The 141,965-nt window shown below is 46.3% G+C and overlaps 4 protein-coding genes and 1 long non-coding RNA gene across 31 annotated transcripts; 1 reads left to right on the top strand and 4 right to left on the bottom strand.

The window, feature by feature from the left end:
• Positions 1 to 5,836: 5,836 nt before the first annotated feature.
• On the bottom strand, positions 5,837 to 39,834 carry IFT52 (intraflagellar transport 52). 2 transcript variants are annotated; one of them, XM_047852493.1, is made up of 14 exons: positions 39,706 to 39,834; positions 37,821 to 37,945; positions 36,647 to 36,734; positions 32,658 to 32,787; positions 32,299 to 32,374; positions 31,139 to 31,210; positions 25,522 to 25,648; positions 22,461 to 22,547; positions 20,045 to 20,113; positions 15,677 to 15,831; positions 11,261 to 11,348; positions 10,293 to 10,401; positions 7,685 to 7,830; positions 5,837 to 6,116 (listed from the first exon to the last, which is right to left on the bottom strand). In XM_047852493.1, exons 1-14 carry the CDS (start codon positions 39,724 to 39,726, stop codon positions 6,069 to 6,071), a joined length of 1,341 nt encoding a protein of 446 aa, XP_047708449.1. In that variant the 5' UTR covers positions 39,727 to 39,834; the 3' UTR covers positions 5,837 to 6,068. The 2 variants fall into 2 exon arrangements, with proteins under 2 accessions (XP_047708449.1, XP_047708451.1); XM_047852495.1 differs by lacking the exon at positions 7,685 to 7,830.
• A 1,685-nt stretch (positions 39,835 to 41,519) lies between these two features.
• SGK2 (serum/glucocorticoid regulated kinase 2) lies at positions 41,520 to 65,162 on the bottom strand. 7 transcript variants are annotated; one of them, XM_047852497.1, is made up of 16 exons: positions 64,780 to 65,162; positions 64,054 to 64,140; positions 59,101 to 59,345; positions 57,810 to 57,869; positions 57,249 to 57,298; positions 56,663 to 56,720; positions 56,377 to 56,460; positions 55,345 to 55,476; positions 54,173 to 54,285; positions 53,837 to 53,873; positions 52,753 to 52,839; positions 50,007 to 50,102; positions 48,954 to 49,109; positions 46,866 to 46,955; positions 43,007 to 43,206; positions 41,520 to 41,906 (listed from the first exon to the last, which is right to left on the bottom strand). In XM_047852497.1, exons 4-15 carry the CDS (start codon positions 57,843 to 57,845, stop codon positions 43,042 to 43,044), a joined length of 1,104 nt encoding a protein of 367 aa, XP_047708453.1. In that variant the 5' UTR covers positions 57,846 to 57,869; positions 59,101 to 59,345; positions 64,054 to 64,140; positions 64,780 to 65,162; the 3' UTR covers positions 41,520 to 41,906; positions 43,007 to 43,041. The 7 variants fall into 7 exon arrangements, 5 of the variants coding, with proteins under 5 accessions (XP_047708453.1, XP_047708454.1, XP_047708456.1 ...); XM_047852498.1 differs by having other exon boundaries at positions 59,101 to 59,267; positions 64,054 to 65,162; XM_047852500.1 differs by having other exon boundaries at positions 55,345 to 55,473; positions 64,054 to 65,162.
• Positions 65,163 to 65,747: 585 nt separating this feature from the next.
• L3MBTL1 (L3MBTL histone methyl-lysine binding protein 1) lies at positions 65,748 to 105,935 on the bottom strand. 19 transcript variants are annotated; one of them, XR_007151081.1, is made up of 23 exons: positions 105,576 to 105,933; positions 99,780 to 99,932; positions 99,401 to 99,627; positions 98,973 to 99,114; positions 98,590 to 98,740; positions 98,315 to 98,444; positions 97,593 to 97,677; positions 89,715 to 89,800; positions 89,090 to 89,194; positions 88,058 to 88,193; positions 87,618 to 87,727; positions 86,297 to 86,448; positions 85,786 to 85,862; positions 85,131 to 85,216; positions 84,821 to 84,931; positions 84,241 to 84,355; positions 83,300 to 83,399; positions 82,779 to 83,116; positions 78,478 to 78,635; positions 77,985 to 78,047; positions 74,638 to 74,732; positions 66,481 to 66,616; positions 65,748 to 65,795 (listed from the first exon to the last, which is right to left on the bottom strand). XR_007151081.1 is itself a non-coding variant. In XM_047853715.1 (23 exons), exons 2-23 carry the CDS (start codon positions 99,913 to 99,915, stop codon positions 72,902 to 72,904), a joined length of 2,760 nt encoding a protein of 919 aa, XP_047709671.1. In that variant the 5' UTR covers positions 99,916 to 99,932; positions 105,576 to 105,934; the 3' UTR covers positions 72,002 to 72,901. The 19 variants fall into 19 exon arrangements, 18 of the variants coding, with proteins under 18 accessions (XP_047709673.1, XP_047709671.1, XP_047709672.1 ...); XM_047853715.1 differs by lacking the exons at positions 65,748 to 65,795; positions 66,481 to 66,616 and adding an exon at positions 72,002 to 73,112 and having other exon boundaries at positions 74,638 to 74,768; positions 82,779 to 82,828; positions 82,919 to 83,116; positions 105,576 to 105,934; XM_047853716.1 differs by lacking the exons at positions 65,748 to 65,795; positions 66,481 to 66,616 and adding an exon at positions 72,002 to 73,112 and having other exon boundaries at positions 74,638 to 74,768; positions 82,779 to 82,828; positions 82,919 to 83,116; positions 87,636 to 87,727.
• On the top strand, positions 68,865 to 76,415 carry LOC125162556 (uncharacterized). Of its 2 annotated transcripts, none has more exons than XR_007151083.1 (3): positions 68,865 to 68,875; positions 74,088 to 74,095; positions 76,280 to 76,415. It is a non-coding gene; the product is annotated as an uncharacterized LOC125162556 (long non-coding RNA). The 2 variants fall into 2 exon arrangements; XR_007151082.1 differs by lacking the exons at positions 74,088 to 74,095; positions 76,280 to 76,415 and adding exons at positions 73,588 to 73,593; positions 76,049 to 76,181.
• A 10,411-nt stretch (positions 105,936 to 116,346) lies between the features above and the next one.
• On the bottom strand, positions 116,347 to 120,440 carry SRSF6 (serine and arginine rich splicing factor 6). Its single transcript, XM_047853727.1, has 6 exons — positions 120,182 to 120,440; positions 119,811 to 119,959; positions 118,320 to 118,444; positions 117,755 to 117,963; positions 117,405 to 117,488; positions 116,347 to 117,308 (listed from the first exon to the last, which is right to left on the bottom strand). Exons 1-6 carry the CDS (start codon positions 120,286 to 120,288, stop codon positions 116,948 to 116,950), a joined length of 1,035 nt encoding a protein of 344 aa, XP_047709683.1. The 5' UTR covers positions 120,289 to 120,440; the 3' UTR covers positions 116,347 to 116,947.
• Positions 120,441 to 141,965: the final 21,525 nt, after the last annotated feature.

A 141,965-nucleotide genomic window follows, 5' to 3' on the forward strand; every position in this document is an offset into this window, starting at 1 on the left:
AGCCAGGTCACGATCTCACGGTCCGTGAGTTCGAGCCCCGCGTCAGGCTCTGGGCTGATGGCTCAGAGCCTGGAGCCTGTTTCTGATTCTGTGTCTCCCTCTCTCTCCGCCCCTCCCCCGTTCATGCTCTGTCTCTGTCCCAAAAATAAAATAAAAAACGTTGAAAAAAAAATTAAAAAAAAAACAAAACCACCCAGCCATATGGAGACAAGAAAAATGAGTGCGTATGTCCACACAGAGATTTTTACATAGCTTTCTTTGCAACAGCCCCAAACTGGAAACAACCCAAATGTCCATCAACAGACGACTGGGTAAACAAATAATAGATATAAAATAAATATATCCAGGGGTGCCTGGGTGGCTCAGTCGGGTAAGTGTCCAACTTCAGCTCAGGTCATGATCTCATGGTTCATGGGTTCGAGCCCCGCATCAGGCTCTGTGCTGACAGCTCAGAGCCTGGAGCCTGCTTCGGATTCTGTGTCTCCCTCTCTCTCTGCCCTGACCCCACTTATGTTCTATCAAAAAAAATAAATAAACGTTAAAATAAATATATCCATACAGTAAAATGCTATCCAATAATAAAAAGGAATTATTGATACAATATGAATCTCAAAAATAATTATGCTGAAAAAGCCAGAAAGTGGATATTGTATATCATTTACATACAACTGTAGAAATTGCATAACAGGGGGCGCCTGGGTGGCGCAGTCGGTTAAGCGTCCGACTTCAGTCAGGTCACGATCTCCCGGTCCGTGAGTTCGAGCCCCGCGTCAGGCTCTGGGCTGATGGCTCAGAGCCTGGAGCTTGTTTCCAATTCTGTGTCTCCCTCTCTCTCTGCCCCTCCCCCGTTCATGCTCTGTCTCTCTCTCTCCCCCCCCCAAAAAATAAATAAATGTTGAAAAAAAGAAATTGCATAGCAGAACCAATCAAAGTGACCATGGTTGCAGAGAAGGGATTACAAAGGGACAGAAGGCACTCTAGGGGTGCCTATTCAATCACTGGGAGAAGTGTGGGGTCACTGACCACAGAACAAGGGAAACAACTCTGCTGGGTTTGTCCAGATCATGCCGGCCCCTGCTGTGTCATTTTCACAACTGCACAGAATGAGAATTTGGTCTTTTAGAAACCATTTAACCCAAACTTCTGGCGTTCTTGTAAGGAAGAGACTCCGATACAGCTGCCAGGGCCCTGGGCTGCTTTATACGCAATGTTCAGTCTACAGCCCCGACCTCTACCCTGGGCTTTCTGGGCATCAGCTTTCGCAAACTGAGTTCTTTCTTTTGCAATGTGTCCACTTGTCCAGCAACCAAGCAGGGAAGGATTCACAGGTTAGGGAGTTCCGGCACAAAGTCAGGGATGGAACCGTCGAGGGACACCAAAGCCTCCTCTGGCGGCGGGGAAACCACTTCCACAGCCTGGCCATGCCCCTCGGCCACCCATGGCCCAGGGCCGCATCATCACCCACACCTGGGAAGATGAAAGGAAAATCGGGTTTTGAAGTCCACGTGGCAGTCTGTCGCCGCCCGCTGTGCTCCGGAGGGAGTGACGTGACCTGTTTCGAATCGCCCCTCTGGTAAACGGGGCCACACGAAGGCCCGAGCGGTCGGACTGCCGGGCGCGCGTTCTGTCTCAGGCGCGGCGCGAAGCATCGCGGGAGTCGCGCCTCCTGACGTCACTCCGGGGCGCCTGCGCTCGGGGTCCCCTGGGAGCCGGGCTGCGAGGTGTGGATCCCTGACAGCTTTGCCTCTTACGGCTGCTGCCTGGCGCGTGATCCCTCGAATCTGTAGTAGCTGGGAGGCTTCTCCCGACGCCTGCCATTTCGGGTCGTGCGGAGGACGGGTGAAAAAAAGGACCAGGGGTTATGGAGGTGGTCGGCTCCGACCTCGTGGCGGTCACGGGAATTGGCGTCCAGTGGTCGCTCGGGCCCAGAGCCCTGTTGACCGCTCTGCCTCCACCCGGCCCTGACTCCCCGTGTATTTCAGCAGCCCGGCACAGGCTCCTGACACTGCAGTTTCCTTCATGCTACCATTGCGCGTAACCATTTGAGACTCTACGAAAGTTAATTTCTCTCCCCAGTTAGATTGTGAGCTGCAGAAGCAGAACGCTAGTGTAAACGGTGGTAGGCTTCGTGGTAAAATTTGGTATACGCAAAATTTCTTATTCTTTTTAAAGTAAATATTTCTTGGGGCACCTGGGTGGCTCAGTCGGTTGAGTGTCAGACTTTAGCACAGGTCATGGTCTCGCACTTCGTGAGTTCGAGCCCCATATCGGGCTCTGTGCTAATGAATAGCTCAGAGCCTGGAGACTGGTTCGGATTCTGTGCCTCCTCCTCTCTCCCCCTCCCCTCCCCTGCTCATGCTCTGTCTCTTTTTGTCTCTCAAAAATAAATAAATGTTAAATTTTTAAAAAATATTTCTGTCTCTTGAAGGCAGGAGAAGAAATTGATGACATTAGTTGCAGAATAGGGAACTGAATGGCTGAGGAGGTTGAAATTCTTTCTCTTCAAAGTCCTCCAGTTCCATGCATAGGTATTACCTAATTTTTTAAATTAAGTTTCATTAGGGCACACGTAACACTCTAGAACCTTTTAGGGAACAGTTTGAATAAAACCTCTCATATTTGGTTTTATAAATAAGTTAGCAAAAGCCAGACTGTAGGTAGATCTGTGAATAAGATACTCCAAATTTTCCTTCCTGCTCTTGGGGAGAGGAGAGACCTTTGTCCCCAACATGTTATCTCCCCTTTCTCATTATATCTCCTCTTCTTTTGACACTCAAGTTTCTCTGAGCGGAGATGTATTTGAGGTCAACAAATAAGATCTCCAACAGTTATTTTTATGCTGTTACCCACTAAGACTGATACTATCACTTTTTGTTGTTTTTGTGTTTGTATTTTTTTAAGGAGTTTTTAAACGTTTATTTTTGTGCATGCATGAGACAGAGAGAGAGAGAAAGAGGGAGGGAGACGGACAGAGGATCTGAAGCAGGCTCTCTGTCAGCACAGACATGGGGCTCAAACTGACAAACCGCGAGATCATGACCTGAGCGAATGAGCCACCCAAGTGCCCCAGTTTGTGTGTATGTTTTAAGAGTGAAGTTGACATACTTGTTCAGTTCCATTAACTTTTTCATTTCGAGAGGCTTGCATACCAGAAGTTCGAGAATATAGGTGAACAGCAACTGGGATAAAAACATTCTTGTAGCTCATGTTTGAATTTAAAAGCACCCCCGCTCACTACCTTAACTAGTGGATTGAACTTAATTTCTCTAATAGAGGACTGTGATATACACAGCATCAGCTATGAGCTATTCTTGCCAAAAATGTTTAATTCAAAGATAGTCAAGCCTTTAAACTTAACTTCCACTTTGCAGTAAAGGAGATAATGGGACAATAGACACCATCAGAAAAATCCAGAATGTGGGACATATAATTTAGTCTCCTCAAAAAAAATCAATGTCATTAAAAAAAAAGAAAGAAGAAGAAGGAGGAGGAGGGGGTGAGGGAGGTAGGAGGGGGGTGGGGGGAGGAGGAGGAGGAGGAAGGGAAGGAGGAGGAGGGAAAGAAACAGAGGGAACTGTGTTTTGGACTTAAAACAGATCAGAGACAATCAAATCCAATGTGTGAAACTTGACTGGATTCTGGCTTGAAAAAACATCTATAAAACATTTTGGGGACAACTGGGGAACATCTGACTAAGCATGAAATATCAAATGATAATGGTATACTGTAGTTATATAATGAAGTATATAATGTCTGAAGTTTAATATTAAGCATTCAGAAAAATATACACACATATATAAAGTATATATGGTAATATGTTAATTTTTAAAAGGTGGTAGGTATTGGTGTTTATTATACTATTCTTTCCACTTTTCTAGATGTTTCAAATTTTTCAAAAAGTTGGGAAAAAACATACATCCTTGCCACAAGGGAAAAAGCCACATGACCCATGATAGGACAGGCTTTGCCCCCTCCAAGGCACCTTTTCAAGTCCATGTAATGGGAACAGCTCTAGGTTAGTAGGCAGGCTGTCAGTGCTCCTCTGCCCCTAGGTCTCTCTAGGCCTCTGTGTCCCCTTTGGGAAGTAAAGTTGGATTAAATTCAGATAGATCCAAAAAGTTCTTGCTACAATTGTAGGTATATGTTCTAATCATCTATTTCTACATAACAAACTATTCAAAATAAGTAGCTTAAACTGTGATTTTATAATGTTTGTGGATTCTGTGGATCAGGAATTGAGAAAGGTACAGGGACAGCTTGTCTGCTCCATGATGTCTGCCGCCTCAGCTCAGACAACTCAAAGGCCAGGGATGACTTGATGCTGGAGACAGGAATCACTTTGGAGGCATCTTCACTCACATGTTTAGCAGGTGATACTGGTATAGGTTGGGACCTCTAGCTGTTGGCCAGGACACCTATATGTGGCCCATCCACATAGTCTATCCAAGTGGCCTCAGACTTCTTCCATTGTTGGCTTGTAGCTCTAAAGGTGAGTGTCCCAAGAGAACTAGGCAGAAGCTGTATAGCCTTTTATGACCTAGCTTCACAAGTCAGTGTCACTTCCACCATAGTGCCTAATTCAGAGGGAGGGAACATGGACCTCATCTCTCAATTGCAGGAGCATTAAACCCACAGTGTAAGAGAAGAGGATATGGGCTGGGAGACAATAGTTGAGTACATTTATGAAATGTATTCCAAATACATTGCCACAACACTCCAGTTGTTCTATGGCTAGTTTTCTCTCAGCTGGCCTCCAGATTCCACCCTCTGAACAAAGTGGTCTCCTCCTTCCCCAAGACTCTGCTCTGACTTGGCTACTCTGAATAAGCCCCGCACTAGGGCTCCAGTGTGTGAGAGAATGGAAGCCTGTGAACAGACCTTTAACATGAATAAATAATTTGAAATTCAGGATGTGAGCCTTTATTTCCAAGGCTCTGAATTTCTAAAAATGTTAATTCCTTGGTAGACTGTTCTCATGACTTCAATTATCAACTCCATATGAACAATAGCGATATCTTTTCTAAACCTCGGATTTCTAGCTATTTACTGGTTATTTCCACTGCTATGAATTGCCATCATCTCAACTGGATTCATATGCTCCAAAGCAGCTCACTTCTCAGAATCTCCATCTTCCAATAGCTCCACCACTTCCCAGGATATCAGGCTCAAAATCTTGCCAATCTGACCTTCCAACCATCAGACCAAATCTATTTCAAAATGCCACCTTTCTTACAACAGTACTTGAGTTCATCCGCATTACTTCCTCTTGGGGTTATATCACACTCTCCATAAATGGCCTTCCTTCCACAGTTCCCATCTTTATAGAGCCCACCAGCTAAACTGTTCCCATTGCAACACATTCCTTACACACTGGTAGTGGCTCTGCAATCTTCTATCTGGCTTTGAGGGTCCACCAATGCAGGTCCCCAGTGTATCCAGTACCCAGCTGTCCCATTCAAGCACGTACAGTCTTTCCCATTGTCCTTGGGACAGATGATCACATCATCATAACTGAAAATGACAATTCCGTGCTTCAGGAGCTCAGAGGAGGGTGGTAAAGTGTGAATGGAGACAACAGCCTCCAAATGGTTGTGTCCTGGGGGCAGCTGAGAAAGCAAGGGGTGAGTGATCTATGTAAGGAAGGTATCTATCTACTATTTCATCTTTTTCATTAAGCACATTTGGCGAACAGGTCATGTGGGTTAAGTTTGTTTTATATCCTTGAGGTAGTCCAAAAGCTGAATAATATTCATAATATTGACATCTATGCCTTTGATAAAGGAGACTCAAATTCAGAACTACAGTTGGAAGAAAAGACTTCAATGAAAGACTTTCATAAATTATAAAAGTACAGATTCAGTAGGTTTAATCTTAAAAATGGAATGTATCTTACATAAGGATCTTATTAGAAACGCTATACCTATCTGGGCACTACAGAAGACGCACAGACCTTCCACAACTCATGGAAGAAAGAGTGTATAGACAACGTTGATAAGGAATTGAGAAACAATTCAAAAATAGTTTACAAAGGAATCAGAAGGCAGAAGATGCTTCAAGAAGCATGGTCCTCAGAAATTGTTCTGGAAAGCTGGTTCACTTGTATCAATGTCATGTTCCTGAATGAAGAAATAAGACACAGAATTTTAGTATTTCAGTACAAAGCATGAAATGGGAAGTCTGGTGTTTTATACTTTGATTAAGATTCTGAACCATCATTAATTGGGACATATAGTAATCTCTGGCTTTAAGGCTGAATCCAGCTGGAGGATCAAGTTTTCACTATCAGGACAGGGCTTTTGACTACTGCCCGCCACCCACCGCAATGAGCGGGGAGCAAATACAGTTGAAGGCACCAAGGCAAATACCACACCAGACTTCTTATCTTGGCCTTAGGGGCCTGTCTCTGCCTTGTCAGCAGGGTGAGTCCTGCTGAGAACCTACCTGAGCAAAATTCCACATTTCAGTGCTCCGCAGTTATATCAACTCACTTCTGTGCTCCTCACGGCATTACATCAGAGCGCTGTTAATTGCCCCTATATATTCCAGTCTCCCCCACTGCATGTGGCTCAGGAAGAGATAGCAAAGGCCACTTTCATCTTGTTTACTACCACAGCCCCAACGTCTAGCATCATGAGTACCCAGGAGTCAGTCCCTGCCAGTAGATTCCAACCATTCCACTCAGCACATACAATCCTAAGTATGTATATATTTATAGCCCTTCCCCCCAACCCCATTTACCATATCCTGAATGTCTTCCCAAGTCCTTAAACATTCTTCTAAACATTTTTAATCTTAGGGATGCACCCTTGGTACTTAACTAGCTCCATACTGATGAAGATTTTTCTTCTGTTAAAACAGTGCTACACGGAGCATACTGGTTGGCAAATCTACACACATTCAGGATGTATTACTAAGACAAATTCTGAGGATTAGAATTGCTGTGTCAAAGGTACATACATTTTGAGGACTTTTGAGCAATATAAAAAAGCTCTCCAGAAAAGTGGGACAAATTTATTCTCCCATTGGTAGAATAGGTAGTATATAAATGCCCATTTCCAACGGTGGTTGAACATTTAATTTTAGAAATCTCATCAAGGGATAGACAAAATGAAGGCCAGGCATAATTTTAAAGCCCTTGATCCTCAGTCCAGAGAAAGATGATTTCCGTCATGAGGTGCTGACCTCATGGCCTGCTTCTGTATCCTGTGCTCAGGTCTCTCTAGCAACATTGACATCACTGCTATGCCTCAAAAAAGCCAGGCCAAGCCCAGCCTTCAGGACTTTGTACAGGTCTCCCTCTGCCAGGGACGTTCGTCTCCCAGCTGTCTGCATGGCAAAATCCTCAACACTTTCAGGCCTTTGCTCCAATATCACCTTTGTAGTGAGACCTACCCTAACCACCCTATTTAATACTGCCACATTCAGCACGCTTGATCCCTGCTCTACTTTTTCTATGCCATCACCTTTTAGCATACCATGTGATTTACTTATCTATTATGTTTATTGTCTTCTGTCAAGCTTCAGCTAGAACATAAGTGCAGGGATCATTGTCTGTTTTGTTTACCTAGTAGATACTTAATAAATACTTGCAGAATGAATGAATGGCATAAAATACGAGAAGTCCAGTTTATGGAAGATACCACCACTCAAAGAGCTTCCACTTCAGTGGGCTTTCTGGCTCTACCTGATTCAACTTCTTGAACTCCACTACTTGGAAGAAAATGTGCTCAAGGATATGTTTGGCATCTTGTTGGTCCTTTGGTAGTTTACTGGTTACTCCAAGAATATCACCACACTTCCTGACGTAGAATTCCAGGTCTTCTTCAGTACCTAAGCACAGTTGGAGCAGTCAGATTAACCCTTATTTCCTGTCCTTTCCAAAGTATAGACTTACTGTGGTATAGGTGTCCCCTTGTCAGGTTCCTATACCTCTCAAGATCACTCACTTTTCCTAGGGTAATGTGACCACAGGACCTACACAGTAACAAACTAAAGAGATCTCTGATGTGCTGCTTTTATAAATCAGGACAAAAGTGTGACACTCCTAATTAGAATAAAGCTGGGGGCGCCTGGGTGGCTCAGTCAGTTAAGCATCATCCGACTCTTGATTTCAGCTCAGGTCATGGTCTTGCAGTTAGTGAGTTCGAGCATCGGGCTCCATGCTGACAAAGGGAGGAGCCTCCTCTCTCCCTCTCCCTCTCTCTTTCTCTCAAAATTAAATAAATACACTTTAGAATAAAGCTGGAATGGCTCTGGCTCTCCTATTCCCAGATCCAGCATTCCTACATTACAAAGAATAGGAGGAACTAGAAGGAAATCAAATTACCATTCTCTGAATGTAGCAAGGACCATTATGAGAAGGGCATATGGGTATTTTAAATAGCATTTATTATAGCAATATGATAGAAAAGGAAATGAAAAAAGAAAAAAATCACTCATAATTCCACCGATATGTTATTGCAGCCGATATGTTATTCCACCGATATGCTGTGCAGCCATCCCCAGCAGCCCTATATCAAGGATGGACAGCCATTACAGCCCTTCTTACACTATACTGTAATTCCTTTCTGTTTTCCCCTTCTGATGTGCATTTTTTAAAGCTATGATAGAAATGTAAGTTTTTTATTAAAATATTCAAACCATAGGGGCGTCTTGGTGGCTCAGTCAGTTAAGCATCTGACTCTTGATTTCAGCCCAGGTCATGATCTCATGGTCGGTCGTGAGATCAAGCCCCACATCAGGCTCCACACTGGGCATGGAGTCTGCTTGAGATTCTCTCTCTCCCTTTCCCTCTGCCCCTCCCTTACTCATGCATGCACACACACTCTCTCTCAAAAAAAAAAAAAAACAAAACAAAACCATACAGCTGCAAAAATCTCTTGCCCCAACTCTATCTCCACTGATACCACATAAGGTAATTATTGCCATGTATGCCTACATATTTACATATGTGTAAAAAATAGGATCAAACTATAATAGTTCTGTAAGTTGCTTTCATTATTTAACGATGTCTCATGGACATCTTATGTCAAAATTTATGCTCTGTATCTTTCCTTTAACAGATGTATAATATTTCATTATTTTTTAAACCAAACCCTCTACTGATGGGCCATTAGACTGTTGTCAATTTTTTAATGCTTCAATTAATATCTCTATAGCTATAACTTTTTGTTTCATATTTCTACAAGGATTTCTTTGGATAAGCTGGATAAATTAGAAACAGAAATGCTGGGTCAAACCATCTGACCCTTCACAGGTGTGTTATTCCTACTGCACCAATCACTACATCTTGCTAATTTTTGATTGTTCAGCACTTACCACAAGGCTTGACAAAGAAGAGAGATGCAGTTAAGGTGTTCTACACTGAACTGTTTTTATTTTTGCAGTCTCCTTCCTGGTCCTTGGGTACATATAGATGTTGTTCATAGTTAGGATCCTAGTGAACATGGAATTTTATATCCTGCCCTTCCTCATTTAGGATTCTCACTTAAGTTCTATCAGTGTCACTCCCTGGCCCCTGGAAACCTCTTTTATAATGACATGTCATCCCATCAAATAAATGTGACACAATTTACTACCATTCCCCTGCTAGTGTACCCTAAGCCTATTCCCAATGGGTAAATAATTTTTATTCCTAATTTAAAAAATAAATAACATAGTAATCATCTATATGCCTTCACATATCTCCTTAGATTAGATTCTCAGGAGTGGGGTCACTGCCTCAAAATGGATGGTTAATTTTATGCCTCTGAGCACCTGTGTGCAGGCCCATTTGCTATGCATGTCAGGGGAGCACTGGGCCAAGAGTCAGGAGAACCACTCACCTCATAGGCATGAGGCTTGGGGCCTCACCTCCTCATCCACATGTCAAGGTGGGTACACATAACTCTCCCAGGATCCCTTCCGATCTGAAGTCTCTATAATTCTTCTGGCCTTGACTGAATTTTCTTAGTTAACAGCTCGTATGACCAATGACCTAGACTTGCTAAGTGGCAGCCAGGGTCAGAATGCATCCTATGGTTACTCAATAAGTCAGAACTAAAGACCTATAGGGGTTAAAGCTGAGACCTTGGCTTCTGCTTTGCATCATGTTCTAACTCACTGAGCAAACTGGCCTGAGAGAAACAACCAACATCATTTACATGAAATAAACAGAAACTCTCATTTTACACTGCCATTCATATTTTGTTCTCCCTGAACAAACTCTAGCTTTCTCTCATGGCAAATCTCAGAAGTTCACAACTACATAAAACCTACAAAAGAAAACAAAAAAAAAACCTGGCCAAACTTACACTTATTGGTAATCTGAGCGAGGCGGGCCTTCTCCGAAGAGAATGTCTCATCCAAGTCAAACAGCTCCAGTGGGGGAGGTGGTAACTCCCTGAAGCTGGGAGGGAAAACCTGAAAGGAAATCAGGTCTTTCATGAAAGAAGGCATGCAAAGCCACAACTGACAGTGATAAGATGGAAGGAAATGAGAAGCCAATTCAGCCCTTCCCTGGGATGAACCACCCAAATGCCTGTCACCTCCTCCTGCCCTAACCCGTTAGACCATATCAAGCAAGAGGACTAGTGCACTGTAAGCAATCAAACAGAACCAGCTCTAAAACAGCACTAAACTGATCAAACTGACACACCAGTGCCCACTAACTTGTGCAAGGACAAAAGCTTGGGGATAATTATGCTTATTTGTGTTGAACATCTGACTGGACAACTTGTTTCTCATTTAACTATGAGTTCATTAGGGGCAGAAATTGGGGAAGCAGATGTAGATCCATGTAGAAAGTGTATTCCAGAATGTGGTGGGATAAGAGAGTTTTGAAGGTAAGTTGACTTAATGCTGGACTGGAATGTTGAAAGTGACCTGTGCACACGTGACTACCCCCTGGGCTACAGACTGTGCTATGAATCTGAGGGCCTGTTGCCTAGAAAGCTGCAGTACAAAGCATTTCCTCCTTTCCACCCAGGATTTCTCCTATATGCCCTCCAAGTACACAGATGGGAAATGCTTAACAACCAGAAAAGTCCACGCCCTTGATTTCTCAGTTGGGAGCTACACCCAGTGGAAGTTCCTAAGGAGTACTAATAGGTTTGGTCTCTGCATGTTTAGAGCCAGAGAAACACAACTTCCTGAGAAGTACCACATGCATTGGGTGTACAAATACACATGGTTGGGAGAAGGACCCATGTGATGGCCCAGCTGGAAAGTAAGGACAAACAGTGGGGTTCTGTAGCAGGATCCCCCACGCACACCTACTCACCGCTGGCTGAAGGGCTGGCAGTGGGGTCTCAAACTGAGGTTGGATGAGCTGGAGAGGTTCATGTTTCACATTTAGCTGTTCATGGGCCCTGTGTTAGCAAGAAGACAAAAAAAGCAGGAATCAGGATGAGACACTGTGGCAAAGCACATCTAACTGACCACACTGTGCTGTTCTCCATCAAATCACGTGGTTCAACACTTTCACAGAAAAGCACACAAAATGTGTTGGTATATGTAATGTAACAATCCTTTCACGAATATTCCCTACTGTATCACACGGCACAACTATACTGTGAACTGAAGGGGAAAGTTTGTTCAAGTTTCATATCAGGCTTCTCCTAGACAGGCTTTTTATTTTTACCCAGTGGACACTATAAATGTGGTAACTCACTCTGTTTCCTTATTTTTTTTCACCACCAAGAGACAGGAGTCAAATCTGAAGTCTGCTTCTTGCAACTGAACAGATCTGTACAATATATACTTCTGTGTGCTCACTCAGCAAGTATTTACTGAATATGTACTGTGCACCAGGCGGTTTTATACACCAGGAGAACAGCAACGGTGAAGACAAGAGACCAAGGCAGCCCTCGTGAACTTACATTCTACTAGAGGAGAGACACACAATAAACAAGACCCTAGATGACAGGTACCAATACGTAGTAAGAAGAAAAGCAAACCAGGACAGAGGGATAAAGACAGGGAAGAGGCAGGGGGTATAGCCCTGAGTGAAGAAGTGAGAGAAGTGAGACAAGCCCTGAGTGAAGTGAGGGAGGAAGTCATGCACTTACTTTCAAAAGTATCCCAGGCAGAGGCAAGAGCAAGGAGAACAGGAATAAGGGTGCTAGATATTTTCACAGAACCTCAGGGCAGCCAGAGTGGCTAGAGCCGAGGCAGAACGCCAGTGATGAGTTTACAGAGTCAAGTGCTGACCTTACCCCTGCGTTTCTTTTTGATTATGGCTTCCCCTCTGCCTCCATTCTCTCAAACATTCCTTTTATCCTTTTGCACCGTAATAATTTTGTAAGCTGGCTGAATCCTCTGGAAATGAGGCAAATTAAAATATACTCACCTAATTTAAACTATGAACACATTTGTGACCTTTTAAAATTAAGCTAAACAAGCAAATGTCAATGGGTGTGAACAAAGTTCATGCCTGCTTCTATGGACAAGTGATTTTAGAAAGGAAAGAGGTCTGTGACTTCAGAAAGGCACTTAGCTGAGCTGACTGCTATCACTGCCTCCACTATTCCCAGGTGCCTGGGGAGAAGAAGCTTTCCTGGCAATGCAGAAGATCCCTCGGGAGGGAACAGGAATAACTTTCACTGAGTACTGACTGCAAAACAACCCTGGTCAGTGGGTATAATCTCTTATAGAAAAAAAAGCAGAAGTATAGAGATAAAGAAGCTTCCCAAGGTCACAAGGGTAAGGAGTGACAAAGGGAAGATCAGAACTCAGAGCTGGCCAATCCCTGCCAACCCAAAGCCCTATGACTCGGTCTATACTGAAGGCAGAATGTCATTAGGGGCAATGTTTAAGCTAAAGGTCCCACCACTGGCACACGAAGAACCCTGCTGCCATGATTTTCTGGCCTTGGCCATCCCAGCCATGATTTTTTGCTCTCTGTCTGCAGATGGAGCTGGCTACACTGAAGCCCTGTGTGAATAATAAAACAAACGCCAGTGCATCTTCTCTTTCTTGCTCAGCTCGCAACTCGCCCAAATCTTCCTCCACCTACGAGTCACCGTGCGCTTGATGGGAGTGGGGGATGCGTGGAGAAACTAATCTTAAAACCAAGAAAACCTAATTCAGAAAGCTGACTGCGGGGTGGGGGTGCTGGGCGGGGGGGATAAGGGGAGGAACAAATGCCAATGTTAAATAGAAACCTATGAAATGGGGCTGAGTTATCTATTTCCAGAACACCCTGGCCTGACCTCTGGCACTGTGTTTTCACCACTCTATGTCTCAGTCCCCAACCCATCAGTCCATGAACTCAGAAGGCAGGGACTCCACGCTCTTTGTCTCTACCTCACCCCCACAGGCATCAGTAAATACCAGATGGACAAATGAAGTTACTTCAGAGCAACATCATTCAGATGTTTAAATATTTAAAGGCTAATCGAATTTTTACTTAGAAAAGAGGAATTGTATTCAAAAGATGTTACTAACAAATATAAATTCCTAAGAGCACCATATAGAAACTGGCCCGTAACTACTGTCCTTTGCTTTGGTATAAAAGACAAATTCAATTAAAAGAGCTATCTAAGCTCCAAAATATCTACTACTTGACTCTGATGGCACTAAAATAATGGTTCCAATCAATCCCACATTCAGCACAGTCACAACACCCTGACGTAAACCACATCAGAAGATGACAGAAAGCAAAGACAGAAACTGGGTGGACTGTAACTCACAAGTGGGGCAGCCTGCTGTGCCTTTAGTTATTCTGAGAAAAGTTCCAACCACAGAGGAGGAGCCCTGGGCCCATCTCCAGGCCATCTGGTTTCCCAGTTTCCCAGTTCTTTCCTACTCCCTGCCCCACACCCTTCCAGGGACTCTCCTGCTGCCCGCACTCCCCTGCCCCTCCAGCTCCTCCCCAGCTTGCCAAAGCCTCCTCTTCTCCTCCTCAAAAGCAAGGGTAGCTGTGAGGCCCTGTCTCCAGCCCAATTCCCACTCCAGTGCTGTCCTTGAGAGTACCTAGCCCTTCCCCCACTTTTCTAATCACCTTCTCTAGGCCTCTTCAACATCTACACTGGTGGTTCCACCTGCATTCTTCACAGGGCAACCTCTCAGCCACATCAGATGGAGGCACCTGGAGCAGAACTCCTCTCTCTCTCCTCTCCCCGCATCCTGAGAGCCAGTCCACAGCACTGCCAGGTGCCCAGATCCCTGAGGGAGAAACCACTATCTCTGACCTTGCCATCACAGCCTTCCATGGCCTGTGGCTTAGGATTCTTTCTTCCCAAACATCTCTTGAAACCACAGCTACTGCTCCCACCAGTGTCGTCCCTCAACCCTCCAATCTACTGTCAACAGTCGCCTAGCTGGTTTCTTCTACTTTTTTTCCCCCGATTAATTGTATAAACTGCTGCAAGGCATTGTTTTATCTGGTTTTAGAAAACAGATTCAATCCTGTCCCTCCTCTAGAGGTCTTTACTAGCATCCCATTCATAAATTAGGCCCTTGCCCTGAGCCTCAGGCTGTCTGCCTTGGCTTATTTCTGTGATGCTCAGGCAGGTCTCCTCAAGTGCCTGTGCTGGAGAACACAGAACAGATTGTTGCAGGGGACTTCAGAGGACCAAGCTTTCAACTATTACTAAGTTGGCCTCATTTGAAGTCAAGGCTAAATGCCGTTCAAAGAGCAGTTAGAAATAAACTTCCTTGCCTGGACACACCTACACACGTGAACATGTGGGCTTTGCACAGAAGCTACATCATTGCCCACCTCTCTCTCTGAACATCCCTGCCATCTCCTGAAGCCTCTTCACCCCTTACGGGGGAGCACCCAGTACAGTGCCAAGCAGACACAAGGCCCCCTAAATTGTTTGTTGAAAGAATCAATGCCTGGCTAAGAGGGCCCCTCTTTCATAAAGGCTTCCCGGCTCACCCACTTAAGAGTCAAATTCTCACTCTTCATTATGCCCATGTTTAGCATTAATACAATGACCTTGCACCACAGCCTCTGTCTGTCTCCTCCATTAAACCATGAACTGTGGACACAGTGCCTGGCACAGGAGGTGGTCAGTAAGTATCTGGGGAACCTGAACATAAATACAGCAGGAGGAAGTTAGACACTCATCGGTAGTTTACACCCTCAGCCTTTGGTTTATCCAGATGTAAACCCCATGCCTGGCCAAAGAGGCTGAAAAATGTTGCCCTCAGTCCCTGTCCCTGTCATTAGGAATGGACAATAACAACAAGCAGGCAACAGAGCAGGCAATGAAACAAGGGAAAGCCCCAGTCTGAAAGCCATTCAGGCTCCCACCTTGGGAGAAGACCTTACCCTCCCTAAACCTGTTTCCTCAGCTGGAAATGCAGCAGGTAATTCAGAGGCAATTCAAAGTATGAAGTGAAGTAATAACATGCAGTGCCTGCAGGGCACCTTGCCTAACCAACTCACTTTACTTGGGGCTCCTGGGGGCATGAGACCCTCTTTGCGGAAACCAGGAAAGTCCCAAGCAAACCAGGACAAGCTGGTTGCCCCAAATGCCTGATACAGAGCCTGGGACACAACAGGGGACTAATAACTGCAACCCCCACCCCAATTTTCTCAGCTATCTTTTTCGATCTCATCAGAGATCTGAGAACATGTTTTGCATACCACATATGCCATGACCCTATCTCCCATCCCCAGGCTCATGTTTTCAAACCAAACACTCAAGAATGAAGTGCAGTGCAGCTGAGAGCTACAGGTACTGACTTGATGACCTTGGGGAGGGAGGTGGTATCCAGCTGGTAAATGGACAGATCGAAGAGGGTGGTAAAGTCTCTTGGGTTCTCATCGCCCTCCTGGAGACACACTCGAAGCCGCTCTGACAGGGTGGCTGTGTCGGGCAGCATCATGTAGTCGGAAATCTGAAAGCCACAAGAGGGTTCATCACACAGCACGGCAGGAGTAAGAATTTCATCTGTCTAACTGCAATAGTTCTGCTCTTGCCAAGAGATTTCACTGTCTCTGGTCACTAACAACTAAACCTTAAATAAGCCATTTCATGTGGAAAGAGGAATAAAAGTCACTTGGCTAAACCCCAACGCTGGTTAAATCCAACTCTGTAATTCCTCATGCAGTACTGAACACAGCTGGATAAACAACCATGCCGACTGGCCTCCTTTTGATTTCATGACCACTGACCTCAAGTGCTCAGCAATCAGCTGTATTTTCCTAGTTCATTCACTTCCCGTTGTCCTAGGCAATACCTTCCTTTTGTCACTTCATCCATCTCAAACAATTTTACCTTTCTTAATTTTAGCTGAAGACCTTATTTTCTATTTCAGTTGAGAAAACAGAAGCAATCATAAAAGACAGTCCACAAGCTCCCACTACAGCTATCCACCCACCAGCATCTAGGCCTTATACTCGGCTTCCTCTCCTGTTATATGTATGAACCGCCTGTGACCCCGGCACAGATGACCCTCCCACTTGGACACTAGATCCCAGCCCTTCTCACCTAACCAAGGACATGCCTCCAGCACTGCTGAGAGCCCTAAATGATGACACATGCTGTGTGCTGGTAACTGTAAAAGACCAGGAAAACCTAAATGTCCACCAATAGGAGACTGGTTAAACATACTACAGTACAAACATTAGAAAATAGTCTTAAAGAAACAAAATGAACAAAAATAGAAAGAAAGCTCTTTATATGTAAATAAGGAAACATCTCTAAGACATATTGCCAATTTTAAAAACTAAGGTGGTGAATACACACAGTGTATACAGTACCATTTGTGTAAAACAAAAAGGAAGGAGATACACACACATACTTGTTTGCTTATAGATATATAAAACATCTCTGGAAGAATATACAAGAAACAATTGAGATTGTTGTCACTGGGGAGGGGGACAAAGTGGTTCAGCAAAAACAGGAGGGAAACTGTTCATTGCGTATGCTTTTGAATTCCCAACTGTGAATGCATTACCTACCTAAAAAGTACATTTAACTTTAAATAAAGGCGTGCTGACAACAAGAAGTTGACTCCTAATTGCCCTCTGAAGTCCGCTGCAACAATGTGTTCCACATTTTCCAGTGCCAGAACTTGAGGAAACACACTTAGGCATTACAGAAATAAGCCTATACAAACAGGCTCGTTTTTCTCTATATCCCAAGAGATGTATGTCCCAAGAGATATGTCTGTGTTAGAGGTTTCAACCCGGTAACAGAATGCGGGTTGAAGGTGAGAGCAATAACAAAGGCCCTGACTGTGTCAGGACACGCACAGCAGGAACATCAGTAAGGGCCAAGCATCCCAAAGGTCCTGAGGATGGTTCGAATCTTTGCACAGAGACTTGCTACCAAATCCTAGCTCAGAAAACCATCAAGACCTTAGATGTCCAGACAGAAACATAAGAGTGTTCCCAAGACCACTGGTTTTCATGACTTCCTAGCAGATTTAGAGATTTTTTTTTTTTAATTTTTTTTTCAACGTTTATTTATTTTTTTTGGGACAGAGAGAGACAGAGCATGAACGGGGGAGGGGCAGAGAGAGAGGGAGACACAGAATCGGAAACAGGCTCCAGGCTGTGAGCCATCAGCCCAGAGCCCGATGCGGGGCTCGAACTCACGGACCGCGAGATCGTGACCTGGCTAAAGTCGGACGCTTAACCGACTGCGCCACCCAGGCGCCCCAGGCAGATTTAGAGATTAAAACTTGTCATGTAAATCCTCTTAGCTCTTTACTCAGCTACCATTTCATTAAGTAACATTTGAAACTGAGCTGGGTTTGAAACCTATTCCAACATAAGATTTTATCTGAAATCATATGAAGTTTGGATTTTCAGAATTTCTTACTTTGCAGCATTACTGGGCCCAGCATTTTACTTGCCAAAGCCTTACAATGCAAAGGACATTTGCACCAGGTCTCATATGCAGAACATACAGGAGACTGCATGATTTTAGAGAAAGGCCTCAACGACCCCATCTTCCTCTGGCTCCCTATTGACACTTCCCTTCTGAACCAGTCCAGTGTCGCGTGCGGTAGACAGTCAACAACAGAGCAGCAGAAAAGCACAGGCTCCAGAATCAGCCTGACATGCGCATTAGTTATGGCTGGTCAGGTATCAATCTCAGCAGGGACCTTGAAGAATGTACTTACTTCCATTTCCTCAGCTAGAAAACAGGAATGGCAGAAACTTAGTAAGAGCAGGTGGCCACAAAGACCAGGAGCAGACACAGCATCTCATAGTGCTGCTTCCCTCGGCCCCCAATGCCCTAACTAGGACTGGCAGCTGCCAAAGATGCCATCCACTCAAGAGTTGGGTCCTGTGAGATCTGAAAAGTGAATTCCTGACTGTACCCCAATTGTTTTATTTGGGAGGCTTATATCACTTTTCGGGAGGAATTCAAGCAAAACATCCATATACTTCATGTTTCCGTATGAGGGAATGTTTTAGACACGGGGCTCTTCTGTTTCCTAACCCAAGTCGGTTTTGGGGAGGCCACACCCTCAGCTGAGGGAGGAAGCAGGCAGCAGTCCACCATTTCTGACCATGTTCTTACCCACTCCCTGCTATCCACAGCCAGGAAATCACTTTCCTGACACTTCAGAGTTTAAGAAACAGAGACACAATTGTAGAGCAAGTAGACTTTGGGTTTTTGTTTTTTGTTTTAATTTTTTTATTTTTTAAAATAAACATTTTTGGGGTTTTTATTTATTTTGAGAGAGAAAGAAAACACACACTCAGGCACGCGTGGGAGCGAGGGGCAGAGAGAGGGAGAAAGAGAATCCCAAGCAGGCTCCACACTGTCAGCACAGAGCCCAACACAGGGCTCGATCTCACAAACTATGAGATCATGACCTAAACCAAAATCTAGAGTCGTATGCTTAACTGACTAAGTCATCCAGGCGCTCCAGAACAAGCAGACTTTGAATCGAGACCTGGGTTTCGGTTCTGGCTCTGCAAGTGTTTGCTCTTGGGGCATACTGCAATCTTGCAGAATTTCCATTTCCTCATCTCTAAGATGAGAATAAGACCATCTCCTTCCCAGGGCTGTTGTAAGGATTATATAAGATGATTTATGTGGAAGTATATGATACACAGTGCTTGTATATAATAAATACAAGGGTTTAAGAAAGTCTGACAGCTGTATAGCACTTCCTACACCTTTTAATTTAATAAGTAAGTACACATCTATTAATTGAGGTCTCACAATTATCCTGTGAGACAGAGAGTACAGATATTGGTGTGTCTGTGAGAGATGAGAAAACCAGGACAAGAAAGGGTTAGAAATAGCCTGCTTAATGGGGCGCCTGGGTGGCTCAGTCAGTTGAGCGTCCAACTTTGGCTCAGGTCATGGTCTCGCAGTTTGTGAGTTTGAGCCCTGCGTCGGGCTCTGTGCTGACAGCTTGGAGCCTGGAGCCTGCTTCGGATTCTGTGTCTCTCCATCTCTCGGCCCCTCCCCTACTCATGCTCTGTGTCTCTCTGTCTCTTAATAATAAATAAATGTTAAAAAAATAAATAAAATAAATAAAAAAAGAAAGAAATAGCCTGCTTAAGGTCTGATGGCCAGAATGGAGCAGGACAGAAAAGCAGGTTTCTGGCCCCTATTTCCATGCTGGTCTCACTCTCCATCATCTGATAAATAGTATCCTAAGGGCTTTAGGACTGTTTTTCCTAAAGGCACCAAAATTACAGTTTAAAATTTAAATTCAGATAATGTTTATTCATAAAAAGTTATTTTTATATCCTTCGTATTTCTGAAAGAAGTATTTCTCTACAAATAATGATCTTGAAAGCTTGGCATATACATATAAAGAGGTTCCCATCTCAATTAATTCTATAATTCACTGATCATTTTTTTATAATGTGGTTTTCATCACCCCAGAAAGCATCACTTCTTTCCATCTGTCTTACAGATAAAGTAAGAGATACATAATCCTTTGGAGCTGGTGCTGGCAGGCTGGACCCATTTGTTCACTTAGAAGGGTTTTTTTTGTTTTTTCTTTAAGTAAGTTCCACGCCAAATGTGAGGCTCAGACTCATGACCTGGAGATCAATAGTCAGATGCTCTTCTGACCAAGCCAGCCAGGTGCCACTCACTTTGAAGTTTTTTAATGATTCACAGACCCCTACCTCTGGGTCCTCAGCATCAATCTGGTTTAAGTGGATGTCTCCTGTCGTGAGCCACTGGAAAACAACATCCTGGATTTAAAAAACAAACACAGAGTTACACTTGGTTATTTGAGAAAACCAAAGTGGGACTAGATAACTACATCAATTAAGAAAAAATGATAAAGGGAAAAAGACTATACAGCAGTGATTCAAAAAAAAAAGAGTAACCACCATTCCCTTGGTGAAATCATACGAATTCAAAGTTTTCCTCAACCTAATGTCACTTTTACTACTGGGAAGTGATTATTTGTCTTAGGGCACTTTCACCTCTAACCACAGGCCAAAATTTATTAAAACTTGCTCATGATCAATCCCAAAACAACTCCTGTTTAAATGTGCCCATGACAGGGGCACCTGGCCGGCTCAGTCAGAAGAGCATGCAACTCTAGATCTTGGGGTCATGAGTTCGAGTCCCACGTTGGGTATAAAGATTACTTAAAAAAATAAATTAAAAAACTGGGACGCCTCAGTGGCCCAATCAATTGAGCATCCAACTTCAGCTCAGGTCATGATCTCACAGTTTGTGGGTTCCAGCCCCATGTTGGGCTCTCTGCTATCAGTGCAGAACCTGTTTTGGATCCTCTGTTCCTCTCTCTCTCTGCCCTTCCCACAATCATACACTCTCTCTCAAAAATAAATAAACATTTTAAAACAAATAAATAAGGGGCACCTTGGTGGTTCAGTCGGTTGAGCGTCTGACTTTGGCTCAGGTCATGATCTCACGGTTTGTGAGTTTGAGCCCCATATCGGGCTCACTGCTGTCAGCCTGTCAGCACAGAGCCCTCTTTGGATCCTCTGTCCCCTTCTCTCTGCCCCTCCCCCGCTTGTGCTCTCCCCCCCACCAAATTACTTAAATAAATAAATAAATCACTTTAGAAAATAATTTTAAAATTATTTAAAAAAATAAATGTGCTATAAAGTAGACTGTATCGGGGCGCCTGGGTGGCTCAGTGCACTGGGCATCTGACTCTTGATTTCAGCTCAAGTCATGGTCTCACAGGGGATCTCATGGGGTCTCAGCTGGGATTGAGCTCCACGTTGGGCTCCATGCTGATGGTGCAGAGCCTGCTTGGCATTCTCTCTCTCCGCCCCTTTCCCACTCATTTTCTCTCTCTCTCACTCTCTCAAAATAAACAAACTTAAAAAAAAAAAAGTGGACTATATCTAGATACCCCTGAAATGTGTGTAGAGACACTAGAATTTCATGTAGATTCCACAGAAACAAGATCTTAATCAAACTCTCAATCCAGTAACAGTCCTTAAGGCTGAAGGAATTTGTTCCATTAATGAAAAAGTTCAGGGGACCTCCTTCCTCTAGCAAGTGAGTCACCAGAATCACACCAATGTCCAGCTCTGGCACCCACCGTCTGTCATTCTTCACAGGACATGTTTCCACCACACAAAGCTGACAAACAACTGCAATGCCTTTACCTCATTCCCCACATCAACCAGTGACCAGTCCTGTCATAACCCCTCCTGACACCGCTCCTGCCAGCCGGCCCTTCCCCTTGTTCTCGCCTTCCCTACCTCCACTCATGTCAGCGTCCCTTGCTGCCTGGCTGACTCTACCAACCTCATAACTGACTCCACCTCCTCTCTCTCACCTGCCACATGCCTGACAGAAGAGTTTTTTCTGAAACACAGATCTGACCGTGCTCAAGGCTGCTGGACACTCTACATGGGCTCCCCACAGCTTTCTGCAGAAAGTTCAAATTCCTGGGCTTTACGTGTGAGGCCCTGGTTGAGCTTACTCCTCACCTCCAGGGTTGGCTCCCACCCCAATTTGGCATGCTTGAAAACATTCACCATATCCTTCCCTTCTCTTTTCTTTTTTTAAAGAGGGAGACAGAGAACACCTGTGAGGGAGGGAGAAGGGCAAGAGAGAAAGAATCCTAAGCCCCATGCTCAGAGGGGAGCCCAATGTGGGGCTTGATCCCATGACCCTGGGATCATGACCCAAGCCGAAATCACTCAACTGACTGAGCTACCCAGATGCTCTTTACCTCATCCTTCTAAACATATGTCTCTGTCTCTCATGCTCTCTCTCAATGTACTATAAACTTTTTCAAAGCAGTGACTATGCCTGACTCAACTTTGTATCCTTAGTGTGAGGAACTGAGCTGAAGAGCTGTTCTCTATTTTGTTACTATCTTTTTTTTTTTTTAAGTTTATTTATTTCTTTTTAGTAATCTCTGCTCCCAGTGTGGGGCTCGAACTCACGACCCCAAGATCAGGAGTTCCATGTTCTTCTGACGGAACCAGCCAGGCACCCCTGAAGAGCTGGTTTTAAATGAATAGATGAACTTAGCAGTATTTTTTTTAATGACATGAAAATCATACACATTATACATTAATGTGATAAGAGAGAAGAGCTTACCATGATTTTGCTGTTTTCTTCTTTATCCAAATATTGGTCACTGAACATGTGACAGGAGCCAAGAACTGCCAGCTTCCCCCCCTGGTTCTGTTGATGACAAAGTAGTGTCACATAGATCGTGAAATGCACCCCAAGCATCCTGGTCTCCAACAACTCATCATCAGAATCATGTGAGCAACTGTCTTATATACTAAGTGCCAATTCATATCAGGATTTTAATGGTCTAAAAATATCAACTATGACCACAACTACATTCCCACATGCTTCTCATTTTAGACACTTCCATATCCTTCTATTTGACTTTAACAAAAAAGCAATGTGAACTGGTTCTACAGTATTTTCCCAGTTAACTTGTAAACGAAGATTAGAATTTTAAAGGAAAAAAATATCCAAAAGCAACCTGTAAAGATTTAAAGATATTTTAGAGTACCAAAGACAGTGTTTAAGATCCAAACAGAACACTAATCCACAAGCAAGAAATATTCATAAAAGAAAGAATCGGTTAATAAGAAAACACTTTAATTAGTGATTTAAAAAAAATCAAAACAAAATATTTTTGCCGATCAGATTAATAAATATGAAAAAGATGGCTATCAACAGCGTTGGTCAAGTCTCAGTGAAATAAGTTCTTTCACACATTACTGCTGAAACTGTCAACATATGCAACACAGCAGGTAAGACTCTCTGGACAATTTTACAGTCATAATCACAAAAAGTGAGAAATCCAAATGTTCACCACAGAAGAAGTGGTTAAGAATAACAGAACTCCTCCAGTGGTGAAGTTATAGTGACACAGGGTTTTCAGTGACATGGAAGAATGCTTTTGTCATAACATCAGGTTAAAAAAAAAACAGTATACCAGATGCTGTACAGTCACCCTAGTGTAAAGCCCATGAAGCAAACCAGCAAACATAAGCCAAAGCAAAATGATCAAGACATCAGTTTTGTAGTGAGAGGCATTCTTTTTTTTTCTATCATGACTGTATTTTCAATTTGTCTACAATGAGCATAAATTACTTTTGTAATGGGAAAAACAGAGCAATGTTCAAACTGCAAAACGAATGCGGTTTTTCTAGCAGCATCAGGGAATTGGCACAGCTGTAAGGTACTATGAAAGAAGGACTCTCAAGAGATACAAATAGACAAATTCTATAAATAAAACAAAATTTGCAAAACGAACTGTGACTTGTACCACATTAAAAGCAAATGTCTCATAGGAAAAATAACACTATTGCTATAACACAACCATTGAAAACACATCAGTTACTGAGAACAGGAAGTGAATCTGGTGGAAACGCACAGAAAGAATGGGGGAGCACCGAGTGAACTCTGCTGCGATTTGAACTGACATATGTAACTAAATACAGGAAGAGGAAAGGACTTTCCTTCTTACTACTACCCACAGTTAGGCCTAGAACTTTTCTTTAATATTATTTTTTTTTCCTTCCTCATTTATTTCAAATAGATTACAGATCATCCTTTAATCCTTTTATTCTGTCCGATGGAGATCCTATGGAGATCCTACCGTTGTCTTCAGCTTCCTTTTCCAGCTTTTGCCTATAATTTTTTCCAATTAAATAAGAGTATATCTACTCAAGGACTGATTTGGTCTTTCGATATTATTGAGTCTATCCTAGTAAAACACCTAGAAAAGATCATGACAAGCTCAAGAAGGCAATGGCCCTGGGCAAGGAGACAGCACTGCTCCCCCCCTTCCACTGGTTTATCTCACAAACTTAAAAGTGACAGGCAACATCCTCTCTGAAAGATTGTATTTATAAGACAGGACTAAACACCTGTTAGGAAAACAGGCTTTAAATAGTTAGGCAATGGGCAGATGATAATCTCATGACTTCAGGAAGAATCACCACAGTTAGCATAGAACTCTATCTAATAGATGCTTCATAAAAATCCACTAATTAAGCCAGGTAGAATCTCTGTGTTAAAAAATAAAAAAATAATTATAGTTCTGGTATTACACTACCAGAGGCCCCTTAAGACAGTGTCTCATTACTTTTGTGCCTACTAAGTGACAGTTTATGTAGACCAATTATTTCCACATCTTAAATCATTTAATACTTTAATTTTAAAGAAATATTTCCAGTTTTTTGGGAGAGAATAACAACCATAATAACTATTTTGAATTTTGTCTAAATATCACTTTCAAACACAGCATATATATTTATTTACTTTCTAATAAAATGAGGTCAGAGCTTTTAAATATGGAAGGGAAAAATACCTAAATCCCACAAAGAAAAATAGGATATGAGGAACTAAAGAAAAACTGGGAGGTCAGCTGGTGATTGGTAGACAAATAAAGGTGAATTCAGCAAAACAGGAATTAAAAGGCAGTGGTGGGGCACCTGGGTGGCTCGGTTGAATGTCTGACTTCGGCTCAGGTCATGATTTCATGGCTTGTGGGTTCAAGCCCCCCATCGGGCTCTGTGCTGACAGCTCGGAGCCTGGAGCCTGCTTCAGATTCTGTGTCTCCGTCTCTCTCTGCCCCTCCCCCACTCATGTTCTGTCTCTGTTTCTCAAAAATAAATATTTAAAAAAAATTTTTTAAGGCAGTGGATAAGTGGGGTCGCAATGAGAGGGGCTATGTCCTCTGGGACTACATGCTCCCACATTTTGTGGGGTCTCCAGGATGACAACTGAGCAACTAGTCTTCTGACATGTTGCTCTGGGACAAACTAAAATAAAGGCAGCACAATTCTGTGTGTTTTGGTATAGTTTGTTAACTCAACCTTTCCCTGAATGGGTCCTCTTACACTCAGAATGACAGCCTGTAGTTACAGACAGTTATAATATAGACAACCTCATGCTACAGTGGAATAGCTGTGGATTTAGAATGATAAGAGCTGGGTTTAAGTCTCGACTCAATCGATTATTGGACGATCTGCTACTTCCCCATAAGTAAAGTATAGTTAATTGAAGTACTACCTCACAGGGCTGTTGTAAAGACCAATGAGAAAACACATGAAACCCCTCTCGAAATAGTAGTTTTTATTATTTCAATAATAAAAATAACATATCCACCCATATCGAAGAAAGGCTGTACCTTCGAGTGATAGAAAGCCAGAATGGGTCTGTTCAGCGGGAAACAGACAGAGCCTGTGGACAGAACAGCCACTGCTGGTTTCATGACACTCAACGTGGCACCAAAAGGATAGACAAAGGTGAGAGCCCTGTAAGAAATGAAAGAAATCATCAAAATTTTTTAAAAAATGAATAAAAATTTTTTGAAGATAATCTCAGTGCTTCTTGAACAATTCAAAATCAAACATAAAATTAAAAAAAACACGCAAAAAAAATTTTCTCTAAGCTTTAGTTTGTTAACTCAAAAACTGGTATAACTCTAGCTACTGGTTTAATAAAGCATTTAAAAATATATCAATGTAAATTAACAACTTCTAATTGTATGTGTAAATGACTGTAACTAGAAGAACTAAAGAAATCCCTATGGAGGAGGAGGAGGAAGAGGAGTCTCATCTAAGAGCTGAACTAGAGCTATAAATGAGCTTGCTCTGTGTGACAATGTCTTCCAGGTAAACATTTTCCTCTTCCTTAGAGATCTGACTGGTGTTATCTCCAGGAATGAGTGGCTGTCATTAGAAGGCTGTGTTACCAGTGAGTACTTATGTGAATAAAGACCTGCTACACAGACCTGCCTTGGAGTCGTTCCCCTACTGTGTCCTAACAAGACTTAAGAGTATCTAGAGTGAATCAGTCTGACCTGAGGAAATGTACTCCTGGAAAGGGTATAGGATGGTGGAGGAGGGGGGGGAGGGGCAGGTAAGGGTGGGATGCAGACCCTGCAGTATGGACAACCCCTGCAGGAGGGGTTAAGGTTTTACTGAAAGTAAGATGGAGCTCTGCAAAGGTAGTTATTTGAAGGAAGTGCTCTCAGAATGGAGAGCAACAGGAATCTTATAACAAAGCATAAAGTTAGAAATCGGCAGGGGGTGGGGGGAAGCACCCATGAAGAGCTCCCTATAAAGATAATGTTAATTTTCCTTTCTCTTAGACCAAGCTAAAAGAATTTTCTTTTTAGCTTAAGTTCACAATGATTTCCTGCTAGTGTTAAGTCTTCCCCTCCCTTCAGTCAAGTCTCACCTATCCCTCTGACTTCTGCGTCATATTGTGGGTGAGAAGTGGCACCTGCCCCACATTCTCCATTCTCCCCTTTTCATCCCTACCCAAGCAGTAGCCCAGGGAAGGGGACCATAGGCCATGAATCCTAGGCCAGAAGCAGAAATAAATGAACAGTTGCCGGGGCGCCTGGGTGGCTCAGTCGGTTAAGCGTCCGACTTCGGCTCAGGTCACGATCTTGTGGTCCGTGAGTTCGAGCCCCGCGTCGGGCTCTGGGCTGATGGCTCAGAGCCTGGAGCCTGCTTCCGATTCTGTGTCTCCCTCTCTCTCTGTCCCTCCTCTACTCATGCTCTGTCTCTCTATGTCTCAAAAATAAATAAACGTTAAAAAAAATTTTTTTTAAACGAATAGTTGCCATGCAGGAAGAAAAGGGATGTGGGGAAAATGGTTACATGGATGTCGGTGCATATCCTTGCCCCACACTTTCCTCAAACGCACTCTAAGGAGATGATTCTCAAGGAGGAAGGGAGAACGGACACTTGAGTCATATGATGAAAACTGTCAGCTATTATTTATACTCCTCTATTTCTTTTATTATTACTAAGAAGTCAATCAGACTGACATTTTGATAAGACTTTGAGCATAAGGCTATACACCCATGCAAAAAACAAAAACAGGACTTTTCCAAACCACACACGAATGAGTAAGATTAGCAGACTGAATAACTGGGAAAGTGTATTCCCAACTTTAAATGTAAGGCCTTAGGGCCTTATATGTAGAGGTCCTAAGGTGGGAATGAACGTAGTGTATTTAAGGAATTGAAACAAAGCCGGTGAGGCTACGGCTGAGAGAAGGGAAAAGGGACATGATAGAATATGGGCAAAATGAGAACCTGAGACTCCAATAGGTCAAGATATCTCCAAACATAAAGCACAACTAGTTCTCCACATTTCAAAGCCTGCCCAGAAAGTGCTGCTTCCAGGATGACCCAGAAAATAACCAACCAGCCCTCTGCCCTTCACAACTACTGAGGACATAATAATGCAACAGCAGGTAAGATACTATGTCATGTGCCTTACCAAGCACTTCTACAAGTATGGCCTCACTGGATTTTCCCAACAACTTTGTAAGATTCATGTTGTCTTCATTACACAGACATGGGAACAGAAGCTAAGAGTAACGTGCTTGGGTCACCTTGCAAGTAAGACACAAAAATAAAAATTTCTACCTCCAAGTCCAAGTGCTTCTACCTACACCAACTGGATAAGCTGACACAAAGCTTAAGAATTAGATTATGATCAGGACACCTGGGTGGCTCAGTCAGTTGAGCATCTGACTTTGGCTTAGGTCATGATCTCACAGTTTGTGAGTTTGAGCCCCGCATCGGGGCTAGCTGTTGTCAGTCTGTCAATGCAGAGCCCACTTCACATCTTCTGTCTCCCCCCTCTCTCTGCCCCTCCCCTGCATAGTGAAGGAAACAATCAGCAAAACTAAAAGCCAATGGAATGGGAGAAGATATTTGCAAACGACATATCAGATAAAAGGTTACTATCCAAAATCTATAAACTCAACACCCAAAAAACAAATAATCCAGTAGAGAAATGGGCAAAAGACATGAATAGACACTTTTCCAATGAAGACATCCACATGGCTAACAGACACATGAAAAGATGCTCAACATTACTCATCATCAGGGAAATACAAATCAAAACCACAATGAGAGACCACTTCACACCTGTCAGAATGGCTAACATTAACAAGTCAGGCAACAACAGATGTTGGCGAGGATGTGGAGAAAGAGGATCTCTTTTGCACTGCTGGTGGGAATGCAAACTGGTGCAGCCACTCTGGAAAACAGTATGCAGGTTCCTCAAAAAATTAAAAATAGAACTACCCTACAACCCAGCAATTGCACTACTAGGTATTTATCCAAAGTATACAGGCATGCTGTTTCGAAGGGACACATGCACCACAATGTTTATAGTAGCACTACTGACAATAGCCAAAGTACAGAAAGAGCCCAAATGTCTGTCGGCTGATGAATGCATAAAGATATGGTAAGTATATACAATGGAATATTACTCGACAATATAAAAGAATGAGATCTTGCCATTTGCAACAACATGGATGGAACCAGAGTGTATTATGCTAAGTGAAATTGGTCAGTCAGAGAAAGACAAATATCATATGACTTAACTCATATGTGGAATTTAAGACACAAAACAGATGAACATAGGGGCGCCTGGGTGGCTCAGTCGATTAAGTGTCTGACTTCAGCTCAGGTCATAATCTCACGGTTCGTGAGTTTGAGCCCCGTGTTGGGCTCTGTGCTGACAGCTCAGAGCCTGGAGCCTGCTTCAGATTCTGTATCTCCCTCTCTGTCTGCCCCTCTCCCACTCATGCTCTGTCTCTCTCACTCTCAAAAATAAATAAACATTTAAAAAAAAAATTAAAAAAAGAAAAAAAAACACATGAGCATAAAGGAAGGGAAGCAAAAATAATATAAAAACAGGGAGGGGGACAAAACATAAGAGACTCTTAAATACAGAGAACAAACTGAGGGTTGCTAGAGGGATTTTGGGTGGGGGGACAGGCTAAATGGGCAAGGGGCATTAAGGAGGATACTTGTTAGGATGAGCACTGGGTGTTATATGTAGGTGATGAATTACTGGATTCTACTCCTGAATTTATTGTACTATATGTTAACTAACTTGGACACAAATTAAAAAAAATTAGATTATGGTTCTTGAATATCAATAATATTAACTCTATGATATATATTGCCATACGTTTTTCCCCTTTACAACTTTACCTTGGTTTTATCCTAAGAAAGATCTTCCCTACTCTAAGATTATAAAATATTCGCCCATACTTTTTTTTTAGTACTTTTATGGTTTTATATTTTTAACATTTAAAATTTTAATCCATCTGAAATATATGAATGTGTTGTGAAAATGGAAATATTTTGTCAAATGGTTACCCACAATTGTGCTATCCATTCTCCACTAGTTTGTAACGTCACTTTTACTATAAACTAATAATTTCCACCTCTCATATATATTGAGTCTGATTCTAATTTATTTATTTTTCACTATTTCTGTGTTAGTACCACATTATTTTAATCACTAGAGTTTTATAATATGTTTTAACTCCATAAAATGTTCAAGTCCTATGGGGTGAAATACCTCAAAATAGAAAGGTAAACTGGAAAAAATATCTGCAACACAGGGAAGTTTTATAAATGCATAAGAAAAGACAAACCATCACAATAAAAATGGGCATAAAGTAGTGAAGAGGAAATTCACAGAAGAAATGCAATCAGCCAAAAGATTTTAAAGGTCATCCTACTCAGTAATAATCAAAGAAATGCAAATTAAAAGAAAGAGCTATGCCTTCACTAGAATACTGCAAGCTGGCAAGAGAGGAAAAAGGAGCACATTCATAGGGACAATAAGTGCTATAAACTATCTGGAGTGCAATTTACCAAAATATCACATTTGGCAATGCATCAACTGGAAAACCCTTGACCCAGAGATTCTAATGCTATGAATCTAGCCTTACTAAAATATCTGTATAAGTGCACAAAAATTGTACATACAAAGACATTCACCAAGTGCTTCATTTATAGTAACAAGTATAAAATTCTGTTTGTAATATCAACATGGAGCAGAAGTTCAGAGTACAGGCCATGGAGCAGAAGTTTAAAACTAAGTTCTGACACTTATTAGTCAAGTGAGCTTGGGCAATTAACCTCTCTGGTATCTTGTCTATAATCTTAGTGTGTTGTGATGATTAGAAAGAGGTAAAAATTCCTGTCACAGAGTAAGTGTTCAATAAACGTTAGGTTTAACTATTAAAACAAAATATCACCAGGGCTCCTGACTGGCTCAGTCAAAAGAGCATGAAACTCTTGATCTTAGGGTCATGAGTTCAAGCCCCACGTTGGGGGTAGAGATTAAGTAAAAACTTTAAAATAAATAAATGAATACATAAATACATAAAGCAAAATGTCATAAATGACCTAAATGTTCAGTAATAGGAGATTGGTTAGATAACTTAGAATAACTCAAATTTAATCTAGTCATTAAAAGGATATGGTACCTATCTATATTTTTATATATGAAAAAAATCTAGAAATCTAAATACCATAGTATTAAGAATAATTGTCTTGGGGCGCCTGGGTGGCTCAGTCGGTTGAGCGTCCGACTTCAGCTCAGGTCACGATCTCGCAGTTTGTGAGTTCGAGCCCCGCATCGGGCTCTGTGCTGACAGCTCGGAGCCTGGTGCCTGCTTCAGATTCTGTGTCTCCCTCTCTCTCTGCCCCTCCCCCACCCACACTGTCTCTCTCCCCTTCAAAAATAAATAAACATTAAAAAAAATTTTAAAAAAAGAATAATTATCTTTGGGGAAAGGAGCATACATTTACAAAGTGGAGGGCTTCTATTTTCTTCCTTTGAACTATTCACATTGTTTTTTTTGGTAAGAATGACTTTTGTAATCAGAAATGAAAACTCTTCACTTGAAAAAGAAAACTCTTTAAAATGATAAATACATCCTCTTTAGGTAGCCTCAGAAAACACACTCACTGGGCATTGTTTCCACTGCTCTCCTCGTCAATGATTCCAGGCACAGCCTTCCCTGCAGCTCGGCTGATTTCCCTTGAAGAAAAAAAATCTAGTGAACAAAAAATTTTTAGAATTTCACACCCCATTCATTAATAATAAGTATGAATGAAATGCAAGCATTTTTCAGACTTGTTCAAAATGTAATTCTTGAAACTTAAATAAAGGTACATTTATACACCTACACCACTTTGTGTAGCTTGCAAAAGTTAACATTAAAATATGAGGATCAGTTCTTTCTTGACTCCTGAGGGAAGGATCAATATACTAGACCACATTCTAGACTAGACCCACATTCTAGTCCTATATTCTAGACTCCATATCATCAGACTCAGCAGAGTGCCTGGGATGTAGCGAATTCAAGTGTGGAATGACAATTTTTGAATATAGGGAAAAGCTCACAGAGGCCACCTGATGGTGTTCCTCTCATGCATTCATCTCCCACTTCACCAAAGCCCCTAATTTATCCTCTAAGATCCCATAAATCAGAAAAAAAATTAACTTCATCCCAGGCTCCAGGGGTAGAGAATATGACCTCGCCATACCATCAGGGTATTCTATGTCTCCTGCCACAGTGACCGGTTCAGGATGGGCATGTGGCCTAGGCCAGCTCCACCAGAGCAAATTGCAGGACTACTCTTTCTGGGAACGCTGTGACCAAGACAGGCTCTCATGATGTGGCATGCGGATATAAATTTGGGGACTGCTAAAACTATTGAGCCCACTCACAAAGGAGAGCAACACCAAGAAAACTGGAGAGCAATGGAACTGGAGCCCGACAACATCATGAATTTTCAATCCACACCCTAACCCTGCCCTATTTCTAGGCTTTTCAATGACATGAATCAGTAAAGTCTCTTTATTGTTTAATCCCATTTGAATAGGGTTTTCTGTGCTTATAGCTGAATGTATTCTAACTGACAAAAAGGTGAATGTGGAATAAGGTTTCAAAAGATGGGAGGAATATAACTTGAGGAATGAGAAGTAATATAATAAAATAAATTACAATATAGTGAAATAAAACAAAAAGGCAAGAAAGAAGGGCCAGCGAAAAGAATGTGTGAGAAGAGAGAAGAGAAGATAGGAATTATTTGTAAAAACATTTCTGCTTTCAACATGCTTACCTATTCAAGACTCCATTGGAAACCAGAGCTTCTTTAGGATGGAAATACTTATAATATACATTTCTAACCACAGCATCTTTAAAGGGCAAAGAGAGGAAGTTGCACCTTAATTAGAAATAGGTTTGATATTAGATGAATACAAACTTGACCTGTAAGAAACCCTGAACTCTGTTGCAATTCCTTCCACTTTATAAATGGAAAAAGCCTAGCCCCAGAAGGCTCAGACCGCCACTGAGATCAGAATGCTAGACCATGCACCCTCAGCCCAGGGCTCTTCCCATTGTACTATTAGGTCCAGAGGACTACAGTATGTATAATAAATAGGAAACGGCTACCTCTACTAAAATGATAATAATTACCATTATTAATCATGATTCCATATTCTTCCAGGAGAAAGTTAATATTGGTGTCGTATCTGGATTCCCCACCCTCTCCCAGCATCACAAGGATATCACCACCACCATCAAGGTATTTCTTCAGGACTTCAAACTACATAAAAGAAAAAAAAATCCATGAATATACCCCAAAGACTTCTGTCCAAAGTACTATGAAGAAAAATAAATAAATCTATGAGGCACTTAAATATAAACATCTGTAAGATATATAAAATGTACTCTCTATGTAGAATTTCAAGCTTGTTTTTAAGTACAAAGTCCCAAAATACTCAAACTGAATTGACATTTTCCACACTGACTATCTGGAAAGCAAACTCAAAGTGGAAAGTATTAGCTAAAAGAAGCTCACAGGTCAGTGAGCAGCATCCCCGGTCTCAATCTACCAGATGCCAATTGCACCTACCCTCTCCTGCCAACAACCAACGATGTCTTCAGACATGGCCAAATGTCCCCTGGGGCCAGGGGAGAGTGTGTAGAAAAAAATCACCCCTGGTTGAACACTATCGCTCCAGACCATACCTTCCCCTGCCAGCCAAGGACTCAGGATGAGAGTATTGTACACCACCCCCAGGGAGCAATTCTGGTCAAATCACTGACTGATCAAGCCCTAGTGAGAAACGCATGGCATCTGCTTATCTTCTAGGAAGCTCTCTCTTGTTTTCACAAAGCTAGAGAAGGGAGAAAAATCTAGGGCTGACCTTGCTGACCCAGCCTGAGAAAACCTGGGGTGAGTGGTCTAGACCAATAGTCCCTCAACTTCCCTCAAGCACCCCAACAGCAAATAATGTGAAAGTAAAGTATGTATATTTATATAATTATAGAACATACTCCCAAAAAGGAAAAATGTGAAGGATAATAAAGATATGACAAATATCATTTCCCCCGGCACCTCAGTGATTGATCACACACATCCCACTTTGGAAACCACTGGCCCAGCCCAGCTTTACTACAGACAAACCTTTGTGCTCTTGCACACTCCCTGGATTTCCTTCTCTCTCCCAGCCCCCCAAATATAGAAGACATAGTGCAACAGTTAACATCACCAAGGGGGCTTGCTCCCAAATGAGACATAATTTCACAGATCCTGAACTCTGCACAAGACTGTGCCCTTCATGGGGATCCTACATACCTATTTAGCCTTTGTTTCAAAATGTGGAATATCAAGAGGTGCTCTAGTGTATGTATGCTCAAGCAGTAACAAACTGATATTCTTCTAGTGTTTATACACCAAAACATTGACAATTTGAAGTACACATGTTCTTTTATAACTCATTTTTTTAAACTACATTACAGTTGAGACACTTTTTTCAATGGTAGTGGGTTATATTACCTGGGCTTTTCAATTCAGAATAATAAAGGTGTATGTAAGTGATGAGTCACTGAATTCTACTCCTGAAACCAATGTTGCATTGCATGTTAACTAAAATTTAAAAATAAAATTAAATTAAAAAGTTAAAAGTGCTTCTGCCTTTCCTTCCTACCTTGCTCCACCTCTAAAGTAAAGGCAAGGTGCCAGGAACTGGTCTGGTGTGAGAACATTTTATTAGGCTAAATATGCCTCTCAAGGGATTCTATCATTTGGAAGCCACTGCCTTCCATCTCTAAGAGCTCGAAGTAAGGTTTGACCTAGTGCCTGTTCCCTCTTGGGGAAAGGACCAGGCACCTATCTCTGACCCTCTTTCCAGATGCCCTGGCTTTCCTGACACTGCCTGCTCCTCAGCAAAACCTCCTCACGTCTCTTTCTCTTCACTAGTTGGAGAAGGGAAGTTGGGGGGGAGGGGAGGGGAGTAGAGGAGGAGGAGAAGGGAGGTATCCTGTAGCATGAGGCCACTCCAAATCAACGGGGAATATGGAATATAGTATTCCTTTGCATGCCACTGCACACTGTGTGTACATTTCCCTCAGGCTCTCACTGGGTGGGGGCAGCTGGCCACCTCCATGTTCCTAATAGGAATTCCTGTTCCTTCTCTCAATGAACCTGATCAGTTATGTCTCTTCTCAGGTGACAAGGTGGCCTTGCAGTTGGGTCAACAAACAAAAGAACAGAAATGCTTCCCTGTAGACCTCCTCCCTATGTCCCCATCCAAAGTCAGAGCAGAAGACTGGACCACACCGGTGCCACCCTGCCACCACTTCCCTACTCCCCACAACCCTCCCTGAGCACCAAAGCACTTTCACATCTCTGTGAGAAAGGCTCTTGCTGTGTTCTGGGGTTTCTGTTTAGTTGTGGTAAAATACACATAACATAAAATTTACCATCTTAATTATTAAGTAGTGTTAAGTAGTGTTAAGCACATTCACATTATTTGCAACCATCACCACAATCCATCCCTAAAACTCTTTTCATCTTGCAAAACCGAAGCTCAATACCCATTAAACAACTCCCCATTTCCCCCTCCTCGAACACTGGCTACCTCGATTTTTTTTTCTTTTAGTTTATTTATTTAAATTCAAGTTAGTTAATATACACTGTAGTACTGGTTTCAGAAGTAGAACCCAGTGATTCATCATTTACATATAACACCCAGTGCTCATCCCAGCAAGTGGCCTCCTTAAAGCCCATCACCCATTTAGCTCACCTCCCCACCCACCTCCCTCCAACAACCCTCACGGTTTGTTCTCTATCCTTAAGAGTCTCTTATGGTTTGTTCCTCTCTGTGTTTTTATCTTATTTTTCCTTCCCTTCCCCTATGTTCATCTGTTTTGTTTCTTAAATTCCACATATGAGTGAAATCATAGGATATTTGTCTTTCTCTGACTTATTTCCCTTAGCATAATACACTCTAGTTCTATAGAGACTGAAGATGACAGAAAGAAATGGAAAAAACATTCCATGTACATGGATTGGAAGAACAAATACTGTTAAGATGTCTATACTACCCAAAGCAATGTACACATTCAATGCAATCTCTATCAAAATACCACGATTCTAACTTTATATGAATTTGACTACTCTAGGTATGTCGTATAAATGGCATCATACAGTACTGGTCTTTTTGTAACTGGCTTATTTCATTTAGCCTAACATCCTCAATATTCACCCATGGTGTAGCATGTATCAGAATTGCCTCTCTTTTTAAGGCTGAATAGTAATTTATCACATGTATGCCACATTTTCTTTATCCATTCATCTGTTGGTAGACTTAGGTTGCTTCTGCCTGTTGGCTATTGTGAACAATGCTGCTTTAGACATGAATGTACAAATAGCTCTTTGAGATTCTGCTTTCAATTTTTTTGGATATATATCTAGAAGTAGGATTGCTGGATCATATGATAATTCTATTTTTAATTGTTGAGGCACTGCCATGCTGTTTTCCATAATGGCTGTGTCATTTTACCTTTTCATCAACAGTGCACATGGGTTCTAATTTCTCTACATTTTTACCAATACTTGTGTTCTGGGTTTTACATTTGTCTACTCTATGAAATAGAATTAAGGGGCGCCTGGGTGGCGCAGTCGGTTAGGCGTCCGACTTCAGCCAGGTCACGATCTCGCGGTCCGTGAGTTCGAGCCCCGCGTCAGGCTCTGGGCTGATGGCTCAGAGCCTGGAGCCTGTTTCCGATTCTGTGTCTCCCTCTCTCTCTGCCCCTCCCCCGTTCATGCTCTGTCTCTCTCTGTCCCAAAAATAAATAAACGTTGAAAAAAAAAAATTTAAAAAAAAAAATAAAAAAAAAAGAAATAGAATTAAAAACAGCTTAAATTTAAAAGGAATTTTCCTATTTTCAAATGTGGCAAACAAGTATGGCTAGTATTTAATTAGCCTCAACTATGTGTCTGGCACTTTACATGCATTATCTCAGTTAATGATCACAACAACTCCACGATGAAAAAAGAGATGAAAGCGATTACCTTAAGGTGATACAGTGTATGGTGAAGTGGGATTCATATCCGGAATTTCAGAGCTCATGTGCCAACCATCTCATTGTATTTCTTCTTTTTGGGTATTACTTACCTCAGCTGCAGTAAATTTTTCCCTTGGCCCAGCTGTAATCCACAGTTTCACCCCAATTAGCTTCTCAGATGTGATTTCATCTTTTAAACTAGAAATAGGATTTTTAAAGTATTAGATCCATAATTTATTTTTTTCAATGTTTTTTATTTATTTTTGGGACAGAGAGAGACAGAGCATGAACGGGGGAGGGGCAGAGAGAGAGGGAGACACAGAATCAGAAACAGGCTCCAGGCTCTGAGCCATCAGCCCAGAGCCTGACGCGGGGCTCGAACTCACAGACCGCAAGATCGTGACCTGGCTGAAGTCGGACGCTTAACCGACTGTGCCACCCAGGCGCCCCAATAGATCCATAATTTAAAGCAATTTATGAATTACTCTAGCCTCTAGACTGTATGGAACCAGAGGCCACAGAGGCCCAGAGATGAAGGGATTTAGAGGTATCAGGTACAGCCTCTCTCCCAAAGTGAGAATCCCCTCTACAGGCTTGTCTGAGATCAGCCTCTGCTCAAATACTTCCCCTAGGCCAAGATGCCCAAATTAAACATACAAGAGTATAAAGAGTCTTCCAACTACTAATTCAATCAACTCTACATTAGTTTGTATAATTACATAGCCTTACCCATTAAGAAAAACCATTTACACACACAACAAAGGCAGAGAGGAATTCTCATCTTTCCTTTCCCTAAACTGAAGTATTGCCCGAAATTAAAATATGGAGAAAGCCTCTAACCTCTTAAAAAGTTGTGTATGTATAATTAGAATAATTATTTGATTTGTGATTTGGGGGACAACTTAATATACTAATTGCCAACTTTAAAAAAATATGTTTTTATAATAATTTATTTACTTTTTTTTCCTGAGAGGCAGCGAGCAAGCAGAGGAGAGGGGCAGAGGGAGAGAGAGAATCTCAGGTAGATTCCACGCTCAGTGAGGGGCCCAACGTAGGGCTCAATCCCATGACCCTGGGGTCATGACCGGAGTAGAAATCAGGAGTTGGATGCTCAACCAACTGAGCCACCCAGGCGCCTCTATAATCAATTTATTTACTTCTGAATGTTCTTCATATTGAATTTCTCCTGCCTAAACAACCTCTTACATAAGAAAGTAAAGACTTTCCAATATTACCAGCAGGCTATTGTCATCACTTAGAAAGGAAAACAATATATATGGTCACCTCTGAATCTTCCAATTACTCCGAAGTCTTTTCTGCATGGATTTATAGCCATTGTTGGTGGTAAATACTTCTTTTTTGTACGCATTGAAAAGAATGGTGCTCCGAAGCTCTTTCTCCATGGTTACCTTATGGAAAAAAGAAGAGATCAGAAAAAATGAAACAATAAACAATATTCCAAAAGACCATAAATGGAAAAAATAGTCTTCTTCTAATTTATCAAGAGAGGAAATACAGCTGCAACCTAGTTATCAAATCCCTACAATTCTCAAAGATTGAGAGTGAAATGCATATTCACAGCCGCAGAAATCTGAGGCTATCTCTGGCTTTTGCTTCCTGTCTCTGGCCCTGGCCTTCCCACCAGCCTATTCTCAGGACCCTGCCCTGTCATCACCCTACCTTTATGCCCTGAGACCATGATGCCCACCTGATTTCTGACTGCTAACTACTGTTAAGTGTGGGGTATAGCCCTTCAGATTCTTTATTTTTTTAATGTTTATTTATTTATTTTGAGAGAAAAAGAGAGCATGAGGGAGAGAGGGGCAGAGAGAAAGGGAGAGAGAATCCCAAACAGGCTCCAAACTGCAGGGCCCCATGTGGGGCTTGAATTCACTAACCATGAGATCATGATCTGTGCCGAAATCAAGAGCTGGAAGCTTAACTGAGCCACCCACGTGCCCCTGGTTTAATATTTTTCTAACTGACATTAATTACTTTCATAGATTTACCTGTCTTTAGACTTAGCTTCTAGTAGCTTTTTTTGGTTTGGCTTGGTGGAATTTTGGAAGCCAAACAGAGGTTTTAAATTTTTTGGAGTCAATAGTATTTATCTTTTCCTTTCTTGCTTTTGGATTACATGACATATTTAGAATTTTTTTTTTTTTTTTTTTTTTTTTTTTTTTTTTTTTTTTTTTGCTGTGCTAAGTTTACAAATACAATGCTTTCTTCCAGTACTTTGTTATGTGGTTAAGTTAAATTTGGTCTGTTTGGAATTTATTTGGGTGATCAAAATAAGCTTCATTACTGTTTTTTTTTTAATTACAATAAAGCTGCCTGACATCAAACCATCTTCTTAATGCTGATTTGAAATACCCCTTGACTACATAAATCTCTAGAAGTATTTGTATTTGGATCTATTCTGAATTCCATTATTTTCTATCTGCATGTAAGTTCCTGCTCATTTCTATACTATTTTAATTATTATAACTTTATAATATGTTATAATATCTGGTGGTGCTGGAGAACTAATCCTCACTAACTTTTTAGAATTTTCTGGCTAGTCTCATATTTTTTCTTCCAATTGAACTTTAAAATCATTTTGTAAGCTCAACAAAAACAAACCTCATGATTACAGCAGCACTATCTTTTCATGTTCCAACCATCCTTGTACACTATTGTTTTCCCAATGTGTACATACAATACCCTATCCAGCCTTTCTCAGTTAACTAAAAGTCTCCATGGTTAGGATAGTGGCTGCATGATCTAGTGCATGATTATGCCCTAGTGAACTCCACCACTGCTTTCATGAACATCTTTTCAATTATTTCGCCTTCACAAACCCTATTGGAATTTATACACGTCTGTCTTTGCCGTTATTTTTGCTGTAGGACAAATTCCCAACAATTTCCTAGGATTCCTAGGTAAACGGGATGAGACAATGCTCTCTGATACTCAGCAAGAGAACTAAACAGCCCAGCCACAGGCAACGGAGATTCAAATGCAGTCCGAAGTTCGGGATCCGGGCCTATATCTGCGGCCTCAGTTTACTTTATCTCATAAGACCTCGATTTTCCACAAGACTGGTCCAGAGGACCCAGGAACAGGCCGGCGAGGCCCCCGCCAGCTCCCAGGACGCTACAACGGCCATCACAGTCGGAGCCCTTCTTACCTGAGGCCCAGTGACCACCATCTTCACCTGACACCGCCCAGCATCCTGCGGCCAGGTATCCAAGGCCGCTTAGCAACGGCGTAGGCGAGGCAGCGCGCTGGGGAGGCGTGCACTGCGGCGTGGACCTACCTCCGCAGCAACGTGATGACGACAGAACGGAAGACGCCATTTCGCCTTGAGCGTCACGGGGCTGGCGGTCAGGGGGCGGAGCTAATATGGGACTGTACCATTACATTGGTTGAGGGGTAAACCCAAACAGAACGTGAATTAACTTTAGGCCAAAAATAAACCCATCTCGTTTCGTACTTTAATATCAAGTATTATTGGAGACTGATATAAGTAGTAGGACCCTGGGGCCCAAACTTCGCTCCACGCTGAGGGAGGAAAGTGAAGGCTTCCGGCTGTGGCGGGTGGGAAATGCCCCATCCTCAACTCCCAAGAGCGCAGGCGCACAGCTCCGGGGCGAATCCGGGCGGAGAATGAAGGGCGAAATCTAGCTGTCGGAAACGCCAGATGAGAGGTTCTTATGCGTGCTGTGGAAGGGTTTCGGCGACTTGGCACCTCGGGAAGCCTTCCCCGCGAAAGATGGACAAGTTTAGTGGTGCGAATGGTCACTCGAGATAGTTCTTCCTCTTTAGTTAGCCCCTCATCTCTGAGCGCCAAAGAGCTAGGCCCAGGATATGACGGTGAACTCGCCCTCTAGGCCTTCCCAGACGGGGAGTTGGACCTTGGCCAGATCCGACCAAACAGTGAAAATATAAACTGCACTAAGGGAGCTGTGAGGGACCAGAGCTGATCTGAAAGGCGCTCCGGATGAGCGGAGTAATATTGATAAGGCATGGGCTGGAGAAGGAACTGCTACACCAAAGAGCGATCGCCATCAAAATGAAAAACCAGGCTCTAGTAACCACCAACAGGCCACAATTTGTTCCAGGGGAGCCCTTGCCTGCCCTGTGAGTGTGTGGACTGTGTGCAGTGCCGCCGCCTCACCGGCGCAAACGAGCAGAGACACACCACGGTTTTGGTTCACATTTACGTTTGTTACAATCTTCAGTTAAGTACAGAGCAGTAGGAGTCTTAGGAGCTTGAAACACACAACTCTTGTTGCCTTTACACAACTACCTGCCACTGCAAAGTTAAAAAGTGAAGAGGATGGTTGAGAATTCTCTTCGTGGAGATGCTGTATTTTGGTGCGAAATTAATACAAATGGAAGTGAGGGGAGCCTGGGTGGCTCAGTTGATTAAGCATCTGACTCTTGATTTTGGCTCAGATCATTATCTCATGCATGGTTCCTAAGTTCAAGCCCCACGTGGAGCTCTGTGCTGGCAGCCTGGAGCCTGCTTGGGATTCTCTCTCACCCTATCTCTCTGCCCCTCCCCTGCTTGTGCGTGCATGCTCTCTCTCAAATAAGTACACATTAAAAAAAAAGAAGTGATATATTCTACTAGAAAGGGTACATAGGGCGTGCCACTCGACAGTTTGGACAGGTCTGGAGTTCTTCTGCCTGATGTGCAGTCAGTGTTTCCTATAAAACCAAAGGAGTACCTGCTCAGAGCATTTCTCCCACTGATGGAGGCTGTAGAAGAGCATGGGTTTTAAAAGCAGCAGCCACCAAGTTCAGTTCCTGGCTGTGCCTTGTACCAGCTGGGTGACCTTGGGCAAGTTGCTTAATCTCTCAGAGTGAATATTTATCTGAAAAGTGAGGTTAATGATTTCTAAATGCTGGTTTCTTGTGAGGATTGTAGATAATGCATGTAAAGATCAGAATGTGCTCAAAAAACATAGGAAAAGCATGATCAATATCATAGTTTTTCTACATTTTTATTTTCTGTCTTGGTGAAAATTTTGTGATTTTACAGTCTTAGAACACATGGAACCATTATGTGTTTCACAACCCATAGTGGGTTGTATACTTGTGACAGTACTATCATGTTTCCAACAATTACACTCTGTTGCTTTTTGCTTTGGGAAGTTGGGGAAATTTTGGCCACTCCCACATCTTGTTCCACACACTTGTCAAATAACAGACACTGCTATGATGGAAATCAAATCAGAGTGTTTCAAAGTTCTCAGCACATGCCAAAGGGTAATGGTAACTCTTCCTGACCCAGCTTAGATCTCCAGTAGGTCTGTGTTAGTGTCGTAGGTGTGTTTTCCATGATCTTCCAGCTTCATCCCCCATTATTCCTGGGGCAGGGAGCTGGACAAACACAAATGGAAGAGCAAGAGTGAGATTAACAGGAAAAGACAATAAAACTGCCAGCACACACTGATGTTAAAGTTGTCTCCTTGTCCACAAGCCAAAAACCTAGTAAGCCTACCCTGAAACAGCTGATGAAACACAGGTTTGGGAGCAGGGGCAGGGAAGACTACTTTGCCACTGAAATAAGGCAGCATGATCCATCCTACTCAGTTTTGTGAGTACTGTTGCCGTAGCTACCACATAAAAGCTTCTAGTCCCTCCCTTGAGTCAAACTCTGGCACAGGTGCATCCCTGGGCCACATGCCTGGCCCCAGCAGCAGAGGAGGCTGGGACAGTCAGTATCTAGCATTTTCAGCTACTGTAAGTAGAGGTAATTATCGCCCCCTCATAAAGGCTTATTAGCTAGGACATTCCCTGAATATAGGAAAGGGTTCAGATGCCAGGCAGACAAACCTAATAATAAATGTCCAATACCATCCACAACAAAGAAAGATACCATCAAAAGAGAAAAATAAGAGCATGTTGGGTGATCGCCTATAGGCTTATTACATTTCTGTCATTTTACACATTGAGTTAAAGATCCAAACACCAAGAGGTCCTTTGGTAGAGAGATCCTGGTTGCCTACTGAACATTTCTCCCTTCTCCCTTAGTATCAGAGCCCTATGTTCTTAGGGGTAGTAATGTACCCAGCTAATAAACCACATATCCCAGCCTCCATTACAAGTAGGAGCGGGTGGCTAATGAACCGAAGCCATTGGTTGGGGCTTCTGGGGAAGCTCCCTAAAGGTGCTGTTTTGCTCTTCACTCCTTGCCTTTTTCCCTGCCCAGGACACAGAAGCAGTGGCTAGAGCTCCAGTAACCAGTTTGTATCAATGCAGCAATCCTGATACTGGAAGCCAATTGCCAAGGATGGCAGAGAAGAGATACAGAAAGCCTCTTAGTATCTCATGACCTGTCGAACCAGCAGCCTTGGACTACCTAACAACATTCCTCATTCATATGCTGGAAACATATATGTAACCTTATTTAAGCCATTGTTACTTTGAGTCTCTGTTACTAGCAGCTGAAGGTAGGGAAGGCAAGTCCTTAGGGATACCAGCTGTCTTCAGTGGTTACACGAGTGCTTCTCTTCTAGTAGTCCAAGATGGCATCATCCTCTGGTGCATAGGAAAATCCCAGGAATGCACTTGAGGCCCCAGAGCTGCTGGCCACAGTGTCGGGAGTGCAGCCAATGGACTTTGACACAACTTCCTGGGTGAACTCTGGGTCAAAGTGTTTCAAGTCAGCAGGTCCTGCCTGTGAATATAAACCAATGGTGAGATGGGAACACTAGGGTCAGAGCCGCCAAAGGAACCCATGAGCCCTGAGAGCAATGTTAGGCCTCCCCTCTGAATGCCTTGCAGACACCCATCTTTAGCTATCACTTACCCGTGTGTTTACATTAATCATTTTATTCCAAATGGTCCACTAACCATATATCAATTCCTCTAACCTCCTGGCACCCTGCCTGCTTCACATCAACCCTCAGACAAGTCTAGTCAACATACACTTACTGACTGTCTATCAGCCACTATTCATGGCACTGGGGACACAGAGGAACAAAATAGAGTGGGCCCCGGCTCTCATGGAGCCTATATTATGCAGAGGGTAGGAGGATTGATAATAAGCATGTACACAAATAGACAAATAGACAACCTGGGTTGTTGACAGGCCTTATGAAGAAGATAGAATAGGGTAATATGGTAGAGAGTGACTGGCTGCTTTCACTGTTTTGGAGGAAGACCTGTGTATGAGATTGTAGAAATGGTCACAAATCCTGCATTTGCCATCCAGAGGTAGAGTCCATCTCTCCATACTTATAATATGGGTTAGCCATGTGACTTGTTTGGGGCAATCTGTTACCAGATGTGGTTCAAGCAATGGTTTGAAAGATGCACATTGGGGGGCGCCTGGGTGGCGCAGTCGGTTAAGCGTCCGACTTCAGCCAGGTCACGATCTCGCGGTCCGGGAGTTCGAGCCCCGCGTCGGGCTCTGGGCTGATGGCTCAGAGCCTGGAGCCTGTTTCCGATTCTGTGTCTCCCTCTCTCTCTGTCCCTCCCCCGTTCATGCTCTGTCTCTCTCTGTCCCCAAAAAAATAAATAAACGTTGGAAAAAAAAATTAAAAAAAAAAAAAAAGAAAGATGCACATTGGGAGTTGTTCTCTCTTGCAGCACTTGGAACCCCAGGCCACCTCCTGAACAAGCCCAGGCCAGGTTGCTGGACTACGAGAGGCCTTAGAAGGAGAACCCAGTCTCCCCAGCTGCTGGCCAACTCCCAGGCATTTGAGTGAGGCACCTCTAAACCACTGACATGAGAGAGCGCAGCAGAGACTAGCTGGCCTGGCCCAGGCCAAAAAAACTCACCCAACCAACCCAGAGAATTGGGGCAAAATACAAAATTGTTTTAAGTCACGTAGTTTGGGGGTGACTTGTTATGCAGCATGAGCTAACCAAATTAGTCTCTTTGTGAAGAAGGCACAGTCTGTGGAGAATGCTAGGCCACCTGGGTTTTCCGAAGTAAGCAGGTGAACAGGTGGAAGGGTGTACGTATGTGCTTGAGTGTGCAAGCCTTAGGTTGCAGAACCAAATAGACCATGATTTCCAGCTTCTTTAAAAGGCGACCAGGCACAGCGGTCTCAGTTCAGGGCTGAGAGTTCCAAGACCAGAGTGTAGATCCTGGCCCTGGCTCTTGTTAGCTGTGTGGTCCTAGACAAGACAGACATTATCTGTTTTCTACAAATGATATCGATGCTAAAGATACTTATCCAAGTCCTCACAGAGGTGGGTAGGTGGCAGAACCAGGAATCCACACCCAGCGTGTCTTAAAGTCTATTCACTGCATTCTGTTACCTCCCTGTCTAGTATTTTTTATATTGGTCTCTTTCCAGGGTGTATGTTCAATATTATCCTCCGGGTCTTTTTTACATTCCCAGATAAAGAAATTTTTCAGGTACCTGGACTGAGCGTAACCTATCTGACAACCACTGTCAAGAATCTGGAGCTCAAAGATACGTTCATGAGCGGGTAATTGACGAAAGGCCAGGTGTAAATAGCGAGTTCACACTGCAGTGTTGATATATGCAAACTACATGGATGGAAAGGGCTTGACCCTATTGGACACCGCAGGTGGCTGAGAGACCCTCCAATGTCCGCTTCGAATGGGGCTCCTTTCATGCATACTACCGCTGCTAATTAACATTCAAACACTAACTGCATTCACTATAAATCAAAGAAATATAAGTTAAAACAATATGAGATACCATTTTTTACTTAACAAATTTGCAAAGTTAAAAATAATGAACTGCACATGTTGCAGAGACAGACAAGAATTCTCCAGCAGATGCTGCTGGCAGGAAGCTGATTCTCCTCCCCACCACACAGTTAAAGCAGTAGGAATCAAGAGCCTAAACAGTTATGAATCGAGAACCAAAGGGCTCCTGGCTGGCTCAGTCTGTGGAGTGTTGACTCTTGATCTTGGGGTTGTAAGTTCAAGCCCCATGTGGGGTGTAGAGATTACTTAAAAAAAAAAAAAGGAGCCTAAAAGTGTTCACATACTTTGACCTGACAATTCCCCATCTGAAATCCATCTTAAGGGAATAATCAGAACTCTGAGCAAAGATACATGCTTAAAGAGGCACCTGCATGGCTCAGTGAGTTAAGCATCTGACTTCGGCTCAGGTCATGATCTCATGGTTCGTGGGTTTGAGCCCTGCATTGGGCTCTGTGCTGACAGCTCAGAGCCTGGAGCCTGTTTTGGATTCTGCCCCAATGCAATGTTTTGGATTCTCCCTCTCTCTCTGCCCCTCCCCCACTCGTGCTCGCTCTCTCTCTCTCTCTCTCTCAAAAATAAATATTAAAAAAATTTTTTTAAAGACACACACTTAAAGGTGTTCATCAGTACTGTATGATAAAGAAAGAATGGTAGTAACATAAAGCTCACCATTAGGAGCATGGTTGAATAGATTATGTTACTTAACAACATAGGGTTTAAATATTATGTAGCCATTTAAAATGATACTTATAAAAGTTTTACATGATATGGGGAAATAATGACATAGTTTTTAGCAGAAAAGAAAAAGTAAGGGGAGAAGATACCTCTATGTATAAAGTATGACCTGTGTAAGAAACACAGAAAAAGACCGTAGGGAACACGTCAGCAGTAGTTTCTCTCGGGCAGTGAGATAATAAGCTTTTCCTCCCTGTTGCCTTAAACTCTGTTTTATATATTTGCTACAATAAATACATGTCGTTTTTATTATCAGGAGAAAAAAGGTTAAAGACAGAAAAAGACATTTTTATAGGGCTTGGTTCTGTCTGGGTGTGCTATGTGACAGACCACTTTCTTTCTTTCTTTCTTTTTGAGGTTTAAAAAATGTTTTATTTATTTATTTTGAGAGTGGGGGAGGGGCACGGGGGAGGGAGAAATCCAAGCAGGCTCCACGCTGTCAGCGCGGAGCCCAACACAGGGCTCAATCTCACGACGGTGAGATCATGACCTGAGCTATCAAGAGTCAGATGCTTAATGGACTGAGCAACCCAGGTGCCCTGAGATTTTATTTTTAAGTAATCTCTACAGCCAGCATGGGGCTTGAACCTACAACCCTGAGATCAAGAGTCACGCTCTCTTCTACTGAGCCAGTCAGGTGCCCCCAGAGAGTGCTTTAAACAGCAATGAGGATTATTGGTGTTGAAAATGAAGGAAGGGCTGTGTGGCTCATCACACAGAGCTGGGCTGGAAGTCGGGACTTCTGGGTTTTGGAACCAGTTCTGCCTCTAATTCACCATGTGGTCTCAGACATATCACTGAGCCTCTTGGGCCCTTGGTTTTACCACCTGTAGAAAGAGGGTTGGTCCAGATACCCTCCAAGCTCCCATTAGCCCTGGGAATCCAGAATCTGGAACATGGTGACCTCTTACCACATTTGGGTTGAAGGGTGGAGTCAGCCTCTTGTGGTACAGGTCATCCCAGTTTATGGGGCTGAAGAATACATGGTTCTTTATCTCAAGCTGCAGGAAGAAGGTGCTGATCAGTGTTCCCCATAGCACCCCTCTCCACCACCCACCCCCATGTCCCAGATCTCCAACTCTACTGGCAGCTGGCTGTCAAGCCATAAAACCTTTATTGGGAAAGTAACCTGCACTTCTGGCTGGTTTCCTGGGACAAAGGGGTGTTTTGTAGCCAGGCCTCTTCTCTCATCTAGAACCCAAACCCTTCTCCCCCAGAGCATTTGTTTATTCACAATTATTTACTGAGCACCTACTCTGTGCCAGCACCATGGTATGCTTTGGAGGTATGTCCATGAGTAAGATAGCAGGACCTGCCCTTGGGGTTCCCAGGGGCTCTTGCAACCCCACCCACCTGCCTCAGTGCATCTCGATTCTTCTAGAATACAAACCAAAGGAAAAGATTACATCAAGTCAGTAAGGAAGGTAAAGGAACTAAAGCCCCAAGAAAAGCTACAGTTTCCCGGAGACCCAGAATTTAAGACTCAGCCTTGGGCATGAATCACTATTTCTTTCCTAATCTAAGCCAATGTCAGCATCAAGTGCCTCCTATCCCAGCAGGACCCTCTCCCGATCTGTGTTTTGCAAGGAATGATTCTCCAGCTCCCTACATCACACCCTCCCCACCCTGTGGACTTGTTAAAAAGCCAGATCCATGATATACTGAGTACCCAAGAAACAGATAACACTGGTTGCCTTTAAACTAAGGAACTGAGTCACTAGAGGAACTTTTTCTGAATATCCTTTGAATTATGATCTATGTGAATATACACCTTATTTGAAAAATCATACATATTTTTTAAGATGCAAATTTCCACCTGGAAGAAGGGGAACAGTGTTCATCAAAGTCTCCCTCTTTAAGCTGGCCAGGGATGGGTAGACAAATGCCCTAAAGATTGTTACACTTCACAGCATCTGGCATGTGGGGTACAAATGCTTAAAAAGCACTTACTATGTGCCAGGCACTGGCCCAAGTGCTTTGTATATATTAATTCACGTGATCTTTGTAGCAGGTATGAGCTAGTTGCCATTATTGCCAGTGGGGAAACTGAGGCTTAAAAAGAGAAGTTTGCCCAAGGCTCTACAACCAGTAAGGACTAGTAAGGTGGAGGAGGGATCTGAACCCAGGTAGTCTGTCTCATAGTCTGTGCATCACAACCACTCTGCCAGAAAGAGAAAGCAAACTTCCAGGGAGAAATGCACTGTGGTCTTCCTCTTATAAATTCAAACGGTCTTTGGTTGACTGGAGAATGTAAGATTATTTTTTAAGTGCTACTTTAATGAAAAAAAATCATGAACTCATTGCAGGAATGGACAAACTATTCATCTCTATATCCTGAGTGCCCAGCCTGGCACTGGCACAAAACAAGTCCAGTCCTCTCTCTGCACAGAAGCCAGAGGAATTTCTTAAAACTGAAATTGGGTCTTACCACACCCCTATTCAAAATCCCCTAAAGTGTACTATGCTCCTTGTTTCTGCCACAGGACCTTTGCACATGCTGTGCCCTGTGTCTGGGATGCCTCCTCTCAACTCTCTGCATGAGTGGTTCCTCTCAATCTTCAAGTCTCAACTTAATTGTTACCTCCTCAGAGTGGACCTCCCTCACCATGCCAGTGTGAATTCACTCCCTCTCATTATCGTCTATCTTGCTTCATTTACTTCCTGGTACTTGTCACACTCCACAATAATTATACACCATGATGTTTGTTGTCTGCCCCCCCCCCACCCCAACTTAATAAAGCCAAGGACCCAGCCCATTGAATCCCTAGCACCTAGCTTGATGTCTGGTGCATAGTAGGTGCTCAGTAAACATTGGCTGAATAGAAGAACCAAACTAAAGGAAGTAATTAAGCAGCAGCAGCTGTGAATTTCCAGAGGAAGGAGTTAGCAGTGCCTGGTTTTAAAGGGCAGCTGGATGCACACCACTGTGCTTCTCAGCTGCTTCTGCAGGATGCTGAGTGCCCTGTCAGGGGCCAGTGGTCCACTGGCAGTTCACCTACAAAGTCTGATTTGGAGCCCAGCCGCTGCCTCTGGTCCTTGTGGAGAAGGCCTTGCAGGAGGTCGCAGGCGGCCACCGTCTGGCCTCCTGGGATCTGTAGCGGCTGGTACAGAATATTCTCATACATCTGGGACACGTCTTGGCTGTAGAAGGGTGGCTGGTGAGAGAGAGAGAGAAGCTGGAGGCTCATCCACGCCAAAGCGGGGGGAAGGTCTCAGGGAGTGTTGGAGCAAAGCCAGGTAATGGAAAGATTTAACCAGACTGTGTGTTGTGCAATGGCTCACATGGCAGATCGAAGAGAGACAGAGACCTCTGGGCTTCTGGCTGCTGGGAAGGCTGAGAAGGGACCTCCCGGGAGCCTGCCCCATCCCACCTCTCTTACCCCCGCTTGTGCACCAACTCTGCACTTTGCAAAGTTAACACTTCCCCCCTTGTCATTCCGGCCCACCCCTCACAGCCATCTTTGAAGACAAGCAGTAATTTGTCGATGAGAACACAAGGCTCAGAGAGATCAAGCCACATGGCCAGGAAAAGAGCCAGCCCCAAAATGTGCCCAGAGCCCACTCTTTCCTGGTGCTCTCCACCCCCACCTCCTCCACTGGCTCTTCTTTGTCCTGACTCCACAGAGCCTGTTCTTTCACATCCCCCGAGCTCTGTTGACAAAGCCGCCCTGAGCAATGCCTGCGCTGGGGTGAGTCTACCCAAGCCTCCAACTAAGCAGGCAGCTTAGAATGGGGGCCCAGGGCTGGCTCCACAAACTACCATCCTTGGGATCTTTCTGGGCCTGTTTCCCTCTCTGTACATAAGAACAGCTCCATTTCCTATAGCGGCAGCCTCCAAAGGCTGTTTCAAGGTGCCAAAGTGTGTGTGTTGTAAAGCGCTGAACTAACATTACTGAAAAATATACATAATCCTCACATCATCTTTTTTAGCTTGGAGTAGAGAGCGAGCGCTCCTTCGGTTCCTTGAGGAGCCTGAATGGCCACACAAGGCAGAGATCCACCCCCAAGGGACCGAGCCACAGGTCCCTTGCAGATGTTTACACCCTACTCACCAGGCCTTGCAGCATCTCGTAGAGAACTGCCCCCAAACACCACCAGTCCACCGCCCGGTCATAAGGCTCTTTACGGAGCACTTCTGGAGCCAAGTACTATTGAGAAGAAACATACGTTATCTAAAGACACTCAGCCTCAGTCTCCCCATTTGTTTTATTTTTATTTTTAAAAAAATTTTATTTTTTATATGTTTCTTTCTTTTTGAGAGAGAGAGAGAGAGAGAGAGAGAGAGAGAGAGAGAGAGAAATGCAGCACAAGCAGGGGAAGGGCAGAGAGAGGGGGAGACAGAATCCAAAGCAGGCTCCAGGCTCTCAGCAGTCAGCACAGAGCCTGATGTGGGCTTCAAACTCACGAGTCATGAGATCACTACCTGAGCTGAAGTAGGATGCTTAACCCACTGAGCCACTCAGGGGCCCCTCAGTCTCCCCATTTGTAAACAAGGCACTGGGAAGAAAAGATCACCAAGGGTTGCTCCTGCTGTGATATTCACCTGGCTGTGTGCATATGTTCATTCAGCATCCATTTGTCAAAGGCTTACTCTGTGTATGACCCTTTGCCAACGTGCTGGGGACATAGGGAAGATCAGGCAGGACTGCCTTGTACAGTTGTATATGTTGTGCACCATACAAAAGTACTAGCCAAAAGGAGACAGGGGGTGCAAGCCTGGCTGTGATCAACTCACCAAGCCATAACCCTAGTATAGGGCTATATCTGGCAACTTTATTAATATTTAATGGGGTAACTTTTTCTAGTGAATCTGCCCAAGGGGGTGCCTTTATTTAATTTGCGCAAAGCATCCAATCGGTGTCCTGGGAATAGGAAAGCCCTGTGAGTACTCACAATGCATTGGGGGAGACTAATGGTAAAGTGTTAGTAAACATGGCACGTGCTTGTACTGGAAACCGTAGAGAGATGGATAGGAATCGGGAAAGAAAAGGTGACACTCGAGTTCATATTGACAGATGAATGTATGTCACAGAGCTGTGCCTTCCAACGAGAAGAGGACCTGAGGCATGACAGTGTTTTCTGCCAAACCCAAGGGCTTGGCGACCTCTTAGCCTGACATCTCTGCCATGAGGAAAGGGACAGCAACAGACAAAGCCATTTTGAGAGACTATGTGGGTCTGGGAAGGGCAGGAAGTTACACAGACCTGAGCCCTATATAGGGCTCATTTAACCTACTAGAACCTTGATTTCCTCCTCCATAAAATGGGGTTCCAGGATCTCTCTTTTAAGGTTATGTGCTAATCTGTGTAGAATATGGTACATGTGTAGGCCTTAAACAGTGGTCGCAATTATCGTTACTCTTGTCTATGCTTTCTGGCATCACAGCAGGGGCTGAGTTATGGAAGAGATGACATGTTGGGGCCACATGTCTCCTGCACAAGCCAGGGTGTCATATGCCCTGCTCCTTGCCGCTGACAATGTCCAAGGAAGGGATGGCTGGGCTGTCAGGCTTTGGGACACCAGCTCTGTCCAGAAGACATCCTGCCATATACAAACACAGACAATGGCTCCTGCTCGGAGTAGTCACCTGTCCATCAGCTGTCCCAAAACCAAATGGAGGAAGCCCAGCTGAGATCTGAGATCCAGATTTTCAAGCATATGGAGAACAATAGAGCCGCTAAAGTCTTGTCCCATGTCCCATCAGGAGGAGCTTCTGCCCTGCGGCCTCTGCCTTCTAGCCCCTACCCAGATATCTGTCAACTGGGAAGTCCTTTGCATCCCACGTCCAAGGGTGGGAGTTCAAGGAAAGATTTTAACCCCAAGGCTACAGGGAGGCCTTGGCAGGACAGATACACATGTAGGAGCTACTGCTGAGACCGACAAATTTGAGCCCTCCAGGTTCTTGGTGGCTGGCAGAGGGAGACAGACCAGTGTTTTACATTCCCAAGTCCTGATCTTAACTGTCAGGCCAAGCCCTCCTGCTCCACACGGCCCTCACCCTGTGGGGCAGTGATGTCCCATACGGCAGCCACTTATTACATGTGGCTCCCGAACACTTGAAATGAGGCTGATTTTAGCTGAGGTGGACTGAAAGTGCAAAATATGCTCTGGATTTCAAAGACTTAGTTAGAAAAAAGGAATAAATGATCTCAACAATTTTATATTGATTGTATGTTAAAATGACAATATTTTGTATATATTGGGTTAATGAAAACGTACTACTAAAATGCATTCCATCTGTTTCGTTTTAATTTTTATTTTTTTTAAATGTTTATTTTTTTTAGAGAGAGAGAGGGTGTGAGAGCACACGCAAGTGGGGAAGGGGCAAAGAGAGATGGAGGGAGAGAATCCCAAGTAGGCTCCATGCTGTCAGCACAGAGCCCGATGCAGAGCTCAATACCATGAACTGTGAGATCATGACCTGAGCCGCAATCAAGAGTTGGACACTTAACCGACTGAGCCACCCAGGTGCCCTTCTTTTTACTTTTTTAATGTGGCTACTGGAAAACTTTACATTGACTATATGGTTTTCGTGGCTATTTCTATCTCTATAGGTCTGCATTGCTACAGAGCTTCACCACCTGCTGGCCGGGGCCCAGCAGCCCCCTGAGCTGGTGCTGCCGTTACACAGATGAGGAAACCAAGGCAGAGTGCACAGCCAGATCAGGGCAAGGGTTTGGGTGAAAGGCGTGAGCATTCTTCCGCCCCTGCCCAGTGTAACCTGTTGGTTCTAAGCAGGAGTTGAGGCTCAACCACTTATGACTTGACCTCTGACCTCCCCTACAAGGTTTGGCTTACCTCGGGGGTGCCACAGAACGTGGATGTGGTCTCCTCGGGCTCTACACCCTCCTTGCAGAGGCCAAAATCCGTCAGTACCACATGTCCCTGCAGGGGAGGGGGGGCAGGGGCAGGAGAGTGGTCTAAGCTCAAGGTATGGTCAGGCCTAACCCCAAAGCCCAGGTAGTATACCCCAGGCCAGCAGCTACGGAGACTTATGCCTCTGGCGCTGGCTATATGTTCCACTGGATGCCAGGAGCAATACAAGGGGCAAGGTGGGGAGATAGCATTCCACTGTCTGCTCCCAATTTATCACAGACTCAGCCATGCTCTACAACAATGGCAGCCCCATGAATGTCCTTGCTGGAGGGGTCTGGTGGTAGCAGCTGCCCTGACAGAGGGCTGGAGACTCAGAAAGCAACTGGGCAGCTGGGCAGAAGAGTGGCTGGTGGAGGGTTTGGAGACAGTGGGTAGCGTGGGACTCTGCTCAGATCCCGTCTTTAGGGACTGTCATGCCCATCCCCTCCCCCTGCCCCCCGACTGGTGGGACACTGCCTTCTCTCAAAGTTATGCCCCTCCCAAGGGGCAATCCACACCCAATGACAGGTCAATGCAGGGACACAAAAGCCCAGCCTCCTCGTCTTAATTCGGAACAGTTCCAAAGAGTTGTCCCAGCTGGGGCCCTCGCCACCCCTGTAAGATCACCTGAGGCCTCCTCATCTGCAACCACAATGCAGGATAGAGGCTTCCACCTCTATCCAATCTTGCCTCCTCACCCCCTTAAAACCGAATCTCTTAGAGCATTCCCCAGTAACCATCTGCATTCAACACTCCATCTGTTTCCAGGGAACCCAGTCTAGGACATGGAGAGACTACAAAATCCAAGAGCCTCCACTTGGCTCCACCCTTGCTCGTACAGACCTCATATACACACACATGCACATGCACATGCGATGTGCACTTACATGCGTGTGCACGCACATGGGTACACATGCACACATACTTGAATGCATCCCTACCCATATGCACGCACGTACAATGCATGCATGCACACTTGTAAGCACATAGCACACATGTGCACCTATGCACACACACATACACCAACCTGGCAGTCCAAGAGAATGTTCTCTGGTTTCAGGTCCCTACAGAAAACAAGAGGAAAGAGCACTGTAATGTCTCAACCACTTAGTGAGGAGAGTTGGGACTCTAGAGTCCTGGTGGGAGGACTATTCATGGAGGCTCTCAAACATGTAGAGGGGGAGACCAAGGAGAATGGGCACTTGATCCTAGCAAGGAGGATCCCTACTCCCACTGCTGAACCATCCTCCTTAGACAGAGGACCAAGTTCACTGGCGTTTAATCGGGACCTAGGGGTCCACACAACCCCTGGCATTTGCAGCAGACAGCCCAGGCCTGGCTCTGAGCCACAGGCAGGCCTCACCTGTAAATGATGTTGAGGGAGTGCAGGTAGCCAATGGCGCTGGCCACCTCGGCGGCGTAGAACCGGGCCCGGGGCTCCAGGAACCGGCGCTCCCGCTGTAGGTGGAAGAAGAGCTGGAGGGGGAGGAGGTGCATGAGAAGGTCTCTAGGTGGGGGGCTCCAGCTCCTAGAGTGCAGGGTGGGGGGCAGCTGGCCAAGTCACCCCCTCTGTGAGCTGCAATGTACTCAGATGAAAAAGAGCATGCTGGCCCCCACCCCATACTGTAGTTGTGTGTGTCCAAAGGGTCAGCAGGAGAGACTAATTCACATGGATTGACAGGTGCTGGGTTTCAGGCTCCAAGCCAGACCCCTTCACAACTCTTATCTCATTTAATCCTCATGACTACCTTCCAGGTATCAAATATGATGCCAGTTTCACCTAAGAGGAAAGTGGGAGGGGCCAGGTGACTTGTCCAAGTTCATGTAACTCATAACTGACAGAGCTGCCATTTGAACCTGGGTCATTCAAAGATGTGTTTTTCCTCCCACCTGGGCAGTAAGATTATTATAGCTGTCAAACTGAGCCCAGCCTAGATATGTCCATGGGCCAATTGCTTTGGTCTGTTTTGCTGGCCTAGAAAGGCCTTAGCTGCACCAGGGGACTTAGGGATGCAAAGCAAGAACTCTCCTCTTTGGTATCAGGCCAAAAGTCATGAGGTCACATAGACAACATCTGGGGTCACTTGCTCAGAGAGACAGAGTAAAGTCCAGGATGGAGCCCAGTTTATCCCAGCTGTGCTTCTGGGTCACCAGGTGACCTCAGGTCTCAATTTACCACAGGGACCACCCCCACCCAGTGGCCTGTGGTATAAAATGGGGACACTGGAAATCTTGACCACAGAGTTCCACTAACACTGACTTTGCCCAGGTGCCCTGAAGAGTGTCTAGGCAGCTTTACATGGGGCAGTCAAGAAATGCTCATGGCTGGGAGCCAGACAGACTTGCATTCAAATCCTGGCTCTGCTAGGTACAGCAGGCTGGGTGGCCTTGAGCAAGTGAGTTACCTCCCAAGCCTCGGTTTCTTCAGCTACAAAATGGGTCTGTTGTAAGGATGAGGTGAGATCATTCCAGAACCTGATACACAATGGGCATGTCAGAGCCAGCCCAGGGGAGGCTCCCTGTGGGGGCACCCACCTCTCCCCCGTTGACATAGTCGAGCACAAAGTAGAGCTTCTCGGGCGTCTGGAAGGAGTAGCGTAGGCCCACAAGGAAGGGGTGCTGCACGCTCTTCAGAAGCACGCTGCGCTCCGCCATGATGTGGTTCTGCTGTGGGGTCATAGACAGGGGCCCATGTCACTACCCAGCACAACCCCTTCTACCCTGGCACCGCCCACACAGCCTCACTGGTGGGGGTTGCTGGGCCCAGGGCCTTCTCATGCCCCTGCTCAAATAACGGCTGTGGTTCCTTATTCCCCTCAGAGCCAGGCTCCTTGCCTACTAGCCAGGATTCTAAACGGATCAGCCTCATTCCCAGCCACAGCACGTAGGTACAGCTCCAGCCCCAGGGGTCAGAAACCCCTGCTGCCCTCCTCTGGGTGATAAGGAAAGTGTATATGATTACTACATTCATGCTTTTGTTCATGTTGTTTTCCCTGCCTGGACGTCCTCTTTTCAGACCATCAGAATCCTACGTTCAAGGCCAGCTGCCAGGCCACCTCCTTCGCAAAGATCTCCCCCATTTGCCCTCTTGATGTCCTTGTTATCATTAATTCCCTCGCCCAAGTCCTCTGATTGATATTCAAGCCTCTCTCAGGGCCTGTTCTATCCCCCTCATGGGGTTGGCATTAAAGAGACTCAAGTCAGCTGAAGCATCTAGAACTCCGGGATGGCTGTGGCTTTGAGGGGCCTTTGGAGGGTATCAAGTGTGCCCCCGACACTGCACAGATAGGGAGACTGGCACCTAGACAGGGCGGAGGACTGCCACGGAGCCCCGAATTCCCCAGGCAAAGGCAGAGGGCTGGGACCTTCCTTCTGAAGGTCCTATGGGTGAGTCGATTGGCTTGCCCTCCTTGAGAAAGGTCAGCACCACCTGGCTGCCCCCTGCAATGACCACCACTGCACCCAGCTCCATGGGTCCTTCAGAGTTGGCACCCAAGAGCTTGGGAAACCACCTTAGCCTGGGAACAAGAAGCAGGAGGGGAAATGCCCGTGTGCAAGCTTGGATACCTCTTTCTTCTGTAAGATGGACTTTTTCTGCAGCACCTTCACTGCGTAGAACATCCCGTCAGACTTGCGCTTGGCCAGTAGCACCTGAGCAGAAGCACAAATGCAAGGCCCCACAGGGGACCTACTCCTCTGAACTTCTTATTTCTCAGGAGCCCCCAGTTCTGGCCCCACGTCCATGATTCTGCAGGCTGTGAGCTCCCTCTTTGCACATGCAAGTGACAGGCAGAGGGTGGAGGAGGCCGGGGAAGGGAAGACCCAGGCCTCCCAGCCTCACTGTGTCACTCACCTTGCCGTAGCTCCCTTTGCCAATGACTTTCAGGAAGTCAAAGTCGGTGGGCCGGGCACTGGGAGAGGGGAAAAGAACACGGGTCAGTGTTTGTGAATTTGGGAAACCTGGCTCCTGAGATCGTATCCAGGCTTCTTTTTAACTTTGAAGCTGGGGAACAGAGGGTGCTTTCCAAGAGCCAAGCCTCCTCACCACTGAAGCATGCCATGATCTCCCAGCCAAGAGGGCTTTGAGGACAGGCCCCTGCCCCTGGGGATCCAGTCAAGCAACCAACAGGCAAGTTGGGGAGAAAACCAGACACAACTGTATAGAAGACAAGGGATCTGGCCCCCAAAGCCCGAAAAGGGCCTGAAGGGTGGGGAGCTGCTAACAATGCAGACTTTGGGGTGCATTTCAGGCACAGGGCTCATCATGGGCAAAGGCTAGGGAAGTAGTGGGAGATAAAGCAGGGGGACAGTCCTGAGTCCCAGATGGCAGAGGGTCTTGGCAATAGACCAGAGAACTTGGATTTTATTCTCAAGGAGAAGGGAGCCAGGTACGAGGAGAGCCAAGGAGGAAGAAAGTTGCTTGAGAGACCAGAACTTACTTTGGGTTGGCTGAAGGCCCCAGGTTGACGTTCCCATTGGCCCTTGAGGGCTAAAGATATTTACAGAAAAGTTATTAAGATCATCAGGGACTGTGTTAGGATCCTCTGCACCTCCCGTTTCTCTGGCCTAGGCCCTGCTCCCTTCTCTACAGGCCTGCTTCCTTCCTTCTTTCCACTCGTCTACCAACCCATCCACCGTCTCACCTGCTCCTCCTAACAGCCTTGGGAGGCTGCTGACTATTGTGCCAATTATGAGGGTGAGGAAACTGAGACCCTGAGAAAAGCCATCCAAGGACTTACAGGCAGCTCCACTGGCATTAGAATCCAGGGGTCCTCAGGGCCAATTGTGTATCCCATCTTCTTCTTGAATCTCTTGCCCAACTCTATGCCCTACTTGCCCTGCAAATTAGCCCATTTCCATGAGCTCACAGTGGCCCCTGTCGGCCCCCCAGTCCTGCTCTGTGTTGGCCCACCAGGCTGGCCTGTGCGTCCTTAGGCTTCCTCCAGTGTGGGAAGAAGTGAGCCCCCTGGTGGTGGGTGGGGGAACCAAGACTCACTCACCTGAGGACTGGGGCTGCCTGCCGGGCTAGAGTCCATTCTGTAACCGTGATCAGGTGGGTTCTGGGGGCACAAGGGGGACCAGGCATGAGAGAGCTGTTGTTGGGGAAGGAGCATGACCTGTCTAGAGTTTCAGGCGCCGCTGCACTGTCCACCCCTCCCTGCCCCTGTGCACCTGCCATAGTCTGAGCATCTCCTACCCGAGGCCAGTGCCCCCTGCATGGGAAAAGAACTGAGCATCTCTAATCAAACATCTCTAATCAAACATCTGGACCCAGCATCTCTAATCAAACATCTCAAGAGAGAGCCAGGGAGAATGGCCCATGGTATCCCTCCCAAGCTGAATCTTTTCAAGGGCTTGGGACAGCCAGGACAGTAAGATCCCTGTGAGCCAGGGCAGATCCAGAAGTCTAGGATGGCCAGGGATGGAAGGACCCTTGCAGAGCATAAAGTCCCAACCCTTGCCCCCCTTTCACAGGTGGGGAACCTGAGGTCTAGAAAGGGGTTCGCCTGGGGCCACACAGTTTGTGAGCGACAGGCTGGGCTCCCCAGGCTCCCAGACAGGCATGTTGTGACCCCAAATTCCTGTGGACACCCTGGGCTGGGATCTGTGTCATATTGACTATTATCTCCCTGCCACAAGGACTTCTACCTAATGCCCCTGGAATGCCAGCTGCCCTGGGGGCTTTGGGCCTGAGCCATGAAGAGACCCAAGCCTGGCTAGTGTCTGTTTGAAATCAAATAGTGAAGAGTGTGACCACCTGGTCTAGGCAGCTAGGAGCACAGTGTTTTCCTGCCCCCTGGCCTGCAGGATGAAGGAGGCTGGTGTGCCCAGGCCCTGGCTCAGGATTCCCAGTGCCCCACAGACTCACCCCTGTTTGGAAGGCCAAGGTCAAGAACCCAGATGCTCATGGAGGCTGCCCGCTACTGTATATCCCAAGACCCCAGCCTTGACCCACTGTGGGGCCTGGGCTGCAGCTTAGCCTCTCTGGGTAGAAACCACCCATCTTTACAAGGCAGGATCCTACAGCAACCACCCCATGGCCTTCTTGGAAGCTGATGAAGTGACCACAGGGGAAAGGAGGGAATCGCCCAGCCCAGGCTGCTCCAAGAGGCCCAACCTTGTGGGGCCCTGAGAGAACGAGCTGGAGAACTGCCTGAGAAACGTAGCCTGGCTTCAGCCAGTGCCCCAGGGTTTGGGCTCCCCCAGGGGGCCCACCACACTGCCACACCCTATCCTGGGCTGACCCTGTAGGCCCCGTTGCCAGGCCCTGGCCTCTCCAGCCCCACGTACCTGCACAGCCTGAGGAGATGCCCCGGAGGGAACCAGCAGTTGGAGCCGGAGGACAGGCAGTGGACAAGAGAGCCTCTCTCTGTTCTCCCAACAAGGGCCGAAGTGTCTGTGCCTGGCGCCGGCCCTGCCCCAGCGCCCAGCTCAGAACTCCCAGCAGCAGCAGAGGGCTGTTGATGTCACATGGGATCCAGCAGTGCTTAAGATGAGACCAGAGACCTCTGTTCCCTCAGGGACATCGCCTCCCCCTGGAGGGTGGGTGGAAGGGGGTGGGCAACAGCTGTAGGAATGCCCTGCTGACGCTTGGGGCTTTTTAGAATGCGTTTGTGTGGGGGTCAGGCTGTGTGTGTGGTGTGTGTGTGAGTGTGTGTACAGGTGTTTCGTGCATCGATGTGCTTCAGTGTGTCTGGTGTATCTGTGTGTCCCTGCACGTGAAGGCTTTTGTGTTAGTGTGTCTGAGTCTATGTGTAGAACTGCATGTGTTCTGCTTATTAGTGTGAATCAATGTGACCGTGTATTTAATCTTGTCAGTGTGTCTGTACATCTGTAACTGTGTTCTCTGTGTGTGTATCGATGGGCTTCTGTGTAGTGAGTCAACATGTCGGTGTCAGTGTGTATCTTTATATATGTTGATGTGTTGTATGTATGTGTGTGAGTGTGAGTCTGTGTGTGTGTGTGCAGATGAGTATAGGTGTCAATGCATGTGTATGACTGGATGTGTAACCACATGTGTATTTATAGGTTATTGTGTGTTCATATTGGTGTATATTAGTGAGTGTGTGTGTGTGTGTGTGTGTGTGTGTGTGTGTTTGTATAGGGGACTTGTCTGTAAGAAGACATACTCCCTGGGGCCTACCCAGGCCTGGTGTAGACAGGCCATCATAAGGTTCCAGAGACCTCAATCATGGCAGCTGAGAGCTCTTTGCCTCCTGAGAATCTACAGATGTTTCAGAGCATAGGTATCTGGCTCAATGCAGCTGGCCTTGGTCTTTGACTGCCGAACACTTGGCCATTTGGGCCCTTCCTTGCTGGCTGCTCCAGGACTCTGGCCTACTGTCTCCAGGGCAGGACAGGTCGGCCCAGAGCTCTCCAGCTTTGTGAGTGATAGGAAGCAGGGTCCCAGTCAGCACCCTGGCTCATGAAGGGCTGGCTGCATGGTGCAGTCATTAGGTACTCGTGGGGTCCCTTCCTCTCCCCAGGAGATCCTGAGGGTTGTTCTGAGGAATGAAAGAGTTGACAGGGCCCAACCCAGACCCTGCCTTTCTGGAACTTTCTGTGTGGCAACCATATGCTACACTTAAGCCTCTGTGATTCACCACAGTGGAGGGATCCATAGGCTGGGGCTAAGAAGGTTGGACAGAAAGGGACCTGAGCCCAATGGCCTCGGCGGTTCTCTCTGGGCTCCAAAGAGCAGGGGACCTGAGGGTGGCAGCAAAAAAAGCCAGAGTGAACAATATCAGAGTCTTCCATCTTTCAACCACACAGAAATGTTGAACCAATACACAGATGGGCAGGATGTCATGTTGACAAAACACATACCCAGAACAAGGACACTTCTTCTCAGTGACAAGACACTGATGAGGCCTTTATTCAGCAGCACTGTTTTAGAACAGGAGAAGAATAGTGACCATAATCATAACTGAAATGCCCGGCTCAGAGCACGTCAGAAGACCCGCTGGCTGTAAAACTCCCTCTCTTGACCTTACGTCCCTCTCCAGACACAGTTCTGCTTCTCTGTTCTCCTTTCCAGTTAAATTCCTCAAAAGAGTTGTCTGGACTCAGTTTACACTCCTTCTTTTCTCTCTTGAACCCATTCCAAAGAGGCTTTAATCCCAGCACTCCACAAAAGCAGCGGGCCCGTGACCTCCGCATTCCAGAGCCAGTGGTGGCACACCGGTCTTCCCACTTGGCTTTGGGATCGCCTGGTTTTCCTTCCACCTCACCTCTTTCTCCATCTCTTCTGCTGGATTTGTCTCCTCTTTTGCCACTGGCCTATCCCCATAGTCCCCAGATCTCTATCTATACTTGTTTCTGAGTCAATCACAACCAGTTTTATGGCTTTAAGTACCAGCTATACACTCCACAATTCCCAAACTTGTCTCCCTAGTTCCGACTCTCTCCTGCACTAAATCTGGGTTTATATCTCTAACTGCTCCCTCAGCAGCTCACTAGTTGGGTCCCTGGAGGCACCTCACTCGTAACACATCCAAAACAAGAGTCCTGGCTCACATCCCTTCCACTCGGCCCCACCCTGCCCCTCTGTCAGTCTTCCATCCACCACCTGCTCAAAAGTTCAAGCTGGCAACTTGGAGTTCAATCTAGAAATATGGCACCCTCACCCACCTCCAGTCCACCATGAATCCCCATGAGACTCTACCTTCAAATTAAATCCAGAAAGCACTGCTACTCGCCAGTTCTGCTGCAACCTCCCTGTCTGAGCCACGGTCACCACTTGGCATGGACTATTGCAATAGCTTCCCTACTGTCTCCTGACGTTTATCTTTACCCTCTACAATCTTTCTCCACCCAACTCCAGAGAGCCACTTAAAAAAAAAAAAATCTAAGTGGATCACATGAGCTGGCTGCTCAAAAACTCTGGTTGCTTCCGGTCACACCTAGGATTAAAATCCAAAGTCTACCATGGTCTGCAAGATTCCGTGAGACCTAGCTCCTATCACCCTCTCCACCTTGGTTCCCATGCTCTCCCTGTCACTACACTCCAGCCTCTCTGGCTTTCTTGCTGTCACTCAAACACACAGAGTGCCCTCTGGCCTCCTGCCCCTGGCATTTACTTTCCACTCCATCTAGAATGCTTTTCCCCCAGACTTCTGCATGGCTAGGCTTCCACTAATATCCCAGAGGCCTCTGCTCAAATGTCACCTCTCAGAGAGGCCTTTTCTGAGATTATGAGTGACTGAATACCCTGGTTTGTCTGGGACTAAGGGTTTCCTGGGATATGAGACTCTCAATGCTAAAGTTAGTACAGCTCTGGGGCAAACCAGGATGGCTGGTCACTGTAGGGAGTACAACCCTACTCCCACCCACTCTTGATCCACTTTTTCTGCTTTGTGTTTTATTTTATAACACGTACCATGCTGACACCTTATCATCAACTCTTTGTTTTCCGTCTTAAACTAGAACATTGGCTCTATAAGGGCAAAGACCTTTCTTGTTCACTGTTGAATCCCCAGCACCTAGATAAGGACCAGCAATATGATCGGTGCTCAGTACGTGTTTGACTAATGAATCAGGAACGAGCTGATAAGATCGATTATAGTACATATATAAGGTGGAAAATTACCCAATTGAAAAATAATAGCTAAGGCTTTGTAAATCAAAACGGGAATATGTGTGTCATACAATGTCAAGCAAAAAAGGACTTTTCAAAATGATAGGTATATCAGGGATACCATCTTTATAAGAATGTGGGGCACCTGGGTGGCTCAGCGGGTTGAGCGTCTTATTTTGGCTCAGGTCATGATCTCGTGGTTCATGGGTTTGAGCCTCGTGTTGGGCTCTGTGCTGACAGCTCAGAGCCTGGAGCCTACTTTGGATTCTGTGTCTCCCTCTCTCTCTTTCCCTCCCCTGCTTGTGTTCTGTCTGTCTGTCTCTCTCTCAAGAATAAATGAACATTAAAAAAATTAAAAAAAAAAAAGAAAAGAAAGACATGTATGTGCAGATACATTTGTGTGTAGCCACCAAAAAAGGCTAGAGGGTTGTGACCCAAGGGGACAGTGGGTTAGGCTAATTTTTGTATTTGTACCTTTGTGTAAAATGTCTCAAGGTGTTGCTGTTCACTTAATATTGCAGCACTAAGGCCTGGGGAGAACTCTGACATGTGCACTTCCCACCACACTCCCATTGCCTTGACTGGTACTCACACCTGTGCAGCTCTCAGCCTATGGCTGCTATCACTCCTGCAGCATAGTCTTCTGATGCCCAGGGGCTGGGCATCAATACCTTCTCCTGACTATTCAGACCTATAGAGACCCCTGGGAACTCCCAGGGTGTGGCCCAAGTCCCTCCCTGAGCCCCACAAGCCCGCCCCTTCCTTCTAAGTGTCCCAGCCTAGACTTGCATGCCTCTGTCCCACCAGCTCATGGACCTGCTCACTCGTCCTTGGGCCTGCTGGACACAGTGAGGGTGGGGGTCACACAGTTCCCTGTCCTTGGTGCACTGCTTTGACCGTTCTGGTCTTCTTGGCTAGCCCTTTGCATTCAGCCTCATATGCTTTCCCCAAAAGTCTTGCCAGATCATCCCCTGGCCCCGATCCCATAAATTCTTGTCCCCTTCTTTGGGCCCACTGCTGTTATTACACTTGTCTTCATTCTGCTGGAATTTATTCATTTACATGCCCGTCTGCCCAGTGCATACCAATGACATACCAATAACAGTGCAACCAAGGGCCAGCTTGGTCTTATTTTGTTCCCACAGCACCAGGGGTTAGAAACCATCATTATCCCTGTTTTGAGGAGGAGGAAACTGAGGCATGGAGAGGTGAAGTGGCTTGATCAAGACCCCTAGCTAGTAAAGGATCTAACTGGAACTTGAGCCTAAGTAGTCTGACTCCAAAGCCTGTGTCCTGGAATTTCAGGAAGAAGTTAGGAAGTTAGAAGAGGAAGGCATGGGCTTAGAGGGAAGGAAGTGAGGGTATAAGGGATTAGTTAGGAAGAAAGGAAATCGGGTGGCCCAGGAGGCAGAGAGGTAGTTGAGAGGGAAGGAAGGGAAAGGAGAGAGGGGAGAAGAAGCTAGGAAGGAAGGAAATTAGGAGAGAAGAGAGGAAGGCAGGGACAGTTAGGAAAGAAAAAGGAAGGAAGGGAATTAGGAAAGACGGTGTTAGGAAGGAAAGGGAGGAAACTGGTAGCCAGAAAGGAAAGGAGCCAGGTACCTCGTGTGTCAGCTTGGCAGCCCAGCAGGCTGGCAGGCAGGGGTCCTGCTCATGCCTGAGCCTCTCACCTGAAAACTCTGGGTCCAAGCTCAGGTCCTGGGGAGCAGTCCTGGGCACAGCTCTGCCCTCCTGTCTCTCGGCATGGTCCGTCTGACCTGAAACCCAGTCCTGACTTGCCGGACAACCTTCCCAGCCGGGAGCGACCTGTCACCCACTCGCTTGGCTCCCAAACCAGCGGGGAGCTGGTTGCAGGGCCTTTCGTTACTAATTAACTCTGGACCTGAATCAAGATGCCCAGCTGTACCCACTGGCTTCTAGACAGGCCCTGCCCCAGGGACCCTCTGAACTTTTAAGAGCTACTGTACAATTCAAGTTGTGTGACCTTGGGCAAGTGACTCCAGCTCCCTGAGCCTCATGTGGATTGGTGAGGATCCTGTGTGTCCTGCCTCACAGGGAGGGTCTCTGAGGTCCCTTGCCACATGGTCACATTTGCGTTCTCTGAAATGGCTCCCAGGTTCAGCCCAAATGCTAGTCTCCCACATAACCTTCCCTGACTCCACCAGCTAAATCACATCCCCTTTCCCTTAGTGCCTGGAGGACTGGCCATTGAAAGGGCTTGTCTCACACAACTGTCCTCTCCACCCCTTCCTGGAAGGGGACCACCAGCCTCTGCAGTTAGCCCGTCCCCAGACACCTCTGGGGATGGACGGCTCATTCCGTCCTGAGCCAGCCTCATTGCCTGAAGACTCTGGCACACCCTCATGCTGAGCCAAAGTCTGCTGCCCAGAGCTCACCTGCTCTGGCACCGCTCGGGGAACCGTCCTGGGAAGAGAACTGCAGCCGAGCTGAGCCCCTGTTCCACTCTGCCCTTTGGAGACCCGAGGCTCAGGAACCAGGGCTCAGCCCTCCCCAGCTTGCATGGAAGGAAGGCTTTGTCCTGGTTCATCTGCAGCTGCCCAGACTGAGGGTTCTAACTCAGGGCAGGGGCAGGGCCTGGCCCGCTGCACAGGTGAGAAAAGTTCTGCCCGGTGAGCCCTCCTCAGTTGGCAACTCAGGGTCTGTCACGCAGCTTCCTCCATTGCCTTTTCATTAGCATGTCAGCAACTTCTAACTCACTCTAGCGCCTGAAGGCCCGGCTGCTCTGATGTGCCCTGGGGTGGCCCTGCATGCCCTCGTCCCCACCGTCAGCAGCACACACAGCACCAAGCGTCCAGCCTCCGCCCAAACAGGGGCCATGGCTTGCCCACATGCCAGGAGCAAATCAGGGCCCAGCCCTGGGTCCTGCCCCCTTCCTGAGCGGCCCTGCTTCAGCTCCACCAGGCTCCTCCTCCCCCTGCATTCCCAAAGCTGGTTTTTAACAACCCCACAAGATGGTTCTGCATAAACTGTTTTGAAAAATTCCAGCATGTAGAACATGGAATAAAGTGAAATCTTCTCCTCTAACCCATCTTTAATCTCATTTCCAAAGTAACTGCTGTAAACTAAATGGTGACCACCCTTTTGGACCTTCGTCTACAACCTATATATCTTATACTAGTTTTCCCAGAAAAACAGGCCGTACTATACATATGCATAGCAACTCACTTTTTCTCACACACATCTTTCCATGTCAACACATAAGAGATTTGGGGCACCTGGGTGGCTCAATCAGTTGAGTGTCCGACTTCGGCCCAGATCATGATCTCACGGTCTGTGGGTTCGAGCCCTGCGTCGGGCTCTGTGCTGACAGCTCAGAGCCTGCAGCCTGCTTTAGACTCTGTGTCTCCCTGTCTCTCTGCCTCTCCCCCGCTCATGCTCTGTCTCTCTCTCTCTGTCAAAAATAAACATTAAAAAAATTTAAAAATAAAAAGAGATTCAGTTGTTTTTTTAAAAAAAACCCATCTGCCTCACATTGTATAATGTAGGATTAATTTCTGTATCCTTGTTCCCTATTTACCATTTCTTTGCTGTTGGACATTTAAGCTGCTACCAATTTCACAATAATTCTAACAAGGCCGTGGAGAACACGGATGTGTTAATGTCCTGTGGCCTTGCACTCCTGTTTCTGTCTGATAAACTCCTGTCCAGGGGGAGGGCTGGGTTCATTTTGACCTATCTACCAAATTCGTGTAAAAAGCTGGGCCAACTGACATGGCTATCAGCAGTGCTTCCACTTGCCTTTCCCTCCCCGATGCTGCAGAAAATAGCCAGGCCACCCCTGCAGCAAGGCCACCGCAGGGGTGCATCTCTTCTCTGTCCTCCTCCTCCTCCTCCTTCCCCTGCCACCCTCCCTGTCCCCTCCTCTCCCTCTGGCTGGCCGGACTCTGTCGTTTGGGTATGAAGGCCAAAGACATGTTTTCAGGGATGAGAAGGGGAGCCAGAGACTGAACCAATGGGAACCTACGTCCATGGATATTCCCTCCACTTTGACGTTCCTCAGCCCACTTTTCTGTGCTTCCTTGGCCCCCACCCACACTCCTACCATTTCCTCCACCTGCACACACCCTTTCTCTCACCTGCAGGTTCATCCACAGGCAGAGGGGATAAGGGCCACGGGATTCGTAGGGAAAAATCTGTCACTCACATGAGCTGGGCACAGGACCTTTGGGCCAGTGTTCACACATAGTCCTGAGAGGGGCCCCAGGTTTCTTCCTGAAAAAAAGATTTTTAGAAATGGATGAATGTACAAAAGTTTAAAAAAATCAAATAGGACAGGCGCTTGGGTGGCACAGTCATTAAACATCTGACTTTGGCTCAGGTCATGATCTCATGGTTCTCGAGTTCAAGTCCCACATCAGGTGAGCTCAAGTCCCACATCAGGTGAGCACAAGCCCCGCTTCGGGTGAGCCCCACTTCTCTCTCTGTCTCTCTCTCACTCACTTTGTCTCTGCCCCTCGCTCTCTTGCACCCTCCCTTCTCCCCCATTCCCCCCAAATCAAATAGGACTATGAGGTGGATAATGAAAAAGATCAGGTCCTTTCCCACTCCTCAAATTTTTAAAAAGCTGCTTCCTTGGGAATTGATCTCCATGTGTCTAAATAGCATGATTATCCTGATATTCCTCCTCCTTATGATTTTAAAAATTATCAAGTGGACTCCTTTCTACTACGGAACGAGAACCTTTAGATCTCACCCATCCAAACTCACGCTTCTGCGTTTCCTAAAGTTAATTAATACTACCTCCTTTGATGGTTTGAAATATCAAATACACACCAAACACACACACACACACACACACAACTTCTCTCTTAAACTCTGATAGAGCTGAAAATATCCTCTTAATACAATAATACAGCAGTTTTGATTCATTTGTTTGTTTTGTTTTCATCCTTTCTGAACATTTTCATTCTTCTCTTCTCACCTGGACACTTGTTCAGTTGTCAACCTGGCCCTTCCTTCCCATCACTCTGGACATTCCCTTCATCTCTCTCCTTGTTGGATGTCCTACTTCGTGGACACCTATGTTTTCTGTTTTCCTTCCTTCCTTCCTTCCTTCCTTCCTTCCTTCCTTCCTTCCTCTTTCTGTTTTCTTTCTTTCCTAATTTTGAAATTGTGGGTAAATCTATACAACAAAATTTGCCACCTCAACCATCTTTAAGTGGACAGCTCAGTGACATTAGGTACGTTCACACTGTTGTACAACCATCATCGTTATCTATTTACAAGACTTTTCCATCACCTCAGAGAGAAACTCTATGGCCAGTAAGCAATAACTGTCCATCCCCCTTTGCCCCAGTCCCTGGTAACCTCCAGTCTACTTTCTGTCTCCATGAACGTGCCTATGCTAGATATTTCTTGTTAAGTGGAATCATGCAGTATTTGTCCTTTTGTGCCTGGCTTATTCCACTTAGCATCATGTTTTCAAGGTTCATCCATGTTGTTTAATCCTTTTAAAAAAATGTTTATTTATTTATTTGAGAAGTGGGGGAGGGCAGAGAGGATGGGAGAGAGAGTCCCAAGCACGCTGCCAGCACGAAGCCCAATATGGGGTTTGATCTCATGAACCATGAGATCATGACCTGAGCCAAGATTAAGAGTCAAGACGCTTAACCGACTGAGCCACCCAGGTGCCCCTGGGTTTAATCCTTCTTTATGGTTGAGTAATACTCTGTAGTATGGATAGACCACATTTTGTCTACCCATCAATCTACCGGTGGACACTTGGGTCCTTTCCACCTCTTGGCTATTGTGAATAATGCTGCAGTGAACAGTGGCACACAAGTTCTCTTTTCAGATCTTTCAGGTGCATACCTGGAATTTCTGAGTAATGTGGTAATTCTATGTCTGGCTTTTTGAGGGACCAAACTCCTCCTCAAGCAGCCAACCTGTTTCCCACAGTGGCTGCACCATTTTACATTCCAGCCAGCAGCTTCTCCACCCTTGCCAACAATGATTCTTTTCCATTTTTATGCTGACAGCCATCCTGGTGGGTGTGAAGTGGCAGCTTGTGTGGCTTTGATTGGCATTTCTCTAATGACAAATGATGTGGAGCATCTTATCATGTGTTTATTGGCCATTATGGTAGTCTTTGGAGAGATGTCTAGGCAAGCCCTCTGCCCATTTTTTATTTGGGTTATTTGTCGTTTTGTTGTTTGGTTTTAGGAGTTCTCTGTACGTTCTGGATATTGAACTCTTGTCAGATAGACAATTTACAAGTATTTCCTGCCATTCTATAGGTTGTCTTTTCACTTTCTTGATGAAGTCCTTTGATGCACCAAAGTCTTTCATTTTGATGAACTTCAACTTGTCTGTTTTCTCTTTTGTTGCTTGTGCATTTGGTGTCACATCTAGAATTCACCTTCAGTTCCAAAGTCATAAAGATTTGCCTCCATGTTTTATTTTACCTCTACAGTTTTAGCTCTTATATTTAGGTCATTGACCCATTTGGGGTTCATTTTTTATGTGTATAAGGTAGGCGTCTAACTGCATTTTTTCACAAGTGGAGATCCAGTTGTCCCAGTACCAGTTGATGAAGAGACTGTTCTTCCCCCACTGAATGGAATTCTAATAAAAAATCAACTAGCCATAGATGTATGGGTTAGTTTTTGAACTTTCAATTCTATTCAATTGGTCTTTACGTCTATCCTTATGCCAATATCACAGTTTTGATTATATTGGCAGCAAGTTTTGAATCAGAAGATCTGTGTCCTCCAACTTTGTCCATTTTCAAGATTGTTTTGGCTTTTGAGATCCTCTTGCTATTCCATATGGATGTGAAGATCAGCTTTTCTATTCCTGAAAAAAGGCCATTGGCATTTCAATAGGGTTTGAGTCTATAGGTTACTTTGGGTAGTGTTGACATGTTAGCAGTATTAAGTCTTCCTACCCATGAACACAGATGTCTTTCCATGAATGTAGGTCTTTTTAAATTTCTTTCAGCAATGGTTTTGTAGCTTTTAGTATATAAGCCTTTCACCTCCTTCTTTAAATTTGTTCCTAGGTATTTCATTTTTTTAGATGCTGTTGTAAGTAGAGTTTCTTTCCTGTTTTCCTTTTTGTATTGTTTGTTGCAGGGGTAGAGAAACAACAAGCGATTTTTGCATGTGTTAATCTTATACCCTGTGATTTTGCTTAAATTAGCAGCTATGGCAGATCTCTTGTGGATTTTTTTTATATAAGATCATGTCATCCATGAATAGTTTCACTTATTCCATCCCAATTTGGGTGCCTTTTATTTATTTCTCTTATCTGATTGCTCTGTCTAGAACTTCCAGTATGAAAAGCAGTGGTGAAAAGTGGGCTTCCATGTCTGGTTCCAATCTTAGGGAGAAAGTCTCTTACCATTGAGAATGATATTAGCTGTGGGGTTTTTTGTAGATGTCTTTTATCATGTTGAGAAACTTCCCCCTCTATTCCTAGCTTTCTGTTTTTCTTGTGAAACAGTGTTGGATTTTGGCAAATACCTTTTCTGCATCAATGGAGATGATTGTGTTTCTTCCCCCCTTCACTCTAGTAATGTGGTGTATACATAGACTGACTATTTTGAACTATCCTTGCATTTAAAAAAATGTTTATTTGAAAGAGAAAGAGAGAGAGAGAGAGAGAGAGAGAGAGAGAGAGAGAGAGAGAGCATGTTCACACGAGTGGGGGAGGGGCAGGCAGAAAGGGAGAGAGAATCCCAAGCAGGCTCCATGCTGTCAACTCAGAGCCTGACTCAGGGCTTGATCTCACAAAGTGTGAGCTGAAATCAGGAGTCGGACGCCTAACGGACAGGGCTACCCAGATGCCCTGAAATGCCTTTGCATTTTGGGGATCTTCCTCTTTTTTGATTTACTCTCTCATTTTAATGGAGCACATCCTCCAGTGGCTTTCTGAGGAAAGGTTCACAGGAGATAAAAGTTTGAAACGTATGTTTGAAAATGCTCTTTCTGCCTTCACATTTGATTGACAGCTCAGGTGGGTACAGAATTCTAGGGTGGAAGTAACTTTCCGTTGGAATTGTGAAAACATTGCTGCACTCTCTTGCTTCCAGCATTGCTGTTGAGAGGTCAATGCTATTGATTCATGTTCCTTTGGATGAGACCTGTTTTATTCCCTCTGGAAGCTTTTAAATCCTTTGTTGTCATTATTCTGATATTTCACAGTAATGTAGCTTAGTGTCATTCCTTTTCACCCACTGTTTCAGGCATTCAGTATAACCTTTCACCTTGGTAACTATAGTCTTGCAACTCTGTGAAATTTCCTTTTAGTAAAAGTTTTTTTTTTAAATATAATTTCTTTGTTCTCTTTTATTGGCATTCCTATAAGTTGTATATTGGACCTCCAGCTAGTCCTTTAATATTATTTCCCGTTTTTCATTTCCTTGTCTTCTTATTCCACTTCCTGGGCAACATCAACTTTATCTTTCAACCCATGTGTCGAATTATCTCTGCAACCAATTTTAAATTTCCAAAAGTCCTTTCTTGTCTCTTAATGTTTCTTTTCCTTTTACAGCAGCCATGGCTGGTAGAGGACTAGCTTCTACAAGTGGAAGGATCAACTCTTCTACTATAATAGGGAGGAAAGAAGTAAGAATGGAAATGGATGGGAGGAGATTGGCAGATGAAGTGGCAGGAGGGTGGAGGTATTCCTCCTGATGACTTTCATTTTCTCTGTGATATAGATGATGAACACATGTATTGAGACAACAGGGAAGGTAATGGGGCAAGATGTTTTTTTTTTTTAATTTTTTTTAAAATGTTTTTTATTTATTTTTGAGACAGAGAGAGACAGAGCATGAACGGGGGAGGGGCAGAGAGAGAGGGAGACACAGAATCTGAAGCAGGCTCCAGGCTCTGAGCCATCAGCCCAGAGCCTGATGCGGGGCTCGGACTCATGGACCGCGAGATCGTGACCTGAGCCGAAGTCGGCCGCTTAACCGACTGAGCCACCCAGGCACCCCAAGATGTTTGAAGAGTATGAAAAGGTAAATCAAAGATAACTCCCACAAAAAACTAACTGTTTCCTGGGCAGCCTTGAGGTTCCACACAGAAGCCAGAGACCATCAGTCAACCATGGCACCAATCCCCTTAGTCAGATAAGCTCTCGGGAAAGGTGTGGAGAAGATGGGCTTTGGACAGTTCCACGGTTGGTACTCTAGCTAAGTAGTCTAGAAGAGCAGCAGGGCAAAGAAATTAAGGATAGTGACAAGAAAGGGGTTGACGTGATCGAACAGGGCATTTCTGCCACTTTCCCACCTGCTCAGTCTCTGGGAAACTTAACAGAGTCTAACCATTCAGCTTGACATTTCCCCACCTGAAAGTATGATGTTATTTTAAAAACTGGAGGCTTCATTGAATTTTCTGCCCTTGACCATTTTTAAACTGTCGAGGATCAGGCCCTTTCCACACTATTCTTTGGGGGTTCCCATTGTTTACATTTCTCAGTGTAGACAAGTATATCCATTTATCTTTATCCTTTGTTTCCTATCTTTAAAATAGAATAAGGACTCCTAACAACAAAAAGAATACTTTATTCTCTTCAGTGATGGCACTATTGATATACATTTCATGTTTTCTGGATGTTTTACCAAGAAAATACAAACAGACTCTGACTATATATCATCCAGATGTTCCAAGTTTATTTATGTTGTTTCAATACACTGACAAAACACCACAGTTTTAACTTCTTCTCTCTCAAGAGTCAAGAGTCATTTTATCTTAAACCAGAGGATTCTCTTAAAGAACACACATGCACGCACACGCACACGCACACGCACACACACACACACGGTAAGTACAAAAACAATTCCACCAAAGTGCATGTGAATGAAAGTGCAAACAGGCTTCATTTTCGAACTCTGGGATCATTCTCTCTGCTTCAGAAATTAAACAGAATGGTCCTCAGCGCCCTAAGCCAGGGCTGGGCAAGGGCGGGTCGCGGCTGCTGGGGCCAAAGTGTAAGCGGTGTCTGCTGCTGGAGAGCAGGGCAGAGGCACATAGCATGGGCACTGGCACCAACCCTCTCCCTTCACTGGCCACCCAGGTCAAGGTGCGATGATCTTGTCTGGGGACAGGACGGGGGTGAAGGGGCAGTAGGGCAGATTTCTTTCCTTCTTTTTATGGTTTTTTTTTTTTTTTTCCCCAAAGAATCTGACGTTGGTGCAGAAAGTGCTGAGGTCTCAAAGTTCAGAGCCTGGGGGTCCTTTTCTCAAGGCCCTAAGTCCACCTTGCCCTTCCCGTGGGCAAGCACTAGAAGTGTGGTTGGTAGATCCACATGGCAGAGCTGTCCCAGGCCTACTCGCTAGGACAGGCGAGGTCCTGCAGCACAGCTGTGAGCACTTGCTGCCTCCTCTTCACACCACAAAGCCAGTGAGCATCTCTCCTCAGTTTCAAAGAGGAGCAAAGCCAAGGAGCTGGTGAGTTTTGCCACCACCCAAGCAACCAAGTCAGAGAGGCTCAGACTCGCTCCTCCTTACTCTTGGCCAAGGGGGCAATGCAACCTCCGTAAACCCGAGTGTCAGCCAGAGGCAGAGACTGCCCACTTTCCTCTCGGGAAGCCTGTGCTCAGAGCTGCCTCTCGGGGCCGAAGGGAAGGAACGTCCGAAGCCAGGTGGGAGTTCAGCTGGGTGGCTGAATGGCTGTGCTGGCAAAGCTGTGTGACCCCACGTAAGAGAGGGTCTCCTACTGGACTGTGGCAGGAAATCAACAGAGCTTTGAGTGTCCCACTTCTGTGGGGAAGATAAAGCTTCATATTTTAACAATAATAGCCCTTGACGTTTTCCCAGCATCGAGCCTCATAGCTGCACCTGTCAAACACTCCCAAGGGTGCCCTAGGTGCACACACACCATGTGACTGAGGGAAGCGGCCTGGCTCTGCACCCCACGGGCCCATCTCAGCACCTGGGGCCACAGAAGCGTGGTTTGGTTGCTCCTCACCTCTGTGTAGGGCCAGCTCCCGCTGGGCCCTCTGCCTCTGCCCCACCCCGGCTGGCCTGGCAGTGGCTCGGTGGAGGCTAGGCCCCCACTTGGACAGAAAGGTCTAAGTCCCAGAGCCCCAGCAGGCACCTGGCTGGCAGTGCAGGACAGACGGAGGGTGGTACGAAAGGTAGGGGCCACAGAGAATTCAAAGCTAGAGGAATTCGCCTTCCCAAGGCCCAAGTGCAAGTGGGCTTTGTAAGACTCCGCAAAAGCAAGACATTTCAGGGACAGGTCGAATGTGATGTCATGAGGTATGTGTGCTAGACATAGTGGCATATTCCCACAGCCTGAGGCCTGGCAGGTGTGGGGCCCTCACCCCATGGGCAATGTCTTGGCTGAGATGCATGGCTGCAGGGAAGGACGCTATGCCCAGCTTTGGGGACCATCATGCCTGCTGGAGCTTTCCCTCTGGCCAAAGACAGAGATTTTCTGACATACCCTTGAGCTGCCTCTTCCCCACACCTGATAGAGGAAGGGTATATGGGGAACATCCGTGGAGCCTTGACCTTTTCTGCAGAGGTAAAACAGGCTCTAATCACCTATTCTGCTAGAAACAGGACTTGGCGTGGGCCACTAAAATGCTAGCCGATCCAGAACTGGGCATGCTTACAAAGGCATCTTGGCTTGGAATCCCCCACTTGTGGGTAAAAGGGAGAAAGGCAGCCAGAAACTCCCAGTGGGCCTATGAAAACATGCTTCTGAGGCTCACCCATCCAAGAGGGAAGAGCCAGTGGTCTGGGTGGGTGATGGCATGGGCCCTGCCCTGGAAAACCAGACAGCAGAGTGAGTAAAGATGTGTGTGGCAGGGTCACTTCTGGGTAGGAGCCAAGGAAAGAAAAGCATGGAGAGATGCCAAAGAGAAATGAGCCTCTGACGGGAGGCCTCCCATTCTACCAGAATGTCCTTAACGGCTAAGAAAAAGACCCTTTGGTGATAAAACAAGTCAGCTGGAGGTGTGGGGCTGCCATAGGCAGGGCACCTCCGATCTGCTCCACTGGTAACGCTCCTCCAGCCCAGTCACACTTTCACTGGTGTGCCTGGTGGCAGATGAGCCCCAGGATGCGGGAGCCAGGACTCCAAATTCCCCAGGGCTCCTCTGCTCCCACGTACCTTGTAGGAAGCAGCCCCGGAGAGAAGGAGGACCCCTGGTAAGATGTAGAGGGTGTTGGGAGTAGAGGCGGGGGGGATATGAGGAACTCAAGTCAGGAAGGAAGCATCAGCTGCAGAGGGAGGCCCAGCTCAGGCTGGAGGAGAGCCCAGCCCTGAGCCACTCACTTTAAGGTGTCATCGGCGTTTTTGAACATGAGAATGGCGTTATAGATCTTCAAGGCTGGGCCCAGCTTGACGCTCATGATCTTCACAATGTCCGCCTGTGTCAGCAAAAGGAAGGCCTCGCCGTCAATCATCTGAGGGGTTGGGGGAGGGAGGTGGAAGGAAAGTAGGGAGAAGGTGGAGAGGGCCGCGGGGAAGGCAAGGCGTGAAGGAGAGGTGGGGTATCCATGGGGAGTGGGGAAGGGAGAAAGAGAATAGGGAGTAAAGGATATATGGGAGGAGGGACGGAGGACAGAGACGGGAAGAGGAAGGAAAAGGAGAAAGGAGAAGGGAAGGAGAAAGGAAAAAAGGAAGACAGCAATGGGGACAGAGAAGGAAAGAGAGATATCCACTGGTTTCCCCATGTTCACACACATACACTTTCTCTTTCTTTCTGTTGACTGGTCTGATTTCAATGTGTGTTTGCATAATATCTTCTCAGTCGTCACTGACAGTGGCCTCAAAACACTGGCTGTTTGCGGTCCCCCCATAAACCCACTGGTGAGTGTTAGTGCTGCTGACAGTAAACAGGCAGACACTGTGAGTGTGTCTGGGTGATGCAGTTATGAGGTACACAGTATTACCTATGAGCTATTATTCTTAAGAGGGGGGTTAGGAAGGCAGAGAGGAAGGGAGGTGATTTAATCTGAATCTGGGCAGACTTTCCTTAGGGCCGTCAGTGCCAACTGCCAGACTGGACAGGCTGACTACCCATAAGACCATCTGTCTGCTTTGCTCTCTAACTTCTCACTCATGAAATATCCCTCTCATGACCGGTCTGTGTCCCGGCTGGAGAGATTCTTGACCCGTGTGTCTGAATGCATCAGTCCAGCCAGACAAAGGCCACTCCCTGGAGCATGCGCCTCCTTGGGGAAGTTGATGCCGTGGACCAGGTCCTGGAAAAGATCATCCTCAGCCCTCACAAAGGTCCTGCTCCCCACTGAGACTCCATTTGTTGCTGACAGTCCACCCTTTGCCCCCTTTGGCCATTGCTTTTGTATCACAGACCATGCTGAACTGAGAGATGAGGTAGATGCCCTGGGGAGAGAGACGAGGACCAAATTCTTGCGTGGTTCTGTGGCTGGCTGAACACATGCACTCAGAGAGCACTTAAGACTCTTGTCACCAAAGGAAGACCTCTGCAGGGTACCACATGGTTCTATTTCATTAAACACGTGTGGTGAAGGTGTGACTTAAAACACAGAAGGCTTAGTTATCAAACGACAAGTTGTATGAGACTGGAAAGGCTCATTAATATCAGAGATGACAGAATCAAGATTTAAAACAATGAGACTATGAAGCCAACAAAATAACATTTAATAGGGATAAATGTAAAGTTTTACATTAGGTTAATTAAAAAAAAAAAACAACCCAGTGGTACAAGTAACAAAGTGGAAGATGTGGTTAGACTACAATGGATAATTGATATAAAAGGCACTTGGGGACTTTCATGACCTCCAAACTGGTCTGATATGGCTGTAACAAAGCTCATGCAAACTTAAATGTTACTAAAATATATATATATATATATATATACACATACATACATATATATATATATATATATATACATACATATATATATATATATATAGTTCATATCTAGGGGAAAAGAAAACCACCCAAATATCCATTAACAGGAGAACTGTGGGCTACTCATAAAATGGAGCACTACTCAGCAATAAAAATGAACAAACCACCAGTATACACAATAACACGGATGGACCTCAAAAACATTACACTGAGTGAAAAGAGACAGACACCAAAGAATAGAAGCTGGACCCATTTATAAGAAGTTCAAGAACAGGTAACACTAACCTATGGTGCTAAAGATTACAACAGTGGTTGCCCATGAGGGCGGAGACTGACAAAGGGGTCATGAAAGAACGTTCTGGTATGATGGAAATGTTTTATATCTTGACTGAAGTACTGGGTTCTGGGTGTACACATTTCACAACACTTGTGGAATTGTACTTTTAAGATGCGTGCATTTTCGTTCCATGTATGTTTTTATCCGTGAAAAAACAATCTAGGTATCAGTTTGTCAGTAATAACAAGTGCACCACTCTGAGTGGAGGTGATAACTGGGGAGGCTGGGCACATGTCAGGGATGGGGGTATATGGAAAATCTGTACGTTTCTCTCAATTTTGCTGTGAACCTAAAACTGCTCTATAAAATCCTTTTAAATATAAAATCAAAAAACATCTAGGAGGGGGCAGAACACAGCCAGTGTGTTCTGTGCTGGTCACAAGGCATCTGAAACCAGGGTACAGCTGTGGACACATATGTGACAGTAAGATCACCAGCCCACGAGGCCACACCCCACATGGGGAGGAGTCTGGGGGCTCCACCACACAAGGACACTATGAAGAAACGGCTGACTGTGTTGGGTCTGGATAAAGAGAAGCTTCTAGGGGAAGAGGAGCAGACTTCTTTCTTCTGGGCACCTGACCTGGAGGGGCTGAGACTACATGCTGCTGGGTGAAGGGGGATGCATGTATTCTTTGGAAAGAAGATCTAAACAAACTCCAAAGTCCCTTCTAGTTTCAAATTGTGTAAACTAGGAGAGTCACAGTAAAGTTCTTTACTTAAGGACAACTATTAAAAGTCAGAACCACCACTGAGCTCCCACTGTATCAGGCACTCTTGTATAGTGATAGGATTTATATACTATTCTACAGCATGGTGGTGATATGTTATACTAGACAGTCTGGTACAATGATCCGTTCACCATTTCCAATGCTCACAATGGCCCTGCAAGGTTGTTGTTATACCCGCTCTACTTCCATCTTATAGATAAGAAGATGCGGACTCAGAGACAATAAAGAGCTCAAACCAGCAGAACTGGGATTCACATCTACACTGTCTGCAAAGCTAGGGTTCTTTTATGTACAACTCATGGCTTCTTATCCTTGGTAAGCTTTTGGGTCTCAGTTTTAAGTATGTGTTAGGATCCTTGAAGTAAAAGGCAATACCTGTGCCATTCAAGACACACTTTAACTTACTGTCCCTGGTGAAGCCTAGGTTTGGAAAACAAGCTGGGCAGAGAGCAGAGAGGAGTGAATGGAGCCCTGTCTCCAGGAGGCATTTTCCTTCCTGAGGACGCTCTGAACACAGCAGGTTCACAAGCTGGGCCACGGCCTATACCCGATTTTTCCCAGAGGCATGGGCCACTGTGACCAGTCTCCCACAGGCCGGACAACAGAGGGCCCTCCCTAGCAGAGGAGGCAGTGCTGGTGAGGCCACCTGCTCCCTGCCGTCTCACTGAGTGACCCTTCTGTCCCCGCTCTGCACTTGTACCTCACCTCACCTCATCTTTGAAGAGTCGTGCCTGGTCCTCACAGCCAGTCAGGGTCTGAACGAAGCTGAAGACCTTGGAAACCAAAGAAGACGTGTTGCCAAGGGGCTGGGGGGAGGGGGGAGGGGAGAGGCGGGCCCAGGTGGACTTGGTGCTCTCTGGGCTTCGACAGTGTTGCTTTTTCTTGTTAGCCCAAGAGGATCCTTGTGTCTCTGGTGCCGGGTGAGCAAGGAGAGGCCCAGGGGAAGCCTGTCTCTCCTGCTGGACTCCACGTGAACCAGCAGCACGTCCCTCTCCCCACCCACCGGGGTAGGCCTGCTGGCCCACGTCTCGGCCCCTGCTGGGCACCAGGAGGGGCTGTGGACGGGAGGGATGAGCGGGAGGTAGTGTCAGGTGCAGTGCCTGCTCTGCCTGACAAAGGCCTTTCCTGAACCCTCCTTCCAGGGTGTGGTGTGGTGACAGCACCAAGTGGGGAAGAGGAGTGGGGAGGGGTCCTCGCTCTCACCTCGTCAATGGTCCACTTGGCAACTGCTGAGGCCGAGATGCCTGCCACTCCCGGCAGGAGCTTGCAGTGCTGCTCCCAGCACACCGACAGCGAGCGGTCAGGGCGGGCCGACAGGGCTGACGTGAAGAGGGACTGGTGCATGGCGTCGGGAGCTAGTGCTGAAGGCAGAGGCAGAGGCTGGCAGGCTGGCGCTGAGGACTAAGCTGGTCCCTGAGGCCCACTCCTACCCATGCCCCTAGGGGGGACCAGGGCCTCCTGAGAGACTTGCACAGCCAACAGGGAGATCTGACTCCTCAGCCACTGCCCACTCCTCCTGGTGAAGTGAGCGCCTCGCGTTACAGACTCTCAGGAGTCAGCTGTTAGGACCCGCCCAGCCCTCTCTCTCTCTGAGGCTGCATCACCCGGGGCCCCGGCAAGGGGGTGCTGTAGCACCCCTGACTGTTCTCTAGATACCTTGTAGCAGGATGGCCTCCAACATCCGAGAAGCTCAGCCCTGACAGCAGAAGCCTGTTTTGTTTGTCCTCTTTTCCTGCCTGACTCTGGCGGAGTCAGGGTGCTTCTGTGTAAGAACCCACCCCGCAAGCGTCTGTCACTGCCTCCAGCTCCATTCTTCCCCCCACCCACTCCCCAGCCTGTTCCGGCACCTAGAAGGTGATCCCTGACCCGCTCGCCGACTCCACCCTGCCTGTCACCCTGCTTTCTGACCTGCTCCTGTAGTCCTGGCTCTTGGCCTCCAGCCTCAGCTGCTGTATGATCTCATGACTGACGCTGTTTGGCCTCCTACTTGACCAGGCCTGGAGCTCACCTGCCTGGACTTTGTCTACTCTTGCAGGCTTGGACACACCTGGCCCCTGCCTACCTTACCAGCTTCGACTGGCCTTGGGTCATGTGGCCACTGTCCCATGGGGCTTGCCCTGCCTCTGTCTGCCCACAGTCCAAGAGAGCTGCCTCCCTCCTGTTCACTGAGCTTTTAATTCTAGACACACGGCTGCAGCTTGCCATTGCTGCCTCCCCAGGGACCCTCCCCCAGCTCATCACAGACCGGCTTTCCCCGCCCCTTTGGCCCTTAGCTTCAGCCTTTCACCCTAACTCCTCTGCACCTCCAGTCACTCTCGGAGCCTCTGGGATCCTGTCAACAGCCCCACGGGCTGCTCTCTGTAGCTCGGCCTGCCTGTCTGCCGCCATGTCTGCTTATCAGACCCAAGCTCTGGGCCACACTCCACAAACAGCCCAGGCTTCCGCACCGTGAAGGACCTGCTGCTCCCCCGGCTCCACCTGCTCTCAGCACTTGCCTGCAGCACAGTCGGGATCTCTCCTGACAGTTACCACCACAAACACTTCATCTGCCCGGCCACAGCCTTGGCCTCCTGTTTTAAGTCCTCTTTCTGGTTCTCCAGGAACCAGGTTAGGGACAAGGCTGAGAGGCTGTAGGGAGCTTTGCTCCTAATCCTTCTTCCCCGGAGCCCAGGATGGGAACTTCCACAGGCAGTCAGGGTGTCTTATCTAACTGCAAGCCTTCTAGGGGCAGGTTCTTCTGTTTTTTTTGGGGCTTATAAACAGCAGAAATTTACTCCTCACAGTTCTGGAGGCTGGTTAGTCCAAGATCAAGGCACCAGCAGATACACTATATGGTGAAGGCCCACTCCCTGGTTAACAGATGGCCGACTTCTCACTGTGTTGCCATATGGTGGAAGGAACAAGGGAAGGCTCTGGGGTCTCTTTTATAAGGGCACTAGCCGCATTTCTGAGGGCATACCCTCTTGACCTGATCATTTCCTAAAAGCCCCACCTCCAAATATCATCACATTGGGGATTAGGTTTCAACATATGACTTTGTTGGGCGGACACAAACATTCTATAGCATGATGATGATGATGATGATGATGATGATTAGGTAAGCCGTTCCTTGCCCTCTCTGGGCCACAGCCTCAGTCTCTGGAAAGATTTAGCTTCCCAAGTTCTCAGGATACTTTTGGAATGAACGCACAGGCACACGCCCTCTGGTGGCCAGAGCCAGACCCTGGAGGGGAAGCTGGCCAGATGTCCCCTGGGTGGGTAGAAGAGGTGCCCACTGCAGTCCCATCCTCAGAAGTCCTAACTCCGAGGGCCTGAAGGCTGGCCAAGCCCCTTCTCACTCAAGCCTGAAGCTGCAGGAAGTGCAGTCTGTTTCCACCAGGAGGAGACAGCATGGAATGGCAGCAAGAAGAGGTGAGCCAATAGACAAGGCTAATAATACCAGTACATAATTGTGCTAAGCCCTTTACCTGACCTTCTCTAAATGAGAAGCCTCCTACCAGCTTTTGAGGTGGGCATATTTTCAGCATTGCACAGATAAGCAAGCTGAGGCTCAGACAGGGGGTCCCTCCCCAAGGTCTCACAGCCTATAAATGGCTGCCCAAGTCCAGGGCTGTGCTCTTAACCACCATGCTACAGATCATCTGGGTTGCAGAGACTGTTCCTGAAGAACCGGAACACCTTAAGTCCTGCCCAGAAACTGCAATGAGCCAGGCTATCTCTCATGGTCTCTTCTAGCCTTAACACGGTGTGCATTCAACTCAAATAAGGCATGATCCCTAGAGCTCCTGCCGTGTATCAGGCTCTGTGCTGAACTAAAACCAAAAAAGTTTTTTAATGTTTGTTTATTTTTAGAGACAGAGTGTGAGCGGGGGAGGGGCAGAGAGAGAGGGAGACACAGAATCTGAAGCAGGCTCCAGGCTGTCAGCACAGAGCCTGACATGGGGCTCGAACCCACGAACTGCAAGATCATGACCTGAGTCGAAGTTGGACACTTAAGTGACTGAACCACCAGGCACCCCAGGCCCTGTCCTGAAGATGTAAGATGAATTTGTCACCCAACGGAAGGCTCAGTCACCTTGTCCCTCCCTTTGGAGCATGTTATGGGCTTAACCGTATTCCCCCAAATGCATATGTTGAAGCCCAACCCCCAGTACCTCTGAATGGGGCTGTGCAGTTAACCCTGAATAATGTGGGGGTTAGGGGCACCAACACCGCACGCAGTCAAAAATCCATGTGCAACTCTGACTCCCCCAAAACTTTACTACTAATAGCCTACAGCTGACTAGAAGCCTTACCAATGACATAAACAGTCAATTAACATATATTTTGTATGTCATATGTATTATATACTGTATTCTTACAACAAAGGTAGCTAGAGAAAAGAAAACATTATTCAGAAAATCATGAAAAACTACTTTTACAGGACTGTGTGCAGTTCAAGTCACTGTTGTTCAAGGGCCAACTGTATTTGGAGATGGGTCTTTAAACAGGTGATTAAGTTAAAACAAGGCTGTTAGGGTGGGCTCTTCTCCAATCGGGGGGTCCTTGAACACATGTAGAGAGACACTGGGAGGACACACGCATACAGGGCAGACCACATGAGGACACACTCAGCAAGAGAGCGGCCACCTGCAAGCCAAGGAGCAAGGTCTCAGGAGAAATTAGCAGATACCTGATCTTGGACCTTTAGCCTCTGTAAGTGTGAGAAAATAAATTTCTGTTGTGTAAGCTACCGAGTCTGTGACACTTGGTTGTGGAGCCCAAGCTAAGGCGAAGGAGACCGAGAGGTGGACGGACATCTGGGTTAGGTGCTTCTGGCCTGTTACGCCAGCAGCACAGAGCAGGAGTCAGCTCTGAGTTTGAATGCCAGCTCTGCCCCTTATGAGCCGAATGACCTTGGGCAAGCGGCTTCAGCCTCTGAGCCTCCTCCTGTTCCTCTTCTCTCAGAAGAAGAAAATGCCGTCCACATTACAGGATGCCTGAGAAGGTCAACGATAGTATACGTATGGCACCTGCAACAGTGCGTGGCCCGTAGTAGGTGCTCAGTAAACAGTACTGGTAACTACTATTATTTCAGGTACTTGACACTTGAAAGTATTACTCATATCTTCAAATGAGACTGAGACTCAGAGATATGAAGCGATTTGCTTAAGGTCACACAGCTAGAAAGTGAAAGCCATGGCCTCCCTCCTAGGAGGCCTAGAATCCAGGGGAACGGGGCTGGGGGGCATCCTTCTGCTGCACAGTGGAGAACCAGAGGCCCAAAGAGGCTCAGAGTCCCTTCTGCAGAACCACAGCAAGGCCACAGGAGAAGCGGGACTGGAACCCATGGTCACCCCTGTGTTCTTGTCGCTACTCTATGCTCTGCAAGTGCCCGAGAGGAAAAGGAGGCCTCCCTTCCAGTTGCCCCCTCTAGGTCCCCCTAGTGACTCATCCCACCAATTGCTAAGCACTCACTGTGAACATATTGTGGAGGGCATGGGAGTAGATGACCCAGGACTTACTTGGGAAATCTTCTTGCGGGATCTTCCGATACTTTGGAGGGCGTCCAATCCTGGAGAGAGAGGGACCGGGTCCGTGGCAGGGAATCAGTGCCTGGCCTGGCCCAAGAGGACACGAGGCCCTGCACCCTTGCCCTCCGCACCGGCCATGATGGCGAGGCTTCTTCCTTAGGGAGAAGCCTGAGAGGTTCCTCTTACGGGCCGAGGCCTCCGTGTCGGACAGCTCCGCCTTCAGCCGATTCTGGTTCCTCTCAGCCAGTGGGCAGCCTGAGAGGCAATGGTGAGCTGTGAACTTGCCTGTGACGTGACCAGAACCATCACAACCAGGAGTGGGGCACTTCCTGGGGAAGCGAAGAAGAAGGTGGCATAAGCTGGGTTGAATATGCTTGTTCCCACTGAGCCCTTCCCAACTCTGGCCCCACTGGGAGAGTGTCCTGGTGAATCCCGATTGGCTGCACACAGCAGGTTCAAAGAGCCCCTCTCTGAACAAGGCCTGGGGGTCTCAGCAGGGGCCCTTCACTCACCGGTGGTGAAAGTTGTACTTGGAGGTCCTGGTGTGTGGCAGGCTCCGATAGCTGAGAGGGGGACAGCCCCCAGGGGAGGCAGAGCTGGGCTCTCTGGGTCCTGGGGCAGCAGGAAGAAAAGAGTCAGCACAACGTCCTTGGCGGGGGTGGTGGTGTGAGATGAGGGGATGGAGGGCAGGGAAGGAACAGTTTCCAGGGGGAAGGTTAGAACTAGGAGCAAGTTCTTCAGCTACAGGGGCCCTAACCTAGACTGTGACATCATTTCCTGCTACTGGGTATCTGCCCCTCTTTGGAGAATGAGGGCTTGGCTCTCATACACTCTGTTCAAACCTCAGGCCATGATCTCTGCCCCTGAGAGAAGGAAAACCCTCTGGGAGAAGATCAACTCAGAGCTGGTGTAGGCACAGCTGTACCTGAGAAGCTGCATCAGATAGGTTCATGTTATTCTGTTTCCCTGTTTCATTCTCAAGGCGTTAGTAACTTTCTTTAGACCCTACTCAGATTTGGAGAATAACTGAGAAGGATCAATACCCGACGTGACTTGGAACTGAGTGGTGCAGTGACCTGACCTCCAACCCTACCTGCAGAGATCAGGATTTTATTTAAAGAAACCTGGTTTCCTCAGCAAACATAATGTCTGCTCTGTGTGGCTCTGGTGGATGCTGAGAGAACTCCCTGGGTGCATAACTCCTTCCTAGGTACATGCTCCCAAGCGAGCTCGCCCTGCACATCTCAGTACCCTAAACCCAACAACGGCTCAGTGTGGCAGAGACTGCTGAGGCAGGGGAAATGCGGGATTCCAGAGCTCACTGTAGGCACTAGGGTTCACGTGTGCACAGTCAGAATCCCCTGGGCAAGCTGCAGGAAGGGGACTGTCAGAGCTTGTGGGGTTGAGGTGGACATCAGTAGGAGAAGGGTCAGAAGGTCTGAAAGGTACACACGGAGAGGAGGCTGCAGAGGATGCCCTGTCTTGGAGCACCAGCCCGCAGGGTGGATGTCGGGATGGTCGGCGTCAATCCAGAAGTCATAGGCGTGACTCCAGCCATCAAAGTGGAGCTGGGGAGGAAAGGCCCTTGGAGGTCAGGTATTCCTCATGAGCCCAGCTCAGCCAGGAGGACCTCCAGGCTCCAGAAGGCTCTCCACGTCCTTGGGGCCTGTCAGAAGCAAGATCCTGGATTGGAAGAACCAAGGCACCAACCTCACCAGAATCCACCTCCACCACCACTTTTTCCAAGGGCTTCACTCATTAAGTTACTGGCATCTCCCATCAATCCACACACAGGAAAAGGATCATTAGGCCCACTTTATAGGCTCAGAGAGGGGAAATGACTTGCCCAAGCTCACTCTGGATGAGGCTAAAGTTTGACCCCAGATCTTCGACCTCGAATGTAGAGCTCCCTTCCCACAACCTGTGGCCTCCCTTATGTCTGACTCATGCCACGCCCTTGACCTCTAACCAGTCCACAGAATTCCTGCCCAAACAGCCTGTCCACTCCCCTGGCCTGAGGGGCCCGGAGCCACCTTTATCCGATGGTCCTCCACATCCTCCACGCTGGCCACACGAATCAGGGCTGGGTTCCTGCGGTCCACGGCCTCCAGTTTCATGTTGACCAGGAAGCTGTGTGGGGGTCGCTGCAGGGGGACAGCAGCCTTCAGGCCAAGGCCTAGCTCAGTAGAGCTGAGGCCCCAAGAAAGGAGCCCAACTGCTGTGACTTGGAAATTGTGGCCTGCCAAAGGGGGAGCACTCCACTTGGCCTCCATTCCATGTGGCTGGCCAAGTGCTCCATGCCTTCCCAGAGGTCAGCTCTGGGGGCAGAGAAAGCTGACTCACCACCTTGAAGGCCCAGGTAGGCACAGCAGAGGCCCCGGTTTCTTCCAGATATTTCTCCCAACAGAAGCTGTCAGGGTCTGGGTAGTCTAGAGGAGAGGATGAGAGCAATGTCTAGGCACTGTGGCACACTAGGGAAGTTCTTTCTCCCCAAACAGGACCCGGAGAACAGACAGGGTACAATCCCCCCAACACCACCAGCGCCAGCTGCTGGCAGGGGCTCCTGAGGCAGAAGGGTGCTAGCCGGAACCAAGCATATCACCAAGCAGTTCACAGGGCTGTCTGGGAACGCTGGCCCCCCCTTCCCCCTTCTTGGTCCTGCTGCTCCAGCTCAAGCCCAGCCCCGTCTGAACCTCTCCTGTGTGTGCATCAGAGTAATACTCTGAAAGGAAAGGACACACTTTCTCTGCTCTGGATTCCTGCTCCCTTGCTGAGGGGGGTCGTCTAACTTTCTTCCTTTAAACCTCAACAGGTCAGGGGTTGACAGGTCTCTCCTTAAATCAAAGGTTTCTCAACTCCCAGGCAAAGACGATGAGGCTCCAGGATACATCTGTCCCCTCACCCAGACCCTAAAGACCCAGCTACTGAGGTAAGGGATCAGGAGGAGGGCTGTGGGGTCAGGCCTGGAAAGGGGCATTTGCTCAGGCTGCAGGGTCACCTTGTGGAGGGGTGAGGGGCTTTCCTTGCTTCTGGCACCAGCCCACCGGGTGGATGTAGGGGCTGCTGGGATCACACCTGAAACCAAGAATACTTCACTGTCCCAAGTGACACTTTGAGGCCTATGACAGCACAGCTCCAGCACCCAACCTCATTCTACTGCTTAGTGAGAGCTACACAGACGGCTGATGAAGTCAGAAAACTGTAGCATTAACTACAAACTCTAAGACTACCATAACGTATAAGGGAAAATCATGAATCACAGGTTTGCTCATCCTAACCTTGGTATTTTTAGGATGAAACATTTAATTTTGCATTGTATTTCTTATGATATAGATCAAAGCCACAGGACAGTCCGTGATGCCCCGGAGCAAATATCAATGTCAGGACCAGGTTGGGGTTACATGGTGACTGAGGTCTGAAAGTATTGCCTCCTGCACCCACCATCCCCTCACCACCACCGCCCCCCGCCCCCTCCACCGACCCCAGCCAAGTCTGGGCCCTCCCACTACCAGTAGTCGTAAGTATCATCCCAGTTGTCAAAGTGCACCAAGAAGCGGCTGTCCACCACGTCGGTCACACTGGCCACACAGACAAGGGACGGGTTCATGCGGTCAACAGCTTCCAGCTTCATGCCCACCTGGAAGCCCAGGGGTGGGGGACTCTGTGGGCAAGAAGAGAGGCTGCCATAACAGGCTGGCTAGCACTAACCCAGAACCCACTGGCAAAGGAAGGAGTAGGTTCTCCAGGAGTTATGCCTGGGGTGGGGTAGGGTAGGGGGCACAGGAGAAACAGGCTGAGAAAGAGGGTCCTTCCAGGGCAGAATCATAACCCCAACCCCGAGCCACTTGGGAACTTGTGGCCTCCAAGGAAGGAAGCCTCACTGTGGTGGAAGATGAGAGACAGGCAGAAAGCCACGCATTCACCCAGAGAGTCTGTCTGGTTGAGTCTAAGCCTCTCCTATACAGACCAGCCTGGCCTAGCTTGCATTGAGGTGGCTGGGTCACTAGTGGGTGCTGGGAGGGAGAAGCTGTCGTGAGGCAGGGAGAGGGGAGGAAGAGCATCCATTGGGCGTAAGCTTCAAAAGCCATCACCTCCCTTGACCTTTGCAACAACCCTGTGGAGGTAAGTATTATCATCTCCATTTTATAGATTACATAATTTGCGCAGGACCACAGTGCTAGTCAATGGTGGGACCGGGATTTAAACAGTTTGACTTAGAAGTCTGCATTCCCTTTCATAATAGCAGGTAGAACCCCACCAGTCACCTGGGAACCTGTAGGTATGGTCTGTGGGGCCAGACCCGGGCGGGAGAGTAACTGCCTGAATGGCATGGTGGACGCCCTGACCCCTGGGGACCCTGCACTCTTGACCTGGTAACAATTTTAATGGGGGTTCCCTAAATCTTGCGGACTTCTGGCTGGAGATTAGGAGCTACTTTGACTGCTGGATACAGTTGCCAGCTGCCTTGAACAGAGAAAAAGACAAGGAGTGAACGTTGGGACTAAATGGGAGTCGCGGTGTTGGTCAAAAGGAAGAAAAAAGCAAGCTCCCAGAACAGAGGCTTGGACCTTACCCCCAGGTCTGCAGAGCAAAGCGATGCAAGAAATAAGGACAGTGGCATCCCAGTGCCCAGGCTGAGATGGTGGGTGCCCGGAGGACAGGGTTTCTGCGGTAGGGAGGAGGGGAAACTGGGCAGGCCCCATAACCAGGTCTCCCTCTGGCCCTCGGCCTGCCCAGAGCGCCCCTCCCATTTGGTGTGAGCTGAGAGCACTGGTAGATGAGCTCTCTTCTGCTGGGATTCTGTCCCAGAGGGTGGGAATACGCTCTCACTTGCTCGGGGCCACTCACGTGGCTCTGGTTCACAAACAGGTGCTTGGGGGCGGCCTGAGCTCTTGTGCTGCGCAGGTACTGGCTCCAGCTGAACTCCTCCTCCTTGTAACCTAGGCCCCTCAGGCGGGGAAGAACAGAGTGCCGTGCAGACAGAGGCTGGGCCATCACGAGGACACCCCACGCTGAAGCAGCAGAATCAGGAAAGCCCAAGGACCTCCCAACCCTCAAGAACCTGCCCAGGGAGACCCTGCTGAGGTGGGACATGACCCGGGTCGTCACTCTAAGGGCAAGGGCAAAGCAGAAGCCCTGGGGCCTAGTCACAGCAGGATGAGATTAAAAGAGGCTAGTGGTGGAACGGGGAACAGGGGAGGTCCCACAGGGAAGAACCAATGGGTCTGAGGGCTCACTGCCTCACTGTGACCAACCTGGCTAGGCCTTACCTTTGGGGGGCTGCAGTTTGTGCCCAGTCTTCTCAAACCAGCCAGCGGGGTGAATGTCAGGGGAGTTGGCATTGATCCAGAAGTCATGGCACTCGGAATACCCATCGAAGTGTAGACGAAGGCGGTAGCCACACACCTAGCCCCATGAAGGGGAATCACAGGGACTCTGATGCCAGCAGACTCCCACTCCCTCTCCCTCACCTCTCCTGGCCCAGCCTGGTGGTCTCAAGGGTCTCGAATGCTAGCAAGGTCCCCAGCCCACCACTCTTCACCCATCCTGAACCTTGCCCCACACTCTCCCATCCTGCATTGAGGACAGATCATGTACTCATGAGCCGAGTCTGCATGTGAGACAGGCAGAGTCTAGGACATCCTCCTGCCCTCTTGAGCCCTGGACAGAACCGCAAGGGCACCTACCGAGGCTCAGGCCTGTTCAGAGGACCCCTGATGACCCTTCCTTCTGCTACCGTCTCTCGCTCCCCCCTCACACTGCTGTGACCTCACTGAGCTGATGGCAGCTCCTTGAACTTGGCTCCCTGTTCTATGCCCATGACTTTTGCTTCTTCTGCCTGGAACACCTACTCACTCACAATTTATCCCTCAATGCTTGGCAGGAGGCCTTTCCTCTATGAAGCTCCTCTTGCCCCCTTGGGGCTGCCCTGCTCACATCTGCTGCCCCATGTGGTAAGCTGCTGATGTGTTTATCTGGCTGATTCCCACACAAGTGTGAGCTCCCAGAGGACGAGATCATGGTTGGACTCATGCCAACACCTCTGCCCTCAGGATCCCTCCTCCTCAGGCTCCCCCAGCACTGCAGGATGCACCATTCAGTAACGTCTCCACGCCCAATATTTAGGTTTTGTTCCTATTTTAGCTTTCGGTGGGTTCCACCATAACCCCCTAAAGACTGGGTGCTTTTTGAGGGCAAGGCAGTGTCTCCGTCATCTGAGTCAGGACCTCCATGTCCCTAGCAGTCCCCATCAGGCTACCCAGAGAGACATCACCAGAATATGGGAGCAAGTCTCAGCTCACCTCAGCCACTGTGAGGATGAAGTACATGGACGGGTGTTGAGGGTCGATGCCTTCCAACTTCATGCCCAGTCTGAAGCCATTCTTATTATGAGTGACCGCCTGGTACTGTCAACGCACAGATTGGAGAGGACCCAGCCTCCATCCAGCCTTAGCCTTGCCTAGTGGGCTTGGGGTGAAGGAACTGCCTTTAGACCCCACCCGCCTGGTATTACCAAAGTGGTAGCTTATTTGGGAATCTTTAGTGCAGGGATCCACAGCAGGACACACTAGCTCCCAGGTCCTCTGAAAAATGTGGGCTAAGTCAGGGCTGGATTTAAGGGCTTGCTCTTACCCAAGTCATAGAGAGATCCGCATACAAGAACTGAGCAGAAGGTACCAGGATTCAAAAGTCCACAGGTCCAGTGATGGGTGAGCCAGGGTCCCACCTCTCTACTTCCTCCTATCCTGGGCACCTCTCAAGAGTGAGCCCTTCTCTACTCTGGGACCCTAACCAGCCTCTCCCCCTTCCATTCTACCAGTCTTTTGAGGGATATCAGACACACAGAACACCAGAAGGTCTGAGGTTGGTGGTGAGTTCCTGGACTGGGTATGCAAGCTCTTCCTAGGTAGAAATTGCCTGACTCACGTCCTGGAAGAGGCTGACAGGGGCGGTGACAGCCTTCTGCTCCTCCAGGTAGGGCTCCCACGACCAGCCTTCCTTCTTCCCCGATGCTGTGGACAGGAGACAGACAGACTAACCTCTGGACTGCTCCCAATAGATTCTTCTCCTGAGTTTCCCCTGACTCAACTCTACCTTACCTCCAAAACAAACCTTTGTCTATGATCACATGCTGCCCTCTGGGCCCTCCCAGCCATGCCAGCACCGGAGAGCAGGGGTTCAGACTTCAGGGGAGACTTAGTCTCAGGCGGGGCTGCACCAGATTCTGTCTGCCCCACCCTCATCCCCAGACCACCGTCAGCAAAAGTACTTTGTATTATTTAGCAATTAAATTGAGGTCCCACAGAGGGACTCAGTTTTCTGACAAAGCCCAGTGACAAGTCCTGAGCCAGAGGAATTCATCACAGTGCCACCTAAGCTCACAGGGATAGAAGAGGAAAAAGAGAAATGAGACAGAAACCATGGAAGGAGGAAGAAACGGAGAAGCAAGGTCACACAGAAATGAGAAACTCTCTTTTTTTGAATCTTCTTCCTCTAAACACACACAGGTACACACAGATACACAAGTATGCTATATGTGTGCTTAGTATGCCCACAGAGTACAGACTGATTCCATGGCCCTCCTTGACATACACATGCCATGTGTGCACGCACCTGTGTGTGTGCGCGCGCACCCACACACACACACACACACACACTGTGGTTAGGAATCTCCAGAGGAGATCCCTCCTGGGGAGAGGGAGAGAAATTTCCCTACGGGACCTTCAGGTTAGTGTAAGATGGAGACCAGGCCTACAGAACAGAGAGAAACATCCTTTAAAGACTAGAATAGGTGGCAATGTGTAAGGTAGGCTCACAAGGTCAGCCTGAGCTGCCTTTAGCTGAAGGCTACAGATAATGAAAGAGGCAAAAACCTGCAAAAATCAATTCATATCCCTTGGGTAAATAGCTCCAGCTTCTTCTAGAAACTTCACTGACTCAATTTTGTCATCTAAGATATGCAGACAACTTCATCTACCACAGGGAGTCATTTGCAGAAGTAAATGAAATGCTGTGAGTAAAAGATCTTCTTGAAATGCAAAGTGCTGGTCTTGTGTTACTGGTCTTCCTAGGGTTCCATGAAGTCTGTCTGATCTGGATTCTAGCTCTGCCATGCTCTGGCTCTCTTGGCTACTGCCCTGGATCATTCAGATGTGGAGTGATTTGTTACTCAGGAAGAAGCTTTTCTTCTTTAGCTGGAACTGCAGTGGCTAGAGCATCTCCCTAGGAGCTGCCTAAGTTCCCTGGCCACTGTACTGAGCCTTGAGATCCCCACCATCTGACCCAGCTGGGCCAAAGCAAGTCTTTTCTTCAACTGATCAACCAAGCCATCAGACTGTCTCAGAGATCTACACCTATACACCAACCCAGAGTACATCTCTTCCCACTACCCTCTGTCCTGAGTGAAACCTGGATTGTCCCTTGAACACATCACTTGTGTTCCCTCAAGAAATCCTCAGTTCTCCCACTTGGCCTTTATCCAGACTTACAGAGCATGCCAAGGGAGGAGAGAGTAGGCTTTGGGATGCCAGGCCTGGCATCGTCTCCCTGCGTCTTGCCACTGCCATTCTACGTTATCCCGCATAATACCTCTTCACTTTTTCCAAATCACCACTATTATCACCAGCCCTTCACAACCCCTGAGCCTTTCTCCCCAGACGTTCTCACTTCTCACTCTTCCTAAACCGTACATGAGCCACTTGTTGGACTTCTCACCTCAGGAAGCTCTGCCCCTCCTGGGCTCCTAACTCTAAGTTCTTCTCCCCTCAGCCACACTCCAATGTGGCCAAGCTCTAAGACACCCCCCCTGTGCTGCCCAGGCCACAGTAGAGACCTCTAGCCTCCCCATCTTCTGTGTCTTACCCTTCCAACCCCCAACCATGCCACTTGCCTCCCTAACCCTTTATTATCTGCATTCTCTCACTAGTCACAATGCATAACAGGTATATAGACTTTACAGTTTACCATTACTACCATTTCCATTTCCCTTAACCATTCCTTCACCACTGAGTGAAGGCTTCACCATTGAGTGGGGCTTTCTGTGTGCCAAGGCTGGTGCCAGAAACTGGGGGTACAGGGATGCCTCAGAGACCTCACATATGTGGTCCCCTTTAATCTTCACACAATGTCTCAAGGAGATAGGTAGGACTCATGGTAATCCTTTTCACAGATGAGAAAAGAGATGAGAAATGGAATCCAGTGGAGAGAGGTCCGACTACTAAACCCTTCATTAATGACTAGACGTCTCCTCCCTGACCAAGCCCCAGCCTCCTCTGGTTTCCTGCATCCTTTTCCCATAGTGAACAACAGGCTGAGCTGTTAGCTACATCCTCAAGACCAGATGAGTCCCAACGCTTCTGCGTACAGTTGTACAGTATGCACACTGTACACAGGTGCCCAGCCAAGAGGGTGAATGGGCTGAAATCCAGCCTAGGCTCCTTGCCGAGCCATGTGGCTAAGTCTACTGTGAAAAAAGGTTGCCTTTTTCTAATTGGGTCTGCTCAGAAAGGGCACCTGTTTACAATGTGTGTCAAGGTACCGCATAGGCCAGCTGTGGTACTCATCCTCTTTTGACTTCCAGAAATCCTCCTTTGCTTATTCCTGCTTCCGTAGACTAGATGCTCTTGACTAGCAGTTTCTTCAGCTAGCTCAAGCTGTCCAAAACCAAATTCATAACTTCTCTGCCAAAGCTGTGGTCTTCTCAGTCTAGTCCATCCTGGTCGATGGCACGAGTATCCATTCAGTCACATAAGCCAGGAACATGAGAGGGATCCTTTATGTCTCTTTTTTCACGCCCAGCCTCCTTCAGTCCCTGAGTTCTGCTGACTCCAACTTCTACCTGTCTCTCGAACCTATCCCCACCTCTCTCTATGCTCACTGTTGGTCTCACTTTGAGCCTGGTTCAAGAGCCCCTGGACTGATCTCTCTGTCTCAGATTCAGTCTATTGCCAGAATAGCTCTAAAATAAAAACATTTCTTTCTTTGCTTTACATCCACAATGGCTTCTGATTTACAACAAAAAGTCCAAACACCTTTCTGCAGCACACAAAGCTGTCAGTGACTAGCTTACCATGCATTTCCACGTCCCTGTGTGCTTCTGTGCCTTTGCATATCCTCATCCCTCTGCCTCATAGATGCTGTCCCCACTGTGTCCCATCCTCTTATCTTCTTCTCACCCACAGCTCCGGCACTAGCACAGGGTTTTACACAGAAAGATAATCACCAATTGTTTGTTAAGTGAATGACTAGGAGGATGTATGTGTGCATGCACGGATATGTGGACGACTGGACGTACGGATGCCGGGATGTATGGATGTATAGACGCACAGAGGGAAGTAACATCATCCCACCTACCCTGTGCAGCCTTCCTTGGCTTTATGAGGCAGCACTTGTTCTGTGACAGTCCTTTGTACCTACATACCTCAACCACAACAGTTATTATACTATCCCATAACTACCTGTTTAAAAATTTTTTTTTCATTCATTATTTTTGATAGAGACAGAGACAGAGAGAGAGCAGAGGAGGAACAGAAAGAGAGGGGGACAGAGGCTCCGAAGAGGGCTCTGTGCTGACAGCAGAGAGCCTGATGTGGGACTTGAACTCACAAACTGTGAGATCATGACCTGAGCCAAAGTCAAATGCTTAACTGACTGAATCACCCAGGTGCCTTCTCTCTCTCTTTAAAGTTTATGTATTTTTGAGAGAGAGAGACAGAGAGGGAGAGACAGAGAGAGAGAGACAGAGAGAGAGAGGCAGAGAGAGAGGAAGGGAGAGAATCCTAAGCAGGCTCTGCACTGTCAGCACAGAGCCCAACACAGGGCTCGAACTCATGAACCATCAGATCATGATCTGAGGCTTAACCAACTGAGCCATGCAGGCACCCCTCATTCCTCAAATGTCTTGATGTCCCTGTGCTACCAAGCCCCCTTCCATCTGAGCACTTCCTTCTTGCTGCACTCTCTTAGCTGTATCTTCTTCCTCTTCTCTTGCCATCGGTGGTTCTTTCTCCCACCCCAACCCTGCTCCTCAATGATGGGGACCCTAGAAATACACCAATTGCTTCCCATTTCCTCTCTTTGTGCTGACTCTTTTGGGACGCTTCTTGAGCGCTGCTTCAGTAGTTTAGGTGGAGATAATTCGCAGATTAATGGTTCTAGCCAGACTTTCCACTCTAAGGTCTACAGGAGAGAAGGAAAACCTAAAGAACAGAATACTATGGCTCAAGAACAACCAATCACAAGTAGTCACCAGGGTGCCAACCATGTGCTGGATCTTTTTGTTTTAAATTTGCTACAGAAACATGTATTTGCCTATATCTTCTGCGGTATGGTTAGCCAGTATTTGCCTATGTCTTCTGCAGCATGGTTAGCCAGTTCAGAATCAGTTCATTTCAAGACAGAAAACTTAATCAAGAGCCTGCCACTTGAGGTCAACATGTACCCGGCAAGGATCTATGCCTGGGAACACCAAGCCAAAGAGGCTGGGCTCCATAGTGCTATGGTCTATTCTTCACTTGGCCTTCAGTTTCTAGTAAGTACAAATGGACCTTTCTGAAAATCTCATGAAAGTCATGGACCATCTACCCAGAAAAATAAGCAATTCACAGAATTTTGCACGTAAATTTAGATTAGGGACCTCAGTTAAGAAGGCACTGTTGTAAGAGTCCTACTGATAAATGACTTGTACCAAAGCACACACTCATATTCTCAACTTGCTCCCCAACTTCACGGCACACTCTTCGTATTTCAATATAAAATGTGTTTCCTATACCAAATTAAAAAATGGCATGGATCTGAATAAATATTTATCTAAAGAAAATATTTAAATGGCCAATAAGCACATGAAAAGATGCTCAACATCATTAGCCATCAGTGAAATGCAAATCAAAACCACAATGAGATATTACTTCACACCCACGAGGATGGCTATAATAAAAAAGAGACAATAACAAGCATTGATGAGGGTGTGAATAAACTGGAACTCTCAAACTGGTGGGAATGTAAAATGGCACAGCCACTTAGGAAAACAGTCTAGCAGTTCCTTAAAAGGCTAAACATAGAGTTACCATATAACCCAGCAATTCACTCCTGGGTACACAATCAAGAAGAATGAAAACATATCCACACAAAAATTTATACATGGATATTCATATCAGCATTACTCATAATAGCCCCAAAGTGGAAGCACCCCATATCCATCAATCAATAAATAAACAAAGTGTGATATAACCACACAATGGAATATTACTCAGCAATAGAAAGGAATGGGGTACCAATGGCCGCTACCCCATGGATAAACCTTTAAAACACTGTGCTAAGTGAAAGAAGCCAGTCACAAAGAGCCACCATATTATGTGATCCCATGTATGTGAAATGTCCAGACTAGGCAAATCCACATCCACAGAAAATAAACCTGGGGTTGCCTAGGACTAGAGGGGTATTGGTGGTTTGGGGGGAATGATAGCTAAGGGACCCAGGGTTTCTTTTTGGAGTGATGAAAAAAATGTTTTGAAATTGATTGTGGTGGTGGTTACACAACTCTGTGAGTACACGAAAACCCACTGAATTGTACAATTCAAATGGATGGACTGCATGGCTTATGAATTCCATCTCAATAAAGCCGCTAAAAAAACCTGTACCTTGTAAAAATACATATGAAGCACTAACTGCGAAAACTGGATAGAGCGGACACCAATCAGAATGAAAACATTCTGCTCCTCAGAAAACATCATTTAGAAAGGAAAAAGCAAGCCAAAGACTGGGAGAAAATATTTTTTTTAGCATATATGTTTGATAAAGGACTTATATCCAGACTATATAAAGAATCAATAATAAGAAGATAAACAACTTGATTAAGAATGGGCAGGGGCGCCTGGGTGGCGCAGTCGGTTAAGCGTCCGACTTCAGCCAGGTCACGATCTCGCGGTCCGTGAGTTCGAGCCCCGCGTCAGGCTCTGGGCTGATGGCTCAGAGCCTGGAGCCTGCTTCCGATTCTGTGTCTCCCTCTCTCTCTGCCCCTCCCCCGTTCATGCTCTGTCTCTCTCTGTCCCAAAAATAAATAAACATTGAAAAAAAAAAAAATTAAAAAAAAAAAAAAAAAAAAAAGAATGGGCAAAAATGTATGTCTCAGGCAACTATAAGGAAACAGAAGAAGATGCTTGCAGGACTGCTCTGAATGTGAAAAGGCTGTAACAAGTTGACCCCAAAGAATCCCACCTGAATGTGGGCAGAACGAGAGGGGACACGAGAATATCAGAATAACTGTTAATGACTAAATATACCGTAAAGACTTTTACCATGGTGTGTTAGAAAACGATTCTTCAAAGTGGCTGTTGCAACGATAAAGCAGATATATGCGAGAGAGAGAGAGAGAGAGAGAGAGAGCGCGCCTGAGTACACACATGAGTTACACGGCTCTAAACCGTAAACTATTGGAACATCCTGTGAGGACTAGATAACGTCAGTCTTGTACAACATGAGCCCAGCAGCTGGCCATCTAACCGCCAAACAGTGTAAACAGAACACAGATTCTCCACACACACACAGGACACTCAAGCAAACCTGCCACCCCCACCCTGAGCCCTAGATTCTTCTGCCAAAAGACCCCAAAAATGAGTGGGAAAAAATTTAGCCATAAATGCAAACTTCTGTTAACTAACAGAGTATCTTTCCTTGAAAAAAGGAAAAAAGACAGAAAAGGGAAAATATCCAGAAGATGGTGAGCAGTATGGTGAGAAGTATGAATCAAAAGATAACTCTGTACTGGACAAGAGGACCCAGCTAAAAGAATGCTGATTCATGAATCTAGCTCCCTAAGTAAGACAGAGCAGTTGAACCACTGTCTTGAGGAGTTAGAGAGCAGTTGAACCACTGTCTCCTTCCTCTGAATAAGACTTAAGAGGTCATAAACCAATGAGAGCTACGCTTTTGGCTTCTGATGTGAGAGCCTCGGGTGAGAGACAGCAGTGAAAATTTGGTTTGGATGTGATGGGCAAAATTTCCAATAGGCACTACAGAGTTCGGAACCCTGGGCACAGCCTGGGTTCCTCTGGCTGGCACTGATCTGTCAAGGCAGAATGTCTTAAGAACTCACCTCAGCCTCTGGCTCTCTCTGGGACAGGAAAGACAGTAAATCATGCAACTGAACCATGGTCCAAGTGGAACCACCAACATACGACTCATCCATTCATGCACTGAATAAACATTTATTGAGAATCTACTCAACACCAGTCGCTAAGCTAAGTACCGAGGATACAATGATTAATACAGCTTTGAGGGAGGAAGGTAGACATTAAACAAGAAGTGTGATAAATGTTACTTAGCTTAGCGGACTGTTGTCACATGGGAATGGAGAAGGGCTGAGGGCCAGAGCTGACTATGAATGACTTTTGTTCCACTTTTCTTGGAACCAAAGGGCCAGAATGGAGGCCCAAATAGCAAGGTCAGAGGAATGACTGGTATGAACTTGCTTACACCACCAAAGGGAAGCAATGCCATGTGGTGCCATTAAAAGCTGTTTAAGTCTTTGGATACTGAGCCTGGCAGTGAGGCCTATTCACAACTAGATAATAGAGAATACACAACTACATGATACAGTTCTCCCCATATACGCATACCAGCACATAAATCAGTATCATTGTCTCTGTCGCTCATTTTTTCTCCCTCTGTCTCACATACACCAGTTCGTACTCATCTATATATATACCACCCACCATCACATTCCTAACCCATACTCCCAGCCTCACACCTCCAAAAGCATATACACACATCGCACCAATATATATACACACACACAGGCCACCATACCAGGCTGGCTGCTGTTCCACTCCTCACTTTCCGGGGTGCTAGCAGCGGGCTGTCCCTCTGGATCCTTTCCTTCTTCTTGCTTCTCCTGTGGAAGGCAAGCCTTATTCCTGTCCTCAAGGGTTGAAGTTCCAGACTCTATTCCCCTGCCTGGCTCCCTGGCCACACGGTGTTCAGTCACAAACAAGTGGAATTTCTGCTAGGCTACCAGCTGGAACACAGCTCCAGCGGACAACCCCTTATGAGGTTGAGGTGCACTCACATGAGCATACAGCCCCTAGTGACGCAGTCTGATGACAATCTTCCTCATTCCCCTCAGAACTGCTCTGTGTGGATTTTACCTGCCCACTGGAACTTTCATGCTCTGTCTCTTCCAGCTTCTCTGCAACTAGAGCCCTGTGCTCCCAGGCCTCTGGCCTTGTGACTGGGCTCCGGTGATGGAGCTTTCCATCTGCCTACACACCTACTTGGGTGCTGCTTTATGTGAATGTGACTTAGCCCTGACACGAGACTGAGATGGGAGCTCCAGAAAGCAGGAGGGGGATTTAATCATTTTTCTCTAACCAAGTACCAGACCTGAATCAAAATGGGACCCCAAAAATATGATGAGTGAGCCATCATGTGTCTTCTCTGGCCCAGCCCCACAGCCTGGATTAACAGAGAGGGTCGTGGGAACTGAGGCAGTCTCTAGCCTCCCCTCTCCCTCCCCACTGCCCTCTTCCTACCAAGGCCTCTGGCTCTGACTCCTCCTCTGATGGGCTGTGGTATTCCCTGCGCTTCCTCTTCTTCATGGGTTTGAGGAGTTCAGAAGCGCTGGTGCTGGAGCTCTGGCCGGAGTTCTCCACTATGACTGACCTGAGAGAGGAAGGCCTGAGAGAAGGAAGCACCCACCCTGCACCACCCAGTCCCTCTCCTAAGCCCTGAACAGGAAGAGGGCTTGCCTCCCCCCCCCTCCCTCCCACAGCCAGAGCAAGTAGGGTTGCAATCCCCTCCCCCTTACCGCTCTTGGAACAGCGGTGGGCAGTCATCATTGGAAGAACCAGGATCCGGACCTGCGCTTTGCTGAGGTCCACACTCCTGGCACTGACAGTTCCCATCATCTTCTGGGGGATCCTGCGGGGGATCTTCCGGAGGGTCCTGGGGGAGGTCCGCTGCGGGGGGGGGGGGGCAAAGGGGCCTCAGGCCTCCCACCCACCACAGCCGCACCTGTCAGGCCCCGCCCACCTCAGAGCCCACGCCCCCTCAGGACCAATCCCTGGGTGCACTCACAGAACCAGGGCACCCTCACCCCAACCCCTAACCATGGAAACTCCTTGGGGAGCTCGGGCCTCGCCCCACCCGTGCAAGGCCCCAGTCTGGGGACTTGGTGGGTGGGGGTCCTACCGGGCTGTTGGGTGCCCGCATCGCCACCTCCCGCCGGGGCCTCGCCATCTTCATACTCGGCCACACCTTCTGGCCGCAGCTCTGGGCTCCGGGGCTGCTCTGCTCCTACCATGTTCAGCGGTGCGTACTCGCTTATCCGGAACTGGAGCGCAGGACGGTCTAAGGACAGGACTCCCGTACCCCCTCGACCCGTCCCCCACTCGGCACAGTCCCCTCAAGCCGCCTTACTCCGCAAGGCTCGGCTCCGGGTGCCAGGCTCCAAGCCACGCCCCCAGCAGCCCTCCAGACTCCGAGCGCCTCCACCCCAGCCATGCCCCTAGAGTCCCGCACTCAAAGCCGCACCCTGGAACCCTTTATCGAGGCCCCTTCCCCCTCCTACGCCTCGAGCCCCGCCCCTGGCCCGCTGGCCCCGCCCCGCAGACACTGACCCGCAGGCCGCTCCCAGGAGGCGGGGCCGCGGCCTCCGTCCACTCCAGGAGCCGCACTGTGGTGGCGCTGGAGCTGGCCACAGGCCCGGCGCTTAACTGCGGCAGAACGGTGGCCGTGACAGGTACACTGCCCGCCACTCGCTCCGGAGCGCCCACATGGATCGGTTCCCGCGGAAAACAAGACACGTCTAGGGCACTGCTGGGCAGGCCAAGGGTGGCCGAGCTGGCTGTGAACAAATACACGGACTGTCATGACACAGGTAAGCCTGGTGGTCGTGCCCCATGCATGTGTGTGGGCAGGTGAAAGTTTGTCTTTCTCAGGATCCATACCTGCCTAAGCAGGTATGCTCCTTCTCCCCAGACCCCTGGCTTGGCCCACCTGGGATGATGAAGGCAGTAGTGGGCAGGTGAGAGCCAGAACCTGAGCTGTCTCTGGCCACCAGGTGCACGTTGACCTCTCCTGTGGAGGGCCCCTTCAGTGTCCTCAGCATCTCCATTTCGGCATTCCCCTCCATCCTGGTAGGCCTACAAGCTGAAGACAACCCCTAGGGCAATCAGGGCAGGAGGGGGCTTCTTTGAGGAGCAGCTGGTCACCCTCAGGCTGGCAACCTGCAGAGAAAATCCTCAACCCTAGGTAGAGCAGACTGTCTTAGGAGACCAACATAAACTCTGGCTCCTGGCTCCAACCAGGTCACCCAGATGAGGGCTCTGGCCAGGCCCTGCATCTCCCCCAGACTCTGGGAGATGGGCATGCGTGAGGGTGCTCTGTAAACTGTGATGTTCTGAACTGACTCTGGGGAGTAGGCCTTGGGCCAAGGTTCTGTCTGGCCAGCTGTCACAGCGTAGCCCAGGCTAAGTCCAAACTCCCCTCTCTCAACCCTGACCTCCAGCCCCACTAGAATCAATCCCTTCTCCCTCTGGAAATTTAGAGCCCTCAAGTACCAGGTTCTCTCTCATTCACAAGGTCCATTTTCCTGGGAGATGATCTTTCCTGATCACAGTCCTTTATAACACCTGCCCACAATCCTTCAACCCCAAGCACAGAGTGCACACCGTAACATCTGTTGAACAAATGCATACATGTGAAGAACACAGAGGTATCTGAGAGCCCAGACAGTGCATGAGTTTGCTATAAAGCAAGGGCGAAAGAGGCATTTAATACAGAGGTGGTTGAACAGGTAAATATATGGGGAAAAAACACCTAATGACATAACAAATATACTTAATATCTATCATTTACTTAACTCTTAAACTATCTTGGCCACTGTTAGTGCCTTACCAGCACTGTCCAGTAGAATCTTCTGTGATGATAGAAATATCTTAGGCCTATATTGTCCAACACAGTAGTCGCTAGCCACACGTGGTCACGGAGCACTCGAAATGCGGCTAGTGTGAACGAAGAACTGAATTTTTTTAATCTTCATTTAAATTGGAATAGCCACAGTGACAACAGTTACTGTATTATACAGCAAAACTGTACACATATTATAATTGGCCTGTCGGCACTACCTACAAAACACATCTCAAAGTCTGACAACTTCTCTCCATTTCCTTGCTGCCACACTAGTGCCAACTGCTATCAGCTCTCCTTGGACTTGAGAAACTGCCTCCTAACTCATTTCCCTCCTTCCTTGCCTGCCCCCTATAGTCTATTCCCAGGCAAGAGAAAGCTTTAAAAATGTAAACCGAATCACATTATTTCCCTATCTAAAATTCTTCTATGGCTCTCTACTGACCTTAGAACAAAATCCAAGTGCTTTATCCTATAGAATCTGACCCCTGTCTTCCCCTCTGATCTTATCCTCCATCAATCTTCCCCTGTTCTCCACCCTCAACAAACACTGGTTTCCTTCTGTTGATTAACAAACATTCCCACCACAGAGCCCTTGATCCTTGCTGTTCCCTCTGCTTACAATGCTCTTCCCCATCCTCTTTGCTTGGCTGTCCCCCTCCCATCCTCCAGGCCTTGGCTCAGTGGCCATCTCCTCAGAAGAGGTCTTTCCTGGCCATTCAATTTAAAGCAGCACACCCCTCACCCATTCCACTACTGCCTATCCCATTACTGTGTTTATTTCCTTCACATCCTTCATTACAATCAATAATGATCTTCATTTACTTATTTGTGTTTGATCAGTCAACCCCACTGAGATAGAAGTTCCATGAAGGCAAAGATTTGTTATCTGTCTTGGCCACTGCTCTATGGCCAGTCCTCAGAATAGTGCCTCCACACAGTAGGTGCTAAAAAAATGTGTTGTATTTCAGTAATTTCAACTTGTTAATAAAAAGCTCTGTATATGTGATTGATACTGGGTTGCTTTAAGGTGTTAGCAGTAATTGACAATGGTTTCTGGCATACACGTTAAAGGAAAACATAGCCTAGGCTTAAGACTGACTTAAGACTATGAATCTCAGCTCCACCACTTACACCTGTGCTTCTAAGTAGCTTACCCTCTTTGAGCCTCAGTTTCTTCATGTGTAAAATGTGGCAACGGTATATGCCTCAAATGGCTGTGGTGAAGACTAAATGGACAAAATACGTAAAGTCTTGGTAGCAGCAGAGCAGACCTTCGACAAATCCAACTCCACTCCCTTTTAACAGAAATCCCAGGAAGCTTGGTAGCTTGTTGGCAAAATCAGCTTACAGTGCTCACTGTCTCTCCCAGCCTCCCTCCTGCTATTCTTGTGCATTCATTTATTTTCCAGATTTTCTTCCTTAAAATAGAGTCCATCCTCTGTATTATAGAGTATGTAATCAGGTAGACAAAGGCTAGATACATAACCTGATTAATTCAGGCAACGTTCAAACCAAGGTGTGTCCCGTATTAAAATTATAAAATAGAACTCCCTGAATTTCAATTCTCCTTATTTTGTTTTGCAAAGCTGATGTACCATTTTAAGTGCTTTTCAATAGAGTCAATCTTTTTACTCAAAACCTTGGCAGTCATTAAGAGTCAATGTGGTAGGATGCCTGCGTGGTTCAGTCAGTTGAGCGTCAGACTTGGTCATGGTCATGGTCTTGTAGTTCGTGAGTTCGAGCCCCACGTCGGGCTCTGTGCTGACAGCTCAGAGCTTGGAGCCTATTTCAGATTCTGTCTGCCTCTCCTCTGCTCTCACTCTGTCTCTCTGTCTCTGTCTCTGTCTCTGTCTCTCTCAAAAATAAACAGAATCAAAAAAAAAAAAAAAAAAGAGTCAGTATGGTTACTCCTGGAAGAATTTCATTCTGTTTCCAAACTTATCACATGCTTTAGGTGTATCCAGGAAGGGAGGCTAAGGGGACTGCCCTGCTATTCAGTTTGTTGCCCTCGTTTCAGCAAACACTGGAGGGCCAATTAGGTGTCAGCACCGTTCTGTGCCCTGCGAAGACAGTCTCAAAAAAGAGTGCTCTCATGAAGCATATATTGTAGAAATAAGGGATAGGGTTGGGCTGGAGATATAAATTTGAAAGCCATCATGTATAGCTGGCGTTGAAAACCATAAAGCTGAGTACAAAGAACAAGGTAGGAGCTTTGGAGCTCACCAAGATTTATAGGTTGGGAGGAGGAAGAAGATCTAGTAATAGAGCTTCTTATGAGGTCAGGGGGAATCCAGAAGAGTCTGAGCTTCTGGAGGACACATGAGCAAAGTTTTCAGGAAAGGGGGCCAGATCAAGTCAGGTGAGGGAGTGGACCGTTGGGGCAATAAGGAGTCATTAGAAACCTTGACAACAGCCACTTCCAAGGAGCTGTGGACATAAAAACCTGGCCGGAGTGGGTTCTAGAGAGAGATCATGGATTAGCTCAATACTTATTGAGCACCTACTATGTGCCAGGCCCTGTTCCAGGCAATGCAGATTTATCAATGAACAAAATAGACAAGCCCTGTCACAGAATCCACATTCTAGTGGGGGAAACTAACAGTAAGGATTGATCCTCGTGGGAGAATAGGAGAAAAGGAAGTGGAAACAACAGGACTACCAACTCTCTTAAGGAGGTTGTGATGTGAAGGAGAGCATGGAGTTGGGGGATGGTGTTTGGAGAGTGATGTGGTCTCAAGGAAGGGGTGTGGGGTGTTTGTTGGTTTGTTTTTAAATAGGAGATGTCACAGCATGTTCGTACCTGAGGAAAATGAGCCTATGGAGAGGAAAAAACTGACAGGGTAGGGAAGAAAGACTCAGTCTAGAAGACAAATCCTTGAATATGCAGGAGGAAAGGGGACCCAGTGCATCTGTGATGTGGAGACCCAACACACGGTAGCCTTGGGCTCCTGCCAAGAAGCACCTACTGCTTCTGTGTTCTTCCTCCCCAGCTAGACCATGAGTTCTGAGGCCTGAAACTGCTTTCTCTGTGATCTGAATTCGTTCCTCCTCTCCCGCTGCCACCCCTTGTGCTTGCAGCCCATGTGGCATTTTCATAAACACTGTCCCACCTGGTACACACAATAGCACAACCAGTCTGAAATGGCTCCCGGGCCTGAGCCAGGTGCCAGGAACATCCACTCCCACCCCTAGAGCCTGCTTGCAACTTCAGAACCCCACTTCTGTGTCCTGCGCATATATGGTTCCTTCTGCTTGGTACCTTTCCGTATCCCATAGGTCTGGAAAAATCCTAATCACCCTCCAAGATCCAGCTTGAGTGACACCTCTTCCTTGAAGTGTTCCCCAAATCCACCCCAAAACAAAGTTAATCATCTCCTTGACTGTGCTCTATTCCACCACAGTCTAATTATGCATTAACTTGTGGGTTTCTGAGATGGCACAAAGCAGCTGATGTGTAAAAAGCCTGACACAGAGGTTGCACTCAACAGTCACTGAATGAATGAATCAGAGAGCTGGGAGTAAAAAGTGGTCAACATATTAGAAACAATGATATTGAAATACATCAATGGTTTAGCCATTCATTCCTTAGGGGCTAGAATACAATTTCCTCCAGCGTTGCTCAGAGGCTAGGGGAGGAGGGGATAAAGAGGCAGTCAGCTACCCTGAAGGCAGCCCTGGGCAGTCAACTTCTCTGGGAATTGCCCTCAGCCAGGGGAGCTGCCTCGCCCAAGTGCCCTCTCCTGGAAGCAGCCATCCTGTCAGACTAGTTGATAAAGGGTAGAAGGGCCTTGCCCCTTGCCTCAATTTGGGTTATCTCAGCAGGGCCATGTCCCTTCCAGAGCAATCCCTGGGACAGGTTGAAGCCTCTGCAGAGACTACGTTGGCAGTTCAACTTCTGCCCACCACTTTGCTGTCTTCACTGTCCTACAGGTGATACTCCCAAGGGCACTCCAGTAAGTCTGCGCTCACATCTCCCTCCCGGAGTCTGGTTTCAGGGAACCCGACCTAAAACAGTCATTGGGTCCCTGGGACAGAGCGGTCTCTGGCACATAGCATATGCTCGGTAAACATTTATTGAATGAGTATGTCCCTGTTTATTTTCCCTTCCTATCTGCTAAGGTTCTTCCCACAGCTTGCCCTTCAAGGCTTCGTATACAACAGACGCTCAATAAAGGCCCTGGCTCTAGGTGTTGGGAGTGGGGTTAGCGCCCCAGACATCCCCACACGCCTAAACACACACACACTCAGCCCCAGCGAGATCGGGCGCCACAAACTTGGGGCCTGCCCCCAGCAGCTGCGGCCGGGACGCGGGAGGGGCGAAAGCCGGCTCCAGGGTCGGGACCGCCGCCCGCCCGCCCGTCCTCGGAGGACTGGTACAGACGGCGGCGGGCGGGGCGGCCACCGACTCGTCGGCCACGCGCAACGGTTACTTTTTAAAACGCCAAAATGGCGGAATTCTTTTTATTCTTTCCCTTTATGGCAAAATAATAATCCCATTTCCCGTTATAAAAATCGGAAACCAACGGTAGGAAGAAGAAAGTTTGCCAGATGACCCATTTCCTAAGAAACCCCAAAGCCCGCCCTCTACACCTTCCGTCGTATTAATGAAAAACTCTTAATTGACTGCATTTCGCTGAAGACGGAGCCGCCGCCTCTCCCAGGCGCGGTCGCGGCCCCCAGCCCCGCAGCGGCCGGCCCCAGCCCCGGTAGCGCTCCGCCCGGACCCCTTCCGCCCCGCTCCCCCCGCCCTCGTCCCCAGCCCGCGTCCCCCGCCGGAGGCGCTCGCCACGAGCCGCGCGCCCGGACCGCGCTTTGGGCACCTGCGGCAGGGCGGGCGGCACCCCATACCCTGGGCCAAGCCCCCGCCGCGGGGTCCCTTACCTGCGAGGCCCGCCCGTGGCCGCCCGGTGCCGAGCCGCCGTCCGAGCCCCGCGCGGCGCGCGCCTGCGCGCAGAAGGGGCGGGCCCGCCTCCCTGCAGGACGCGGGGCGAGCGCCGAGTGGGAGCAGGGGGCGCGGGCCCGGCCGCGTGGGCCTAGTGGCCTCTCCCCTCGCCTTCTCCGCGGAGACTCATCCTGCCCCCCACCCTCCGCATCTCGGCCAACTGTGTGCAGGGGGCGCGGGACCCGCCGAACCGGAGAGCGACCCTGCTGGGCCCTAGCGGAGTGGCCAGTGACAAAAGACGGGGTTGCACTCCCGCACGCGTCCCGGCTAGGGCGCTGCGGTGCCCAACGCCCTCCTACCGCGCCGCCCCACCCCCAGCCTGGAGAAGAGGAGCCAAGGAGCGTCAGACAACGGCCTCACAATGGGTGAAGGGGCGTGCGACCAGAGGAAAAGGCCTAGGGGGGCGTGGGTTCCGATTCTGACCCTGCCTGGCGTAAAGGGCGGCACTGACCAAACCTGCGTTTGGATGACCCTGTTGCCACGGCTGCTAGTGTGACCTGGAGGACATCATTTAATCCTGGCACTAATTTCTCCATTTGTAAAGACTAACCTACTTCATGGCATATAGTTCCTGTTTTGGTGTTACCTTGAGCAAGTCACTGCTTCCCTGTGCTTCAGTTCCCTTGATCTAACTGGAAAGTGGATGTAATAACATACTGCATGCAGATGAAAACAGGGCAACTCTTGGTCCAGCCTAGAGCTGGGGGCTCCTCTCCCACACCAAAGGATTTAACCTAATCCCTCATTTTACAGAAAAAGGACACTGCTGTCCATTTGGCCTGCTAAGATCATGACCACAGTCAGACCTCCAGCCTCCTGACTTGGTCCCAATGAGAAAAAGATTCCTAATTAATTGTAGGCAAATTCCCCAAGTTGTGATCATCAGATTTAAACCTGGTTTAAATAAACCAGACTTTATTCTGGTTGCCACGCCAACGCATTACATGTGTTCTTCCTTGCTGCAATGTCAATTTTTAATCACATCTCATATTATTGGGAACAGAACTGCATCAGTTGAGGATGCTGGTTGCCATAACAATGTAAGTCTCTTTATACACACCAATACACACACAACCATCCGCTCTTTTTTTCTCTCATCTCTACCCAGACTGCTTGTTCTAGATTTTCCAAAAGGTTTATTTTAGGTATTCAGATTACAAGAAAGTGATGGAACTACACCAACACATGGCTTCTCAATTACAAATGCATCTTTCAGACAGTGATTCAGACAGACAAGTGGAATCTGAGCCAGCAGGATGCAGGAACGAACAGGAGTTGCTAAGACATTATTCTGCCCATTACCAGTATTTGGTTGGTCCAGATACTTTTGGTGGTCTTGCTTGCTTGAAAACCTTCAGGGATGCAGAGCTCCTCCCAAGTTGATGTGATTTGGGGAAGGTTCTCTCACAGAGCCAGCGTTTATTGTGCTGCGCCAGAATGCCCTCAAAAGCAAGTGAGCTAGTCCAATCTTTCCCTCAAGTGATGCCCCCCTTCTATATGTCAGTAGCCCCAAGGTCTTCTCCAAGTTAACCTTCCACCCCAGTGGACCCAAATTTGATTGAAATGTTGATAGCAGAAGCACAGAGAAAACTGTTGTGAGCAGCCAACAACTTTCTGTTCCTACAAAATTTAGTTCACTCTTGGTGCAGTCACTGTTTTAGGAAAATCATCAAAACGTGCCCTTTATGTAAGTGTGCAAACATCTCTGGTTCTGACAGAAGATTTTACTAACAGGAAGCCCTTTCTAGCATAAACATGCCAAAATCCTAGGTAAAATATTACAAGAAAAAAAGGAAACCAGCAAAGGAGGAAGAAGAGTGAATTCATGGTTGAATTTGCAATAAGGGGAACGAACAGGAGTCAGAAACAAGAGGGAAACAGAGCAATAAGGAAGGGGTGGCCTGGTGTCCTTCTTGTCCTGGAGGCTGTTATTGGATAGACAGGGACCAGCTGCTAAGGACCGGGGTTTCATCACACACTTCATGGCAGGAGATGGGATCTTAAGTCCAGGTGATACCAGGAGCAGGTACTGAAAAACGCATGAAAAGACCACATCCCCAGACAATGTAATTGTGGGCTCCATAGTGGGAAAGGCAGGGGAGACACAAGATACAAGTTTCCAAATATGATTAGCTTCAGGTCCTGCTTCCCCCAGAGCATGGGTTTTTATTACCCCAAACTTCAGACGTTGACAAAGTTTACATTTGGGTTTGGGAACTGAAGCTTCTATTTGTAACCGCTAGGAAAAAAACTTGTTTCAGTGAAGCCCAGAGCTTCAGCTATTTCATTTCCTTCACCCTCACTCTGTAAATATCTGAACCTTGTTCTCAACAATTTGTCTTATGATGATCCTGAGGAACCCAACAAAAAAAGAATCAGCTGACCAAGCCATATTCATTTTCTATCAAGGAACAAACTGGTGGCTTAAAACGACACAAATGATCAAAGCCCAAATTGGGTCTCACTGGGTCTCAAGGGGTTTTATTTCCCAGTACCAAGGATTTTCTCCCCAAGGAATTTACCTTGTCAAGGGGACAAACACCACTTAGGAAAGGTGGACCAAGAACCGAAGTCTATACAAGCCATTATTTTGCTTTACTCTGACTCTATCTGCTCCAGGGCATCTTCTGGTGTCATTTATCAGATACCTCCATTTAGGCTATGACAGAACACCACAGACTATACTAGGTGACTTACAAAAAAAGCTTATTTCTCACAGTTCTGGAGGCTAGAAAATCCAAGATCAAGGCACTGGCAGATTTCATGTCTAGTGAAGGCCTGCTTCCTGGCTTCACCAACAGTCATCTCCCTGCTCTGTCCTCACACGGCAGGAGGAGCAAGGGATCTTTTATAAGGGTGCTAATTCTAATCATGAGGGCGCCACCTTCATGACCTAATTACCTCCCAGAATCCGTACCTCCAAATATCATCACATTGGGGATGTTTCTACATGAATTTTGGGGGATATAAACATTCAGTCCATAGCACGTCATATCCCACAATCAGCTGTTTGGATGAGGTTGGAACTTACCTTCCAATCTCCCTTCTTCCACTCAAGGAACACACATTGGCTTTCTGGTACAAACCAGCTACTTGGATGGTGTTGGCCAGGTATGGGGGTGGCAGAGTAGGTGGGCATCTCCCTTAGAAAAGCTTATCTACTGAGAGGCAAAAATAAAGTTCCTTGGTGTACTTATTAACTCAAGAACCTCTCCCAGGCTTTGGACAGGAAATGAAAAAAGTCAACCTTTCAACTTTGCTTTATTTAGCAACATCAAGTTAGTGTAAGGTTTTATACTTTATTGAAATACGAAATATTTGTTATCTGTTAAGAAACATGGCACACACTCCAACTGAGTAAATCTGAAGAGAATTTAACAAAGGGTCTATTTTTAAAGGGATGGGCAGGTTGTTGGAAAATCACAATTATTAGAGTAAAACCATTGGGGCTAGGAAAGAAAGGGGAGACTGTGGTTATCAGGACTCGGAACAAGAGGGCCATATGTAGCACACTATGCCCTTCAGATGAGGACCACCACCAGCCTGAACCCTACAGAGAGGAGGCTGTGGAAATAGGTGTTTCAATCTCAATCTTTTCGCTCTCCTTTCCTACTGCTTTTCCCTAATGGCTGAACCTAATCAGAAATCAGAGGGCAAAAGAGTATGTGGACGGAGCCAATAGAGATTAACTTCCTGGGGCTCAGAACAGAGAATGGAGGCGTGGTGGTGTGGGAGGGCCAAATGTAAAGTGTCTATTTGTTTAGGCAAAATGAAATTACTAACCCCCTAAGTTTTTCTTCTTCGTACACAGGTTGGTGGATTTAGGCTGGGCAGTCTCAAGCTGTAGGCTTGAGGCTAACAGGCACCTTCCCTTACCCCCTGACACCTGTCTCATATCCTAGGACCAGCAGGCTGACAGAGGGATATTATTCTCATAGTGATGGTAGAGATGCAAAAGACCAAGTCCATTTGTGTAAGCCATTTAAGCCTTTAGTCATGTTGTATGTTTCCTGTAGCTACAGTAACTAATTACCATAAATTTGGTGACTTATTAAAACAAAAATTTATTACCTTGCAGTTGTGGAGCTCTGAAGTCCAAAATGGGTTTCATTAGTCCATATGGATTGAGGGGATGTTTAGCCTGGAGAGGACCTTCACAAGGTTAAGCTGTGGGCAGGGCTGTGCTCCCTCCAGAGGCTTTAGAGAACTGTTTTCTTGTCTTGAGGTTCCTTCTGTTTTCATAGCCACAGCGTAGCATCTTCTGGTGTCTGATTTTGCTTGTTTTTGCATCAGCTTTTTCTGGTCCTTTTACCTTCCAGCCTATTGTGATTACACTGAGCCCGCTTGGATAATCCAGGATAAGCTTCCCATTTCCAGACCTTAATTTAGTCACACCTACAAAGTTCCTTTTACCACATTAGGTAACATATTCACAAGTTACAGGGTTAGAAGACAGGCATCTTTGGGGAAGGGGAGGGCAGTATCTAGTCTACTAAACATGTCATGCCTACCAAAATTCCACTGGTCAAAATCAAAGGACAGGAGGTACTCTGCTCATTAAGGGAGGATGGGGATATATGTATACACACACACACACACACACATATATACACACTCACACACACCTATAAAAGAATCTGGCAAGGCCTTTAAGAAGTATTTACTGAATGTGAGTTTAGACTATTATGACTCAGGTATCATACTGATCATCTTACTATAATCACAGCCACAGCTATCCAGGCTTGAGTTCCTGCTGGGTCCGCAAGGGAATGTCATCTATAGCAAAGGTGGATACAAGCTGTAATTTAAGATCTTATTTGTGCATCCCAATTATAATGCTGCTGTGTATGCTACAATGACACTGAAATTTAGGCTCTGAATTTCCTTCTCCCTCTACTCCTATCACCCAGAACAAGAGGACACATTATTTACTTTAAACCCTTCTCTGAAGGTGAAGAGATTCTGCAGGAATACTAAAGTTTCCTCACTCCTTTGCCAGAACTGGCCCAGAATTCAGCTGAACATCTATTAAGGCAGGGAGTCCACATACTACTTGCTTTGCTCTGAGGAGGTTAAAGCAAACCTAGAGTGCTGTTGCTACTAGTGGGCCCCATTCTGTAAGGATACTGACAAACCAAATTCAAAACTGATGAACTGAAAAGGGCTGAGTGGATGTTTAGCCTGCAGAAGACCTTCCCAAGAGCAGACAGTACTATGATCTGTGGGGCCTGAGAAAGATCCAACTAGTAGCAATGAACACCCAAAAGTCCAGACTATACTCACAAAATACCATTTCCAAATAAAGATAACCAGAGCTCACTGGAGAAATGGCTGCCTCCAGATCTGAGATTAGAGAGAGGAGCCTGGAAATCTCATCATATTAGAAAGAAAAGAAACTGATAAAGATTATTAGGGTTGCTTCAAATGAACTCATGAGGCAACCTGAGTTGACTTTCATGAACCAAAGACAGAACAAGGCAACATCAATAAGGAGAACTGCAATGGATTTAAAAAAAAAAAAAAAAAAGGTGTGTAAAATCACGGTTTGTGGGTTTAATAATAGATTCAGGAAAAGATCATCAATGGCTGCCAATGACAAAAAGATACCCAAGTAGTTTTGGGAAGGAAAACAAAACAGAATCTGATAAAACCTCTAAAATAATGGGTCTCAAGTTTGAATAAGCACCAGAATCACTTGGAAGGCTTATTGTAACACCTATGGCTGGACTCCACTTAGTTTCTGATTCTAGGGTGGGGCTTGAGAAACTGTTTTTAACAAATTCCCATATGATGCTGATGTTACTGGGCCAGGCACACTTTGAGAACCATCGTATTGTTCTTAGATCTAGTCTAGAACATGCTAAATATCATTAGCATGAAATCAGCAAAATCAAGACTGAAAAACTACTCAATAGTGGCCTTCAAAAAATATACTGCAAGGGACAAGAGAACAAAGAGATTTAGGTCTTTCAGTCGTATATAGTGAACGGTCTTCAGCTGGAGTATCTAGGATTTCCTTCAAAATTATCTGGAGAGGAAATGGACAGACATACGTTGTTAAAGCTGAATTAAGTATTCAGGAGTTGGTTCACCATACTATTCTCTAACTGGTGCTTGCAAGCTCATAAAATCAAAGTAACAGCAATATATTTAAATAGTATACTCAAGGCTGTTCATGAATAGCTAAAAAGTAGCAGTGGTCACTTAATCAGATACTTGGGCACCATAATCAGCAACTGTGCTTTGCCTACCATTTCCTCAATTGGCTAGGAAAGAAAGTATTAGGGTTTGACTACAGAGTATTTTAGTCCGTGGAGTGACTGTGCCAATGTTTTGATAACAGCATTTACCCCCACAACAATACTAGAGGGCATGGTTTTACACAAGAGAACATGGCTTATTTTCTATGGAATCTATTAATCTCTCCTCTATTTAAAGTAGCCTCCTGCTCCCTTTTTGGCCCTGGGCTAGGAGAACCACACTCCAGCTTTCAGTGGTAATGGTGTACTCTCTGATGCTATCCACACTCTCCCTTCAGCAGCTCTTAAACTTGAATATTAGCTCCTTCTCTTCCTAAAAACAAAAACCCCTTTTCTTAACTTTATTTATAAGACAGTCTATTCACAGGAAGTACTGCCTTACAGGTTATTATAAGATGACTGGACATGATTAGCTGAAGATAATCTCATTCTTGTGATATTCCTGCTAAAAATGCAATGAGACAGCAGACAAACCCAAATTGAGGGCAATTCTACAAATAATTGTCCTCTACTTTTCAAAAATGACAAGGCCAAGAAAAAGGCTGAGGACGTGGTCCAGATTAAAGGAGACCGAAAAGCCATGACAACAAAACGTGGCAAATGATCCTGAACCAATAGAAAAAAAAGACAAAGAATTATTAGTGGTCAACTGGGACAGATCTATGGAGCATGGATTAGACAACAGTACTTTATTGATGTTATCTTTGGTAGGCACTGTAGTTTAACAGAGAATGTCCCATTCCTAGGAATTAGTTTTTAAGGAAAAAACAGCAAGATGTCTCTTATTTTCATGATTCAGGAAAAAAATTTTTGTAAATGAAACAAAGTATAATTAGTGATGGGAAAAGGGTACAGTTTTTTGTACAAGATTTTTCTGTTTATCAAAATTATTACTTAAAAAGTCTATTCATTCTCTACTCTCTGAGCCTTCCTTAATCTGAGTGCTTTTCACTAGGAGGAATTATCTGACATTGTTTTTTTGTTTTTCTTTAACGGTTTAGGGCTGTTAGGGACTGAACCAGGATTTAAAGCTTGCCTCTGCTAATAAATCTTCATGCTAATTCCATGATTTCCTCAGAAATGATATTGAAAATGGGTATAAACGAGTGTAAACAGTAAATAAAAACTTAATTACTAAGTTTCCTAGTGCTTGAGCTGTAATACTCAGTACCACCTGCTTTTGCAAAATTCCAATGAGCTCTGATGAGACTACCCGGCAAATACCAGTTCTTTTAGATTTACATCTCCAGAAGGATACACAAGAAACTAGTGTTCCTGGCTTCTTCCATGGGGTCAAAGGTGAAATTTGCCACGTTAACCTTTTTAGATCTCTCAATTTTTGACTCCTTTCTATTCAAGTATTATAAAAGGTTAATCACTTAAGTACTATACTGAGGGCCCATCTGTAGGGTTGCTGTAACCTAGCCAAGCAAATCTAAACAAGCTATTGAGGACCTAGATCAATTACACAACTGCCATTAACTCATCCTTTTGGCAAATGGAAACCTGGTGTTAAACATACATAGATCCATCTTATTCAAGATGTGGTCATTGCCTCAAAAAGTTCAAAATTTAATGTGTAAATTGGTAATTAGTAGGTACCAAACCATGTAAAAAAAACTTTATCGTTTGAGCTCTAAAGGAAAGATACCTTATATTCCCAAGTATATATTAATTTTGCAATTAAAATTAAGTCAAAACTTAAGAACAAAACATCCAACAGCCATAGGACTGAAATTGGATAAAGTCAGAAAACTGCCTTCGGAAAACAAGGTAAATAATAAAAATGTGAGGTTTCCTAAATGTAAACTGCCGAAGTTTAGAGTGCTCCAAGTCTAAATTAAGGAAATTAGGTTAAGGACTTTGGAAAAGGTGATTAAAGCTTCCTGGTTTACCTGAAAAATACGTCACAGAAAATGCTCAAACCACTATTAAGGTAACAGGTAAATTTTATGTGTAAACAAAGCAAGACAATACAAAAAAGTTTCATATGGTTAATCCTTCACAACAGCAGATAGTACTTATTATGGCTATTACATGTCATAGGACAACATGTTCCTGATATTAATCTCTATTTTCAAAAAAAGATTTTAAGTAATCTCTACACCCAACATGGGGCTCAAGCCATAAACCCCAAGGTCAAGAGTCTATGCTCCACTGATGGGGCCAGCCAGGTTTCCTGATCATCATCTTTAATCTCCACAACTCATGGCTTGTCCTTGCCAATTTCATGGATGACATTAAAGCACAACGACTTGCCCAAGATAAACCATCCACTATGTAGATCCTAAAACAGGTCTCTGAGGAACTGAAAAGCCCTTTTCCTCATACTCAAGTCAGGAATGGCTTACCAACTGGCAACTCTAGTTGAAAAAACTATTTACCAAATATTTGGTACTAAGTGGGAATACACAATAAATCCAAAACCAGCAACCCTCAGTAAGCATTTTATTGAGGAGATAAAGCATAAAGTAGGTTAACAAAGTGGGGAAAAGAAGATACCAAGATGAAAGGTAGTAACAACACAGGACTGGAATGTAAATCACAGGAACTGGTAGGACTCAAATTGGCCTTAAAGGCACTATGGCGTGTCAGTCAACACTATCAGGTAAAAAGAAAGGGGAATCGAGATGTTGCTCATTTCTATTTTTGCGCTCAGTTTAATACTCTATCTAGCCAAGGATTTACACATGGCATGTTGCAGACTCTCAGATTCTACTGATAAGTTAGCAAGGAACTAATAAACATTTCAGCAGTCAACTCTGTTCTCAAGTGGGCCAGTGCTATCGTGGTTTAGGTATATCCAATGACATTGAGGTCCACAGGGATAGAATAGGACTAGATTCTCAATAAGCTGGTCTTTGCTATTACCAGGAAACTTTTATGGGCATAGGCACTTACCCATATAATTACCCACTTTGGGGGCAAGCAAGCTAACAACGTAGGTAAACCTGCCCATTACCATGTGAGGTTAGACTAACACAAGAAAGCCCAGTTGAAAGATGTTTTACACTTTTACAAAGTCAAATTTCACACTGCAATATTCCCCCCTCCTTCCTTTTTAAAAGGCTGTGGTTTTAAAAGCTTTTGTTCTTTCCCTGAAAACGAGAAAACTTTGGTCAAAGCCAATTCTTAAACCAACTTGTTCTTTAACCAAATTTTGAAGGGCAGCTGGAGGAGATGTGCCTCTTCGTGAATTGTAACTTCTGTTCTTTCAAGTAGGAAAATAACTACAATCACAGACACTAATGTCTTCTTTCAAATTCTGAAGTTTATACTGGGGAAAAAACCCATTTCTTGTGAATATCTAAACTTTAAAACAGTATGAGAGTAAAGAAAAGAAAATAAGGTCATGGAAGAAGCATCAGCCTTTTAGGGCACTATTTTCCTAAGAGTAGGCTCTAAAATTTTCTAACAGGAAGCTCAGAAATTTCTGAATAACAAATCTTTCTATGCACTAGCAAGTACTCCTCCCAGCTACTCTGGGATTTTGACACCTAACATCTTTGACTCAATTTTCTCAAGCAGCCTCATCTCAGGTATGCCTTCTGGATTATTGGAACCTACAAACCAACTCTAGATTATCATGCTTTCTAGTCACATCTGTGGCATGATGAGCACTATGCCACTATGCCCCACTATAGTACAATCCAGTCCTTGACACCTTATGCAGTGACAGATCCTAGAAGATAATAAAGCGGAGTCAAACAATCTGTATCTTGGTTTCAAACCAAGATTAACGAGTGCTTTTAAATGGAATTAAAGTATCTGAACATAAAAATAGAGGGTAATTCATTTCTCAAATTGCAACTTCAACTAATTAGGTTTATAGATGCATGGACCCATTGGTTATCCAGTAACTCCTACAAATTTGCAGTATAATTTGGCTCCCACAGCATATATTAAAGTACAGAAAATTTAGAGGTTACCCATGTAAATTCTTTTCAAGCCCACCATATGCTGTAAAGTTACAAGGATGATCTAATCAATTATCACATAACCCCATCAACCATTAACGACTGATGGCTGGGTGGAATTTCACTCTAATCAGCAACCAATTTTACCAAGCAACCTGTTAAGTGCCTGTTAAATATAATAATCTTCCAGCTGAAAATGCAGTATTTGCTTTTCTACTTTGAACAAGAATATGCTAAATTTCCAATCAAAGAAAGGCTACTTCCATTTTCATACAACACTAAAGACCATGGAACCATATTCTAACAAAACACTAATTACACTGACCATTTCTCCATAAAGTGGGATTACCAGGCTAAATGGGTTCTCAAGTATTAAGAACTACTTCTAGAGTTCAATTAAATTTAAGTTGAAAAGTTTTCATCATTTAAAATCCACTAACTTAGGCAAAATCGTATAATAGACGGACCACGAAATACCTTTTAAACTCAAAGGGGCAGATAGGACTTTGGCAAATTTGATTAACAGCACAAAATGTTATCCAAATCCAATAATTTATTGCTGGTCTGAGGCTTGCCTTCTTTTACACTTTGAATTTACATTGTTTCCACAAAGAGTAGATTACCAATATTTAAAGGAATTTAATAGTGACCTATTCAGTAAGGCAATTATCTTGGTAGCAAATTTTTATTGAAATCTTACATAACTCAAGCTTATAAAAAGCCAACATAATTGAAAATTGGGTTCTCCCTCTAAAGCCTTAGGTATTCAAAGCTTGAAACGGTTAATTTAAAAGTAAGCAAACAAAACAACAAAACCCCTGCAGCAGATCCTGCTGAAATACTTAAAAAAAATCTAAATGAGCTTAATCTTTACAAAAGTTATTTTAGCTCAAAAGCTATAAAATCAAAGTTATCTTAATTCTACAAAGAAGGGAGAGGATCTTTGACTTCATGCCACCATTTCTTTAGAACCTCATCTTTTTCATCAAATTTGGCCACAAATCAAATTTCTGTGTGCCCCTGTTTTCAGGAGATTCCTCTTGCAAAGAGGCCAAGTACAAACATGGAAGAGTAACTGCTTAAGCAAGTAGGAAAGTGTTCCATAATAGTGTGCAAAGAATGTAGAGTTCTAAGTTAATCTCTGGAACTCGATCTGGACCGTGACCTCGACTTTGAACGAGATCTAGAACGGGATCTTGAAGCTCTTTTTGGTGGAGGGGACACAGAACGTGCCTTTGAGGGTGGAGCAGGTAGGGGTGAATTTGAACGAGACTGGCTCCTTGATCTAGATTTTGACTTTATATCACCTTTTCCATTTTCTTTGGGGGAACGAGATCGAGAACGAGACCTGCTTCGAGATTTCTCATACTCCTTAGATCTGCTCCGAGAGCGTGAACGGGAGCCCCGATCAGACTTGGGCTTAGATTTGCTTTTTGATCTGGATTTCCTGCCTTTTGATCGAGAACGTGATCGACCTTTGCTCCGAGACCTGGATCTGGACAAGAAGAGCCAGATTTTTTTCTCAATACCTTGCCAGAACATACAAATAGAGTAACATTCAGAAAAAAAGATCTAACAGCTCATTATTTACCTGGAGCGACTTTTTGAGATACTTCGAGATCTACTGCGGCTGCTCCTGCGACTCCTACTTCGTGACCTTCTTCTAGACCGTGACCTATAACAAAAGATGCAATAAAAAACATTAATCTCACATCTCAACACAAACTTTTGTGTCATTTACAAAAAACAGTAAACAAAATATAATTTCTTACCATAAATTAAGTCCACCTTAAAACATTGAAAAGAACCTCAATGATGCACAACACAAGAGACTACATACTGAATTTCAACTAAGCATCAATTGAAATACTGCTGCTTGAATTTTTCTTTGCTCTTAGCAAATATGGTTTCTTCTCCTTTCCCTGTATTTCAACAAATTACCTTGATCTGCTTCCAGAATAAGACCGCCTGTGGCTCGTTCGTGGTTTATCCTCAATGAGCCTGATATTTCTGCCATTTATTTCTGTACCATCCAGTTTATCCAAAGCACGCTTCATGTCAGAGTAGGAACGAAACTCAATCACGCCTTCGTTTGTGCGTTCTTTGTGAGCATCCGCATAGGTTACTTCACCTGCTTGTCTCATGAAATCCTAAAGAAGCAACAAGATTAAACTCAGAAATGTAATGAAAAAAATCTACGTACTGTACTGGATTCTCAGAAATTTAAGAAAAAAGTGAAGCAAAAGCCTACCTTTTAAACATTAGCCATATCGTTTTTTTTTTTTAATTTATTTTGAAAGAGAGCACACACACGGGTAGGTGGAGCAGCAGAGAGAGAGAGAGGATCCCAAGCAGGCGCCGAGCTATCAGCGCGGAGCCCGGATGTGGGGCTCAAACCCACCCAACTGTGAGATCATGACCTGAGCTGAAATCAAGAGTCAGATGTTTAACTGAGCCACCCAGGTGCCCCAGCCGTATCATTTTTATCTCAAATTATAGCACATACCTTTAAATCTTGCCAACTGCAACGACTAGAAAGATTTTCTACAATAAGCCTGAATTCTGTACGAACAGGTGGTCCATATTTGTCTCTGCCAGAGGTTCTCCGACTGCTGTATCCACCTCCACCACCTTTATCACATGAAGAGAATAATTAGATGCTTTGTAATGACAGGGATGCATGTTTTTTGAAAGTTAGTACAAACATATCAACTTTTATTTACTGGAGTAGGACTTTGCTATTATACTGCTAAACCTTCGATACAGTTGTGATTTGCCATAAATTAAATTAAGGGCAAGTCAAATAGACTAAATCCAACTAAACTTCTCCTACAATCTGTTAGAGAGTGACTGCTCCTTTATTCAATTTACCTCGCTAAGTTTTATTTTACAGAACATTGTAAAATATAAAACTTAACTGATTACATGCATTTCTACATTTTACAAAAATGTTTACTAGTTACACTAAGTACTTACATCACAGTGTGAGGTTTTTGGTGGTGGTTTGGCCACAAAACACGCAAGGTAACAGTCACCTAGTTCAGATTAACCAGTTTTGTCTAACCCTTGGAATCCTCACCATCACCCTGCGTCTAATGGCAAAAGGCTGCTGTCGTCATGGCTTCCGGTAAGGTCAGCCAAAGGGTCATAGGGCAAGGGTCACACAATGTATGGAAAAGCCAAGGCCAATCAGGAAAGGCAGTCATCTTAGCCTCAGTGGACACAGCCTCAGCCCCATTGGTCACTTTCAAATTGAAACATCAAGGACTTGTTAAAAAGTTTGAATTCAACATGCAACAATTTCAACATCAAACATTTAACATAACCAAACCCCTCCCACCTCCTCCCAGTAACATGCCCCAAATAATTCAAATGCAGCATAAAGCTCATTTAAATCTGTGTGGTACTATACCACATTAGTTAAAAATAGTATTTTCTTTGGCCCCTGCCAATTTTAATCACTCTAAGACCTAAACTTAAAACTCCTCCCCTTACCCCGTCCCCACCCCACCCCCACCCCAGCCTGCCCTCAAACTTCTACTCTAAAACATTCACATTTCTAGCTAAAGCACTGTCAGGTAAGCAAGGGGATACAACAAATACTGCCATCCCTCACTTCCTCCGTGGGCAGAGCCCACGACAGTGCTGACAGGGGCCCAAGCCACCCCCCGCCCCCAACTTAGCAAAAAAAACAAAAAAAAACAAAAAACAAAACAAAAAAAACAACAACAAAAAACCCCCACAACAACAAAATTAAATATATAAGCCCCAAAACAGCCCAACCCTGGCTAGGCAAAACCCACAACCCAATCCCCGCGCTCCGGCGTCCCGTAGCTGTCCCGGGCAGGCGTGAAGGCAGCGGCGCCCGGGGACACTGGAGCCAGTGGACCCCTGCCACCGCGCCTGCCCGGGCTGGGAGGCCCCACCCCGCCCACCCTAAGCCTGCGCCCGCCCCCCAGGATCCCAAGGACGCGGAGCGCGCGGGGGTGGGACTCACTGCGGCTTCCGTAGCTGTAGCCGTCGCGATCGCGGCGCGGGCCCCGGGCGTGCTCCACGATCACGCGCTCGCCGCAGAGCTCTTTGCCGTTCAGTTCGTAAACGGCGTCGTCGGCGTCGCGGGAGTCCTCGAACTCCACGAAGCCGTACCTGGGGGCGGTGCGAGAGCCGGGAACCGGCAGGCGACGTTAGGCCGGGGGCGCGCACGCCCGCGCGCCCACCCTCCGCGCGCGCTCCCGCGACCCCGCGCCGCCGCCATTTTGGAGGCCCTGCCACGCGGCGCCGCGGCCTGGGCCATCTTCTGTCCAGCGGACCCCGCCGCCGCCAGACCCAGGACACTGCGGACGGACGCGGGCTCCAGGCCGGACTCACCCATTTTTGAGGTCTATTTCGAGGAGACGGCCATAGCCGCTAAAAAAGCGCTGGATGTCCTTTTCCCGGACGTTGTAGCTAAGGCGTCCTATGTAGACGCGCGGCATGTCTGTGGCGGGCGAGGGGCCCGAAGGCTGGCGTCGAACGGCTGACCGCAAAGCAGGAGCCGCGGTGCGGGTGCGGGGACGGCGAGAGCCCGAACACGCGCCTCACACCGCAGCGGCGGCCGAGTCCAGCCACACAATGGTGCGCGCGCGCCAGAGCTGCACTATAAGGGAGGGCGAGCTGGGGGCGGGGCCAGCGCGTGGCGTCAGCGCGCAGCACGTACCCTCCCGCTCTGGAGCCCAGGGCTCGGGGGTGACTTGCAGGTCCACTTCCGCGAGGTTTTGGGGAAGTGCAGTTCTGCTCGCTTACACAATTTTCTCCACCCATTATTGTAAACGTAGTTTTCCGTCGTCGAGCCACAGACTTGTCTTCTAATTTGTACTTTTTAAAAAACCTCCTTGGTGTGATCTCTCCGGGACAGGAGCTTGAGAGGCAGTTCCGGAGGACTCCCGGTTTTCATTGGTTCCTGATGTTGTCGTTAATAGGACTCTGTGGTCTCTGACTGGCTCCTTAAAGCGAGGCTGCAAATTTTCTCCACTGATCGGCTCACGCTCCGCTCGGCGGGCAACGCGCGCTCCGACCCATGATTATCCCGTTTCACCTAATCCGAGGTTTACCCTCCGGAGTAGTGGTGACCCGCACGGTTTCGCGTTACGAGCATACAGCCTTGCTGGCCTCTATCCCTGGTGGTCTCATAGCTATCATCAGCCTTGACCGCCTCGCTGCCCGTCCCCCTCCATGGGTCTTTTCTTGAAACACTGGCAAGTCACCTGTAGATTGCTGTGTACGTGGTAATTCCACTCTCGCTGTGGGTGCTCCCAAAGGGAGTACGACCGAGGTCTCTGGCCCAAGAAAGTTAATCAAGACCTGGCAGCCCTCCTACACAGGTGCTCTCTTTTTCTCCTCCTCATGGAGAGTCCCGTGAACCAAGGTTGGAACCAGGTTGGAAGCCCCCGTGTATTCGATAGAAATATACATTTTTTTTTTTTTTTAGTGTTTCATTGGACATGCCTTTTAAAGCTGGAGAACTACATGAAAACCCCGAAGGAGTAAGTTTAAGTGGAGAGCAGAAAGCCCTAGTGTACTCTGAAATTTGACTACAGGAAAGGAGACTGGGAACGAGGGAGTAGAGAGGTGGGGAAAGACGGGATAGCACGGTGTTACAGAAGCCAAGGGAAGAAACAGTATCGGTGAGATAACACTGGCTGTTCAGGCATTTCCGAATATTCCATTTCTTTTTGAGCGGTTCAACCTTGATATTCTTTAGCTGGTTGAGAGAGGGCGATTTGGCCTTACAGGGAACTTTTAGCAAAGTTTAGAAGCAAACTGATTATCACGACAGGGGGAGAAGTGTTAATGCTGGCATCTAGCGGTAAAGGCTAGATAGTGCTTAAAAGTTAAATACAACACAAGAATATAGATCTATAAAAATTCATGGGATATAGTAATTAGGGAAAAGAAAATTCACCAGTGCGACATTTTTTCACTCATCAAATTGTCACTATTTTAAAAAATGTTAAAATTCATTATGGGAAGAGGTGCATCAGGAAATGGCGCTGATACAGTGTCGGTTGGAGTGAACATTCTATTTGGGAAGGTAATGGGGTAGTACTTACTAAAAGATGAATATAGGCAATGGGGTGTCACCTTCTGTCTTTGCAGTTAATGTGCCCAAAGAGAAAGATGCAGCTAACATCATCCTTTGCTTCCTCTAACCTCTCCCCAAAGGCCAATGGCTACTTTTGTTTGTTTTCTTGTTTGTTTGGGTTTTTGTTTAAGTTATCTCTGTGTCCTATGTGCAGCTGGAACTCACTACTCCCAGATCAAGAGTCACATGCTCCATGGACTGAGCCAGCCAGGCGCCCCCCCCGTGGCTACTCTTAACAAAAAACCATTAACCCACCAACTACAGAAGACAGTCTCAAATGATCATCATTGAAGGTACTGTTGGGCCATCAGCATTCTGTAGAGTCTTGTTGACGATCTAACTCACCTCTGTTGATATTTTGGAAGAAAGACTCAAGGGAGAAATGATGGATGTATAGCACAGGAGGCCACTTCTTTTAGATACCTACAGTTGTGGCAGATAACGATCACTATTGCTGATTCTAAAATTGTGGAGGTAACTGCAGAAGTCTGTCAGCAAGAGAGAGTGGCCTCAGTCTGATCCAAAAGAGAGTTAATAACTTTGAATCCATCCATAAATACCCAGATTGTAAAGGATAGTTTAGAGCACACATTGTTGTGGTTTTCAATCCCAAGTACCATGTGATTTGAAGTGGGTATAAACTGAATTGTGATAGGTTTTGCTATATTATGTCTGGAAAACTTAGCATTCCAGAAGCTGTCATCTTGAATGGACTTGGGTTGAACTTGGCAACTCAAGTGGTTTACATGGAGTGGAGTGAATGTATGCAGGTGTTGCTGTAGAAATGGAATTCAGAAATGGAAATTGTCAGGGACAGAGTTTGAAAGAAATGTGAATCAGATGATTGAAAGAGCTCGGAAGTGATGAGATTAAAGGTACATTTCAATTGCGGTATTGGATTAAATGTTGCCAAGCTAATCCAAACCCTTTTTGAAAAACATCTGTACAGGGTTCATCTAGACAGGGTTTTTCAACCTAAGCACTACTGACATTTGGGGCCAGGTAATTTTCTGTTGTGGGGGCTGTCCTGTGCACTGCAGGATGTTTAGCAGTGTTCCTGGCTGGCATCTACCTGTTAGACACCAGTAGCTCTTTCCCTCCCCCGAGCTGTGACAACTAAAAATAGATTGAGTGAAGAGGATTAAGAGGTACAAACTTTCAGTTATAAGTCATGGAGATGAAAAGTATAGCACAGGGAATATGGTCAATAGTATTGTAATGATATGGTGTGGTGACAGATGGTGACCACACTTAAGGTGGTGAACATTGAGTGATGTATAGTTTTTGGATCAATCTGTTGCAAACCTGAAGCTGATATAACATTGTATGTCAATTATAATTCAGTAAAAAAATTGGGGGGTTGGGGCGCCTGGGTGGCGCAGTCGGTTAAGCGTCCGACTTCAGCCAGGTCACGATCTCGCTGTCCGTGAGTTCGAGCCCCGCGTCGGGCTCTGGGCTGATGGCTCGGAGCCTGGAGCCTGTTTCCGATTCTGTGTCTCCCTCTCTCTCTGCCCCTCCCCCGTTCATGCTCTGTCTCTCTCTGTCCCAAAAATAAATAAACGTTGAAAAAAAAAAAAATTGGGGGGTTAACAAAATGTTTTGAAATGTTGGCAAATGTCTGCTAAAGCATAGAATTGACACCTAAGGTGTTGCTTGTGACAGTGAGGGGATGTGTGTCACTGAGAATGGGCTTCCCTTGTGTTCTGAGTATTCAAGGAGTAACCAGAATTTTCAGCAAAAGTGGAAGGATAATGAGGTTTCACCACCCAAGAAGACTGGGGAGGATACCTTGGTGGCTCAGTCTGTTGATATCGGACTCTTGGTTTTGGCTCAGGTCATGATCTCACAGTTCGTGTGTTTGAGCCCTGTGTTGAGCTCTGGCAGTGTGGAACCTGCTTTGGATTCTCTCTCTCCCTCTCTCTGCCCCTCCTGCTCTCTCTCTCTCTCTCTCTCTCTCTCTCTCAAAATAAATAAATAAACATTAAAAAAAGAAGACTGGGGATATACTGAAATATTTACATATCTGGTGTCATCTGAGCAATATGACAAGAAAATGTAAGGCTCTGAGTATAATTAACTGTGAACATATAATTTTTTTTTCTTTCTCAATACATGAATTTGAGCCCACAGCATCCAAGCACATGCCTGGTATAATGCTTACATTAAGAACCTACAAATAAATAAACTCTATTAATGTCAAGTGGAAAAAATGCACAGAGGGGACCCGAGATATAAATCTGTGAGTTTGTCAAATACTAGATGAAACCCCCCAAAAAAGTAGACGGAGAGCAGAAGAAAATTCAGAACTATGCCCTGGGGGACTGTATTAACTCCTATGTGTAAGCTGTATGGCTGCTGTAACAAATTACCATCAACTCAAGGGTTGAAAGCAACACAAATTTATTAGCTTGCAGTTCCAGAGGGCAGGAGTCAAGTGGTTCACTGGGTTAAAATTGGTGTCAGCCCAGCTGCACTCCTTCTGAAGGCTCTAAGGGGAGCATCTGTCTCCTTGCCTTTTCCAACTTCTAGAGACTATCTGCATTCTTTGGCTTGTGGTTCCTTCCTCCATCGTTGAAACCATGAATTTTGGTTGAGACCTTCTTGCATCCAGTTACTCTGACCCTGACCTCTGCTTCCATTGCCAGATCTCCTCCTCTGATGCTGAGTTTCTTGCTTTCCTCTTATAAGTCCCTCACCCCCACCCCCACCCCCACCCCCAGCCGTGATTACATTGGGCCCACTTGGATACTCCAGGATACACTCTCCATCCGAAGATCCTTGACCTAATCACTTCTGCAAAGTCTCTTTTGCCATGTAAGTAAGGTAACATCTTAAATTCTAGGGATTAGGACATGCACATCTTTGGTGGGGGCACTATTCTGCCTGCCAGAGGGACTCTGAAACTTAAATACAGGAAAGGAGACTGGGAAGGGAGATAGGGAAAGAAACCAAAGAATACAGTGTCACAGAAGAAGCCAAGAGAGGAAAGGGTCTCAAGGAGGTGGTGACCTTCGACAAACAGAAAGTTCACGAGGCTTTGACCCAGCCACCGTACTCCTAGAAATCTTTTTGACAAGAGGATTGATTTGTAAAACCTTAGGCCCTAAGATGATATTCTAGCAGTGGAATACTCTAATCACTAAAAAGAATGTTAGATTTATCGATTTGACAAATACTTATTGTGTGCCTTCTGTGTGCCAGCCACTGCTCTTGGCATTGGGAATACAACAGGGGAGCTATGCATCAGGGTTTGTAAACACACCTTAGGCCAAATCTGGCCTGCCACCTGTTGTGTAAGTAAAGTTCTGGTGGAACACAGCCATTCACTCACGTATACCGTGTCTGCTCTTCAACCACAACAGCAGTATTGAGTAGTTGCAATAGAGACTGTCTCCCACAGAGTCTCAAATATTTAATAGCTGGGTCTTCACAGAAAATGTTTGCCTACCCCAACCCCTGATATAGACTTATAGAGATGCTCATGGTATGTTGTTAAGTGAGAAGGGCCAGGGTTAATATATGCATGATTTCATTTTTTTAAACAACAATAACCTTCTCAACCTCCCAAGCCCCAGCACGTTATATGAGTATGCATGTGTATGTGGGGTTGGACTTGTGGTTGTCTCTCAGCATCAGTGAGGTTAGGTCCTACATAATCATGTCCCCACTAACTTGCTCTCAGTGTTCCTTACTCCTCCTTCTATCTGCTCCTTACTGTGCCTTGAATATGTCAAGCACACACCCACCACAGGGCCTTTGCATTGAATGCCTCTCTGTGTCTGGAGCTCTCTTTTCCTGTGACTTGTCTCCTCATCTCTGGTTTCTGTTCAAAGTCACCTTCTCACCCCTGTAACTACTTATTTTATTCTTTGATATGTTATTTTCCCCCCAGCTTTATAGAGATATCATTGACATACATTTAAGGCGTAATATGTGATGATTCAATACACATGTATGTTGCAAAATGATGATCACAATCAGGTTAATTAACCCCTCCGTCTCCTTAACATAATTACCATTTTTATATGTGGGTGATAACATTTACGATCTGCTCTCAGCATTTTTCCAGTTGTTAATACAGTGTTGTCTATTGTGAATTGTAGTCGCCATGCTGTACATTAGATCCCCAGAACTTACTCAACTTATAACTGAGAGTCTGTACCCTTTCACCGACATCTCATTCCCCCCCACCCTGGCCCCTGGCAACTGTTTCTACAAGTTCAGCTTTTTTAGATTCCATATATAAGTGAGAACATGTGGTATTTGTCTGTCTGACTTATTTCACTTAGCACAGTGCCCTTAAGATCCAACCATGTTGTCACAAAAGGCAGGGTTTTCTTTTTTTTAATGCCTGAATAATATTCCATATACATATGCCACATTCTTTATCTGTTCTTTTGTCGGTGGACACCTATGTTATTTCCACGTCTTGGCTATTGTGAATAATGCTGAAATGAACATATTCAAAAAGTGGTATCTTTTTGAAATAGTGCTTTCATTTCCTTTGAATATATACCCAGAAGTGAGATTGCTGGATCATATGGTATTTATATTTTTAATTTTTTGAGGAACCCTCCCCATTGTTTTCCTAGTGGCTGCACCAATTTGCATTCCCGACAACAATGCACAAGCTTCCCTTTTGTCCACATCCTCACCAACACATGTTGAAAGCAGCTGTTCTGACAGGTGTGAGGTGACATCTCATTGTAACCCCCATTTTATTTTGTTTTGTTTTGTTTTATTTTATTGTATTTTATTTATGTTTTATTTTATTTTTGAGAGTGAGAGCGGGGGAGGGGCAGAGAGTGAGGGGGACAGAGGATCTGAAGCCGGCCGGCTCTGTGCTGACAGCAGCTGATGGGCTTCAAACTCGCAAACTGTGAGATCATGACTTGAGCCAAAGTCGATTGCTTAACCGATTGAGCCACCCAGGAGCCCCAATAACCCCCATTTTAAACTAGCATCCCTCTTTAAACTCTAGATCTTTTTTTTTTAAATGTTTTATTTGTTTTTGAGAGAGAGAGAGAGTGAGCAGGGGAGGGGTAGAGAGAGAGAGGGAGAGAGAGGATCCTAAGCAGGTTCCAAGCTGATATCAGAGAGCCTGACGCAGGGCCTGACCCTACCAACCATGAGGTCATGACCTGAGCCAATGTGCAACCGACTGAATCACCCAGGCGCCCCTGCACTCTGTATCTTCTTATGCTGCTTTTATTTTTCTATATAGAACTCTCATCACTTGACATATTATTTACTGTCTGTGCCCACCCCCGCTAGAACGTGAGCTTCATTAGTGCAGGAACGTTGTCTGTTTCCTCTGTGTGCCGTCTCCAGCCCTGAGAAGTGCCAGGCATGCAGTGAGTGCTCAGTGAGAGTAGCGCCGCTCAGGCAGTTGTTGCGAACTCACGGAGCGAGTATGTCCATTTAGCAGGTATTATTGCTGCAGGGGTCATCAGGGCCTGCTGATGGAATGGACTCTTCTTCCTTCTGATTCAAGCCCCACTCACTCATGCTGCCCGGACACTCAGACCCTCTGCAGGGATGCTCACTCCAGATCCCACATCTCTTCCACTGGAACTTACCTAGACAGGATCCTGGTGTGGCTAGACAGCCACAGGAATTCTTGTACATGGTCAGTGGGAATGGCAATTGGTGCACTTTGGGAACTGTGTGATAGTGGCAACTAAAGCTGAAAGCTGCTAGCCCACCGCCCACCGCTGTGACCTGGCAATTCTGTTAAAGAAACGTGTACATATGCTCTTCCAAAGGAATGTACTAGAAATCCATAGCGGCCTTATACGTGGGAGTCCCCAAACTGGAAACCACTCAGATGTGCATCAAAAAGAGCGTGGTCCAATCATTTGTGGTTTATTCATACCACACACTACTACCCAGCAATGAGATTGAATTACAGTACACAGCCCAATCAGTGGATTTCACGACATAAGCATCTAAGCAAGACACGAAGGAACCCATACCATATGGTTCTATGTATGTAAAGCTGAAGAAGAAGCCAAACCGATCTATGGTATCAGAAGTCACAGTGGGGGTGGTGACCAGGAAGGAGGCTTCTGTACTTCGGGTCCTAGCTTGTATCTTGAGGTGGGTGCTTGTTACACAGGTGTGCCCTGTTTGAGAGAATTCACTGAGCTGTGCACTTCTGATTTGTGTTCCTTGCTGTATGTATGTTGTACTTTGATGGAAGATTTTTTTAAAAAAAGGAATATCTCTGTAAAACAAAAAAATATAATTTACTTGACCTGGAGCACTCTGGGTTGTGCTGGACTAATTAGCTCCTGAGGATTTGATTCATAGTCTTTGCCCATGAATGTCACTTTGTCTGAATCAGTTAACTATTTTGGTTTTGTCTTCCAGTTAGGTTTCTGTAGACCCAGTGCTCCTTGACTGGGAAGGTGGGGGTCTGTCGCCATCTGGTGGCCATTTGTATGATTACAGTGGTAGGTAAATTCCACTGGCTGCCTGGTCCAGGGGTCAATGAAGCTCAGAGAGAGGAGGTCTTTGAAGGTCCCTCAATCTAAATCTTCTGATTGTCAACACCTTATTCACTCCCAGGTTTTCTGGCCCTTACTTGAACATCTCCCAAGTTGAGAGTTTACTGCCTAACCAGACAGCTAAGTCCATTTTTGGACATCTCTCATTTTGAGTAAATTCTTTATAAAAGTGAAAAATTGCTTCCTTGACTTATCTAGCCACTGGTCCTGATTGTGTCCCTGAGGCTGTTCAAATAACCACATCTGTTTCCCACACCTAGGTCGTCCAGATGTTTGGGGGCAGCCCTCAGACCTTCTGTTCAAGTAAGTCCTCTCTTCTGGCTAGATGTCCACAGTCCCCGAAACATCTCTTCTGGGGCTTGCTTTTCAGTCTGTTTGTCACCGTGGCTGCTAAGCACTCTGTACTCAGACTCATTGGTGACCTTCTTCAGGGTGGCCCTCAGGCTGACCTTGCCCCCCTGGACTTCTCTGCACCTTCCCGTTGCTGCTGCTGTGGCCATATTGTTCTCCAGGCCAGTTATGAGCTGCCTGGTGTCCAATTCCTCACTCAGCCCTACCTCTCTTACAAGGAACCTAACTGGAATTCTGGAATAGCCCAGTTGTGGCAAACATTGTTTGTCTTGAGAATGGGAGCAGGTGAGGCAGCAGAATGGAAATCCGGTGCTTATTGGCAGGTAGGCTCAGTCCTGGGGCAGCCGGGAGAAACAGTGCTGATGAGGAAAGTCCTAGTTGGCCTCATGTCCGGTGAAGAGCATGAGGCCATGGGGAAACTCCGAAGACAAATACAAGAACCCATGGCGTACTTCATGGATACTGTGGTCTCCATGCTTGTCAGAGTCCCATAGGAGGCAATGCTGGGCTCTCTTCCCAGGTCTTCCCCTGAGCTGGTGCGTGTAGGTTTCTGTTTTTCCGCCAGACACTAGGCTGTGGCTTGCAGACATTTTACCCATCATTAGTTCTACATGCTGTTATTTGGATACATTCAGGCTGAAACATATTCCCAAATGTCTTGTGCGTGCCCTTGCTTATCACCACAGCCCTTATTCTGGCAGCAAAAGATGCATCAAATGGTGGTTTCTAATGTCCTAGAACAGAGGAGTCAAGCGAACTGCACCATGCCAGAGAGCATCCAGGGTGTGTGCCCAGGGTGTAGAACCCAGTTCCTAGCAGAGTGAGGGAAAATAAGTCTTTTTAAAAGGTACCTTGCATGGCCCGGGCTCTGTGCTAGGCTCAGGGGGATAACAGGGAACGAGACAGACCCAGTCAGCTCTTCCAAAAATTGTAGGCCCAAAGCAGTGGTCCTCAGATATTGGTGAGCACCATTTAAATATGAAGGTCTATGGGCTCCATCCCTCGTAGGTGGAGTCACTGGGTGCAGGGCAGGACCTCAGAATATGCATGTTCAGCATCTTCCAGTGTGACTGTGAAGCAGATGGTCAGGTGATCATGCTTTGAGAAATACTGGCCTGGGCTCTTGGGTCTTTGGAGCCTCTGTTCCTGGCAGCATTCCCTGGGAGCTTGTTAGACACGCAGGATCTCAGGTTCCACCCAGACCTACTGAACTAAAACAAGCATTTAAACAAGCTTCCCAGGAGGATTTGTGTTAAAGTTTGAAAAGCATTGCCAGTGCAGTGTATGAGGATTTGAGAAAGAATGCATTCATGTATTATTTGGCAATTAAAAATCAATTAATGAAAAACTTTGTATAAACCAGGAAGATCTTGTACAGGAATGTTCACAGCAGCTCTATCCATAACAGTCTCAAACTGGAAACAGCCCAAATGTCTATGTCAATAGGTGAATGGATAAACTGAAGGGGGCGTATTTGTAAAATGGAATACTACTCAGAAATACACAGGAACAATACAACAGTGTGGATGAATCTCAAATGCATTATACCAAGTGGGATGAGCCTGACGCAAAAAACCTCATGATGTTTGAGTCCATTTATATCATGTTCTAGAAAAGGCAGGACTAAAAGAACAGGAAGCCAATTCCTGGTGGCAGGGGCTGGTGTTTGGAGGAGAGAGCTGACTGCAGAGAAGCAGGAAGGAACTTCTTTGAGTGAAGGGAATGACCCATACCATGATTGTGGTGGTATTCACACACAATTATGCATTTACCCAAACTCATTGAACAGGATGCTTTAATTAATTTATTTATTACTGTTTTCATTTATTTTTGGGAGAGAGACAGAGTGTAAGCGGGGGAAGGGCCAAGAAAGAGGGAGACACATGTCAGCAGCTGTCAGCACAGAACCTGACCTGGGGCTCAAACTCACAAACCGTGAGATAATGACCTGAGCTGAAGTCAGACCCTTAACCCACTGAGCCACCCAGGCGCCACTTACGTATTTTTTTTTAATGTTTTAATTTATTTTTCAGAGACAGACAGAGCATGAGTGGGGGAGGGGCAGAGAGAGAAGGAGACACAGAATGTGAAGCAGGCTTCAGGCTCTGAGCTGTCAGCGCAGAGCCTGATGTGGGGCTTGAACTCACGAACTGTGAGATCATGACCTGAGTGGAAGTCAGATGCTTAACTGATTGAGTCACCCTGGCACCCCAAACTGGATACTTTAAATGGGTGAATTTTACTGTATATAAATTATACATCAATAAAAATGATAAAAACAAGAAAAGCAAAACCAAGAGCATCAAGTACTTTGGGGCATCTTTGTTGTTCCCAGAGAGCCTCAGTTAAGTCTCCCCTCCTCCATCCCGGTGCCTCCATGCAACCCCCACCTGAGCTTCCTACTCATCTCACCAAAAACTAAAACTGGGCCCTCCTGGCCTTAAAGGGGTGCTGTCTCCTGCAGTGTCTCTGGTGGCCTCGCTTTCTGCTACAGGCACAGCGTGGTGAACACAGTGTTAAATAGATTCAACAGGAACATGTTAATATTTCGGTGGCCTGTGTAAGTAAACAAAACCCCAGCTCTGTAAATGCATGAAGGGTAAGAAATCGAAGCCCATCATAGTCAACTAGGCTTTTCCAAATCAGGCAAATACTAAGGACAACCAGTCACAAAGAGCCCACCAGTCTTTAAGCTACAGCCCACCGAATAATTTCCTTTCATTTCCCTGCCTTCTCTTTTTGTCTTTCCTCCTAACCCTGTGGGAGTAGTGGTTCAATGCTGTCAGATTCAAATAGGTTTTTACTCCAATAAACTCTTACAATTTTTAATATGCTTTTGCTCATTTTCTAAACTTAAAGAAAAAAAAGATATAGGTGGCTCATTTTTGAGCATCTGGCTCTTGCTTTCGATTCAGGTCATGATCTCATGGTTTGTGAATTCAAGACCCACGTTGGGTTCTGTGCTGACAGTGAGGAGCCTGCTTGGAATTCTCTCTCTCCCTCTTTCTCTACCCCTCCCATGCTTGTTCTCTCTCTCTCTCCAAATAAATAAATAAACTTTAAAAAAAAGGAAATATAATTAACGTACAATATTAGTTTCTGTGTTCGTTTATTTTATTAACAAGGATTAAAAGCATATTTCTGGAGCCAAATCGCTTCGGTTCTGTTTCCAGCTCTTTCAGTTGCTAGCTGTGTGACCTTGGACACATTTCTTAACCTCTTTGTGCCTCAAAGTAATAGTACCTGTCTCAAAGAGTGAGAATTTTAAAAAGTCAGTTTATTGTAAGGTTTTAGAGTAGTGCCTAGCTCATAGTAGATGTAGAGGTCACTTTTAGGCAACAGGCTTGAGCACTGCAAGGTAGAGCAAGGCAAAAGGGTCCAGAGTGACCAATGAGCTGATGCAAACAGGCCCATCAGGTGACCCACCTCAAAACATCCATAAGCCTTAACTAACCAATGAGCTACTTACAACCAGGCACAGGTACCAAAAAAGGAAAATTCCGTGCATTCTCCTACTTCCTCACCTTCCCCCTTTAAACACCACCCCCCCCCCCCCCCCTTTGCCCTGTGGCAGACAGTCTCTGCTTTGCTGTCTGGCCCGTGCATTCAACAAACTTCTATCCTTTATTCTACCTTGCCTGAATTATTTCACTGCCCGTGCCTCTGGCTTCCACCCAATCTAGTTGCCCTACATTTGGGGACCCCCATCCAATTGGGAGAGACACCACAGTAGGCACTAAATAAGTGTTGGCTATTATTGTTGAATAAATGCAAATTTTATCCACACTTCCTTTCCCCCCCACCCTGCTTAACATAGCCATGGAGATCATTTTTATGGACTGGTTACAAGCTAAGAACTCTTAGTTCTCTATCTTTTATGATAGGTTGATTCTAGAAGCAACCTCTGATCCAGTTCCATCTATTGTCACTGATGGAGGACTCTGGGGGAATGGCCTTGGGGGAGACACGAGCAGGAACTGGAACAGAATGAGCTCTAAGTTTGGGGCTCAGCCTGGGTCTGGGACAGTTTTGCTCTGTGGTCAAGAAGACAGGCTCAAATATGTCCCCCCAGCCCCCCAGAAACCTTTCTTGAGCCTCTGGCTCTTACTAACCCCTTGGGGTTCTGACTGCCTAAACTCTATGAGTGCCTCAGTCTCCACCTCTGAAAAATGGGGATGATCCCGGCTCCCAGGGCTGAGGTAGAGATCAGGTGAGAAGGCGTGGGGCTTGCCTTGGTTTGGGTTCCTCTGGAAGCCGACCCTGAAACAAGATGAAAGGGCAAGTGGTTTATTTGGGAGGTGATGCCAGGAAATGTCACTGGGAGGGGAAGACACGACAGGGAAGGGAAGAAAGCCAGGGAAGGGCTCATTATTGGGCTGATGACAATGGTGGCAAGGGCAGCTTTGTTCCGCTGGGGACTCTGGGAGCCAGTGAGCACACCTCAGAGATAGGCGCGAGGAAGCCGCATTACCTGTACATCAGCTGGCCAGCTGTGTTGGTTGCAGGCTGCTTCCAAGAGTGTTCACTCTGGCACTTCCAGCTTGCCTGAGTGGCCAAGAGAGATCAAGACCTGGGTGGAGAGACGCAGGTGTTCCCAGCAAGGTGTTCAACTTTGGCTTGTGGAGAAGCGTGCCGAGGTAACCGAGCAGCCGGCTCAGCTCCGCTCGCCTTCCCTGGCGGTTCTGTTTGCACACCATCTAGCCCTGGTCAGAACTTACTGATGTATGGCTTCTAGTTGGCCCCTTGTGGTTGCCACTGTGTCCTTCCCACAAGGTTCAATAATAAAACCAACAGAAATAATTACCCCGCCTGAGATTGCAGATTAGCACATGAAAGGCCTCTTGTTCCAGCTGGAGACAAACCTCCACGGGAGACCAGACTGGCTTCAGCTCTAAGACCAGCCTGGCAGAGTCCAGTGGCCTAGTGGCCCACTCCTGGTGGGGGTTGTGGGCTGTTTCAAGTGTCAATGTCAGTGTTTCAAAACTTTGGCCACCAACATTTTAGATGTGATTTAGAGCAGAGAAGGGGCATCTGGAAGGGGGTGAGGGGGGAGGGCTTTGGGATCATCCAACTCTATACCTTTCCACTTCATATCCTGGAGCCTCATTTCTCATCTGTAAAATGGGTGTAATCAATCGAAGGATGAGCCTCATAGAGTTGACTTGAGGAGTAACTAAGACAGTGTACCTTCAATGCCTGGTGTGGTGTAGACCAGCGGTGACCAACTTTTTCTGTAAAGGGTCAGGCAGTCAATAGTTTGGCTTTGTGGCTACCTAGTCAAATCTGCCCTAGTAGCTCAAGCCCCTGTGGCTGAAGTACTATAAAAACAGGTGCTGACCCCTGGGGTAGAGAACAGGCAGAATGAGGAAGATTTTATTTCTCCCTCTTAGAGGAAAGAAATATTTCTTATTCATCTTTGTGTCTTCCTCTGGGCTCAGCATAGGGCCTGGCACATAGTAGGTGCTCAGGAAATGTTTACTGAAGGAAGAGAAACAACACATGACATAGGGAAGAGAAAGGCCTTTGGAGTCAAACAGACCTGGATCTAAATCGATGTCTTCTCTATGTGACCTGTTTAAGGAGAAAATTGTTCATGACACTTGTTAAGAACCGGCAAGCAGACTTAATTCAGCAGGTGCCCGGGGATAGGTGTAGGGGTGATTGTAATGGGGTTTGCAGCAGGGGAGAGAAATCGAGCTCACCTCCAAACACAACAAGGACAAGTAATTTATAGCTGAAAAGTGGACAGGAAATTACTAAGAGGAAACATAAGGAGTAAGGGAGATTTTTTTTTAAGTTTATTTTGAGAGAGACAGAGCGCAAGATGGGGGGAGGAGCAGAGAGAGAGGGAGAGAGGGAGGGAGGGAGAGAGAGAGAGAGAGAGAGAGAGAGAGAGAGAATCCCCAGCGGGCTCCACACTGTCAGTGCAGAGCCTGATGTGGGGCTCAAACTCATGAAACTGAGATCATGACCTGAGCTGAAATCAAGGGTCAGACTGAAACACTGAGGCACCCCGGGTGTACGGGGAATTCTACTTAAACTGATCTAACCGGACTCTGACCTAACCTGCTAAAGGCAGACCAGGGTGGTTAGGGGGGTGGTGGGGGACGAAGGACGTGGTTGAACATAGAGGAGGATCAGATATTAAGGCAGGAGTGATTCCAGCTTAACCAACCTAGCATGATTCTTGCTAAAGTTGTGTATAACAGCAGAGGCGAACACAGAATCCCCAAAGTCAGGGCCTCATTGGGAAGAAGGTTCAAAGGAGTCTGATTGCATTTTGGTCAAGGGGAGGCTCTTTGTCACTTAAACTAAGTCACTTGCCCTCTCTGAGCCTCTGAGCCTGTAAAGTGGGCACAGAAATAATATTTACTGCACAAGATTGTTGCAAGCGTTATGGTGATTGTGGGAAAACGTGTAGGTGGTGAACAAATATTCTCTAAAAAGAAAGCATGAATGATGTCTCCACGCTTCACGATTTTACCCATGGCTTTCAAGCCTGAGTCCTTCTGGATTAAGGGCTAATTCTTGTCTCCTCCAGCCTACACAAACAGCCTTTTCTGGCCATTCTTGGGCCAGGGGGTGGGTGGAGGAAGGAGAAGGAAGGAGAAGAAGGCTGATGGTCTGTAGAGAGGGTGAGGGGAAAGTCATGCTCCTTGTTCTGCATTCAGGGCCAGCCTGGCAGTAACTGCACACAACCAGTTTTTGCCCCAAGGGCTCAGTGTCTGCTGTAAAGAATTGATGACCAGGAAAGGTGTCTGCCAATTATTTTTCAACTCTAGGTGCAGAGATTACAGAAACACAGCCAGCCCATTTTAGATCCAGGCTTCCCAGCACTGGCTGACAATTACCCCTACCGACTTCCCTGCCAGGAGAGTGCTGGAGTCAGGGGTCTCTCCTTCAAGGACACGCTCAGACTTCCAAGTTTGTGCAGAACATTCTGTGTTTCCACAGAGAAGAGGGCAAGTGAAGGAAAGACATCCATTTATCTTGGTTGCCCTAGAAGCAGGCCTTGAGAAAAAGATTGAACTACATGAAGTTTACTCGGGAGATGATACCAGGAGACATCAGTAGGTGGGTGGGGAGGTGGGGAGGGGACAGAGCTTAGAGGTATGTTATCAAGCCAGTAGCACTGTGGGTGATGGAGCTTAATCTCACCTGGGGACCCTGGAAATGGTGTTACACATATACCTCACAGTGACCCCATCCGAGAGGCCAGGGAGCTGGGATATTTACACACTGGTTCCTGGGGATGGTTGGTTGAAGGCTGCCACAGGGATGTTCATTCCCCAGTGCTTCTAACCTATCTCACTTGGTGGCCAGGATAATCCTCAGGAAGGAAATGCAGGTTTTGGTAGCTGGCGTGTCTTGAAATGGTAAGGCCTGGAGGATTCAAGCCAGAGGTGCCCACTGAGTCCGTTACAGCATGTATTGAAGACCTACCTTGGTCTGGGGACTTAACATCTGCCATCCCATTTCATTCCGGCATATTTCCAAGACTGTATCTTAGTTAGCCTTCTCTTCTCAGACCTACTCGGAGCTGGGACTAGAGTGAGTGAAGCCCTTATACCCAGCACAGCACTTAAGAGAGCACTGAAACCCACAACCATCAAATGATATTTTAACGCAATACTTAAAACACAGAAGTGAATGCAAAAAAAAAAAAAAATCCATGATGAACAAAGTATCAGAATTTTAAATCAAGACAGGATCAGTAATAGTGCCAGGCTGAGCCATATTGAAGCCCAAAGCAAAAGGAAAAATCAGTAATACTGATCGTGTTCATCATGGATTTTTTTTGTATTAATTTTGATTTAAAAAATTGCATTAAATCATTATTTTTCTTGATTACTGAGGTTTTGTGGCACACCCTCGTATTTGGTGCCTAAGGCGGGCACTTCACCCATCTCACTGTGGTCCTGGCCTTGCATGCACCCTCCCCTGTCTTCTCCATCTTGGTAGATTGCACTTAGGCCACTCAGCTGCTCAAACCAGGCATCTGGGGTCCACTGTGGCTCCTCTCCTTCTGGCACCCTCCCCAACTGTACCATTATGATCTTTCTGACCCACCTCCAAGCATCTTTCAAATCTGCTCTCTTTTCTCCATCTCCATTGCTGTGACTCCTCCACAAAGGAGGTCCGCATTCTCCCTTTGCAGACAGGAACAGCTTCTTGGATTTCCCTGCAAGCTCTTATGTGTCCACTCAGGTCACTGCTCTGGCAGACAAGATGGCGGCTGTTTCTCTGACTAAATCCTGACAAATGCCTGAAGCCTACTGATGTTTCTTCACTGTCTTGGCTGCTTCAAGTGGGTGTGGGGGAACCACAGGCACAGTTTCCTCATAGAGCTTCAGTGAAACAATGCACCCTCTGATCTTTCCTTTTTCCCCCACTTACTGGGGATGCAATTTTCTTACCTTCCCACTTTGGGGCCAAGGCCAAGGGAGGTAGGGGTACTAGTCCCTGAGAGCAGTGACTTTCTCCCATTCACATTCTCTCCGAATCTCTTTTCCCTGGTTTCACCCCCAGGCCTAGAAGAGACCACCATCTTCTCATGGAATGGGCACTTTGCTGATCTCATTTCCTGAGTCCCATCTCATGACTGCTTTTCATAAACTTCAGGCTCAGACCTCCAAACGTTACCCTTGATTTGTAGAGTAAGTTCTGGAATTAAGAAGCTCTCTCTCTCTTTTCTCTGGCCAGGTTTTAAGACTACTGTCTCTGTATAGACTCAAGGGTAAACTATGACCTTATGATTTCTGTGGTATCTACACTCCTTGTAAAGTAATAAATGTCCTTGATCCAACTGGCTGAGGAGTGGTGGGGTGAAGAAGGGACACAGAACATCATGATTCGTGAGGATGCAAAATATATGGATGTTTTTGATAGCTTCTCTTTTTTTAAAGTTTTATTTATTTAAGTAATCTCTACACCCCATGTGGGGCTTGAACTCATGACCCCAAGATCAAGAGTCGCATGCTCCTCTGACTGAGCCAGCCAGGTGCCCCAATTTGATAGTTTCAAAAACATTATTCCCTTTATGAAGTCAAACAGATCCCCCAGGTCCCAGTAGCTTTGCTCACCCACTGAGAATTCACTGTTTCTGGAGAGTTCTGGCAAGTTCTTCTGTTTTGCATGACCTCTCTATATCAGGGCCATATTTGTCTCAGACGCACAGAACTCCTCTACTCATTTATTTAAGTTCTGAGTGGATAAAGAAACTCCTTGAATTACTGGCAGTGAAATCCCAACTTTGGGTGGGAACTTTAGTGAAGAAAAGGGGGCCCTGGGTCCCACTCCTGGACCTGAGTCTGAAGTCCCTGTGTGGAAAATGGAAACAGTACCCCCACAAGGGTTGTTGTGGGGATTCAACAAGATCATAGGTGTGCAGTGAAGCTTTGCAAAGCAGCCGACATAGACTATGTGCTCACTCTGTGCCTGTTTCCTCTCCTCCTCCACTGCCCTCCCTCCTCAGCCTCCTGCCATCCCCTGTCCTCTGAGCTGAGCCTCCCTGTTGCAGAATTCTGGGATTCTGTTTAAAAAGCTTAGTACTGGATTTGTTAACCTACTCAGTAAGGCTCATTCCAACTCTGGAGCACCAGCCCATCCCTCTGCTGTTGAACAGCTCAGTGATTAGGCATAAGTGGACTGTGGCTACGCATATGACTAATTATCAATGCAACTTTCTCAGCAGAGAGCCAGGCGTGTTGTTTTCTACTGCTGTGATTCACCTTGGAGCTGAAGATTTCCCCAATACTGTTTGACTATTTGGTCATCATCATTATTACACACACACACACACACACACACACACACACACACACACACACACTCTGATGTGTTTCGGGTCCTAGCATCTGGGAGTCTTGGGTCAGCAGATGTATTGGGTTAAGAAAGTTGGGTGGGAGGATGGGATGCCCGGGTGGCTCAGTCGGTTATTCGGCTCAGGTCATGATCTCCTGGTTTGTGAGTTTGAGCCCCGAGTTGGGCTTTGTGTTGACAGCTCAGAGCCTGGAGCCTGCTTCATATTCTGTGTTTTCCTTTCTCTCTGCCCCTCTCCCACTCATGCTCTGTCTCTGTCTCTGTCTCTCAAAAATAAACATTTAAAAAAGAAAAGAAAGTTGGGTGGGGGAGTTCTTAGAAGAGGCCAGAACTGGTCTAGGTACCTATAGTCCCCCGCCCTCCCCCCCATCCCCCACTTGCCTAGCTCTCAGAGCCTGGGACTTACTTTGTCACACCTGTTTGGAGTCCTCTGCACACAGGGTGGGTGGACCCTACTGATCTCTTACTCTTAGGTCCTGAATTTCCCCTGCCCTTGGTCCTCTGTGCTCTAGTCATAGTGACCTCCTTTTGATGACTAGAACATGTTAACCTATTTCCCTCCTCACTCCCATTACCTGCTAATCCCTCTGGATTGTTGCTGCTTCTCTCCTCTCTTCCCATGGCTGGCTTCTCATTCTTCAGGTCTTAGCTCACATGTCACCTCTTCAGAGAAGACTTCCTTGACCACCCTATCTAAAGCAAGTCCATCTAAAATTGTTTATCATAGTACCTTACTTGCTTCCTTCATAGCATCTATCATGAACTGTGATTATTTTAACCCATTTAAAATTTGCTTTTCTGTACCCTCTACCAGATTGTACACTCCATGAGAACAAGAGCCACTTTTGTCTTGTTCCCTATTCTCAGCACCTAGAATAGCGCTGGCACATAGTAGGTGCTTAATAAATATTTGCGGGAGAGCAATCCTCACCTCCCCTTTCCATTTTATTTTATTAAAGGACAGCCCAATGGGCCATCTGGTTGACCCACCTTGGGAATCATTTCTGGGGTCAAGTCTCCTTCAAACTTTTTAGAAGCAGCTGGGGTTAGATCCTCCAACATGTAATGCCTGAGCCTCCTTGAGACCCCCATTGCCAAGACTAACCCCAGCAGGCTGCTTTCTTTCCAGGAAACTCCTCTCTACATCTAGTGAGGGAGTCAGGGAGTAGAAACTAGTCTTCCCAGACAACTCATTATATGTTAGCTCTGTGAACTTGGGTACATTAATCTCTGGGCTGCAGTTTTCCCAGCTATAAAATGGGACCAACAGTAATACAGGATTTCTTAACTCTGGCACTATTGACATTTTGAGCTAGATAATTCTTTCTCCAGTGGTGTGTGTGTTCTATACATTAGAGGGTGTTTAGCAGCATCTACCCACTAGATGCCAGTAGCAAACCCAGTTATGACAATCAAGAATGTCTCCCAATATTGCCAAATGTCCCCAAGAGGTAAAATCACATCTCCCTGCCTCCAATAAGAACCACTTCAATAATACCTGCCTTAAAGGGTCGTTGGCAGACTAAATGATATTGTTCATGTTAAGTGCATAGAGTAAGGATTTAATATATGTATTTCAAATCTATTATTGTTATTATTAACATCATTTTACTGAAGGCCACAAAGAGTTTCAGGAAAGACAGGTGCTGATAGGGAGGGGGGCAAACCCAGGTTAATCCATTCCATCACCAATGGTGTGCTAAAGCCATCTTGTCCCTGCTTCTAAGCATTGATCGTTAAATCTTCAGGAAATTTGCAAACCAGTTGTTAAACATAGTCATCCTTGAAATTGGCAATGGTAGGAATATTTACACCAAGGGAATTAGCAAATGCTGCACAACAGAGCTTTATTTTCTGGGAACCACCTGTCTACCACAGTGCTTCTCTGTTAACACATTAAATGACAAGATCTTGCAGTGGGTCTAATAACTACTGACATTTTCAAAGAGTGATAAACATAAATGACATTTTGAGATTTCAGCAACATATGAAATATGTGCAAATATCTGTGCCTCACTATTGGTGACAAAGTCACAGGTACTGATTTATTGGCCACATTCAGATTTAGAGGAAATGCTGAGTTTCAGTTAGAAATAGGAGGAAATAAAGATGTAAGATTTTTTTTTCATCCATGGAGCCCCTGCATTGTATGCACAGACCTCAGTTAAGAACCTCTGTTCCAGTGGACACATTCAGTGGTGAAATGTAAATGAACTTGGGACTTAGAATCAGACAGGCCTGGGTGTGAATTCCAGGACTGCCAGTTGCTTAGCTGGGGATGGATCCTCAATCTCTAAATGGGAATCTGGACTTCATGGATTGTAGAAATTCAATAGAAATGGCTTTAAGAGGGGCTGGGCACCTGGTAGTGTGTGTGTGTGTGTGTGTGTGTGTGTGTGTGTGTGTGCGCGCGCGCGCGCGCTCGCAGGCGCGTGAGCGCGCATGCGGGTGTGTTGGGAGGAAGGGACTTTGTAACATCTCTTCCACGTCCCCAGGGATCAGCAGAGATCTCTGACTTTGAGCAGCAGAGGTAGTGACAGACCTCACCCCAGGTGGCGCTCCCAGTCCATCTTTATTTTCAATTTCTGTCTGGATGAAAAATTTGCGATGTGCAGACCGGGCAGAACAAATAGAATTATGACTCACTTTTCACAAACTGTGTTGTGGATTTCACATATTTTCACGCTTGATTTTCTACCATGTTTTAAACTGATACAAAAATGCTTTTATCCCTTTTCTGGGACATTGGGACATATGTCCCAGTGGGGAAAGGGCATCGTGTTCCCCCTTCCTTCACTCCTTGCCTTCCCCACTGCACAGTAAGGGAGGAACCACTGTTTTCCTTCCTTATTCCTCACACAGGACCATTTTTCCAGCTCATTAGAACGTGGAGCTAAGATAAAGGAGGGCAGAGCCATTAGGTAGCAATTTATATGTAAATGTGGAAGTTACCAAAGAAAGAGAATGGCCTAGTGTTCTTTAGGAAGCATTCAAGTTGGGACCCTTCTGGAAAGCTAGCATCACACGTGAGCCATGAACCCTGTAAGTCCCAATGCTCCTTTGGCAGGCCTGGGGGGTGGGGGGGGGGAGGGTGGACGGGAGACAGGGATATCTCCTGGTCTTCGCCCAGGAGGAGACTGAGGCCAAGGTCACACAGTGAGTGACGTGCAGGGCCAGTACCTAAAGCCACAGGTGGACCCCAAAGGTAGTGTATGGTCACTTTGTGAGGTACCTCTAAGGAGGTGAGGCCCCACTGCCCAGCCTCACACTCTCCCTTTTCTTTATTTCATTTTTTGTAGCCTGTTCAGGCTCATCTGCTGGCTTGTGAGCTCGGATCTAAGGGGAAATG

The sequence above is a fragment of the Prionailurus viverrinus genome, chromosome A3 (assembly GCF_022837055.1).
Source record: "Prionailurus viverrinus isolate Anna chromosome A3, UM_Priviv_1.0, whole genome shotgun sequence".
Taxonomy (NCBI): Eukaryota; Metazoa; Chordata; class Mammalia; order Carnivora; family Felidae; genus Prionailurus; species Prionailurus viverrinus.

Bases quoted from the DNA above. Each gene is read 5' to 3' on its own strand.
- IFT52 (XM_047852493.1), bottom strand. From the start codon at position 39,726: ATGGTGGTCACTGGGCCTCAG. The intron at 32,375-32,657 runs GTAATTATTATC...TGCCCTTTAAAG, and splicing joins TGGAATCATGATTAATAATG to ATGCTGTGGTTAGAAATGTA. The intron at 15,832-20,044 runs GTAGGGGTCTGT...TGTGGCTTTCAG, and splicing joins TTGATGCTGAGGACCCAGAG to ATTTCCGACTACATGATGCT.
- SGK2 (XM_047852497.1), bottom strand. From the start codon at position 57,845: ATGGACTCTAGCCCGGCAGGCAGCCCCAGTCCTCAG. The intron at 53,874-54,172 runs GTGAGGCCTGCC...TGTTTTCTGTAG, and splicing joins TCCCTCAACATCATTTACAG to GGACCTGAAACCAGAGAACA. The intron at 46,956-48,953 runs GTAGGTGAACTG...TTCTTCCTGCAG, and splicing joins TGGGCTCCAAATCAGACTTT to CTTGAGATAAAGAACCATGT.
- L3MBTL1 (XM_047853708.1), bottom strand. From the start codon at position 99,915: ATGGAGGGGAATGCCGAAATGGAGATGCTGAGGACACTGAAGGGGCCC. The intron at 98,741-98,972 runs GTAGGACCCCCA...CCCCCCCCGCAG, and splicing joins TGCGGGCACCCAACAGCCCG to CGGACCTCCCCCAGGACCCT. The intron at 78,048-78,477 runs GTGAGAGCGAGG...TTGGTTTCCAAG, and splicing joins CCAAGTGGACCATTGACGAG to GTCTTCAGCTTCGTTCAGAC.
- SRSF6 (XM_047853727.1), bottom strand. From the start codon at position 120,288: ATGCCGCGCGTCTACATAGGACGCCTTAGCTACAACGTCCGGGAAAAG. The intron at 119,960-120,181 runs GTGAGTCCGGCC...CACCGCCCCCAG, and splicing joins GAAATAGACCTCAAAAATGG to GTACGGCTTCGTGGAGTTCG. The intron at 117,964-118,319 runs GTATGTGCTATA...TTGCTTCTTTAG, and splicing joins GCAGTTGGCAAGATTTAAAG to GATTTCATGAGACAAGCAGG.